The sequence below is a fragment of the Megalopta genalis genome, chromosome 9, assembly GCF_051020955.1.
Source record: "Megalopta genalis isolate 19385.01 chromosome 9, iyMegGena1_principal, whole genome shotgun sequence".
Lineage (NCBI taxonomy): Eukaryota > Metazoa > Arthropoda > Insecta > Hymenoptera > Halictidae > Megalopta > Megalopta genalis.
This window is the reverse complement of record NC_135021.1, coordinates 8085545-8229723: the sequence shown is the minus strand read 5'-3', so window position 1 is coordinate 8229723 and position 144179 is coordinate 8085545. Positions and strand designations below refer to the sequence as shown.

Genomic DNA, 144179 nt, shown 5'->3' with positions numbered 1-144179 from the left:
TTGATCATTTTTCATTTGTTCATTTGTTCATTTGTTCATTTTTCATTTGTTCATTTGTTCATTTGTTCATTTGTTCATTTGTTCATTTGTTCATTTGTTCATTTGTTCATTTGTTCATTTGTTCATTTGTTCATTTGTTCATTTGTTCATTTGTTCATTTGTTCATTTGTTCATTTGTTCATTTGTTCATTTGTTCATTTGTTCATTTGTTCATTTGTTCATTTGTTCATTTGTTCATTTGTTCATTTGTTCATTTGTTCATTTGTTCATTTGTTCATTTGTTCATTTGTTCATTTGTTCATTTGTTCATTTGTTCATTTGTTCATTTGTTCATTTGTTCATTTGTTCATTTGTTCATTTGTTCATTTGTCCATTTGTGCATTTGTCCATTTGTTCCTTTGTTCACTTGTTCATTTGTTCATTTGTTCATTTGTACATTTGTTCATTTTTTCATTTGTTCATTTGTTCATTTGTTCATTTATTCATTTGTTCATTTGTTCATTTGTCCATTTGTTCATTTGTTCTTTTGTTCATTTGTTCATTTGTGCATTTGTTCATTTGTTCATTTTTCATTTGTTGATTTGTTCATTTGTTCATTTGTTCATTTGTTCATTTGTTCATTTGTTTATTTGTCCATTTGTTCATTTGTTGATTTGTTCATCCGTTCATTCTTTCATTCGTTCATTGGTTCATTTGTTCATTCGTTCATTCGTTCATTCGTTCATTCGTTCATTCGTTCATTCGTTCGTTCGTTCATTTGTTCATTTGTTCATTTGTTCATTTGTTCATTTGTTCGTTTATTCGTTTGTTCGTATGTTCGTTTGTTCGTTTTTTCGTTTGTTAATATGTTCATTTATTCATTTGTTCATTTGTTCATTTGTTCATTCGTTTTATTTGATCATATGTTGATTTGTTCATATGTTCATTTGTTCATTAGTTCATTTGTTCGTTTGTTCGTTTGTTCGTTTGTTCGTTTGCTCATTTGTTCGTTTGTTCATTTGTTCGTTTGTTCGTTTGTTCATTTGTTCATTAGTTCGTTTGTTCGTTTGTTCATTTGTTCATTTGTCCATTTGTTGATTTGTTGATTTCTTCATTCGTTCATTCGTTCATTCGTTCATTGGTTCATTGGTTCATTCGTTCATTCGTTTATTCGTTCATTCGCTCATTCGCTCATTCGTTCATTCGTTCATTCGTTCATTCGTTCATTCGTTCATTCGTTCATTCGTTCATTCGTTCATTCGTTCATTCGTTCATTCGTTCATTCGTTCATTCGTTCATTCGTTCATTCGTTCATTCGTTCATTCGTTCATTCGTTCATTCGTTCATTCGTTCATTCGTTCAATCGTTCATTCTTTCATTTGATCATTTGTACATTTATTCATTTGTTCATTTGATCATTTTTCATTTGTTCATTTTTCATTTGTTCATTTGTTCATTTGTTCATTTGTTCATTTGTTCACTTGTTCATTCGTTCATTAGTTCATTTGTTCATTTGTTCATTTGTTCATTTGTTCATTTGTTCATTTGTTCATTTGTCCATTTGTTCATTTGTTCATTTGTCCATTTGTGCATTTGTCCATTTGTTCATTTGTTCACTTGTTCATTTGTTCATTTGTTCATTTGTTCATTTGTTCATTTGTCCATTTGTTCATTTGTTGATTTGTTCATTCGTTCATTCTTTCATTCGTTCATTGGTTCATTTGTTCATTCGTTCATTCGTTCATTCGTTCATTCGTTCATTCGTTCATTCGTTCGTTCGTTCATTCGTTTATTCGTTCATTTGTTCATTTGTTCATTTGTTCATTTGCTCATTTGTACATTTGTTCATTTGTTCATTTGTCCATTTGTGCATTTGTCCATTTGTTCATTTGTTCACTTGTTCATTTGTTCATTTGTTCATTTGTTCATTTGTTCGTTTATTCGTTTGTTCGTTTGTTCGTTTGTTCGTTTGTTCGTTTGTTCGTTTGTTCGTTTTTTCGTTTGTTAATTTGTTCACTTATTCATTTGTTCATTTGTTCATTTGTTCATTAGTTTTATTTGATCATATGTTGATTTGATCATATGTTGATTTGTTCATATGTTCATTTGTTCATTAGTTCATTTGTTCGTTTGTTCGTTTGTTCGTTTGTTCGTTTGCTCATTTGTTCGTTTGTTCATTTGTTCGATTGTTCATTTGTTCGTTTGTTCGTTTGTTCATTAGTTCATTTGTTCGTTTGTTCATTTGTTCATTTGTCCATTTGTTGATTTGTTGATTTGTTGATTTGTTCATTCGTTCATTCGTTCATTCGTTCATTGGTTCATTGGTTCATTCGTTTCATTTGTTCATTCATTTTATTTGTTCATTTGTACATTAGTTCATTTGTCCATTTGTTCATTTGTTCATTTGTTGACTTGTTCATTTGTTCACTTGTAGATTTGTTCATTTGTTCATTTGTTCATTTGTTCATTTGTTCATTTGTTCATTTGTTCATTTGTTCATTTGTTCATTTGTTCATTTGTTCATTTGTTCATTTGTTCATTTGTTCATTTGTTTATTTGTCCATTTGTTCATTTGTTGATTTGTTCATCCGTTCATTCTTTCATCCGTTCATTCTTTCATTCGTTCATTGGTTCATTTGTTCATTCGTTCATTCGTTCATTCGTTCATTCGTTCATTCGTTCAACCGTTCATTCTTTCATTCGTTCATTGGTTCATTTGTTCATTCGTTCATTCGTTCATTCGTTCATTCGTTCATTCGTTCATTCGTTCATTCGTTCGTTCGTTCATTTGTTCATTTGTTCATTTGTTCATTCGTTTTGTTTGATCATATGTTGATTTGTTCATATGTTCATTTGTTCATTAGTTCATTTGTTCGTTTGTTCGTTTGTTCGTTTGTTCGATTGCTCATTTGTTCGTTTGTTCATTTGTTCGTTTGTTCATTTGTTCGTTTGTTCGTTTGTTCATTTGTTCATTAGTTCGTTTGTTCGTTTGTTCATTTGTTCATTTGTCCATTGGTTGATTTGTTGATTTGTTCATTCGTTCATTCGTTCATTCGTTCATTGGTTCATTGGTTCATTCGTTCATTCGTTCATTCGTTCATTCGTTCATTCGTTCATTCGTTCATTCGTTCATTCGTTCATTCGTTCATTCGTTCATTCGTTCATTCGTTCATTCGTTCATTCGTTCAATCGTTCATTCGTTCATTTGATCATTTGTTCATTTGTCCATTTGTTCATTTGTTGATTTCTTCATTCGTTCATTCTTTCATTCGTTCATTGGTTCATTTGTTCATTCGTTCATTCGTTCATTCGTTCATTCGTTCATTCGTTCATTCGTTCATTCGTTCATTCGTTCATTCGTTCATTCGTTCATTCGTTCATTCGTTCGTTCGTTCATTCGTTTATTTGTTCATTTGTTCATTTGTTCATTTGTTCATTTGCTCATTTGTTCATTTGTTCATTTGTTCATTTGTCCATTTGTGCATTTGTCCATTTGTTCATTTGTTCACTTGTTCATTTGTTCATTTGTTCATTTGTTCATTTGTTCGTTTATTCGTTTGTTCGTTTGTTCGTTTGTTCGTTTTTTCGTTTGTTAATTTGTTCACTTATTCATTTGTTCATTTGTTCATTTGTTCATTAGTTTTATTTGATCATATGTTGATTTGTTCATATGTTCATTTGTTCATTAGTTCATTTGTTCGTTTGTTCGTTTGTTCGTTTGTTCGTTTGCTCATTTGTTCGTTTGTTCATTTGTTCGATTGTTCATTTGTTCGTTTGTTCGTTTGTTCATTAGTTCATTCGTTCGTTTGTTCATTTGTTCATTTGTCCATTTGTTGATTTGTTGATTTGTTCATTCGTTCATTCGTTCATTCGTTCATTCGTTCATTGGTTCATTGGTTCATTCGTTTCATTTGTTCATTCATTTTATTTGTTCATTTGTACATTAGTTCATTTGTCCATTTGTTCATTTGTTCATTTGTTCACTTGTTCATTTGTTCATTTGTTCATCTGTTCATTTGTTCATTTGCTCATTTGTTCATTTGTTCATTTGTTCATTTGTTCATTTGTTCATTCGTTCATTTTTCATTTGTTCATTTGTTCATTCGTTCATTCGTTCAGTTGTTCACTTGTTCATTTGTTCACTTGTTCATTTGTTCACTTGTTCATTTGTTCGTTTATTCGTTTGTTCATTTGTTCGTTCGTTCGTTTGTTCGTTTGTTCGTTTGTTCGTTTGTTCGTTTGTTCATTCGTTCATTTGTTCATTCGTTTTATTTGTTCATTTGTTGATTAGTTCATTTGTTCATTTGTCCATTTGTGCATTTGTCCATTTGTTCATTTGTTCACTTGTACATTTGTTCATTTGTTCATTTGTTCATTTGTTCATTTGTTCATTTGTTCATTTGTTCATTTGTTCATTTGTTCATTTGTTCATTTGTTCATTTGTTCATTTGTTCATTTGTTCATTTGTTCATTTGTTCATTTGTTCATTTGTTCATTTGTTCATTTGTTCATTTGTTCATTTGTTCATTTGTTCATTTGTTCATTTGTTCATTTGTTCATTTGTTCATTTGTTCATTTGTTCATTTGTTCATTTGTTCATTTGTTCATTTGTTCATTTGTTCCTTTGTTCCTTTGTTCATTTGTTCATTTGTTCATTTGTTCATTTGTTCATTTGTTCATTTGTTCATTTGTTCCTTTGTTCATTTGTTCATTTGTTCACTTGTTCATTTCTTCATTTCTTCATTTGCTCATTTGTTCATTTGTTCATTTGCTCATTTGTTCATTTGTTCATTTGTTCATTTGTTCATTTTTTCATTTGTTCATTTGTTCATTTGTTCATTTGTCCATTCGTTTTATTTGTTCATATGTTCATTTGTTCGTTTGTTCGTTTGTTCGTTTGTTCGTTTGTTCGTTTGTTCGTTTGTTCGTTTGTTCGTTTGTTCGTTTGTTCGTATGTACGTTTGTTCATTTGTTCATTTGTTCAATTGTTCATTTGTGCATTTGTTCATTCGTTTCATTTGTTCATTCGTTTTATTTGTTCATTTGTACATTAGTTCATTTGTCCATTTGTTCACTTGTTCATTTGTTCATTTGTTCATTTGTTCATTTGCTCATTTGTTCATTTGTTCATTAGTTCATTTGTTCAGTTGTTGATTTGTTCATTCGTTCATTCTTTCATTCGTTCATTTGTTCATTCGTTCATTCGTTCATTCGTTCATTCGTTCATTCGTTCATTCGTTCATTCGTTCATTCGTTCATTCGTTCATTCGTTCGTTCGTTCATTCGTTTATTTATTCATTTGTTCATTTGTTCATTTGTTCATTCGTTCATTCGTTCATTCGTTCATTCGTTCATTCGTTCATTCGTTCATTCGTTCATTCGTACATTCGTTCATTCGTACATTCGTTCATTCGTTCATTCGTTCATTCGTTCTTTCGTTCATTCGTTCATTCGTTCATTCGTTCATTCGTTCATTCGTTCATTCGTTCATTCGTTGATTCGTTGATTCGTTGATTCGTTCATTCGTTCATTCGTTCATTCGTTCATTCGTTCATTCGTTCATTGGTTCATTTGATCATTTGTTCATTTGATCATTTGTTCATTTGTTCATTTGTTCATTTGTTCATTTGTTCATTTGTTCATTTGTTCATTCGTTCATTCGTTCATTCGTTCATTCGTTCATTCGTTCATTCGTTCATTAGTTCATTCGTTCATTTGCTCGTTTGTTCGTTTGTTCGTTTGTTCGTTTGTTCGTTTGTTCGTTTGTTCCTTTGTTCATTTGATCATTTGTTCATTTGTTTACTTGTTCGTTTGTTCGTTTGTCCATTTGTTCATTTGTTGATTTGTTGATTTGTTGATTTGTTGATTTGTTCATTCGTTCATTCGTTCGTTTGTTCGTTTGTTCGTTTGTTCGTTTGTTCGTTTGTTCGTTTGTTCGTTTGTTCATTTGTTGATTTGTTCGTTTGTTCGTTTGTTCGATTGTTCATTTGTTCATTTGTTCATTTGTTCATTTGTTCATTTGTTCATTTGTTCATTTGTTCATTTGTCCATTTGTCCATTTGTCCATTTGTTCATTTGTTCATTTGTTGATTTGTTTATTCGTTCATTCGTTCATTGGTTCATTCGTACATTGGTTCATTCGTTCATTCGTTCATTCGTTCATTCGTGCATTCGTTCATTCGTTCATTCGTTCATTCGTTCATTCGTCCATTCGTTCATTCGTTCATTCGTTCAATCGTTCATTCGTTCATTCGTTCATTCGGTCATTCGGTCATTCGGTCATTCGTTCAATCGTTCATTCGTTCATTCGTTCATTCGTTCACTCGTTCATTCGTTCATTCGTTCATTTGTTCATTTGTTCATTTGTTCATTTGTTCATTTGTTCATTTGTCCATTTGTCCATTTGTCCATTTGTCCATTTGTTCATTTGTTCATTTGTTGATTTGTTTATTCGTTCATTCGTTCATTGGTTCATTCGTTCATTGGTTCATTCGTTCATTCGTTCATTCGTTCATTCGTTCATTCGTTCATTCGTTCATTCGTTCATTCGTTCATTCGTCCATTCGTTCATTCGTTCATTCGTTCAATCGTTCATTCGTTCATTCGTTCATTCGGTCATTCGGTCATTCGGTCATTCGTTCAATCGTTCATTCGTTCATTCGTTCATTCGTTCACTCGTTCATTCGTTCATTCGTTCATTTGTTCATTTGTTCATTTGTTCATTTGTTCATTTGTTCATTTGTTCATTTGTTCATTTGATCATTTGTACATTTATACATTTGTTCATTTGATCATTTTTCATTTGTTCATTTGTTCATTTGTTCATTTTTCATTTGTTCATTTGTTCATTTGTTCATTTGTTCATTCGTTCTTTCGTTCATTCGTTCATTCGTTCATTCGTTCATTCCTTCATTCGTTCATTCGTTCATTCGTTCATTTGTACATTTGTTCATTTTTCACTTGTTCATTTGTTCATTTGTTCATTTGTTCATTTGTCCATTTGTTCATTTGTTCATTTGTACATTTGTTCATTCGTTTTATTTGTTCATTTGTTCATTTGTTCATTAGTTCATTTGTCCATTCGTACATTTGTTCACTTGTTCATTTGTTCATTTGTTCATTTGTTCATTTGTTCATTTGTTCATTTGCTCATTTGTTCATTTGTTCATTTGCTCATTTGTTTCTTTTGTTCGTTTGTTCCTTTGTTCATTTGATCATTTGTTCATTTGTTCATTTGTTCATTCGTTTTATTTGATCATATGTTGATTTGTTCATATATTCATTTGTTCATTAGTTCATTTGTTCGTTTGTTCGTTTGTTCGTTTGTTCGTTTGTTCGTTTGTTCGTTTTTTCGTTTGTTCGTTTGTTCGTTTTTTCGTTTGTTCGTTTGTTCGTTTGTTCATTCGTTTTATTTGTTCATTCGTTCATTTGTCCATTTGTTCATTTGTTCACTTGTTCATTTGTTCATTTGTTCATTCGTTCATTCGTTCATTCGTTCATTCGTTCATTCGTTCATTCGTTCATTCGTTCTTTCGTTCATTCGTTCATTCGTTCATTCGTTCATTCGTTCATTCGTTGATTCGTTCATTCGTTGATTCGTTCATTCGTTCATTCGTTCATTCGTTCATTCGTTCATTCGTTCATTGGTTCATTCGTTCATTGGTTCATTCGTTCATTGGTTCATTTGTTCATTTGTTCATTTGTTCATTTGTTCATTTGTCCATTCGTTCATTCGTTCATTCGTTCATTCGTTCATTCGTTCATTCGTTCATTCGTTCATTCGTTCATTGGTTCATTTGTTCATTTGTTCATTTGTTCATTTGTCCATTTGTTCATTTGTTCATTTGTTCATTTCTTCATTTGTACATTTCTTCATTTGTTCATTTGTTCATTTGTTCATTTGTCCATTTGTTCATTTGTTCATTTGTTCATTTCTTCATTTGTTCATTTCTTCATTTGTTCATTCGTTCATTCGTTCATTCGTTCATTCGTTCATTCGTTCATTCGTTCATTCGTTCATTCGTTCATTCGTTCATTCGTTCATTCGTTCATTCGTTCATTCGTTCATTCGTTCATTCGTTCATTCGTTCATTCGTTCATTTGTTCATTTCTTCATTTGTTCATTTGTTCATTAGTTCATTTGTTCATTTGTTCATTCGTTCATTCGTTCATTCGTTGATTCGTTGATTCGTTCATTCGTTCATTCGTTCATTCGTTCATTCGTTCATTCGTTCATTCGTTCATTTGATCATTTGTTCATTTGATCATTTGTTCATTTGTTCATTTGTTCATTTGTTCATTTGTTCATTTGTTCATTTGTTCATTCGTTCATTCGTTCATTCGTTCATTCGTTCATTCGTTCATTCGTTCATTCGTTCATTAGTTCATTCGTTCATTTGCTCGTTTGTTCGTTTGTTCGTTTTTTCGTTTGTTCGTTTGTTCCCTTGTTCATTTGATCATTTGTTCATTTGTTCATTTGTTCATTTGTTTACTTGTTCGTTTGTTCGTTTGTCCATTTGTTCATTTGTTCATTTGTTGATTTGTTGATTTGTTGATTTGTTGATTTGTTGATTTGTTCATTCGTTCATTCGTTCGTTTGTTCGTTTGTTCGTTTGTTCGTTTGTTCGTTTGTTCATTTGTTGATTTGTTCGTTTGTTCATTTGTTCATTTGTTCATTTGTTCATTTGTTCATTTGTTCATTTGTTCATTTGTTCATTTGTTCATTTGTTCATTTGTTCATTTGTTCATTTGTTCATTTGTTCATTTGTTCATTTGTTCATTTGTTCAATCGTTCATTTGTTCATTTGTTGATTTGTTCATTTGTTCATTTGTTCATTTGTTCATTTGTCCATTTGTCCATTTGTTCATTTGTTCATTTGTTCATTTGTTCATTTGTCCATTTGTTCATTTGTTAATTTGTACATTTGTTCATTCGTTTTATTTGTTCACTTGTTCATTTGTTCATTTGTTCATTTGTTCATTTGTTCATTTGTTCATTTGTTCATTTGTTCATTTGTCCATTCGTTCATTTGTTCATTCGTTCATTCGTTCATTCGTTCATTTGTTCATTCGTTCATTCGTTCATTCGTTCATTCGTTCATTCGTACATTCGTTCATTCGTACATTCGTTCATTCGTTCATTCGTTCATTCGTTCATTCGTTCTTTCGTTCATTCGTTCATTCGTTCATTCGTTCAATCGTTCATTCGTTCATTCGTTCATTCGTTGATTCGTTGATTCGTTGATTCGTTCATTCGTTCATTCGTTCATTCGTTCATTCGTTCATTCGTTCATTGGTTCATTTGATCATTTGTTCATTTGATCATTTGTTCATTTGTTCATTTGTTCATTTGTTCATTTGTTCATTTGTTCATTTGTTCATTCGTTCATTCGTTCATTCGTTCATTCGTTCATTCGTTCATTCGTTCTTTCGTTCATTCGTTCATTCGTTCATTCGTTCATTCGTTCATTCGTTCATTCGTTGATTCGTTGATTCGTTGATTCGTTCATTCGTTCATTCGTTCATTCGTTCATTCGTTCATTCGTTCATTGGTTCATTTGATCATTTGTTCATTTGATCATTTGTTCATTTGTTCATTTGTTCATTTGTTCATTTGTTCATTTGTTCATTTGTTCATTCGTTCATTCGTTCATTCGTTCATTCGTTCATTCGTTCATTAGTTCATTCGTTCATTTGCTCGTTTGTTCGTTTGTTCGTTTGTTCGTTTGTTCGTTTGTTCGTTTGTTCCTTTGTTCATTTGATCATTTGTTCATTTGTTCATTTGTTCATTTGTTTACTTGTTCGTTTGTTCGTTTGTCCATTTGTTCATTTGTTCATTTGTTGATTTGTTGATTTGTTGATTTGTTGATTTGTTGATTTGTTCATTCGTTCATTCGTTCGTTTGTTCGTTTGTTCGTTTGTTCGTTTGTTCGTTTGTTCATTTGTTGATTTGTTCGTTTGTTCATTTGTTCATTTGTTCATTTGTTCATTTGTTCATTTGTTCATTTGTTCATTTGTTCATTTGTTCATTTGTTCATTTGTTCATTTGTTCATTTGTTCATTTGTTCATTTGTTCATTTGTTCATTTGTTCAATCGTTCATTTGTTCATTTGTTGATTTGTTCATTTGTTCATTTGTTCATTTGTTCATTTGTCCATTTGTCCATTTGTTCATTTGTTCATTTGTTCATTTGTTCATTTGTCCATTTGTTCATTTGTTAATTTGTACATTTGTTCATTCGTTTTATTTGTTCACTTGTTCATTTGTTCATTTGTTCATTTGTTCATTTGTTCATTTGTTCATTTGTTCATTTGTTCATTTGTCCATTCGTTCATTTGTTCATTCGTTCATTCGTTCATTCGTTCATTTGTTCATTCGTTCATTCGTTCATTCGTTCATTCGTTCATTCGTACATTCGTTCATTCGTACATTCGTTCATTCGTTCATTCGTTCATTCGTTCATTCGTTCTTTCGTTCATTCGTTCATTCGTTCATTCGTTCAATCGTTCATTCGTTCATTCGTTCATTCGTTGATTCGTTGATTCGTTGATTCGTTCATTCGTTCATTCGTTCATTCGTTCATTCGTTCATTCGTTCATTGGTTCATTTGATCATTTGTTCATTTGATCATTTGTTCATTTGTTCATTTGTTCATTTGTTCATTTGTTCATTTGTTCATTTGTTCATTCGTTCATTCGTTCATTCGTTCATTCGTTCATTCGTTCATTCGTTCTTTCGTTCATTCGTTCATTCGTTCATTCGTTCATTCGTTCATTCGTTCATTCGTTGATTCGTTGATTCGTTGATTCGTTCATTCGTTCATTCGTTCATTCGTTCATTCGTTCATTCGTTCATTGGTTCATTTGATCATTTGTTCATTTGATCATTTGTTCATTTGTTCATTTGTTCATTTGTTCATTTGTTCATTTGTTCATTTGTTCATTCGTTCATTCGTTCATTCGTTCATTCGTTCATTCGTTCATTAGTTCATTCGTTCATTTGCTCGTTTGTTCGTTTGTTCGTTTGTTCGTTTGTTCGTTTGTTCATTTGTTCATTTGTTCATTTGTTCATTCGTTCATTCGTTCATTCGTTCATTCGTTCATTCGTTCATTAGTTCATTCGTTCATTTGCTCGTTTGTTCGTTTGTTCGTTTGTTCGTTTGTTCGTTTGTTCGTTTGTTCCTTTGTTCATTTGATCATTTGTTCATTTGTTCATTTGTTCATTTGTTTACTTGTTCGTTTGTTCGTTTGTCCATTTGTTCATTTGTTCATTTGTTGATTTGTTGATTTGTTGATTTGTTGATTTGTTGATTTGTTCATTCGTTCATTCGTTCGTTTGTTCGTTTGTTCGTTTGTTCGTTTGTTCGTTTGTTCATTTGTTGATTTGTTCGTTTGTTCATTTGTTCATTTGTTCATTTGTTCATTTGTTCATTTGTTCATTTGTTCATTTGTTCATTTGTTCATTTGTTCATTTGTTCATTTGTTCATTTGTTCATTTGTTCATTTGTTCATTTGTTCATTTGTTCAATCGTTCATTTGTTCATTTGTTGATTTGTTCATTTGTTCATTTGTTCATTTGTTCATTTGTCCATTTGTCCATTTGTTCATTTGTTCATTTGTTCATTTGTTCATTTGTCCATTTGTTCATTTGTTAATTTGTACATTTGTTCATTCGTTTTATTTGTTCACTTGTTCATTTGTTCATTTGTTCATTTGTTCATTTGTTCATTTGTTCATTTGTTCATTTGTTCATTTGTCCATTCGTTCATTTGTTCATTCGTTCATTCGTTCATTCGTTCATTTGTTCATTCGTTCATTCGTTCATTCGTTCATTCGTTCATTCGTACATTCGTTCATTCGTACATTCGTTCATTCGTTCATTCGTTCATTCGTTCATTCGTTCTTTCGTTCATTCGTTCATTCGTTCATTCGTTCAATCGTTCATTCGTTCATTCGTTCATTCGTTGATTCGTTGATTCGTTGATTCGTTCATTCGTTCATTCGTTCATTCGTTCATTCGTTCATTCGTTCATTGGTTCATTTGATCATTTGTTCATTTGATCATTTGTTCATTTGTTCATTTGTTCATTTGTTCATTTGTTCATTTGTTCATTTGTTCATTCGTTCATTCGTTCATTCGTTCATTCGTTCATTCGTTCATTCGTTCTTTCGTTCATTCGTTCATTCGTTCATTCGTTCATTCGTTCATTCGTTCATTCGTTGATTCGTTGATTCGTTGATTCGTTCATTCGTTCATTCGTTCATTCGTTCATTCGTTCATTCGTTCATTGGTTCATTTGATCATTTGTTCATTTGATCATTTGTTCATTTGTTCATTTGTTCATTTGTTCATTTGTTCATTTGTTCATTTGTTCATTCGTTCATTCGTTCATTCGTTCATTCGTTCATTCGTTCATTAGTTCATTCGTTCATTTGCTCGTTTGTTCGTTTGTTCGTTTGTTCGTTTGTTCGTTTGTTCGTTTGTTCCTTTGTTCATTTGATCATTTGTTCATTTGTTCATTTGTTCATTTGTTTACTTGTTCGTTTGTTCGTTTGTCCATTTGTTCATTTGTTGATTTGTTGATTTGTTGATTTGTTGATTTGTTGATTTGTTGATTTGTTGATTTGTTCATTCGTTCATTCGATCGTTTGTTCGTTTGTTCGTTTGTTCGTTTGTTCGTTTGTTCATTTGTTGATTTGTTCGTTTGTTCGTTTTTTCGTTTGTTCGTTTGTTCGTTTGTTCGTTTGTTCGTTTTTTCGTTTGTTCGTTTGTTCGTTTGTTCATTCGTTTTATTTGTTCATTCGTTCATTTGTCCATTTGTTCATTTGTTCACTTGTTCATTTGTTCATTTGTTCATTCGTTCATTCGTTCATTCGTTCATTCGTTCATTCGTTCATTCGTTCATTCGTTCATTCGTTCTTTCGTTCATTCGTTCATTCGTTCATTCGTTCATTCGTTCATTCGTTCATTCGTTGATTCGTTCATTCGTTGATTCGTTCATTCGTTCATTCGTTCATTCGTTCATTCGTTCATTGGTTCATTCGTTCATTGGTTCATTCGTTCATTGGTTCATTCGTTCATTGGTTCATTTGTTCATTTGTTCATTTGTTCATTTGTTCATTTGTTCATTTGTTCATTTGTCCATTCGTTCATTCGTTCATTCGTTCATTCGTTCATTCGTTCATTCGTTCATTCGTTCATTGGTTCATTTGTTCATTTGTTCATTTGTTCATTTGTCCATTTGTTCATTTGTTCATTTGTTCATTTCTTCATTTGTACATTTCTTCATTTGTTCATTTGTTCATTTGTTCATTTGTCCATTTGTTCATTTGTTCATTTGTTCATTTCTTCATTTGTTCATTTGTTCATTTCTTCATTTGTTCATTCGTTCATTCGTTCATTCGTTCATTCGTTCATTCGTTCATTCGTTCATTCGTTCATTCGTTCATTCGTTCATTCGTTCATTCGTTCATTCGTTCATTCGTTCATTCGTTCATTCGTTCATTCGTTCATTCGTTCATTCGTTCATTTGTTCATTTGTTCATTTGTTCATTTGTTCATTTGTTCATTTGTTCATTTGTTCATTTGTTCATTCGTTCATTCGTTCATTCGTTGATTCGTTGATTCGTTCATTCGTTCATTCGTTCATTCGTTCATTCGTTCATTCGTTCATTCGTTCATTTGATCATTTGTTCATTTGATCATTTGTTCATTTGTTCATTTGTTCATTTGTTCATTTGTTCATTTGTTCATTTGTTCAATCGTTCATTCGTTCATTCGTTCATTCGTTCATTCGTTCATTAGTTCATTCGTTCATTTGCTCGTTTGTTCGTTTGTTCGTTTGTTCGTTTGTTCGTTTGTTCCCTTGTTCATTTGATCATTTGTTCATTTGTTCATTTGTTCATTTGTTTACTTGTTCGTTTGTTCGTTTGTCCATTTGTTGATTTGTTGATTTGTTGATTTGTTTATTCGTTCATTCGTTCATTGGTTCATTCGTTCATTGGTTCATTCGTTCATCCGTTCATTCGTTCATTCGTGCATTCGTTCATTCGTTCATTCGTTCATTCGTTCATTCGTCCATTCGTTCATTCGTTCATTCGTTCAATCGTTCATTCGTTCATTCGTTCATTCGGTCATTCGGTCATTCGTTCATTCGTTCAATCGTTCATTCGTTCATTCGTTCATTCGTTCACTCGTTCATTCGTTCATTCGTTCATTTGTTCATTTGTTCATTTGTTCATTTGTCCATTCGTTTTATTTGTTCATATGTTCATTTGTTGATTTGTTCATTCGTTCATTCTTTCATTCGTTCATTTGTTCATTCGTTCATTCGTTCATTCGTTCATTCGTTCATTCGTTCATTCGTTCACTCGTTCATTCGTTCGTTCGTTCATTCGTTTATTTATTCATTTGTTCATTTGTTCATTTGTTCATTTGTTCATTTGTTCATTTGTTCATTTGATCATTTGTTCATTTGTTCATTTGTTCATTTGTCCATTTGTCCATTTGTTCATTTGTTCATTTGTTCATTTGTCCATTTGTTCATTTGTTCACTTGTTCATTTGTTCATTTGTTCATTTGTTCATTTGTTCATTTGTTCATTTGTTCATTTGTTCATTTGCTCATTTGTTCATTTGTTCATTTGCTCATTTGTTCCTTTTGTTCGTTTGTTCCTTTGTTCATTTGATCATTTGTTCATTTGTTCATTTGTTCATTCGTTTTATTTGATCATATGTTGATTTGTTCATATATTCATTTGTTCATTAGTTCATTTGTTCGTTTGTGCGTTTGTTCGTTTGTTCGTTTGTTCGTTTGTTCGTTTGTTCGTTTGTTCGTTTGTTCGTTTGTTCGCTTGTTCGTTTGTTCGTTTGTTCTTTTGATCGTTTGTTCGTTTGTTCGTTTGTTCGTTTTTTCGTTTGTTCGTTTGTTCGTTTTTTCGTTTGTTTGTTTGTTCGTTTTTTCGTTTTTTCGTTTGTTAATTGGTTCATTTATTCATTTGTTCATTTGTTCTTTTGTTCATTCGTTTTATTTGATCATATGTTGATTTGTTCATATGTTCATTTGTTCTTTAGTTCATTTGTTCGTTTTTTCGTTTGTTCGTTGGTTCGTTTGTTCGTTTGTTCGTTTGTTCGTTTGTTCGTTTGTTCGTTTGTTCGTTTGTTCGTTTGTTCGTTTTTTCGTTTGTTCGTTTGTTCGTTTGTTCGTTTGTTCGTTTGTACATTTGTTCATTCGTTTTATTTGTTCATTCGTTCATTTGTTCATTAGTTCATTTGTCCATTTGTTCATTTGTTCACTTGTTCATTTGTTCATTTGTCCATTTCTTCATTTGTTCATTTCTTCATTTGTTCATTTGTTCATTTGTTCATTTGTCCATTTGTTCATTTGTTCATTTCTTCATTTCTTCATTTGTTCATTTCTTCATTTGTTCATTCGTTCATTCGTTCATTCGTTCATTCGTTCATTCGTTCATTCGTTCATTCGTTCATTCGTTCATTCGTTCATTCGTTCATTGGTTCATTTGTTCATTTTTCATTTGTTCATTTCTTCACTTGTTCATTTGTTCATTTGTCCACTTGTTCATTTGTTCACTTGTTCATTTGTTCATTCGTTCATTTGTTCATTCGTTCATTCGTTCATTCGTTCATTCGTTCATTCGTTCATTCGTTCATTCGATCCTTTGTTCGTTTGTTCGATTGTTCGTTTGTTCGTTTGTTCGTTTGTTCGTTTGTTCGTTTGTTCGTTTTTTCGTTTGTTAATTGGTTCATTTATTCATTTGTTCATTTGTTCTTTTGTTCATTCGTTTTATTTGATCATATGTTGATTTGTTCATATGTTCATTTGTTCTATAGTTCATTTGTTCGTTTGTTCGTTTGTTCGTTTGTTCGTTTGTTCGTTTGTTCGTTTGTTCGTTTGTTCGTTTGTTCGTTTGTTCGTTTGTTCGTTTGTTCGTTTGTTCGTGTGTTCGTTTGTTCGTTTGTTCGTTTGTTCGTTTGTTCGTTTGTTCGTTTGTTCGTTTGTTCGTTTGTTCGTTTGTTCGTTTGTTCGTTTGTTCGTTTGTTCGTTTGTTCGTTTGTTCGTTTGTTCGTTTGTTCGTTTGTTCGTTTGTTCGTTTGTTCGTTTGTACGTTTGTTCATTCGTTTTATTTGTTCATTCGTTCATTTGTTCATTAGTTCATTTGTCCATTTGTTCATTTGTTCACTTGTTCATGTGTTCATTTGTCCATTTGTTCATTTGTTCATTTGTTCATTTCTTCATTTGTTCATTTCTTCATTTGTTCATTTGTTCATTTGTCCATTTGTCCATTTGTCCATTTGTTCATTTGTTCATTCGTTCATTCGTTCATTCGTTCATTCGTTCATTCGTTCATTCGTTCCTTTGTTCGTTTGTTCGTTTGTTCGATTGTTCGTTTGTTCGTTTGTTCGTTTGTTCATTTGTTCGTTTGTTCGCTTGTTCCTTTGTTAATTTGTTCACTTGTTCACTTGTTCATTTGTTCACTTGTTCATTTGTTCATTTGTTCATTTGTTCATTTTTTCATTTGTTCATTTGTTCATTTGTTCATTTGTTCATTTGTTCATTTGTTCATTTGTTCATTTGTTCATTTGTTCATTTGTTCATTTGTTCATTTGTTCATTAGTTCACTTTTTCATTAGTTCACTTTTTCATTAGTTCATTTGTTCATTTGTTTGCTTGTTCGTTTGTTCGTTTGTTCGTTTGTTCGTTGGTTCGTTTGTTCGTTGGTTCGTTTGTACATTTGTCCATTTGTTCATTTGTTCACTTGTTCATTTGTTCATTTGTTCATTTGTTCATTTGTTCATTTGTTCATTTGCTCATTTGTTCATTTGTTCATTTGCTCATTTGTTCCTTTTGTTCGTTTGTTCCTTTGTTCATTTGATCATTTGTTCATTTGTTCATTTGTTCATTCGTTTTATTTGATCATATGTTGATTTGTTCATATATTCATTTGTTCATTAGTTCATTTGTTCGTTTGTGCGTTTGTTCGTTTGTTCGTTTGTTCGTTTGTTCGTTTGTTCGTTTGTTCGTTTGTTCGTTTGTTCGTTTGTTCGTTTGTTCGTTTGTTCGTTTGTTCGTTTGTTCGTTTGTTCGTTTGTTCGTTTGTTCGTTTGTCCGTTTGTTCGTTTGTTCGTTTGTTCATTCGTTTTATTTGTCCATTTGTTCAATTGTTCATTTGTTCACTTGTTCATTTGTTCATTTGTTCATTCGTTCATTCGTTCATTCGTTCATTCGTTCATTCGTTCATTCGTTCATTCGTTCATTCGTTCATTCGTACATTCGTTCATTCGTTCATTCGTTCATTCGTTCATTCGTTCATTCGTTCTTTCGTTCATTCGTTCATTCGTTCATTCGTTCATTCGTTCATTCGTTCATTCGTTCATTCGTTCATTCGTTCATTCGTTCATTCGTTCATTGGTTCATTGGTTCATTGGTTCATTGGTTCATTTGATCATTTGTTCATTTGTTCATTTGTTCATTTGTTCATTTGTTCATTTGTGCATTTGTTCATTTGTCCATTCGTTCATTCGTTCATTCGTTCATTCGTTCATTCGTTCATTCCTTCATTCGTTCATTTGTTCATTTGTTCATTTGTTAATTTGTTCATTTGTTCATTTGTCCATTTGTTCATTTGTTCATTTGTTCATTTCTTCATTTGTTCATTTGTTCATTTGTTCATTTGTTCATTTGTCCATTTGTTCATTTGTTCATTTGTTCATTTCTTTATTTGTTCATTTCTTCATTTGTTCATTCGTTCATTCGTTCATTCGTTCATTCGTTCATTCGTTCATTCGTTCATTCGTTCATTCGTTCATTCGTTCATTCGTTCATTCGTTCATTCGTTCATTCGTTCATTCGTTCATTCGTTCATTCGTTCATTCGTTCATTTGTTCATTTGTTCATTTTTCATTTGTTCATTTGTTCATTTGTTCATTTGTTCATTTGTTCATTTGTTCATTTGTCCATTTGTTCATTTGTTCATTTCCACATTTGTTCATTCGTTTTATTTGTTCATTTGTTCATTTGTTCATTCGTTCATTTGTCCATTCGTTCACTTGTTCACTTGTTCATTTGTTCATTTGTTCAATTGTTCATTTGCTCATTGGTTCATTTGTTCATTTGCTCGTTTGTTCGTTTGTTCGTTTGTTCGTTTGTTCCTTTGTTCATTTGATCATTTGTTCATTTGTTCATTTGTCCATTTGTTCATTTGTTTACTTGTTCGTTTGTTCGTTTGTCCATTTGTCCATTTGTTCATTTGTTGATTTGTTGATTTGTTGATTTGTTCATTCGTTCATTCGTTTATTCGTTCATTCGTTCATTCGTTCATTCGTTCATTCGTTCATTGGTTCATTTGTTCATTTGTTCATTTGTTCATTTGTTCATTTCTTCATTTGTTCATTTCTTCATTTGTTCATTCGTTCATTCGTTCATTCGTTCATTCGTTCATTCGTTCATTCGTTCATTCGTTCATTCGTTCATTCGTTCATTCGTTCATTGGTTCATTTGTTCATTTTTCATTTGTTCATTTCTTCACTTGTTCATTTGTTCATTTGTCCACTTGTTCATTTGTTCACTTGTTCATTTGTTCATTCGTTCATTCGTTCATTCGTACATTCGTTCATTCGTTCATTCGTTCCTTTGTTCGTTTGTTCGATTGTTCGTTTGTTCGTTTGTTCGTTTGTTCGTTTGTTCGTTTGTTCGTTTGTTCGTTTGTTCGTTTGTTCGTTTGTTCGTTTGTTCGTTTGTTCGTTTGTTCGTTTGTTCGTTTGTTCGTTTGTTCGTTTGTTCGTTTTTTCGTTTTTTCGTTTGTTAATTGGTTCATTTATTCATTTGTTCATTTGTTCTTTTGTTCATTCGTTTTATTTGATCATATGTTGATTTGTTCATATGTTCATTTGTTCTATAGTTCATTTGTTCGTTTGTTCGTTTGTTCGTTTGTTCGTTTGTTCGTTTGTTCGTTTGTTCGTTTGTTCGTTTGTTCGTTTGTTCGTTTGTTCGTTTGTTCGTTTGTTCGTTTGTTCGTTTGTTCGTTTGTTCGTTTGTTGGTTTGTTCGTGTGTTCGTTTGTTCGTTTGTTCGTTTGTTCGTTTGTTCGTTTGTTCGTTTGTTCGTTTGTTCGTTTGTTCGTTTGTTCGTTTGTTCGTTTGTTCGTTTGTTCGTTTGTTCGTTTGTTCGTTTGTTCGTTTGTTCGTTTGTACATTTGTTCATTCGTTTTATTTGTTCATTCGTTCATTTGTTCATTAGTTCATTTGTCCATTTGTTCATTTGTTCACTTGTTCATTTGTTCATTTGTCCATTTGTTCATTTGTTCATTTGTTCATTTCTTCATTTGTTCATTTCTTCATTTGTTCATTTGTTCATTTGTTCATTTGTCCATTTGTTCATTTGTTCATTTGTTCATTTCTTCACTTGTTCATTTCTTCATTTGTTCATTCGTTCATTGGTTCATTCGTTCATTCGTTCATTCGTTCATTCGTTCATTCGTTCATTCGTTCATTCGTTCATTCGTTCATTTGTTCATTTTTCATTTGTTCATTTGTTCATTTGTCCATTTGTTCATTTGTCCATTTGTTCATTTGTTCATTCGTTCATTCGTTCATTCGTTCATTCGTTCATTCGTTCATTCGTTCATTCGTTCCTTTGTTCGTTTGTTCGTTTGTTCGATTGTTCGTTTGTTCGTTTGTTCGTTTGTTCGTTTGTTCATTTGTTCGTTTGTTCGCTTGTTCCTTTGTTCATTTGTTCACTTGTTCACTTGTTCATTTGGTCACTTGTTCATTTGTTCATTTGTTCATTTGTTCATTTGTTCATTTGTTCATTTGTTCATTTGTTCATTTGTTCATTTGTTCATTTGTTCATTTGTTCATTTGTTCATTTGTTCATTTGTTCATTTGTTCATTTGTTCATTTGTTCATTTGTTCATTTGTTCATTTGTTCATTAGTTCACTTTTTCATTAGTTCAATTTTTCATTAGTTCATTTGTTCATTTGTTTGCTTGTTCGTTTGTTCGTTTGTTCGTTTGTTCGTTTGTTCGTTTGTTCGTTGGTTCGTTTGTTCGTTGGTTCGTTTGTACATTTGTCCATTTGTTCATTTGTTCACTTGTTCATTTGTTCATTTGTTCATTTGTTCATTTGTTCATTTGTTCATTTGTACATTTGTTCATTTGTTCATTTGTTCATTTGTTCATTTGTTAATTTGTTCATTTGTTCATTTGATCATTTGTTCATTTGTTCATTTGTTCATTTGTTCATTTGTTCATTTGTTCATTTGTTCATTTGTTCATTTGTTCATTTGTTCATTTGTTCATTTGTTCATTTGTTCGTTTGTTCGTTTGTTCATTTGTTCACTTGTTCATTTGTTCATTTGTTCATTTGCTCATTTGTTCATTTGTACATTTGCTCAATTGTTCGTTTGTTCGTTTGTTCGTTTGTTCCTTTGTTCATTTGATCATTTGTTCATTTGTTCATTTGTCCATTTGTTCATTTGTTAACTTGTTCGTTTGTTCGTTTGTCCATTTGTTCATTTGTTGATTTGTTGATTTGTTGATTTGTTGACTTGTTCATTCGTACATTCGTTCATTCGTTCCTGTGTTCGTTTGTTCGTTTGTTCGTTTGTTCGTTTTTTCGTTTGTGCGTTTGTTCGTTTGTTCGTTTGTTCGTTTGTTCGTTTGTTCGTTTGTTCGTTTATTCGTTTGTTCGTTTGTTCGTTTGTTCGTTTGTTCGTTTGTTCGTTTGTTCGTTTGTTCGTTTGTTCGTTTGTTCGTTTTTTCGTTTGTTAATTTGTTCATTTATTCATTTGTTCATTTGTTCATTTGTTCATTTGTTCATTTGTTCATTTGTTCATTCGTTTTATTTGATCATATGTTGATTTGTTCATTTGTTGATTTGTTCATTTGTTCATTTGTTCATTTGTTCATTTGTTCATTTGTTCATTTGTTCATTTGTTCATTTGTTCATTTGTTCATTTGTTCATTTGTTCATTTGTTCATTTGTTCTTTTGTTCGTTTGTTCGTTTGTTCGTTTGTCCCTTTGTTCATTTGTTCATTTGTTCATTTGTTTATTTGTTCATTTGTTCATTTGTTCATTTGTTCATTTGTTCATTTGTTCATTTGTTCATTTGTCCATTTGTTCATTTGTTCATATGTTCATTTGTTCATTTGTGCATTTGTGCATTTGTTCATTTGTCCATTTGTTCATTTGTTCATTTGTACAATGTTCATTCGTTTTATTTGTTCATTTGTTCATTTGTTCATTAGTTCATTTGTCCATTTGTTCATTTGTTCAGTTGTTCATTTGCTCATTTGTTCATTTGTTCATTTGCTCATTTGCTCATTTGTTCGTTTGTTCGTTTGATCGTTTGTTCATTTGTTCATTTGTTCATTTGTTCATTTGATCATTTGTTCATTTGTTCATTTGTCCATTTGTTCATTTGTTTACTTGTTCGTTTGTTCGTTTGTCCATTTGTTCATTTGTTGATTTGTTGATTTGTTGACTTGTTCATTCGTTCATTCGTTCATTCGTTCCATCGTTCATTCGTTCCTGTGTTCGTTTGTTCGTTTGTTCGTTTGTTCGTTTGTTCGTTTGTTCGTTTGTTCGTTTGTTCGTTTGTTCGTTTGTTCGTTTGTTCGTTTGATCGTTTGTTCGTTTGTTCATTTGTACATTTGTTCATTCGTTCATTTGTTCATTCGTGCATTTGTTCATTAGTTCATATGTTCGCTTGTTCATTTGTTCACTTGTTCATTTGTTCATTTGTTCATTTGTTCATTTGTTCATTTGTTCATTTGTTCATTCGTTCATTTCTTCATTCGTTCATTTCTTCATTTGTTCATTTGTTCATTTGTTTGCTTGTTCGTTTGTTCGTTTGTTCGTTTATTCGTTTGTTCGTTAGTTCGTTTGTTCCTTTGTTCGTTTGTTCGTTTGTTCGTTTGTTCGTTTGTTCGTTTGTTCGTTTGTTCGTTTGTTCGTTTGTTCGTTTGTTCGTTTGTTCGTTTGTTCGTTTGTTCGTTTGTTCGTTTGTTCGTTTGTTCGTTTGTTCGTTTGTTCGTTTGTTCGTTTGTTCGTTTGTTCGTTTGTTCGTTTGTTCGTTTGTTCGTTTGTTCGTTTGTTCGTTTGTTCGTTTGTTCGTTTGTTCGTTTGTTCGTTTGTTCGTTTGTTCGTTTGTTCGTTTGTTCGTTTGTTCGTTTGTTCGTATGTTCGTTTGTTCGTTTGTTCGTTTGTTCGTTTGTTCGTTTGTTCGTTTGTTCGTTTGTTCATTTGTTCCTTTGTTCATTTGTTCATTTGTTCATTTGTTCATTTGTTCGTTTGTCCATTTGTTCATTTGTTTACTTGTTCGTTTGTTCGTTTGTCCATTTGTTCATTTGTTGATTTGTTGATATGTTCATTCGTTCATTCGTTCATTCGTTCGTTTGTTCGTTTGTTCGTTTGTTCGTTTGTTCGTTTGTTCGTTTGTTCGTTTGTTCATTTGTTCGTTTGTTCATTTGTTGTTTTGTTCGTTTGTTCGTTTGTTCGTTTGATCGTTTGATCGTTTGTTCGTTTGTTCGTTTGTTCGTTTGTTCGTTTGTTCGTTTGTTCGTTTGTTCGTTTGTTCGTTTGTTCGTTTGTTCGTTTGTTCGTTTGTTCGTTTGTTCGTTTGTTCGTTTGTTCGTTTGTTCGTTTGTTCGTTTGTTCGTTTGTTCGTTTGTTCGTTTGTTCGTTTGTTCGTTTGTTCGTTTGTTCACTTGTTCATTTGTTCACTTGTTCATTTGTTCATTTGTTCATTTGTTCATTTGTTCATTTGTTCATTTGTTCATTTGTTCATTTGTTCGTTTGTTCGTTTGTTCGTTTGTTCGTTTGTTCGTTTGTCCATTTGTTCATTTGTTCATTTGTACAATGTTCATTCGTTTTATTTGTTCATTTGTTCATTTGTTCATTAGTTCATTTGTTCATTTGTTCATTTGTTCTTTTGTTCGTTTGTTCGTTTGTTCGTTTGTCCCTTTGTTCATTTGTTCATTTGTTTATTTGTTCATTTGTTCATTTGTTCATTTGTTCATTTGTTCATTTGTTCATTTGTTCATTTGTTCATTTGTCCATTTGTTCATTTGTTCATTTGTTCATTTGTTCATTTGTTCATTTGTTCATTTGTTCATTTGTTCATTTGTTCATTTGTTCGTTTGTCCATTTGTTCATTTGTTTACTTGTTCGTTTGTTCGTTTGTCCATTTGTTCATTTGTTGATTTGTTGATATGTTCATTCGTTCATTCGTTCATTCGTTCGTTTGTTCGTTTGTTCGTTTGTTCGTTTGTTCGTTTGTTCGTTTGTTCGTTTGTTCGTTTGTTCGTTTGTTCGTTTGTTCGTTTGTTCGTTTGTTCGTATGTTCGTTTGTTCGTTTGTTCGTTTGTTCGTTTGTTCGTTTGTTCGTTTGTTCGTTTGTTCGTTTGTTCGTTTGTTCGTTTGTTCGTTTGTTCGTTTGTTCGTTTGTTCGTTTGTTCGTTTGTTCGTTTGTCCGTTTGTTCGTTTGTTCGTTTGTTCGTTTGTTCGTTTGTTCGTTTGTTCGTTTGTTCGTTTGTTCGTTTGTTCGTTTGCTCGTTTGCTCGTTTGTTCGTTTGTTCGTTTGTTCGTTTGTTCGTTTGTTCGTTTGTTCGTTTGTTCGTTTGTTCATTTGTTCGTTTTTTCGTTTGTTAATTTGTTCATTTGTTCATTTGTTCATTCGTTTTATTTGATCATATGTTGATTTGTTCATATTTTCATTTGTTCATTAGTTCATTTGTTCGTTTGTTCGTTTGTTCGTTTGTTCGTTTGTTCGTTTGTTCGATTGTTCGTTTGTTCGTTTGTTCGTTTATTCGTTTGTTCGTTTGTTCGTTTGTTCGATTGTTCGTTTGTTCGTTTGTTCGTTTGTTCGTTTGTTCGTTTGTTCGTTTGTTCGTTTGTTCGTTTGTTCGTTTGTTCACTTGTTCATTTGTTCACTTGTTCGTTTGTTCGTTTGTTCGTTTGTTCGTTTGTTCGTTTGTTCGTTTGTTCGTTTGTTCGTTTGTTCGTTTGTTCGTTTGTTCGTTTGTTCGTTTGTTCGTATGTTCGTTTGTTCGTTTGTTCGTTTGTTCGTTTGTTCGTTTGTTCGTTTGTTCGTTTGTTCGTTTGTTCGTTTGTTCGTTTGTTCGTTTGTTCGTTTGTTCGTTTGTTCGTTTGTTCGTTTGTTCGTTTGTTCGTTTGTTCGTTTGTTCGTTTGTTCGTTTGTTCGTTTGTTCGTTTGTTCGTTTGTTCGTTTGTTCGTTTGTTCGTTTGTTCGTTTGTTCGCTTGTTCGTTTGTTCGCTTGTTCGCTTGTTCGCTTGTTCGTTTGTTCGTTTGTTCGTTTGTTCGTTTGTTCGTTTGTTCGTTTGTTCGTTTGTTCGTTTGTTCGTTTGTTCGTTTGTTCGTTTGTTCGTTTGTTCGTTTGTTCGTTTGTTCGTTTGTTCGTTTGTTCGTTTGTTCGTTTGTTCGTTTGTTCGTTTGTTCGTTTGTTCGTTTGTTCGTTTGTTCGTTTGTTCGTTTGTTCGTTTGTTCGTTTGTTTATTTGTTCATTTATTCATTTGTTCATTTGTTCATTCGTTTTATTTGATCATATGTTCGTTTGTTCGTTTGTTCGTTTGTTCTTTTGTTCATTTGTTCATTTGTACAATGTTCATTCGTTTTATTTGTTCATTTGTTCATTTGTTCATTTGTTCATTTGTTCATTTGTTCATTTGTTCATTTGTTCATTTGTTCATTTGTTCATTTGTTCATTTGTTCATTTGTTCATTTGTTCATTTGTTCATTTGTTCATTTGTTCATTTGTTCATTTGTTCATTTGTTCATTTGTTCATTTGTTCATTTGTTCATTTGTTCATTTGTTCATTTGTTCATTTGTTCATTTGTTCATTTGTTCATTTGTTCATTTGTTCATTTGTTCATTTGTTCATTTGTTCGTTTGTCCATTTGTTCATTTGTTTACTTGTTCGTTTGTTCGTTTGTCCATTTGTTCATTTGTTGATTTGTTGATATGTTCATTCGTTCATTCGTTCATTCGTTCGTTTGTTCGTTTGTTCGTTTGTTCGTTTGTTCGTTTGTTCGTTTGTTCGTTTGTTCGCTTGTTCGTTTGTTCGTTTGTTCGTTTGTTCGTTTGTTCGTTTGTTCGTTTGTTCGTTTGTTCGTTTGTTCGTTTGTTCGTTTGTTCGTTTGTTCGTTTGTTCGTTTGTTCGTTTGTTCGTTTGTTCGTTTGTTCGTTTGTTCGTTTGTTCGTTTGTTCGTTTGTTCGTTTGTTCGTTTGTTCGTTTGTTCGTTTGTTCGTTTGTTCGTTTGTTCGTTTGTTCGTTTGTTCGTTTGTTCGTTTGTTCGTTTGTTCGTTTGTTCGTTTGTTCGTTTGTTCGTTTGTTCGTTTGTTCGTTTGTTCGCTTGTTCGTTTGTTCGTTTGTTCGTTTGTTCGTTTGTTCGTTTGTTCGTTTGTTCGTTTGTTCGTTTGTTCGTTTGTTCGTTTGTTCGTTTGTTCGTTTGTTCGTTTGTTCGTTTGTTCGTTTGTTCGTTTGTTCGTTTGTTCGTTTGTTCGTTTGTTCGTTTGTTCGTTTGTTCGTTTGTTAATTTGTTCATTTATTCATTTGTTCATTTGTTCATTCGTTTTATTTGATCATATGTTCGTTTGTTCGTTTGTTCGTTTGTTCGTTTGTTCGTTTGTTCGTTTGTTCTTTTGTTCATTTGTTCATTTGTACAATGTTCATTCGTTTTATTTGTTCATTTGTTCATTTGTTCATTTGTTCATTTGTTCATTTGTTCATTTGTTCATTTGTTCATTTGTTCATTTGTTCATTTGTTCATTTGTTCATTTGTTCATTTGTTCATTTGTTCATTTGTTCATTTGTTCATTTGTTCATTTGTTCATTTGTTCATTTGTTCATTTGTTCATTTGTTCATTTGTTCATATGTTCATTTGTTCATTTGTTCATTTGTTCATTTGTTCATTTGTTCATTTGTTCGTTTGTCCATTTGTTCATTTGTTTACTTGTTCGTTTGTTCGTTTGTCCATTTGTTCATTTGTTGATTTGTTGATATGTTCATTCGTTCATTCGTTCATTCGTTCGTTTGTTCGTTTGTTCGTTTGTTCGTTTGTTCCTTTGTTCGTTTGTTCGTTTGTTCGTTTGTTCGTTTGTTCGTTTGTTCGTTTGTTCGTTTGTTCGTTTGTTCGTTTGTTCGTTTGTTCGTTTGTTCGTTTGCTCGTTTGTTCGTTTGTTCGTTTGTTCGTTTGTTCGTTTGTTCGTTTGTTCGTTTGTTCGTTTGTTCGTTTGTTCGTTTTTTCGTTTGTTAATTTGTTCATTTGTTCATTTGTTCATTCGTTTTATTTGATCATATGTTGATTTGTTCATATTTTCATTTGTTCATTAGTTCATTTGTTCGTTTGTTCGTTTGTTCGTTTGTTCGTTTGTTCGTTTGTTCGATTGTTCGTTTGTTCGTTTGTTCGTTTATTCGTTTGTTCGTTTGTTCGTTTGTTCGATTGTTCGTTTGTTCGTTTGTTCGTTTGTTCGTTTGTTCGTTTGTTCGTTTGTTCGTTTGTTCACTTGTTCACTTGTTCATTTGTTCACTTGTTCATTTGTTCATTTGTTCATTTGTTCATTTGTTCATTTGTTCATTTGTTCATTTGTTCATTTGTTCATTTGTTCATTTGTTCATTTGTTCATTTGTTCATATGTTCATTTGTTCACTTGTTCATTTGTTCACTTGTTCATTTGTTCATTTGTTCATTAGTTCGTTTGTTCGTTTGTTCGTTTGTTCGTTTGTTCGTTTGTTCGTTTGTTCGTTTGTTCGTTTGTTCGATTGTTCGTTTGTTCGTTTGTTCGTTTGTTCGTTTGTTCGTTTGTTCGATTGTTCGTTTGTTCGTTTGTTCGTTTGTTCGTTTGTTCGTTTGTTCGTTTGTTCGTTTGTTCGTTTGTTCGTTTGTTCGTTTGTTCGTTTGTTCGTTTGTTCGTTTGTTCGTTTGTTCGTTTGTTCGTTTGTTCGTTTGTTCGTTTGTTCGTTTGTTCGTTTGTTCGTTTGTTCGTTTGTTCGTTTGTTCGTTTGTTCGTTTGTTGATTTGTTCGTTTGTTCGTTTGTTCGTTTGTTCGTTTGTTCGTTTGTTCGTTTGTTCGTTTGTTCGTTTGTTCGTTTGTTCGTTTGTTCGTTTGTTCGTTTGTTCGTTTGTTCGTTTGTTCGTTTGTTCGTTTGTTCGTTTGTTCGTTTGTTCGTTTGTTCGTTTGTTCGTTTGTTCGTTTGTTCGTTTGTTCGTTTGTTCGTTTGTTCGTTTGTTCGTTTGTTCGTTTGTTCGTTTGTTCGTTTGTTCGTTTGTTCGTTTGTTCGTTTGTTCGTTTGTTCGTTTGTTCGTTTGTTCGTTTGTTCGTTTGTTCGTTTGTTCGTTTGTTCGTTTGTTCGTTTGTTCGTTTGTTCGTTTGTTCGTTTGTTCGTTTGTTCGTTTGTTCGTTTGTTCGTTTGTTCGTTTGTTCGTTTGTTCGTTTGTTCGTTTGTTCGTTTGTTCGTTTGTTCGTTTGTTCGTTTGTTCGTTTGTTCGTTTGTTCGTTTGTTCGTTTGTTCGTTTGTTCGTTTGTTCGTTTGTTCGTTTGTTCGTTTGTTCGTTTGTTCGTTTGTTCGTTTGTTCGTTTGTTCGTTTGTTCGTTTGTTCGTTTGTTCGTTTGTTCGTTTGTTCGTTTGTTCGTTTGTTCGTTTGTTCGTTTGTTCGTTCGTTCGTTTGTTCGTTTGTTCGTTTCTTCATTTTTCGTTTGTTAATTTGTTCATTTATTCATTTGTTCATTTGTTCATTTGTTCATTCGTTTTATTTGATCATATGTTCGTTTGTTCGTTTGTTCGTTTGTTCGTTTGTTCGTTTGTTCGTTTGTTCGTTTGTTAGTTTGTTCATTTGTTCATTTGTTCATTTGTACAATGTTGATTCGTTTTATTTGTTCATTTGTTCATTTGTTCATTAGTTCATTTGTCCATTTGTTCATTTGTTCACTTGTTCATTTGTTCATTTGTTCATTTGTTCATTTGTTCATTTGTTCATTTGTTCATTTGTTCATTTGCTCATTTGTTCGTTTGTTCGTTTGTTCGTTTGTTCCTTTGTTCATTTGATCATTTGTTCATTTGTTCATTTGTCCATTTGTCCATTTGTTCATTTGTTTACTTGTTCGTTTGTTCGTTTGTCCATTTGTTGATTTGTTGATTTGTTCATTCGTTCATTCGTTCATTCGATCCTTTGTTCGTTTGTTCGTTTGTTCGTTTGTTCGATTGTTCGATTGTTCGTTTGTTCGTTTGTTCATTTGTTCATTGGTTCATTTGTTCATTTGTTCATTTGTTCATTTGTTCATTTGTTCATTTGTTCATTTGTTCATTTGTTCATTTGTTCATTTGTTCATTTGTTCATTTGTTCATTTGTTCATTTGTTCATTTGTTCATTTGTTCATTAGTTCATTTGTTCATTTTTCATTTGTTCATTTGTTCATTTGTTCATTTGTTCATTTGTTCATTTGTCAATTTGTTCATTTGTTCATTTGCACATTTGTTCATTCGTTTTATTTGTTCATTTGTTCATTTGTTCATTAGTTCATTTGTCCATTTGTTCATTTCTTCACTTTTTCATTTGTTCATTTGTTCATTTGTTCATTTGTTCATTTGTTCATTTGTTCATTTGTTCATTTGCTCATTGGTTCATTTGTTCATTTGCTCATTTGTTCGTATGTTCGTTTGTTCGTTTGTTCCTTTGTTCCTTTGTTCATTTGATCATTTGTTGATTTGTTGATTTGTTGATTTGTTCCTTCGTTCATTCGTTCATTCGTTCATTCGTTCATTCGTTCATTCGTTCATTTGTTCGTTTGTTCGTTTGTTCGTTTGTTCGTTTGTTCGATTGTTCGTTTGTTCGTTTGTTCGTTTGTTCATTTGTTCGTTTGTTCATTCGATCATTCGTTCATTGGTTCATTGGTTCATTGGTTCATTGGTTCATTCGTTCATTCGTTCATTCGTTCATTCTTTCATTCTTTCATTCGTTCATTCGTTCATTCGTTCATTCGTTCATTCGTTCATTCGTTCATTCGTTCAGTCGTTCATTCGTTCATTCGTTCATTCGTTCATTCGTTCATTCGTTCATTCGTTCATTCGTTCATTCGTTCATTCGTTCATTCTTTCATTCTTTCATTCTTTCATTCGTTCAATCGTTCATTCGTTCATTCGTTCATTCGTTCATTCGTTCATTCGTTCATTCGTTCATTCGTTCATTCGTTCATTCGTTCATTCGTTCATTCGTTCATTCGTTCATTCGTTCATTCGTTCATTCGATCATTTGTTCATTTGATCATTTGTACATTTGTTCATTTGTTCATTTGATCATTTTTCATTTGTTCATTTGTTCATTTGTTCATTTGTTCATTTTTCATTTGCTCATTTGTTCATTTGTTCATTTGTTCATTTGTTCATTTGTTCATTTGTTCATTTGTTCATTTGATCATTTGTTCATTTGTTCATTTGTTCATTTGTTCATTTGTTCATTTGTTCATTTGTTCATTTGTTCATTTGTTCATTTGTTCATTTGTTCATTTGTTCATTTGTTCATTTGTTCATTTGTTCATTTGTTCATTTGTTCATTTGTTCATTTGTTCATTTGTTCATTTGTTCATTTGTTCATTTGTTCATTTGTTCATTTGTCCATTTGTTCATTTGTTCATTTGTTCATTTGTTCATTTGTACATTTGTTCATTCGTTTCATTTGTTCATTCGTTTTATTTGTTCATTTGTTCATTTGTACATTAGTTCATTTGTCCATTTGTTCATTTGTTCATTTGTTCATTTTTCATTTGTTCATTTGTTCATTTGTTCATTTGTTCATTTGTTCATTTGTTCATTTGTTCATTTGTTCACTTGATCATTTGTTCATTTGTTCATTTGTTCATTTGTTCATTTGTTCATTTGTTCATTTCTTCATTTGCTCGTTTGTTCGTTTGTTCGTTTGTTCGTTTGTTCCTTTGTTCATTTGATCATTTGTTCATTTGTACATTTGTCCATTTGTTCATTTGTCCATTTGTTCATTTGTTTACTTGTTCGTTTGTTCGTTTGTTCGTTTGTTCGTTTGTTCGTTTGTTCGTTTGTTCGTTTGTTCGTTTGTTCGTTTGTTCGTTTGTTCGTTTGTTCGTTTGTTCGTTTGTTCGTTTGTTCGTTTGTTCGTTTGTTCGTTTGTTCGTTTGTTCGTTTGTTCGTTTGTTCGCTTGTTCGTTTGTTCGTTTGTTCGTTTGTTCGTTTGTTCGTTTGTTCGTTTGTTCGTTTGTTCGTTTGTTCGTTTGTTCGTTTGTTCGTTTGTTCGTTTGTTCGTTTGTTCGTTTGTTCGTTTGTTCGTTTGTTCGTTTGTTCGTTTGTTCGTTTGTTCGTTTGTTCGTTTGTTCGTTTGTTCGTTTTTTCGTTTTTTCGTTTGTTCGTTTGTTCGTTTTTTCGTTTGTTAATTTGTTCATTTGTTCATTTGTTCATTCGTTTTATTTGATCATATGTTGATTTGTTCATATTTTCATTTGTTCATTAGTTCATTTGTTCGTTTGTTCGTTTGTTCGTTTGTTCGTTTGATCGTTTGTTCGTTTGTTCGATTGTTCGTTTGTTCGTTTGTTCGTTTATTCGTTTGTTCGTTTGTTCGTTTGTTCGTTTGTTCGATTGTTCGTTTGTTCGTTTGTTCGTTTATTCGTTTGTTCGTTTGTTCGTTTGTTCGTTTGTTCGTTTGTTCGTTTGTTCACTTGTTCATTTGTTCGTTTGTTCGTTTGTTCGTTTGTTCGTTTGTTCGTTTGTTCGTTTGTTCACTTGTTCATTTGTTCACTTGTTCATTTGTTCATTTGTTCATTTGTTCATTTGTTCATTTGTTCATTTGTTCATTTGTTCATTTGTTCATTTGTTCGTTTGTTCGTTTGTTCGTTTGTTCGTTTGTTCGTTTGTCCATTTGTTCATTTGTTCATTTGTACAATGTTCATTCGTTTTATTTGTTCATTTGTTCATTTGTTCATTAGTTCATTTGTTCATTTGTTCATTTGTTCTTTTGTTCGTTTGTTCGTTTGTTCGTTTGTCCCTTTGTTCATTTGTTCATTTGTTTATTTGTTCATTTGTTCATTTGTTCATTTGTTCATTTGTTCATTTGTTCATTTGTTCATTTGTTCATTTGTTCATTTGTTCATTTGTCCATTTGTCCATTTGTTCATTTGTTCATTTGTTCATTTGTTTATTTGTTCATTTGTTCATTTGTTCATTTTTTCATTTGTTCATTTGTTCGTTTGTCCATTTGTTCATTTGTTTACTTGTTCGTTTGTTCGTTTGTCCATTTGTTCATTTGTTGATTTGTTGATATGTTCATTCGTTCATTCGTTCATTCGTTCGTTTGTTCGTTTGTTCTTTTGTTCGTTTGTTCGTTTGTTCGTTTGTTCGTTTGTTCGTTTGTTCGTTTGTTCGTTTGTTCGTTTGTTCGTTTGTTCGTTTGTTCGTTTGTTCGTTTGTTCGTTTGTTCGTTTGTTCGTATGTTCGTATGTTCGTTTGTTCGTTTGTTCGTTTGTTCGTTTGTTCGTTTGTTCGTTTGTTCGTTTGTTCGTTTGTTCGTTTGTTCGTTTGTTCGTTTGTTCGTTTGTTCGTTTGTTCGTTTGTTCGTTTGTTCGTTTGTTCGTTTGTTCGTTTGTTCGTTTGTTCGTTTGTTCGTTTGTTCGTTTGTTCGTTTGTTCGTTTGTTCGTTTGTTCGTTTGTTCGTTTGTTCGTTTGTTCGTTTGTTCGTATGTTCGTTTGTTCGTTTGTTCGTTTGTTCGTTTGTTCGTTTGTTCGTTTGTTCGTTTGTTCGTTTGTTCGTTTGTTCGTTTGTTCGTTTGTTCGTTTGTTCGTTTGTTCGTTTGTTCGTTTGTTCGTTTGTTCGTTTGTTCGTTTGTTCGTTTGTTCGTTTGTTCGTTTGTTCGTTTGTTCGTTTGTTCGTTTGTTCGTTTGTTCGTTTGTTCGTTTGTTCGTTTGTTCGTTTGTTCGTTTGTTCGTTTGTTCGTTTGTTCGTTTGTTCGTTTGTTCGTTTGTTCGTTTGTTCGTTTGTTCGTTTGTTCGTTTGTTCGTTTGTTCGTTTGTTCGTTTGTTCGTTTGCTCGTTTGCTCGTTTGTTCGTTTGTTCGTTTGTTCGTTTGTTCGTTTGTTCGTTTGTTCGTTTGTTCGTTTGTTCGTTTGTTCGTTTGTTCGTTTGTTCGTTTGTTCGTTTTTTCGTTTGTTAATTTGTTCATTTGTTCATTTGTTCATTCGTTTTATTTGATCATATGTTGATTTGTTCATATTTTCATTTGTTCATTAGTTCATTTGTTCGTTTGTTCGTTTGTTCGTTTGTTCGATTGTTCGTTTGTTCGTTTATTCGTTTGTTCGTTTGTTCGTTTGTTCACTTGTTCATTTGTTCACTTGTTCATTTGTTCATTTGTTCATTTGTTCATTTGTTCACTTGTTCATTTGTTCATTTGTTCATTTGTTCATTTGTTCATTTGTTCATTTGTTCATTTGTTCATTTGTTCATTTGTTCATTTGTTCATTTGTTCATATGTTCATTTGTTCACTTGTTCATTTGTTCACTTGTTCATTTGTTCATTTGTTCATTTGTTCATTTGTTCATTTGTTCATTTGTTCATATGTTCATTTGTTCACTTGTTCATTTGTTCACTTGTTCATTTGTTCATTAGTTCATTCGTTTTATTTGATCATATGTTGATTTGTTCATATGTTCATTTGTTCATTAGTTCATTTGTTCGTTTGTTCGTTTGTTCGTTTGTTCGATTGTTCGTTTGTTCGTTTGTTCGTTTGTTCGTTTGTTCGTTTGTTCGTTTGTTCGTTTGTTCGTTTGTTCGTTTGTTCGTTTGTTCGTTTGTTCGTTTGTTCGTTTGTTCGTTTGTTCGTTTGTTCGTTTGTTCGTTTGTTCGTTTGTTCGTTTGTTCGTTTGTTCGTTTGTTCGTTTGTTCGTTTGTTCGTTTGTTCGTTTGTTCGTTTGTTCGTTTGTTCGTTTGTTCGTTTGTTCACTTGTTCATTTGTTCATTTGTTCATTTGTTCATTTGTTCATTTGTTCATTTGTTCATTTGTTCATATGTTCATTTGTTCACTTGTTCATTTGTTCACTTGTTCATTTGTTCATTTGTTCATTTGTTCATTTGTTCATTTGTTCATTTGTTCATTTGTTCATTTGTTCATTTGTTCGTTTGTTCGTTTGTTCGTTTGTTCGTTTGTTCGTTTGTCCATTTGTTCGTTTGTTCATTTGTACAATGTTCATTCGTTTTATTTGTTCATTTGTTCATTTGTTCATTAGTTCATTTGTTCATTTGTTCATTTGTTCATTTGTTCATTTGTTCATTTGTTCATTTGTTCATTTGTTCATTTGTTCATTTGTTCATTTGTTCATTTGTTCATTTGTTCATTTGTTCATTTGTTCATTTGTTCATTTGTTCATTTGTTCATTTGTTCATTTGTTCATTTGTTCATTTGTTCATTTGTTCATTTGTTCATTTGTTCATTTGTCCATTTGTTCATTTGTTCATTTGTTCATTTGTTCATTTGTACATTTGTTCATTCGTTTCATTTGTTCATTCGTTTTATTTGTTCATTTGTTCATTTGTACATTAGTTCATTTGTCCATTTGTTCATTTGTTCATTTGTTCATTTGTTCATTTGTTCATTTGTTCATTTGTTCATTTGTTCATTTGTTCATTTGTTCATTTGTTCATTTGTTCATTTGTTCATTTGTTCACTTGATCATTTGTTCATTTGTTCATTTGTTTATTTGTTCATTTGTTCATTTGTTCATTTGCTCGTTTGTTCGTTTGTTCGTTTGTTCGTTTGTTCCTTTGTTCATTTGATCATTTGTTCATTTGTACATTTGTCCATTTGTTCATTTGTCCATTTGTTCATTTGTTTACTTGTTCGTTTGTTCGTTTGTTCGTTTGTTCGTTTGTTCGTTTGTTCGTTTGTTCGTTTGTTCGTTTGTTCGTTTGTTCGTTTGTTCGTTTGTTCGTTTGTTCGTTTGTTCGTTTGTTCGTTTGTTCGCTTGTTCGTTTGTTCGTTTGTTCGTTTGTTCGTTTGTTCGTTTGTTCGTTTGTTCGTTTGTTCGTTTGTTCGTTTGTTCGTTTGTTCGTTTGTTCGTTTGTTCGTTTGTTCGTTTGTTCGTTTGTTCGTTTGTTCGTTTGTTCGTTTTTTCGTTTTTTCGTTTTTTCGTTTGTTCGTTTGTTCGTTTTTTCGTTTGTTAATTTGTTCATTTGTTCATTTGTTCATTCGTTTTATTTGATCATATGTTGATTTGTTCATATTTTCATTTGTTCATTAGTTCATTTGTTCGTTTGTTCGTTTGTTCGTTTGTTCGTTTGATCGTTTGTTCGTTTGTTCGATTGTTCGTTTGTTCGTTTGTTCGTTTATTCGTTTGTTCGTTTGTTCGTTTGTTCGATTGTTCGTTTGTTCGTTTGTTCGTTTGTTCGTTGTTCGTTTGTTCGTTTGTTCGTTTGTTCGTTTGTTCACTTGTTCATTTGTTCACTTGTTCATTTGTTCATTTGTTCATTTGTTCATTTGTTCATTTGTTCATTTGTTCATTTGTTCATTTGTTCGTTTGTTCGTTTGTTCGTTTGTTCGTTTGTTCGTTTGTTCGTTTGTCCATTTGTTCATTTGTTCATTTGTACAATGTTCATTCGTTTTATTTGTTCATTTGTTCATTTGTTCATTAGTTCATTTGTTCATTTGTTCATTTGTTCTTTTGTTCGTTTGTTCGTTTGTTCGTTTGTCCCTTTGTTCATTTGTTCATTTGTTTATTTGTTCATTTGTTCATTTGTTCATTTGTTCATTTGTTCATTTGTTCATTTGTTCATTTGTTCATTTGTCCATTTGTCCATTTGTTCATTTGTTCATTTGTTCATTTGTTTATTTGTTCATTTGTTCATTTGTTCATTTGTTCATTTGTTCATTTGTTCGTTTGTCCATTTGTTCATTTGTTTACTTGTTCGTTTGTTCGTTTGTCCATTTGTTCATTTGTTGATTTGTTGATATGTTCATTCGTTCATTCGTTCATTCGTTCGTTTGTTCGTTTGTTCGTTTGTTCGTTTGTTCGTTTGTTCGTTTGTTCGTTTGTTCGTTTGTTCGTTTGTTCGTTTGTTCGTTTGTTCGTTTGTTCGTTTGTTCGTTTGTTCGTATGTTCGTTTGTTCGTATGTTCGTTTGTTCGTTTGTTCGTTTGTTCGTTTGTTCGTTTGTTCGTTTGTTCGTTTGTTCGTTTGTTCGTTTGTTCGTTTGTTCGTTTGTTCGTTTGTTCGTTTGTTCGTTTGTTCGTTTGTTCGTTTGTTCGTTTGTTCGTTTGTTCGTTTGTTCGTTTGTTCTTTTGTTCGTTTGTTCGTTTGTTCGTTTGTTCGTTTGTTCGTTTGTTCGTTTGTTCGTTTGTTCGTTTGTTCGTTTGTTCGTTTGTTCGTTTGTTCGTTTGTTCGTTTGTTCGTTTGTTCGTTTGTTCGTTTGTTCGTTTGTTCGTTTGTTCGTTTGTTCGTTTGTTCGTTTGTTCGTTTGTTCGTTTGTTCGTTTGTTCGTTTGTTCGTTTGTTCGTTTGTTCGTTTGTTCGTTTGTTCGTTTGTTCGTTTGTTCGTTTGTTCGTTTGTTCGTTTGTTCGTTTGTTCGCTTGTTCGTTTGTTCGCTTGTTCGTTTGTTCGCTTGTTCGTTTGTTCGCTTGTTCGTTTGTTCGTTTGTTCGTTTGTTCGTTTGTTCGTTTGTTCGTTTGTTCGTTTGTTCGTTTGTTCGTTTGTTCATTTGTTCATTTGTTCATTTGTTCATTTGTTCATTTGTTCATTTGTTCATTTGTTCATTTGTTCATTTGTTCATTTGTTCGTTTGTCCATTTGTTCATTTGTTTACTTGTTCGTTTGTTCGTTTGTCCATTTGTTCATTTGTTGATTTGTTGATATGTTCATTCGTTCATTCGTTCATTCGTTCGTTTGTTCGTTTGTTCGTTTGTTCGTTTGTTCGTTTGTTCGTTTGTTCGCTTGTTCGTTTGTTCGTTTGTTCGTTTGTTCGTTTGTTCGTTTGTTCGTTTGTTCGTTTGTTCGTTTGTTCGTTTGTTCGTTTGTTCGTTTGTTCGTTTGTTCGTTTGTTCGTTTGTTCGTTTGTTCGTTTGTTCGTTTGTTCGTTTGTTCGTTTGTTCGTTTGTTCGTTTGTTCGTTTGTTCGTTTGTTCGTTTGTTCGTTTGTTCGTTTGTTCGTTTGTTCGTTTGTTCGTTTGTTCGTTTGTTCGTTTGTTCGTTTGTTCGTTTGTTCGTTTGTTCGTTTGTTCGTTTGTTCGTTTGTTCGCTTGTTCGTTTGTTCGTTTGTTCGTTTGTTCGTTTGTTCGTTTGTTCGTTTGTTCGTTTGTTCGTTTGTTCGTTTGTTCGTTTGTTCGTTTGTTCGTTTGTTCGTTTGTTCGTTTGTTCGTTTGTTCGTTTGTTCGTTTGTTCGTTTGTTCGTTTGTTCGTTTGTTAATTTGTTCATTTATTCATTTGTTCATTTGTTCATTCGTTTTATTTGATCATATGTTCGTTTGTTCGTTTGTTCGTTTGTTCGTTTGTTCGTTTGTTCGTTTGTTCGTTTGTTCTTTTGTTCATTTGTTCATTTGTACAATGTTCATTCGTTTTATTTGTTCATTTGTTCATTTGTTCATTTGTTCATTTGTTCATTTGTTCATTTGTTCATTTGTTCATTTGTTCATTTGTTCATTTGTTCATTTGTTCATTTGTTCATTTGTTCATTTGTTCATTTGTTCATTTGTTCATTTGTTCATTTGTTCATTTGTTCATTTGTTCATTTGTTCATTTGTTCATTTGTTCATATGTTCATTTGTTCATTTGTTCATTTGTTCATTTGTTCATTTGTTCATTTGTTCGTTTGTCCATTTGTTCATTTGTTTACTTGTTCGTTTGTTCGTTTGTCCATTTGTTCATTTGTTGATTTGTTGATATGTTCATTCGTTCATTCGTTCATTCGTTCGTTTGTTCGTTTGTTCGTTTGTTCGTTTGTTCCTTTGTTCGTTTGTTCGTTTGTTCGTTTGTTCGTTTGTTCGTTTGTTCGTTTGTTCGTTTGTTCGTTTGTTCGTTTGTTCGTTTGTTCGTTTGTTCGTTTGCTCGTTTGTTCGTTTGTTCGTTTGTTCGTTTGTTCGTTTGTTCGTTTGTTCGTTTGTTCGTTTGTTCGTTTGTTCGTTTTTTCGTTTGTTAATTTGTTCATTTGTTCATTTGTTCATTCGTTTTATTTGATCATATGTTGATTTGTTCATATTTTCATTTGTTCATTAGTTCATTTGTTCGTTTGTTCGTTTGTTCGTTTGTTCGTTTGTTCGATTGTTCGTTTGTTCGTTTGTTCGTTTGTTCGTTTATTCGTTTGTTCGTTTGTTCGTTTGTTCGATTGTTCGTTTGTTCGTTTGTTCGTTTGTTCGTTTGTTCGTTTGTTCGTTTGTTCGTTTGTTCGTTTGTTCACTTGTTCACTTGTTCATTTGTTCACTTGTTCATTTGTTCATTTGTTCATTTGTTCATTTGTTCATTTGTTCATTTGTTCATTTGTTCATTTGTTCATTTGTTCATTTGTTCATTTGTTCATTTGTTCATATGTTCATTTGTTCACTTGTTCACTTGTTCACTTGTTCATTTGTTCATTTGTTCATTAGTTCGTTTGTTCGTTTGTTCGTTTGTTCGTTTGTTCGTTTGTTCGTTTGTTCGTTTGTTCGTTTGTTCGATTGTTCGTTTGTTCGTTTGTTCGTTTGTTCGTTTGTTCGTTTGTTCGATTGTTCGTTTGTTCGTTTGTTCGTTTGTTCGTTTGTTCGTTTGTTCGTTTGTTCGTTTGTTCGTTTGTTCGTTTGTTCGTTTGTTCGTTTGTTCGTTTGTTCGTTTGTTCGTTTGTTCGTTTGTTCGTTTGTTCGTTTGTTCGTTTGTTCGTTTGTTCGTTTGTTCGTTTGTTCGTTTGTTCGTTTGTTCGTTTGTTCGTTTGTTGATTTGTTCGTTTGTTCGTTTGATCGTTTGTTCGTTTGTTCGTTTGTTCGTTTGTTCGTTTGTTGATTTGTTCGTTTGTTCGTTTGATCGTTTGTTCGTTTGTTCGTTTGTTCGTTTGTTCGTTTGTTCGTTTGTTCGTTTGTTCGTTTGTTCGTTTGTTCGTTTGTTCGTTTGTTCGTTTGTTCGTTTGTTCGTTTGTTCGTTTGTTCGTTTGTTCGTTTGTTCGTTTGTTCGTTTGTTCGTTTGTTCGTTTGTTCGTTTGTTCGTTTGTTCGTTTGTTCGTTTGTTCGTTTGTTCGTTTGTTCGTTTGTTCGTTTGTTCGTTTGTTCGTTTGTTCGTTTGTTCGTTTGTTCGTTTGTTCGTTTGTTCGTTTGTTCGTTTGTTCGTTTGTTCGTTTGTTCGTTTGTTCGTTTGTTCGTTTGTTCGTTTGTTCGTTTGTTCGTTTGTTCGTTTGTTCGTTTGTTCGTTTGTTCGTTTGTTCGTTTGTTCGTTTGTTCGTTTGTTCGTTTGTTCGTTTGTTCGTTTGTTCGTTTGTTCGTTTGTTCGTTTGTTCGTTTGTTCGTTTGTTCGTTTGTTCGTTTGTTCGTTTGTTCGTTTGTTCGTTTGTTCGTTTGTTCGTTTGTTCGTTTGTTCGTTTGTTCGTTTGTTCGTTTGTTCGTTTGTTCGTTTGTTCGTTTGTTCGTTTGTTCGTTTGTTCGTTCGTTCGTTTGTTCGTTTGTTCGTTTCTTCATTTTTCGTTTGTTAATTTGTTCATTTATTCATTTGTTCATTTGTTCATTTGTTCATTCGTTTTATTTGATCATATGTTCGTTTGTTCGTTTGTTCGTTTGTTCGTTTGTTCGTTTGTTCGTTTGTTCGTTTGTTAGTTTGTTCATTTGTTCATTTGTTCATTTGTACAATGTTGATTCGTTTTATTTGTTCATTTGTTCATTTGTTCATTAGTTCATTTGTCCATTTGTTCATTTGTTCACTTGTTCATTTGTTCATTTGTTCATTTGTTCATTTGTTCATTTGTTCATTTGTTCATTTGTTCATTTGCTCATTTGTTCGTTTGTTCGTTTGTTCGTTTGTTCCTTTGTTCATTTGATCATTTGTTCATTTGTTCATTTGTCCATTTGTCCATTTGTTCATTTGTTTACTTGTTCGTTTGTTCGTTTGTCCATTTGTTGATTTGTTGATTTGTTCATTCGTTCATTCGTTCATTCGATCCTTTGTTCGTTTGTTCGTTTGTTCGTTTGTTCGATTGTTCGATTGTTCGTTTGTTCGTTTGTTCATTTGTTCATTGGTTCATTTGTTCATTTGTTCATTTGTTCATTTGTTCATTTGTTCATTTGTTCATTTGTTCATTTGTTCATTTGTTCATTTGTTCATTTGTTCATTTGTTCATTTGTTCATTTGTTCATTTGTTCATTTGTTCATTAGTTCATTTGTTCATTTTTCATTTGTTCATTTGTTCATTTGTTCATTTGTTCATTTGTTCATTTGTCAATTTGTTCATTTGTTCATTTGCACATTTGTTCATTCGTTTTATTTGTTCATTTGTTCATTTGTTCATTAGTTCATTTGTCCATTTGTTCATTTCTTCACTTTTTCATTTGTTCATTTGTTCATTTGTTCATTTGTTCATTTGTTCATTTGTTCATTTGTTCATTTGCTCATTGGTTCATTTGTTCATTTGCTCATTTGTTCGTATGTTCGTTTGTTCGTTTGTTCCTTTGTTCCTTTGTTCATTTGATCATTTGTTGATTTGTTGATTTGTTGATTTGTTCCTTCGTTCATTCGTTCATTCGTTCATTCGTTCATTCGTTCATTCGTTCATTTGTTCGTTTGTTCGTTTGTTCGTTTGTTCGTTTGTTCGATTGTTCGTTTGTTCGTTTGTTCGTTTGTTCATTTGTTCGTTTGTTCATTCGATCATTCGTTCATTGGTTCATTGGTTCATTGGTTCATTGGTTCATTCGTTCATTCGTTCATTCGTTCATTCTTTCATTCTTTCATTCGTTCATTCGTTCATTCGTTCATTCGTTCATTCGTTCATTCGTTCATTCGTTCAGTCGTTCATTCGTTCATTCGTTCATTCGTTCATTCGTTCATTCGTTCATTCGTTCATTCGTTCATTCGTTCATTCGTTCATTCTTTCATTCTTTCATTCTTTCATTCGTTCAATCGTTCATTCGTTCATTCGTTCATTCGTTCATTCGTTCATTCGTTCATTCGTTCATTCGTTCATTCGTTCATTCGTTCATTCGTTCATTCGTTCATTCGTTCATTCGTTCATTCGTTCATTCGATCATTTGTTCATTTGATCATTTGTACATTTGTTCATTTGTTCATTTGATCATTTTTCATTTGTTCATTTGTTCATTTGTTCATTTGTTCATTTTTCATTTGCTCATTTGTTCATTTGTTCATTTGTTCATTTGTTCATTTGTTCATTTGTTCATTTGTTCATTTGATCATTTGTTCATTTGTTCATTTGTTCATTTGTTCATTTGTTCATTTGTTCATTTGTTCATTTGTTCATTTGTTCATTTGTTCATTTGTTCATTTGTTCATTTGTTCATTTGTTCATTTGTTCATTTGTTCATTTGTTCATTTGTTCATTTGTTCATTTGTTCATTTGTTCATTTGTTCATTTGTTCATTTGTTCATTTGTTCATTTGTCCATTTGTTCATTTGTTCATTTGTTCATTTGTTCATTTGTACATTTGTTCATTCGTTTCATTTGTTCATTCGTTTTATTTGTTCATTTGTTCATTTGTACATTAGTTCATTTGTCCATTTGTTCATTTGTTCATTTGTTCATTTTTCATTTGTTCATTTGTTCATTTGTTCATTTGTTCATTTGTTCATTTGTTCATTTGTTCATTTGTTCACTTGATCATTTGTTCATTTGTTCATTTGTTCATTTGTTCATTTGTTCATTTGTTCATTTCTTCATTTGCTCGTTTGTTCGTTTGTTCGTTTGTTCGTTTGTTCCTTTGTTCATTTGATCATTTGTTCATTTGTACATTTGTCCATTTGTTCATTTGTCCATTTGTTCATTTGTTTACTTGTTCGTTTGTTCGTTTGTTCGTTTGTTCGTTTGTTCGTTTGTTCGTTTGTTCGTTTGTTCGTTTGTTCGTTTGTTCGTTTGTTCGTTTGTTCGTTTGTTCGTTTGTTCGTTTGTTCGTTTGTTCGTTTGTTCGTTTGTTCGTTTGTTCGTTTGTTCGCTTGTTCGTTTGTTCGTTTGTTCGTTTGTTCGTTTGTTCGTTTGTTCGTTTGTTCGTTTGTTCGTTTGTTCGTTTGTTCGTTTGTTCGTTTGTTCGTTTGTTCGTTTGTTCGTTTGTTCGTTTGTTCGTTTGTTCGTTTGTTCGTTTGTTCGTTTGTTCGTTTGTTCGTTTGTTCGTTTGTTCGTTTTTTCGTTTTTTCGTTTGTTCGTTTGTTCGTTTTTTCGTTTGTTAATTTGTTCATTTGTTCATTTGTTCATTCGTTTTATTTGATCATATGTTGATTTGTTCATATTTTCATTTGTTCATTAGTTCATTTGTTCGTTTGTTCGTTTGTTCGTTTGTTCGTTTGATCGTTTGTTCGTTTGTTCGATTGTTCGTTTGTTCGTTTGTTCGTTTATTCGTTTGTTCGTTTGTTCGTTTGTTCGTTTGTTCGATTGTTCGTTTGTTCGTTTGTTCGTTTATTCGTTTGTTCGTTTGTTCGTTTGTTCGTTTGTTCGTTTGTTCGTTTGTTCACTTGTTCATTTGTTCGTTTGTTCGTTTGTTCGTTTGTTCGTTTGTTCGTTTGTTCGTTTGTTCGTTTGTTCACTTGTTCATTTGTTCACTTGTTCATTTGTTCATTTGTTCATTTGTTCATTTGTTCATTTGTTCATTTGTTCATTTGTTCATTTGTTCATTTGTTCGTTTGTTCGTTTGTTCGTTTGTTCGTTTGTTCGTTTGTCCATTTGTTCATTTGTTCATTTGTACATTTGTTCATTCGTTTTATTTGTTCATTTGTTCATTTGTTCATTAGTTCATTTGTTCATTTGTTCATTTGTTCTTTTGTTCGTTTGTTCGTTTGTTCGTTTGTCCCTTTGTTCATTTGTTCATTTGTTTATTTGTTCATTTGTTCATTTGTTCATTTGTTCATTTGTTCATTTGTTCATTTGTTCATTTGTTCATTTGTTCATTTGTTCATTTGTCCATTTGTCCATTTGTTCATTTGTTCATTTGTTCATTTGTTTATTTGTTCATTTGTTCATTTGTTCATTTTTTCATTTGTTCATTTGTTCGTTTGTCCATTTGTTCATTTGTTTACTTGTTCGTTTGTTCGTTTGTCCATTTGTTCATTTGTTGATTTGTTGATATGTTCATTCGTTCATTCGTTCATTCGTTCGTTTGTTCGTTTGTTCTTTTGTTCGTTTGTTCGTTTGTTCGTTTGTTCGTTTGTTCGTTTGTTCGTTTGTTCGTTTGTTCGTTTGTTCGTTTGTTCGTTTGTTCGTTTGTTCGTTTGTTCGTTTGTTCGTTTGTTCGTTTGTTCGTATGTTCGTTTGTTCGTTTGTTCGTTTGTTCGTTTGTTCGTTTGTTCGTTTGTTCGTTTGTTCGTTTGTTCGTTTGTTCGTTTGTTCGTTTGTTCGTTTGTTCGTTTGTTCGTTTGTTCGTTTGTTCGTTTGTTCGTTTGTTCGTTTGTTCGTTTGTTCGTTTGTTCGTTTGTTCGTTTGTTCGTTTGTTCGTTTGTTCGTTTGTTCGTTTGTTCGTTTGTTCGTTTGTTCGTTTGTTCGTTTGTTCGTTTGTTCGTTTGTTCGTTTGTTCGTTTGTTCGTTTGTTCGTTTGTTCGTTTGTTCGTTTGTTCGTTTGTTCGTTTGTTCGTTTGTTCGTATGTTCGTTTGTTCGTTTGTTCGTTTGTTCGTTTGTTCGTTTGTTCGTTTGTTCGTTTGTTCGTTTGTTCGTTTGTTCGTTTGTTCGTTTGTTCGTTTGTTCGTTTGTTCGTTTGTTCGTTTGTTCGTTTGTTCGTTTGTTCGTTTGTTCGTTTGTTCGTTTGTTCGTTTGTTCGTTTGTTCGTTTGTTCGTTTGTTCGTTTGTTCGTTTGTTCGTTTGTTCGTTTGTTCGTTTGTTCGTTTGTTCGTTTGTTCGTTTGTTCGTTTGTTCGTTTGTTCGTTTGTTCGTTTGTTCGTTTGTTCGTTTGTTCGTTTGTTCGTTTGTTCGTTTGTTCGTTTGTTCGTTTGCTCGTTTGCTCGTTTGTTCGTTTGTTCGTTTGTTCGTTTGTTCGTTTGTTCGTTTGTTCGTTTGTTCGTTTGTTCGTTTGTTCGTTTGTTCGTTTGTTCGTTTGTTCGTTTGTTCGTTTTTTCGTTTGTTAATTTGTTCATTTGTTCATTTGTTCATTCGTTTTATTTGATCATATGTTGATTTGTTCATATTTTCATTTGTTCATTAGTTCATTTGTTCGTTTGTTCGTTTGTTCGTTTGTTCGATTGTTCGTTTGTTCGTTTATTCGTTTGTTCGTTTGTTCGTTTGTTCACTTGTTCATTTGTTCACTTGTTCATTTGTTCATTTGTTCATTTGTTCATTTGTTCACTTGTTCATTTGTTCATTTGTTCATTTGTTCATTTGTTCATTTGTTCATTTGTTCATTTGTTCATTTGTTCATTTGTTCATTTGTTCATTTGTTCATATGTTCATTTGTTCACTTGTTCATTTGTTCACTTGTTCATTTGTTCATTTGTTCATTTGTTCATTTGTTCATTTGTTCATTTGTTCATATGTTCATTTGTTCACTTGTTCATTTGTTCACTTGTTCATTTGTTCATTAGTTCATTCGTTTTATTTGATCATATGTTGATTTGTTCATATGTTCATTTGTTCATTAGTTCATTTGTTCGTTTGTTCGTTTGTTCGTTTGTTCGATTGTTCGTTTGTTCGTTTGTTCGTTTGTTCGTTTGTTCGTTTGTTCGTTTGTTCGTTTGTTCGTTTGTTCGTTTGTTCGTTTGTTCGTTTGTTCGTTTGTTCGTTTGTTCGTTTGTTCGTTTGTTCGTTTGTTCGTTTGTTCGTTTGTTCGTTTGTTCGTTTGTTCGTTTGTTCGTTTGTTCGTTTGTTCGTTTGTTCGTTTGTTCGTTTGTTCGTTTGTTCGTTTGTTCACTTGTTCATTTGTTCATTTGTTCATTTGTTCATTTGTTCATTTGTTCATTTGTTCATTTGTTCATATGTTCATTTGTTCACTTGTTCATTTGTTCACTTGTTCATTTGTTCATTTGTTCATTTGTTCATTTGTTCATTTGTTCATTTGTTCATTTGTTCATTTGTTCATTTGTTCGTTTGTTCGTTTGTTCGTTTGTTCGTTTGTTCGTTTGTCCATTTGTTCGTTTGTTCATTTGTACAATGTTCATTCGTTTTATTTGTTCATTTGTTCATTTGTTCATTAGTTCATTTGTTCATTTGTTCATTTGTTCATTTGTTCATTTGTTCATTTGTTCATTTGTTCATTTGTTCATTTGTTCATTTGTTCATTTGATCATTTGTTCATTTGTTCATTTGTTCATTTGTTCATTTGTTCATTTGTTCATTTGTTCATTTGTTCATTTGTTCATTTGTTCATTTGTTCATTTGTTCATTTGTTCATTTGTTCATTTGTTCATTTGTTCATTTGTTCATTTGTTCATTTGTTCATTTGTTCATTTGTTCATTTGTTCATTTGTTCATTTGTCCATTTGTTCATTTGTTCATTTGTTCATTTGTTCATTTGTACATTTGTTCATTCGTTTCATTTGTTCATTCGTTTTATTTGTTCATTTGTTCATTTGTACATTAGTTCATTTGTCCATTTGTTCATTTGTTCATTTGTTCATTTGTTCATTTGTTCATTTGTTCATTTGTTCATTTGTTCATTTGTTCATTTGTTCATTTGTTCATTTGTTCATTTGTTCACTTGATCATTTGTTCATTTGTTCATTTGTTTATTTGTTCATTTGTTCATTTGTTCATTTGCTCGTTTGTTCGTTTGTTCGTTTGTTCGTTTGTTCCTTTGTTCATTTGATCATTTGTTCATTTGTACATTTGTCCATTTGTTCATTTGTCCATTTGTTCATTTGTTTACTTGTTCGTTTGTTCGTTTGTTCGTTTGTTCGTTTGTTCGTTTGTTCGTTTGTTCGTTTGTTCGTTTGTTCGTTTGTTCGTTTGTTCGTTTGTTCGTTTGTTCGTTTGTTCGTTTGTTCGTTTGTTCGCTTTTTCGTTTGTTCGTTTGTTCGTTTGTTCGTTTGTTCGTTTGTTCGTTTGTTCGTTTGTTCGTTTGTTCGTTTGTTCGTTTGTTCGTTTGTTCGTTTGTTCGTTTGTTCGTTTGTTCGTTTGTTCGTTTGTTCGTTTTTTCGTTTTTTCGTTTGTTCGTTTGTTCGTTTTTTCGTTTGTTAATTTGTTCATTTGTTCATTTGTTCATTCGTTTTATTTGATCATATGTTGATTTGTTCATATTTTCATTTGTTCATTAGTTCATTTGTTCGTTTGTTCGTTTGTTCGTTTGTTCGTTTGATCGTTTGTTCGTTTGTTCGATTGTTCGTTTGTTCGTTTGTTCGTTTATTCGTTTGTTCGTTTGTTCGTTTGTTCGATTGTTCGTTTGTTCGTTTGTTCGTTTATTCGTTTGTTCGTTTGTTCGTTTGTTCGTTTGTTCGTTTGTTCACTTGTTCATTTGTTCACTTGTTCATTTGTTCATTTGTTCATTTGTTCATTTGTTCATTTGTTCATTTGTTCATTTGTTCATTTGTTCGTTTGTTCGTTTGTTCGTTTGTTCGTTTGTTCGTTTGTTCGTTTGTCCATTTGTTCATTTGTTCATTTGTACAATGTTCATTCGTTTTATTTGTTCATTTGTTCATTTGTTCATTAGTTCATTTGTTCATTTGTTCATTTGTTCTTTTGTTCGTTTGTTCGTTTGTTCGTTTGTTCGTTTGTCCCTTTGTTCATTTGTTCATTTGTTTATTTGTTCATTTGTTCATTTGTTCATTTGTTCATTTGTTCATTTGTTCATTTGTTCATTTGTTCATTTGTCCATTTGTCCATTTGTTCATTTGTTCATTTGTTCATTTGTTTATTTGTTCATTTGTTCATTTGTTCATTTGTTCATTTGTTCATTTGTTCGTTTGTCCATTTGTTCATTTGTTTACTTGTTCGTTTGTTCGTTTGTCCATTTGTTCATTTGTTGATTTGTTGATATGTTCATTCGTTCATTCGTTCATTCGTTCGTTTGTTCGTTTGTTCGTTTGTTCGTTTGTTCGTTTGTTCGTTTGTTCGTTTGTTCGTTTGTTCGTTTGTTCGTTTGTTCGTTTGTTCGTATGTTCGTTTGTTCGTATGTTCGTTTGTTCGTTTGTTCGTTTGTTCGTTTGTTCGTTTGTTCGTTTGTTCGTTTGTTCGTTTGTTCGTTTGTTCGTTTGTTCGTTTGTTCGTTTGTTCGTTTGTTCGTTTGTTCGTTTGTTCGTTTGTTCGTTTGTTCGTTTGTTCGTTTGTTCGTTTGTTCGTTTGTTCTTTTGTTCGTTTGTTCGTTTGTTCGTTTGTTCGTTTGTTCGTTTGTTCGTTTGTTCGTTTGTTCGTTTGTTCGTTTGTTCGTTTGTTCGTTTGTTCGTTTGTTCGTTTGTTCGTTTGTTCGTTTGTTCGTTTGTTCGTTTGTTCGTTTGTTCGTTTGTTCGTTTGTTCGTTTGTTCGTTTGTTCGTTTGTTCGTTTGTTCGTTTGTTCGTTTGTTCGTTTGTTCGTTTGTTCGTTTGTTCGTTTGTTCGTTTGTTCGTTTGTTCGTTTGTTCGTTTGTTCGTTTGTTCGTTTGTTCGCTTGTTCGTTTGTTCGCTTGTTCGTTTGTTCGCTTGTTCGTTTGTTCGCTTGTTCGTTTGTTCGTTTGTTCGTTTGTTCGTTTGTTCGTTTGTTCGTTTGTTCGTTTGTTCGTTTGTTCGTTTGTTCGTTTGTTCGTTTGTTCGTTTATTCGTTTGTTCGTTTGCTCGTTTGCTCGTTTGTTCGTTTGTTCGTTTGTTCGTTTGTTCGTTTGTTCGTTTGTTCGTTTGTTCGTTTGTTCGTTTGTTCGTTTGTTCGTTTGTTCGTTTGTTCGTTTGTTCGTTTGTTCGTTTGTTCGTTTGTTCGTTTGTTCGTTTGTTCGTTTGTTCGTTTTTTCGTTTGTTAATTTGTTCATTTGTTCATTTGTTCATTCGTTTTATTTGATCATATGTTGATTTGTTCATATTTTCATTTGTTCATTAGTTCATTTGTTCGTTTGTTCGTTTGTTCGTTTGTTCGTTTGTTCGTTTATTCGTTTGTTCGTTTGTTCGTTTGTTCGATTGTTCGTTTGTTCGTTTGTTCGTTTATTCGTTTGTTCGTTTGTTCGTTTGTTCGTTTATTCGTTTGTTCGTTTGTTCACTTGTTCATTTGTTCACTTGTTCATTTGTTCATTTGTTCATTTGTTCATTTGTTCACTTGTTCATTTGTTCATTTGTTCATTTGTTCATTTGTTCATTTGTTCATTTGTTCATTTGTTCATTTGTTCATTTGTTCATATGTTCATTTGTTCACTTGTTCATTTGTTCACTTGTTCATTTGTTCATTTGTTCATTTGTTCATTTGTTCATTTGTTCATTTGTTCATATGTTCATTTGTTCACTTGTTCATTTGTTCACTTGTTCATTTGTTCATTAGTTCATTCGTTTTATTTGATCATATGTTGATTTGTTCATTAGATCATTTGTTCGTTTGTTCGTTTGTTCGTTTGTTCGTTTGTTCGATTGTTCGTTTGTTCGTTTGTTCGTTTGTTCGTTTGTTCGTTTGTTCGTTTGTTCGTTTGTTCGTTTGTTCGTTTGTTCGTTTGTTCGTTTGTTCGTTTTTTCGTTTGTTCGTTTGTTCGTTTGTTCGTATGTTCGTTTGTTCGTATGTTCGTTTGTTCGTTTGTTCGTTTGTTCGTTTGTTCGTTTGTTCGTTTGTTCGTTTGTTCGTTTGTTCGTTTGTTCGTTTGTTCGTTTGTTCGTTTGTTCGTTTGTTCGTTTGTTCGTTTGTTCGTTTGTTCGTTTGTTCGTTTGTTCGTTTGTTCGTTTGTTCGTTTGTTCGTTTGTTCGTTTGTTCGTTTGTTCGTTTGTTCGTTTGTTCGTTTGTTCGTTTGTTCGTTTGTTCGCTTGTTCGTTTGTTCGTTTGTTCGTTTGTTCGTTTGTTCGTTTGTTCGTTTGTTCGTTTGTTCGTTTGTTCGTTTGTTCGTTTGTTCGTTTGTTCATTAGTTCGTTTGTTCGTTTGTTCGTTTGTTCGTTTGTTCGTTTGTTCGTTTGTTCGTTTGTTCGTTTGTTCGTTTGTTCGTTTTTTCGTTTGTTCGTTTGTTCGTTTTTTCGTTTGTTAATTTGTTCATTTGTTCATTTGTTCATTCGTTTTATTTGATCATATGTTGATTTGTTCATATTTTCATTTGTTCATTAGTTCATTTGTTCGTTTGTTCGTTTGTTCGTTTGTTCGTTTGATCGTTTGTTCGTTTGTTCGATTGTTCGTTTGTTCGTTTATTCGTTTGTTCGTTTGTTCGTTTGTTCGATTGTTCGTTTGTTCGTTTGTTCGTTTATTCGTTTGTTCGTTTGTTCGTTTGTTCGTTTGTTCGTTTGTTCACTTGTTCATTTGTTCACTTGTTCATTTGTTCATTTGTTCATTTGTTCATTTGTTCATTTGTTCATTTGTTCATTTGTTCATTTGTTCATTTGTTCATTTGTTCGTTTGTTCGTTTGTTCGTTTGCTCGTTTGTTCGTTTGTTCGTTTGTCCATTTGTTCATTTGTTCATTTGTACAATGTTCATTCGTTTTATTTGTTCATTTGTTCATTTGTTCATTAGTTCATTTGTTCATTTGTTCATTTGTTCTTTTGTTCGTTTGTTCGTTTGTTCGTTTGTTCGTTTGTTCGTTTGTTCGTTTGTTCGTTTGTTCGTTTGTTCGTTTGTTCGTTTGTTCGTTTGTTCGTTTGTTCGTTTGTTCGTTTGTTCGTTTGTTCGTTTGTTCGTTTGTTCGTTTGTTCGTTTGTTCGTTTGTTCGTTTGTTCGTTTGTTCGTTTGTTCGTTTGTTCGTTTGTTCGTTTGTTCGTTTGTTCGTTTGTTCGTTTGTTCGTTTGTTCGTTTGTTCGTTTGTTCGTTTGTTCGTTTGTTCGTTTGTTCGTTTGTTCGTTTGTTCGTTTGTTCGTTTGTTCGTTTGTTCGTTTGTTCGTTTGTTCGTTTGTTCGTTTGTTCGTTTGTTCGTTTGTTCGTTTGTTCGTTTGTTCGCTTGTTCGTTTGTTCGCTTGTTCGTTTGTTCGTTTGTTCGTTTGTTCGTTTGTTCGTTTGTTCGTTTGTTCATTTGTTCGTTTGTTCGTTTGTTCGTTTGTTCGTTTGTTCGTTTGTTCGTTTGTTCGTTTGCTCGTTTGTTCGTTTGTTCGTTTGTTCGTTTGTTCGTTTGTTCGTTTGTTCGTTTGTTCGTTTGTTCGTTTGTTCGTTTGTTCGTTTGTTCGTTTGTTCGTTTGTTCGTTTGTTCGTTTGTTCGTTTGTTCGTTTTTTCGTTTGTTAATTTGTTAATTTGTTCATTTGTTCATTCGTTTTATTTGATCATATGTTGATTTGTTCATATTTTCATTTGTTCATTAGTTCATTTGTTCGTTTGTTCGTTTGTTCGTTTGTTCGTTTGTTCGATTGTTCGTTTGTTCGTTTGTTCGTTTATTCGTTTGTTCGTTTGTTCGTTTGTTCGATTGTTCGTTTGTTCGTTTGTTCGTTTGTTCGTTTATTCGTTTGTTCGTTTGTTCGTTTGTTCGTTTGTTCGTTTGTTCGTTTGTTCGTTTGTTCGTTTGTTCGTTTGTTCGTTTGTTCGTTTGTTCGTTTGCTCGTTTGTTCGTTTGTTCGTTTGTTCGTTTGTTCGTTTGTTCGTTTGTTCGTTTGTCCATTTGTTCATTTGTTCATTTGTACAATGTTCATTCGTTTTATTTGTTCATTTGTTCAATTGTTCATTAGTTCATTTGTTCATTTGTTCATTTGTTCTTTTGTTCGTTTGTTCGTTTGTTCGTTTGTCCCTTTGTTCATTTGTTCATTTGTTTATTTGTTCATTTGTTCATTTGTTCATTTGTTCATTTGTTCATTTGTTCATTTGTTCATTTGTTCATTTGTTCATTTGTCCATTTGTTCATTTGTTCATTTGTTCATTTGTTCATTTGTTCATTTGTTCATTTGTTCATTTGTTCATTTGTTCATTTGTTCATTTGTTCATTTGTTCGTTTGTCCATTTGTTCATTTGTTTACTTGTTCGTTTGTTCGTTTGTCCATTTGTTCATTTGTTCATTTGTAAAATGTTCATTCGTTTTATTTGTTCATTTGTTCATTTGTTCATTAGTTCATTTGTTCATTTGTTCATTTGTTCTTTTGTTCGTTTGTTCGTTTGTTCGTTTGTCCCTTTGTTCATTTGTTCATTTGTTTATTTGTTCATTTGTTCATTTGTTCATTTGTTCATTTGTTCATTTGTTCATTTGTTCATTTGTTCATTTGTTCATTTGTTCATTTGTTCATTTGTCCATTTGTTCATTTGTTCATTTGTTCATTTGTTCATTTGTTCATTTGTTCATTTGTTCATTTGTTCATTTGTTCATTTGTTCATTTGTTCATTTGTTCGTTTGTCCATTTGTTCATTTGTTTACTTGTTCGTTTGTTCGTTTGTCCATTTGTTCATTTGTTGATTTGTTGATATGTTCATTCGTTCATTCGTTCATTCGTTCGTTTGTTCGTTTGTTCGTTTGTTCGTTTGTTCGTTTGTTCGTTTGTTCGTTTGTTCGTTTGTTCGTTTGTTGATTTGTTCGTTTGTTCGTTTGTTCGTTTGATCGTTTGTTCGTTTGTTCGTTTGTTCGTTTGTTCGTTTGTTCGTTTGTTCGTTTGTTCGTTTGTTCGTTTGTTCGTTTGTTCGTTTGTTCGTTTGTTCGTTTGTTCGTTTGTTCGTTTGTTCGTTTGTTCGTTTGTTCGTTTGTTCGTTTGTTCGTTTGTTCGTTTGTTCGTTTGTTCGTTTGTTCGTTTGTTCGTTTGTTCGTTTGTTCGTTTGTTCGTTTGTTCGTTTGTTCGTTTGTTCGTTTGTTCGTTTGTTCGCTTGTTCGTTTGTTCGTTTGTTCGTTTGTTCGTTTGTTCGTTTGTTCGTTTGTTCGTTTGTTCGTTTGTTCGTTTGTTCGTTTGTTCGTTCGTTCGTTTGTTCGTTTGTTAATTTGTTCATTTATTCATTTGTTCATTTGTTCATTTGTTCATTCGTTTTATTTGATCATATGTTCGTTTGTTCGTTTGTTCGTTTGTTCGTTTGTTCGTTTGTTAGTTTGTTCATTTGTTCATTTGTTCATTTGTACAATGTTGATTCGTTTTATTTGTTCATTTGTTCATTTGTTCATTAGTTCATTTGTCCATTTGTTCATTTGTTCACTTGTTCATTTGTTCATTTGTTCATTTGTTCATTTGTTCATTTGTTCATTTGTTCATTTGCTCATTTGTTCGTTTGTTCGTTTGTTCGTTTGTTCCTTTGTTCATTTGATCATTTGTTCATTTGTTCATTTGTCCATTTGTCCATTTGTTCATTTGTTTACTTGTTGATTTGTTGATTTGTTCATTCGTTCATTCGTTCATTCGATCCTTTGTTCGTTTGTTCGTTTGTTCGTTTGTTCGATTGTTCGATTGTTCGTTTGTTCGTTTGTTCATTTGTTCATTGGTTCATTTGTTCATTTGTTCATTTGTTCATTTGTTCATTTGTTCATTTGTTCATTTGTTCATTTGTTCATTTGTTCATTTGTTCATTTGTTCATTTGTTCATTTGTTCATTTGTTCATTTGTTCATTAGTTCATTTGTTCATTTTTCATTTGTTCATTTGTTCATTTGTTCATTTGTTCATTTGTTCATTTGTTCATTTGTCAATTTGTTCATTTGTTCATTTGCACATTTGTTCATTCGTTTTATTTGTTCATTTGTTCATTAGTTCATTTGTCCATTTGTTCATTTCTTCACTTATTCATTTGTTCATTTGTTCATTTGTTCATTTGTTCATTTGTTCATTTGCTCATTGGTTCATTTGTTCATTTGCTCATTTGTTCGTATGTTCGTTTGTTCGTTTGTTCCTTTGTTCCTTTGTTCATTTGATCATTTGTTGATTTGTTCATTTGTCCATTTGTCCATTTGTTCATTTGTTTACTTGTTCGTTTGTTCGTTTGTCCATTTGTTGATTTGTTGATTTGTTGATTTGTTCATTCGTTCATTCGTTCATTCGATCCTTTGTTCGTTTGTTCGTTTGTTCGTTTGTTCGATTGTTCGATTGTTCGTTTGTTCGTTTGTTCATTTGTTCATTGGTTCATTTGTTCATTAGTTCATTTGTTCATTTGTTCATTTGTTCATTTGTTCATTTGTTCATTTGTTCATTTGTTCATTTGTTCATTTGTTCATTTGTTCATTTGTTCATTTGTTCATTTGTTCATTTGTTCATTTGTTCATTTGTTCATTTGTTCATTTGTTCATTTGCTCATTGGTTCATTTGTTCATTTGTTCATTTGCTCATTTGTCCATTTGTTCATTTGTCCATTTGTTCATTTGTTCATTTGTTCATTTGTTCATTTGTTCATTTGTTCATTTGTTCATTTGTTCATTTGTTCATTTCTTCATTTCTTCATTCGTTCATTCGTTCATTTGTTCATTTGTTCATTTGTTTGCTTGTTCGTTTGTCCATTTGTTGATTTGTTGATTTGTTGATTTGTTGATTTGTTGATTTGTTCATTCGTTCATTCGTTCATTCGTTCATTCGTTCATTCGTTCATTCGTTCATTCGTTCATTCGTTCATTCGTTCATTCGTTCATTCGTTCATTCGTTCATTCGTTCATTCGTTTTATTTGTTCATTTGTTCATTTGTTCATTAGTTCATTTGTCCATTTGTTCATTTGTTCACTTGTTCATTTGTTCGTTTGTTCATTTGTTCATTTGTTCATTTGCTCATTGGTTCATTTGTTCATTTGCTCATTTGTTCGTTTGTTCGTTTGTTCGTTTGTTCCTTTGTTCATTTGATCATTTGTTCATTTGTTCATTTGTCCATTTGTTCATTTGTTTACTTGTTCGTTTGTCCATTTGTTCACTTGTTCATTTGTTCATTTGTTAATTTGTTCATTTGTTCATTTGTTCATTTGTTCATTTGCTCATTTGTTCATTTGTTTGATTTGCTCATTTGTTCGTTTGTTCGTTTGTTCGTTTGTTCCTTTGTTCATTTGATCATTTGTTCATTTGATCATTTGTCCATTTGTTCATTTGTTTACATGTTCGTTTGTTCGTTTGTCCATTTGTTCATTTGTTGATTTGTTGATTTGTTGACTTGTTCATTCGTTCATTCGTTCATTCGTTCATTCGTTCCTTTGTTCGTTTGTTCGTTTGTTCGTTTGTTCGATTGTTCGCTTGTTCGTTTGTTCGTTTGTTCATTTGTTGATTTGTTGATTTGTTCGTTTGTTCGTTTGTTCGTTTGTTCGTTTGTTCGTTTGTTCGTTTGATCGTTTGTTCGTTTGTTCGTTTGTTCGTTTGTTCCTTTGTTCATTTGTTCACTTGTTCATTTGTTCACTTGTTCATTTGTTCATTTGTTCATTTGTTCATTTGTTCATTTGGTCATTTGTTCATTTGTTCATTTGTTCATTTGTTCATTTGTTCATTTGTTCATTTGTTCATTTGTTCATTTGTTCATTTGTTCATTTGTTCATTTGTTCATTTGTTCATTTGTTCATTTGTTCATTTGTTCATTTGTTCATTTGTTCATTTGTTCATTTGTTCATTTGTTCATTTGTTCATTTGTTCATTTGTTCACTTGTTCATTTGTTCATTTGCACATTTGTTCATTTGTTCATTTGTTCATTTGTTCATTTGTTCATTTGTTCATTTGTTCATTTGTTCATTTGTTCATTTGTTCATTTGTTCATTTGTTCGTTTGTCCATTTGTTCATTTGTTTACTTGTTCGTTTGTTCGTTTGTCCATTTGTTCATTTGTTGATTTGTTGATATGTTCATTCGTTCATTCGTTCATTCGTTCGTTTGTTCGTTTGTTCGTTTGTTCGTTTGTTCGTTTGTTCGTTTGTTCGTTTGTTCGTTTGTTCGTTTGTTGATTTGTTCGTTTGTTCGTTTGTTCGTTTGATCGTTTGTTCGTTTGTTCGTTTGTTCGTTTGTTCGTTTGTTCGTTTGTTCGTTTGTTCGTTTGTTCGTTTGTTCGTTTGTTCGTTTGTTCGTTTGTTCGTTTGTTCGTTTGTTCGTTTGTTCGTTTGTTCGTTTGTTCGTTTGTTCGTTTGTTCGTTTGTTCGTTTGTTCGTTTGTTCGTTTGTTCGTTTGTTCGTTTGTTCGTTTGTTCGTTTGTTCGTTTGTTCGTTTGTTCGTTTGTTCGTTTGTTCGTTTGTTCGTTTGTTCGTTTGTTCGCTTGTTCGTTTGTTCGTTTGTTCGTTTGTTCGTTTGTTCGTTTGTTCGTTTGTTCGTTTGTTCGTTTGTTCGTTTGTTCGTTTGTTCGTTTGTTCGTTCGTTCGTTTGTTCGTTTGTTAATTTGTTCATTTATTCATTTGTTCATTTGTTCATTTGTTCATTCGTTTTATTTGATCATATGTTCGTTTGTTCGTTTGTTCGTTTGTTCGTTTGTTCGTTTGTTAGTTTGTTCATTTGTTCATTTGTTCATTTGTACAATGTTGATTCGTTTTATTTGTTCATTTGTTCATTTGTTCATTAGTTCATTTGTCCATTTGTTCATTTGTTCACTTGTTCATTTGTTCATTTGTTCATTTGTTCATTTGTTCATTTGTTCATTTGTTCATTTGCTCATTTGTTCGTTTGTTCGTTTGTTCGTTTGTTCCTTTGTTCATTTGATCATTTGTTCATTTGTTCATTTGTCCATTTGTCCATTTGTTCATTTGTTTACTTGTTCGTTTGTTCGTTTGTCCATTTGTTGATTTGTTGATTTGTTGATTTGTTCATTCGTTCATTCGTTCATTCGATCCTTTGTTCGTTTGTTCGTTTGTTCGTTTGTTCGATTGTTCGATTGTTCGTTTGTTCGTTTGTTCATTTGTTCATTGGTTCATTTGTTCATTTGTTCATTTGTTCATTTGTTCATTTGTTCATTTGTTCATTTGTTCATTTGTTCATTTGTTCATTTGTTCATTTGTTCATTTGTTCATTTGTTCATTTGTTCATTTGTTCATTAGTTCATTTGTTCATTTTTCATTTGTTCATTTGTTCATTTGTTCATTTGTTCATTTGTTCATTTGTCAATTTGTTCATTTGTTCATTTGCACATTTGTTCATTCGTTTTATTTGTTCATTTGTTCATTAGTTCATTTGTCCATTTGTTCATTTCTTCACTTATTCATTTGTTCATTTGTTCATTTGTTCATTTGTTCATTTGTTCATTTGCTCATTGGTTCATTTGTTCATTTGCTCATTTGTTCGTATGTTCGTTTGTTCGTTTGTTCCTTTGTTCCTTTGTTCATTTGATCATTTGTTGATTTGTTCATTTGTCCATTTGTCCATTTGTTCATTTGTTTACTTGTTCGTTTGTTCGTTTGTCCATTTGTTGATTTGTTGATTTGTTGATTTGTTCATTCGTTCATTCGTTCATTCGATCCTTTGTTCGTTTGTTCGTTTGTTCGTTTGTTCGATTGTTCGATTGTTCGTTTGTTCGTTTGTTCATTTGTTCATTGGTTCATTTGTTCATTAGTTCATTTGTTCATTTGTTCATTTGTTCATTTGTTCATTTGTTCATTTGTTCATTTGTTCATTTGTTCATTTGTTCATTTGTTCATTTGTTCATTTGTTCATTTGTTCATTTGTTCATTTGTTCATTTGTTCATTTGCTCATTGGTTCATTTGTTCATTTGTTCATTTGCTCATTTGTCCATTTGTTCATTTGTCCATTTGTTCATTTGTTCATTTGTTCATTTGTTCATTTGTTCATTTGTTCATTTGTTCATTTGTTCATTTGTTCATTTCTTCATTTCTTCATTCGTTCATTCGTTCATTTGTTCATTTGTTCATTTGTTTGCTTGTTCGTTTGTCCATTTGTTGATTTGTTGATTTGTTGATTTGTTGATTTGTTGATTTGTTGATTTGTTCATTCGTTCATTCGTTCATTCGTTCATTCGTTCATTCGTTCATTCGTTCATTCGTTCATTCGTTCATTCGTTCATTCGTTCATTCGTTCATTCGTTCATTCGTTTTATTTGTTCATTTGTTCATTTGTTCATTAGTTCATTTGTCCATTTGTTCATTTGTTCACTTGTTCATTTGTTCGTTTGTTCATTTGTTCATTTGTTCATTTGCTCATTGGTTCATTTGTTCATTTGCTCATTTGTTCGTTTGTTCGTTTGTTCGTTTGTTCCTTTGTTCATTTGATCATTTGTTCATTTGTTCATTTGTCCATTTGTTCATTTGTTTACTTGTTCGTTTGTCCATTTGTTCACTTGTTCATTTGTTCATTTGTTAATTTGTTCATTTGTTCATTTGTTCATTTGTTCATTTGCTCATTTGTTCATTTGTTTGATTTGCTCATTTGTTCGTTTGTTCGTTTGTTCGTTTGTTCCTTTGTTCATTTGATCATTTGTTCATTTGATCATTTGTCCATTTGTTCATTTGTTTACATGTTCGTTTGTTCGTTTGTCCATTTGTTCATTTGTTGATTTGTTGATTTGTTGATTTGTTGACTTGTTCATTCGTTCATTCGTTCATTCGTTCATTCGTTCCTTTGTTCGTTTGTTCGTTTGTTCGTTTGTTCGATTGTTCGCTTGTTCGTTTGTTCGTTTGTTCATTTGTTGATTTGTTGATTTGTTCGTTTGTTCGTTTGTTCGTTTGTTCGTTTGTTCGTTTGTTCGTTTGTTCGTTTGATCGTTTGTTCGTTTGTTCGTTTGTTCGTTTGTTCGTTTGTTCCTTTGTTCATTTGTTCACTTGTTCATTTGTTCACTTGTTCATTTGTTCATTTGTTCATTTGTTCATTTGTTCATTTGGTCATTTGTTCATTTGTTCATTTGTTCATTTGTTCATTTGTTCATTTGTTCATTTGTTCATTTGTTCATTTGTTCATTTGTTCATTTGTTCATTTGTTCATTTGTTCATTTGTTCATTTGTTCATTTGTTCATTTGTTCATTTGTTCATTTGTTCATTTGTTCATTTGTTCATTTGTTCATTTGTTCATTTGTTCATTTGTTCACTTGTTCATTTGTTCATTTGCACATTTGTTCATTCGTTTCATTTGTTCATTTGTTCATTTGTTCATTAGTTCATTTGTCCATTTGTTCATTTGTTCACTTGTTCATTTGTTCATTTGTTCATTTGTTCATTTGTTCATTTGTTCATTTGCTCATTTGTTCATTTGTTCATTCGCTCTGCTCTGCTCTTCCCCGCTCTGCTCTGCTTTGCTCTTCTCTGTTCTTCTCTGCTCTCCTCTGCTCTTCTCCGCTCTTCTCAGTTCTTCTCTGCTCTTCTCTGCTCTTCTCTGCCCTACACTTTTCTGGTATGCTCTGGTCTGATCTGGTATGCTCTTCTCTGCTCTGCTCTACTCTTCTCCGCTCTTCTCTGCTCATCTCTGCTCTGCTCTTCTCTGCTCTGTTCTGTTCTTCTCTGCTCTGCTCTGCTCTGATCTGCTCTGCTCTGCTCAGCTCTTCTCTCCTCTGCTATGCACTGCTCTGCTCTGCTGTGCACTTCTCTGCACTGCTCTTCTCTGTTCTGGTCTGGCCTTCTCTGCTCTGCTCTTCTCTGCACTGCTCTGCTCTGCTCTGCTCTTCTCTGCTCTTCTCTGCTCTGCTCTGCTATGCTCTGCTCTTCTCTGCTCTTCTCAGCACTTCTCTGCTCTGCTCTGCTCTTCTCTGGTCTGCTCTGGTCTGCTCTGATCTGCTGTTCTCCGTCCTGCTATGCTCTTCTCCCCTCTTCTCTGCTCTGCACTTCTCTGCTCTTCTCTGCTCTTCTCTGCTCTGCTCTGCTCTTCTCTGCTCTGCTCTGCTCTTCTCTGCTCTTCTCTGCTCTTCTCTGCTCTGCTCTTCTCTGCTCTTCACTGCTCTTCTCTGCTCTGCTCTGCTCTTCTCTGTTCTGCTCTTCTCCGCTCTTCTCTGCTCTGCACTCCTCTGCTCTGCTCTGCTCTTCTCTGCTCTGCTCTGCACTGCTGTGCTCTGCTCTTCTCTGCTCTTCTCTGCTCTGCTCTGCTATGCTCTGCTCTTCTCAGCTCTGCTCTTCTCAACTCTTCACTGCTCTTCTCAGCTCTGCTCTGCTCTGCTCTTCTCTGCTCAGCTCAGCTCTTCTCTGCTATGCTCTGTTCTGCTCCCCTGCACTTCTCTGCTCTGCTGTGCTCTGCTCTGCTCTTCTCTGCTCTGGTCTCCTCTGCTCTTCTCTGGTCTGCTGACCTCTGGTCTGATCTGGTATGCTGTTCTCTGCTCTGCTCGGTTCTTCTCTGCTCGGCTCTGATCTTCTCTGCTATGCTCTTCTCTGCTCTTCTCTGCACTTCTCTTCTCATCTCTGCTCTTCTCTGCTCTTCTCTTCTCTGCTCTTCTCTGCTCTTCTCTGCTCTGATCTGCTCTGCTCTTCTCTGCTCTTCTCTGCTCTTCTCAGCTCTGCTCTGCTCTTCTCTGCTCTTCTCTGCTCTGCTCTACTCTGTTCTGCTCTACTCTGCTCTGCTCTGATCTGTCTGCTCTTCTCTGTTCTTCTGTGCTCATCTTTGCTCTGCTGTGCTCTGCTTTGCTCTGCTCTTCTCTGCTCTGCTCTGTTCTTCTCTGCTCTGCTCTGCTCTGCTCTGATCTGCTCTGCTCTGCTCTGCTCTTCTCCGCTCGGGGCAGACCAGATAACTGCAGCCCCTAAAAATTCAACGAATAACAGTTATCTGGTGTGCCCCGGGTCTCGCGATTCTCTAAAGGAAAAATAAACTGATCTGTGGGAAACCACGCGACAGTCCTCGGCCACTTACCCGGCAATATATATATTTTGTCTGCTATCCAGGAAACCAAACACTATTGGGGCCTCGAGTGCCTGGTCGTGTGTATTTCGTCAGTCGAAGGCGCGACACAATCGCCGCTCGCACTCAACATAATTTACGACAAACGCACAATTATTTCTTTCTCTTAGTACGACATTGGCAGTATGCATCGTTAGCCCGTCGACCGGATTTATGGCCATAGAAGACGAATTACGGTTTTTCCCCAATTCATGCGACTGTCCGCCGTGGGTCCTATCGGCAGACCAGACCACCCGCGGGCCACGTGAAAATATTGGAAATGCGGTCTAATTATCATAATACAAAGTATTTAATTTTATTGATTGAAACTACTGAAAATTTAAATATTCTAATTTTAAAAGTCCAATTTTAAATTAGTTTTAAAATAAATTTATCCAGTTAAGTTAAATTATATTACAACAAAGTAATAAAATTGTTATGAAATACAAATCATTTAATTTTACTGATTAATTTTAATAAAAATTTAAATCTTCAATTATCATAAATCTAAACTTAATTCTTTACACGACTTTAATACTTTATATGACAATGAACTATTATTTTTTTGATTTATTATTGAATACCCTAAACTAACCAATTCAATTTGATGTAGGATAAATGAATAAATATATTTAAAAGTATGAAATAATAATGTCCGTAAAAAAGAAAAGAAAAAAAAAATTCCAATAAAAAATGTAACAACTAACAATGCCAAAGTTAGGATTTTCTTCCAACATAAACTCATCAATTCAGTATTAATAATTATTATGATACATAACAGAAATATTAAATTAACTCTTTTACTTTCGAGATAATTAAAAACACTAACTTTATTTTAATTAACCCTGATACAAAAAGTACGAAAAAATCACTTTTACTTATACTAATATTACTTTCTTCTTCTACAACACACGCACACACATTTTAAAATCATTAAATTTATTCGTAAATAAATACTATAACTTATAATCATGTAATTCCTTTTTTCAAATATATTAAATTAAGAAATCAATAATATTTATAATTTGTGCAAATAATAAAATTTTCCTCATTCAGAATCCTTTCAATGTAAATGAAACACTTATTGTTAAACTAAAATTTTAATGAAAACATTTTCCCATACTTTTACAACGTTACGATTTATTCCATTTATAATGAAAGTGGCGGGCAATTTGTACGGTTCACATAAATTTATTCAACCTAGATAATTATTAAAATTTACTATCGAGATAACTGAAGCCCCTAAAAATTCTTAAAATTAACGAATAACAGCAGTTTAACCGTTGGTGCTGGCGCACTAAATTTACCATTATTTAATTTAAATTTCTTATTCAAACTTTCATGTAATATTAAAAATTAATCTCTACTTTTCACTCGTATGAAAACTATTTAAATTTTTAGATGACTTCATAAATTGTATGTATGAAAAATATTCTATAGCCAATTTTTTAGCCGCAATTAAAATAATATATATATATTCTCACTCCAACAAAGCAAATTAATACATAATTAACAGTTCAATATAATTCAATCAAATGAACCCAAATAAAATAAATGATATTATTACAATCATAGTACTAATTAGCTATAACTCAATTATTTATTTCTACGAAAATTACCCCGTAACTGTATATTAGAAATCAAATTCAATTATTCAATTAGATAATTTCATATCTCTCGAACCGAAATCAAAATAAAAATTAAATTCAACTCTATTATAAATTAATCCCACATTAGTAATCAACATAAAATTCATCTTAAATAAGTCTAAACTCTAATATATAATAGTATATTTTTTAAATAATAGATACGTATACAATAAATTTTGTATTATTTTACTTCGTGATAGTCAGAGATAACCACAGCTTGCAACCGGGTTGAAATTTTGCGCAGCTAGGTTTTTGATGACCGGTGGGCCGTATTGCTATGCAACAAATCGTTGCTACTTGTATTGTCATCGTTATCATTTGCAAGTGTTCAATTAAAATGGAAAGATTGAACGGCTTACTGCAGGTTATGATTCGAAATGGTTGCAACGGCACAGTGACTCTCTCTGGCTCACATTATTTAATTAATAATATCAATTTATTTAGATCGAACGGTATAGTACTCATTTGAAAAACCTGTAAGGACAATTTTGACCATCTTGAATCGGCTACGCTCTTTGCAGAAGATTGAAGAGAAAACGTTTGTTGCAAACAAATGCAGAATACGTATTGAAATAATATCTGCAGTGGGCCCTCACCGTGGGAGGGAATGAATTGTCGGACGCGGAAATTGTAACCTTCCCATCTGCGTGCCGTACGCGGCCGAGTTCCAGATCCTCGGCCTTCTAATTTCTTTCTTTAGGGACACACGAAGGCAATCAGCTTTCTTTACGACAATAATCCTAAAATTTCCTTTCGACCCCATCTGTTCGTCAAACAATATGAACATCCGTCCATACAACCGGGAAAGCATTTGTACGTGACGAAGATCCCAAAAAAAGGAAGGGATATCTCGATGTCAGTGTTTTCGATGATACAGAAATTTACGTGAAATATAAATGACGTATAAATGACACTAATCAGCTACTTCGACCCGTCGATTTTGTTTTGCAACTTCATTCTAATGATTGAATATGGACTACAGCATATGTCAATATCATAAAAATCCGAGAAATGGAAGTACAAAAGCGAGAATGCTCACTTACCTCTCCTTCATAATTTTTCTTTTGCTGTATCTTGGTGTGGTCAAGGTCAGTTTTTTCGATGCATCCCCCTTCATACGTCTAAACAATTGGGAAGAAACCACATCCTCCCAATTCATTGAATTCACAACCTTTGGCATCGTTTCGCTACACTTTTGAAATTGTTAAATTTATCTGTTTCTATTGTTTACAATGAAATGTAGTAGAATAATGCCAAATAGAGTAGAATATAAAAGTAGAATCAAAAAGAATAGAATTGAATAAAATAAAATAGAATGAAGTAGAATGAAATAGAATGAAATAGAAAAAATCTAAAATTATAAGAAATAAACATCGCGCGCTTTGCACTCCTAGACCGTATCACTTGGAGAACAAATCACGACTGAACGCGACGTAAAAACGCAGAGAACAGCTGAATGCGAGTCACGTTACGATACTACTAATACATGTAGCTTTATCGCCTACGAAAGTGTAAACAAATCATTTTCGAACTGCAAACAGCGGTAGCGGGAAATTCGAAATAGGGAAAGCAACCGTTGTGTGGGATCATGATTTGGACCAGGGTATGCTTGCGATGCTACCATTGGACATTGCCATTGGCAGACAACCAATGATATTTTTTGAACCATTGGCAGACAATCAATGATACTATTTCAACCATTGGCAGACAACCAATGATATTATTTGAACCATTGGCAGACAACCAATGATACTATTTGAACCATTGGCAGACAACCAATCATACTATTTGAACCATTGGCGCATCATGTAGTCCCATTTTGAAAATCCCCCCACCACAAACACGGCTCCGAGACCGACACTGGGCCTAACTTCGAGCTGCGAAGGGTCGCAGTTTCATTCAACGCTGAACTCTTGGAGGAGTAAGAAACCACGAAGAAATTGCAAGTAAGTACATACTAATATATAAACTATGTATGTGGCACTAGAATTTCAAAGTTTTGAAACGTTTGCGTACCACGAGCCACTTTCGCGCTCTTCAGATTTTGGGTTGAGAAAAGCCAGGGCATATACATGTAGTATATTTTTCGTTAAATATAAGTTAAAATATTAGTTATGTAATCGAAGGAGCGCGACCGCGCTCTTTGGCGTTTTTCGATCCTGTTTTTTTAGAACCATCTGGTATGCAAACGATTCAATTGATTTTATTTCGAATTTATAACGCGATAAAATTTAGTATTGTGGAAATTTGTTCTAGTAATCGTGTAGCAATTTATTTTAATAATATTATTTTTTTTGCAGAAATATGGAACGAGAAGTCGAACAAAAAATGCAGGAAATGCAGCTAGAAGAAGAAAACGCATCCGCCGGATCAGCAGCGGCGAACACCGCCGCAGCATCAACGGCGACCTCAGCAGCGGCGAACACCGCCGCAGCATCAACGGCGACCTCAGCAGCGGCGAACACCGCCGCAGCATCAACGGCGACCTCAGCAGCGACGGACACCTCCGCCGCGAACGAGTCGCTGGACTCAATACTAGCGCGGCAGCGAGAGGGCTGTAAGTATATGCAATATAAGTGTGCACAACAGAATGTATATTTATAATATATATATTTCTAATTCTGCTGTTATGTTACAGTCCCAGTGGAGGAACATATTGGGCCAATTGGCCAGAGGGGTAGCCAGGCCTAACCTGGCAAACCTGGTGGCGGCCAATGTAAGTAAATGAAAAATACTTTTATATATAATATAATATAGTAATATGTATAGTAACAAATTATAATAATAATATATACTTATACGTTGCAGAGAGAGCTCAAAAAACTGTTCAAAACAACTATTTATGGCCCTCAAAAAAGGGGCAAAGAACGGAAAGGAAAAGGAGGAAGAGGAGGAAGAGGAGGACGAGGAGGGGGAGGAGGGGGGAGTTGTAAATACGTTTTGAATTTTTATTAATTAATAAAAGGATCGTTTTTATTATTTCTGTTGTTCATTTTATTTACGAATTGCTCCATCACCATCAGTTTTTTAAATAAACGAACTACATTTAAATTATTTGTTTACTTCGCATTATCTACATATCACATCCTATCCCACTAGCACTGTCCGACAAAATCAAACTTTTTTTCTGATTTCCTATAATTATTCATCCTTACGTTTTTATTATTCTTAGTTTATTATAGTATAATGAATCATTCTATAAAAATTATAAATACATGTCTTATTAAATTATTATTATTATAAAAAAATCTATTATTATTTTAATATATATTATTATATATTAAAATTCCTACATCACCTACCCGATTACTCGACGAGCGTTCTGGCTGCAACTGCCGCGCCGCTCACGACTGCCCCGCACGCCACCTTCCCCTGGTCTAGTAACCTAGCGCGCGGCAGAATATCTTCGTGACAACTGTTCGTTTCAAGCAAGATGGACGTGCCTATATTCGAGTAAGCAGTTCGAGAGTTGGATATATCGATCCAGAAAGTCTAAGCTGGGAGGCTTCGGATGTAGAAAGGACCATTTTTTTATTATTGTTCAGATATTTACAGTATTCGACGAGCGTTCTTGCTGCAACTGCCGCGCCGCTCACGACTGCCCCGCACGCCAATAACCTACTTCCCCCACGGACGAGAGCAAGTTGCTCAAGTATTGATACTTTGGTTGACGCAGCGATTTCGAATACACGGACACGTTTGCGAATCGCAGCCAATTCGGACTCTCCAACAGACTAATCATAACGTTCGTTTTACCACATCCTCACGGGCCGCTTATCACGCACCGTATACTACTCGGTAGCAATGATCCGTGTTTCCGAATTATCACATCGTGATCGTCGAACGTGCGGCAGGTCGGAACCCGGACATTCAAGGACTGTCGTACGAAACTGTAGATATCAGTCTCCCCGCATTCCAATGATAGAGCGCATCTCCATGTAAACTGACGTACGTACATTTTTTCTTTTTTCATAATCAACAGAAAAATAAAACAAACCTTGACATAACAGCTCCATATACCATTTACAGACTGGTAAAAACAGCTCTGTATACCGTTACACACTGGTAACAACAGCTCTGTATACCGTTACAGACTGGTAAAAACAGCTCTGATAAGATTAGGTATGGGTTTGAAGAAGAAGAAGAAGAAGAAGGTGGAAGACCGACGAACGATCAAAGGAAAAAGAAAGAAGGTAGAAACAGTATCGAATGAATTCTACCTATCATCAAACGAGGCGGTTTTCTACCGCTGTTATTACCCGCTTTGGGAGCTTCGGAAGCGTTGACAGATGGCGCTGCGCTGGGGTGATCAAAACAATAAACGATGCGAATGCTGCGAAGAAACAATTGGAGGAAGCGCGACGACACAATCGCGCTATGGAGGCTCGCGGAGTGTATCTCGCGCCGTACAAACGTGGAAAAGGAATGAAGAAGAAAAAAAACGTCAAAAGAAAGGAAAAAGATAACTCGACGACGGACGTTGAATTGAAAATCGCCTGTAAAAGATTATCGCATTTTCGCGGAGTTTTCATGCGCGATGAATTGCCGAAACAAATATGGGTAAACGAACGAGGAATAATGAATCTGGATAGCGGTCATGGTTCAGGAACGCACTGGGTGGCGTATATAAAGCATGATTCGCGTGTCAGTTACTTCGATAGTTTTGGAGATCTTCGACCACCGATCGAATTGATTCATTATTTCCGTCCATCACGTACAATCACAAGATTTATCAAAGATACAACGAAAGCGTGTGCGGACAATTGTGTGTGAAATTTCTGCGAGGAACTCTAATATAGTCCGTCGCAAGAATGTCAGACACGTTCACGTTATCGGGAAGAAGTAGCGTGTTATCGTCCAAGTACTTCCCGCCTATAGATCTCAACAATGCCGATTACGAACTGGGCCTGCTCGATTTGCAAACTTATTACACGATACCAAACATCAGTTCAAATATCGGTATTGGGATTAAGGCTTGGATTATTTCTCAAATAAATATGATATTAATTCTTTTTCTTAAAAAGCTTTATTTTTACTTTTATTTGAGAGAAGGTATATGTACGAATTGACTGAGCGACCAAAACATTGTATACGCGGTATTGAGATCACTAACGGTCAGAGCACGATGTGTTCTTACAACACCGGCGATGGTATATGGCGATATCTTTGATGTACAGTTTACATCACCGTCGGTGCGCGCTGACGGAACCGGCGGAAACGTAATCTGATATTTTCGAATCTCAGTCCTAAGTAAACTATAGATTAATTTTTGTCCGAGGCTAAAGTTTTTTTTCAATACGCCCCCTCAAAAATTAAACAAAAGAAAAATACAAGTTTAACATGCAACCAATAAAAATATGTATATTTATCAACTAAATATGTTCTCTCTTTTGGGAAATACAATATGGTCTTTGGCGGCGGTTCGTGTGTCGTGGAAATGGTAAGGAGTGGGGAGACGTTTCGTCCGGGGCCCGCTAGAGGACTCATCGGTAAGGCTATCCTAGCGGGCCCTTGCCTTAGACGTAAGGGTAGGACGAAGTCTCGGTGTATATATAGGGATCGGAACGGATCGGCTACTAGCGGGAAGAGGAGCCCTCTGCTGGCGGGTCTGGAGGTAGCCGCCACAGGTCCAACATTTGTTGCTAAGGGTCAGGGGAAACCCAGAAAAACCTGACCAGACCATTTACTTCTTATAATAATTGAAAAATGAGAAAAAAATTCTATTATTGTACGCCTATTCCAATTTTCATTTGGATGAACTTCTGTCCTGGAAGGCTTGGTTAGCATATCTGCCAATTGATGACCTGTTGGAATATATTTTAATATTACCACTTTATTCTCTACCTGCTCTCTGGAAAAGTGATATTTAATATCGATATGTTTTGATCTTTTGTGACTAGAGTTGGGTTGTTTGCAATACTAATACCACCATTATTGTCTTCATAGATTACAATGGATTCTGATATATTTACTTTGATACTGTTGCTAAAGATTTTAACCATAATGCTTCTTTAACTGCTTCAAATAAAGCCATGTATTCAGCCTCAGTCGAAGAGGCCGCGACTGATGATTGCTTTTTCGTATTCCAACTAATTGTATATTTTTCGAGCAATTTAAATATATAACCTGTTGTGCTTTTTCTATCGTACATATCGTTTCCATCCCAATCTGAATCAGCATACCCTGCTGTCTATCAAGATGTTATCATGTGTACCTCTTGTGTACGTTAGTTTGATATCTGTCGTGCCTTTCAAATATCTTAAAACTCTTTTAAGACAAATCCATAATTCCTTATTTCTTTTATTTGTGTATCTGCTCAAAATGCTCACAGCTACACATAGATCAGGTCACGTACAGATCATAATATTGTTACGTGCCGAGGGCCAGGCAGTTTGGGTGGCCGGAGGTTGCATGCAATTGGAATCTTTTTGGATGAGGTGCGTAGACCAGCCGATGTTTATTTCGACACGGGTGGCTACCTTTTAGGTTAGGATGAGGTGCGTAGACCAGCCAATGTTTATTTCGACACGGGTGGCTATCTTCAAAGGGGTTTGGATAAGGTGGTTGGAGGAATTGGTGTTAGGGTGCCTCGTAACTTTGTTAAAAAGAAATAAGGATATACCTCGAGCAGCTGAGGTATACCTTGGTGGGTTCTTACCTATTACTGGTTCGAAGCAGGAGATGGTAATAATTGAAGTGGAAACCAAAAAACTGGTAGAAACTAATTTATTGCGCGCTGGGTTTAACAAGTGTGAGTGTGTGTTTGTGGACTCTAAACGCGCTCTCAGTTTTTCGCACTGAGCCGGCGGGGGCTTTCGATTCTAGGCTGTTACCTCTGAGATTTGGTTGAAAGAGAATTTAACTCGATCTTGCTAATGTTTCCGTCTCAACGAATGTCACGAAACTAGCCCGCTTCCCGGTCGCGTTAGAGCCCTTTATATACTAAAATTTTATGGGAAAAATGGTAGTGGCGGTGTTGCTACGTGGTCCGGTTCCAGAACGTTCGTCGTCGTACCCCCTCGGAGGCACTCGACTCACGATATACAAATCCACCCCCGACTGGCTGCCGCCAGCCTGGCGTATGCCTTCAGGAAGGAATATAAAAAATACGTGGGAAGATTCCTCGTATGTTACAATATACATCAAACAATCAATAACATTTCGACAAGGTGCCTCATATTGTTCGTCTGAATTCAGGGCTTCATAATTAAGCTTACTTTCAAGTGGAGTATTTATGGGTTTACAATTATCCATATTAAATTTCTTCAATACTTTTCTAATATAAGTACTTTGGTCTAGAGTTATATTTTCTCCAGTCCTTTCAATTCTAATGAAACTGTTCATTACCTGTTCATTAAGTAGTCTTTGAAATTATTCATCGTTACGATATTAGCTGTCGCAACTACCAAATGATCGACATACAAAACTACATAGATATTTTTAGAAATATCTCCTTTATCTAAAATATAAGTACAACGGTCAACTGGGGAATTCTGAAAATCTTTTTAAGAGCCTTTTCGAATTCTTCAAACCAGCATCTTGCTGCTTGTTTTAATCCATACAAAGCTTTATTTAATTTACAAACTTGATTCTGTTTGTTTTCAATTCCCTCAGGTACTCTCATATAAATTTCCTCCTTTAATATACCGTTTAAAAATGCGGTTTCTACATCCATATGATGGATTAATAAATTAAATTGATTAGCATAAGCAATTATAAATCTGAAACTTGAAATCCTTGCAATCGGAGCAAAGGTTTCATTATAATCTACTAAATACTTTTGGCTAAACGCTTTTGCAACCAGCCGAGCTTTATATCTTAATGGGTTTACAAATTCATCATCTTTTATCGTAAATACCCATTTATAATTTATTATATTTTTATTGCTAGGACTTGGTACTAATGTCCAAGTTTTATTCACCATAAGAGAATTAATTTCTTCTCTAATAGCTTGTTCCCATTGTTCCCTATCATTTCTGTTATTTGTTTCCTGATATGATGCAGGAGTTTCACAAACTTCCGATTGTGCACACATCACATAATCAATCGGCATGTCCTCTTCATCATATGAAATGTGCGGTTTCCTTTTAATCCTATCACTCCTTCTTGGTTCTGATAACATTCTTTTACTGCTATTTGTACTATCTGTATTTGTACTATTCTGAGAAGAAGACCTATCTACTGTTATTTCAATATTATCATTATGGAATTTTTCATTGATTCTGTTTGGATTTATACTCTCTAGTTTATCTGTTTTTCCATCAACAGACTTACTAGGATCACCCACTGATTTTGACTTTACGTCAGAAACATCAGTTTTATTTCCGATATTTTCCGAACTTAAACTATCTGGTTTGCCATTATCAGATTTCTTTAATTCCTTTATTGAGTTTGACATTACGTCAGAAATTTCAATTTTATTTTGAGATTTTTCACAACTAATCTCTTTAACATTTGCTACCGGCCTTGACTTTAGGAAATTAACTTCGTCAAATATTGTATCTCTGACAACGAAATACTTTTCCTTTTCACGTCCCACACTCTATACCCGTTTGTTTCATAGCCTGCTAGTATTCCTTTCCATGACTTTTCGTTACAATTGGTTTTACTAGTTTTATCATGCACATATACTGTAGAATCAAATATTCTTAAATATTTTATTTGTGGAAGGAGTGATTGGACCGCACACGTCCGAATGTACTATAAACAAAGGTCTTTTTACATGATCTTTATCTTTTTCCTTTTTAAACGGCAATCGTGCTTGTTTTCCATTAACGCAAGCTTCGCATAAGTTATTATTAGGTATTATTTTATTTACCAATTCGACATCGCTAATCATTCCTTTATTTCTTAACTCTAAGAATTTACTTTTTTCAATATGTCCCAAGCGTTCATGCCATAGTTCAAAATTACCTTTGATAATACTGTACATTTGGACTGAGTTTACTTGTTCATGCTTTATTTTAAAATCTATTGTAACAAGATTGTTCGAGGACTTACCCCTGATGATCACCTTACCGGATTTAAAAATCTGTACACCTTGTTTATCAAATACAATCGTATTACCCAAACTTTGCATCTTTGATACAGAGAGCAAGTTATATGGTACTTCCGGCGAATATAGGACGTCCTTCAATTCTCCTGCGACTCCTGTGTCACTGAGTACGTCTAGTGTGTCCCTTTTTGTTGCCATGATGTATTCTCCAGATTTTGTCACTGATATCCTGATCGGTGTCTTCAGCTCCTCGTTTTGCTAAGTCCTCCCTATTGATAATATGGTCGGACGCTCCTGAATCCAATAAAAATGACATAACCCGTTCTCTTCTATCTTCAGTGCATTCCACATATCCTGCCATGAATGCAAATCCATCTGTATTTGCAGCATTTGTATTTTGCTGCACACACTGCACTGTTTGTAATGTTCTCCTGTTTTCGCCATTTTTATAGTCCATGGTTCTCTTGTGGTAGTAACAATCCTTCTTTATATGTCCTTTTCTTCCACACTGGTAACATTTTGTCACATGTGTTGCTTTTGTCTTCATGTTCGTAGACGTTTTATTTTGTATTTAAAAATTTCCATGTTTTTTTGTTTTTATAGGAAAGTCTTGATTAGTGAATCTCCTTTTATTATTATTTTGTTTAATTGCCTGGAGAATCTTTATACTTGAATCGGCATTCTCATTTAACAATTTCACCTCATGATCCAATAGCCTGGTTTTTACGAATGCAATACTTAAGTTGTCTTCAGCTAAAGTTTCAATAGCTGTTATCATTCCATCATAAGATGATGGAAGTGTTAATAACAAATGAGAAATTACATCTATCTCTTCTAATTTTCCTCCAGCTGCTTTCAATTCAGTGATTAGGCCATCAAATGTCGTGAAGTGTCTCATCAATGGGGTATCACTTTGCAATTTTATACTCAGTAATTTCTTTTGCAGAGCCAGTTGCGTGGTACACACGAGGTGTCATGCACACCAGAAAATTAAAACGGCTGCCACGGTTAAACTTCATATTATTTCGGGTCCGAAAAATTAGTAAATATTCTTCAGACGTTCTAAAGTAAAGGTGAACAGCGTTTTTCTTAAAAATATCACTGTTATGTAGTAAAAAAATCCGGTAAGTTCTCGCCTTGTGACTTGTTCAATACTTCGAACGCGGCTCGAGTCCGTCCCGACCTTCTGTTAAAGCCTCGTGCTGCGGACTCTCTCGCGGACCCTCTCCCTCGCACCGTCACCTCTCATTGGCCAGTGTTTTTCGTTAATAACTCGTAAACAAAGCCCCAGATTGCATTTTCGCAAAGGAAAAAGTTACTTCAAATGACCTCAGCTACCCTTCATTTTTGGCAGTTAAAATAATCGTCGAACACCCTGTATAGCGGTATCTTTGATATACAGTTTACATCACCGTCGGTGCGTGTTGACGGAACCGGCGGAAACGTAATCTGATATTTTCGAATCTCAGTCCTAAGTAAACTATAAATTAATTTTTGTCCGAGGCTAAAGTTTCTTTTTCGACAATCGGAGACAATAAATTCTATTTCGGCGACGAGGGTGAGGAGATAAACATCCCGGACGGCTCGTACGAACTGGGGGCGATCAACGCTTACTTGAGGCGTGAGATAAACGCGCGGTATCCTTCTCCAGCCAAAGATAACAACGATGTAGAATATCCGCTGATTCTACGAGCGATCAACAATACTATGAAAAGCGAAATTAAAAGCGCATATAAGATAGATTTTACGAAACCCGACACCGTGGGTCCAATCCTAGGATTTTCTAGGAATCGCATTCTATCACCGAACACGTGGCATGTATCGCACACTTCCGTGAATATCATTAACACGAATATTATTCGAATAGAATGCAACGTAACCACCGGTTCGTACGATAACGGGAAACTGATTCACACGATACACGAATTCACGCCTAACATGTCGCCGGAGTATAAAATATCGGAAACACCGGCACGAGTCATTTACCTCCTGATCGTTACACGATCAATGGAAGATTTAACGATTCGCATCGTGGACCAGTCTGCACGTTTGATTGATTTTCGAAACGAAGAAATCACGGTTCGGCTGCACGTTCGTCGAATCGTCTCATAACCTTGACATAGCCGTTATGTTAATTCATAATAATAATAATAGGATATCGAATACGTCGAACATAAAAAACGGCGCGCCATTTCGACAATAAGGAGAAGAAGAAGACGAGGAAACTAACCGAAACGTGGAATATTTGCGATCTTTGGGATTCATCGTTACCAAGTAATCGAACTCGCTTCACCGCCATGTCCGACGACATTCTGAACATCTCTGAGGCACCAATCTTCGACAATCGAATAACTACGATCGACAATACGTACGCCAACACAACGTTTGGAAACAGTGATGAGATAAGAATACCCATTCAACATCAAGACTTGTACACTCTTCCGTGTAAAAGCTTCCTATACGTGGAGGGAAGACTCAGCCTACCAGGAGGATCGACCAACGACACGGTGGCTCTAGAGAACAATGCGGTAGCGTTTATGTTCGACGAGATACGTTATGAACTGAACGGAGTGGAAATCGATCGGTCCAGAAATCCCGGTACAACGACGATCTTGAAGAATTACATCAGTCTGAACATTACGAAGAGCAACGCGCTTGTGATGTAAATTTTCACACTTAGATATATAAAAAACTTTATTTCATTCAAGCGGGTTACGCCTGAATGTACAATACAATAAATGAACACAATACAAATTTTAATAGTAACGACGGACAGCAATTTGATGTGTATGGGTCAAAACCCTGATTCCAACTCAATGGTCTGTCTTTGATGTGCGGTGATTTTATACAGGCTCTTATCTCGCTCCACGTGGAGCAGGCTCTTATCTCGCTCCACGTGGATCGTAGTCAGCTGGACCTTAACCGGATGTTGTTATGATGGTGTAACGGGGCGTGTAGGCTGTCACACGCTGTCCAACGCGGGCTGGATATACAGAAACGATGATCAACGGAGGGAAACTCTCACCGTAACGCTTACGAATTTGCTACATTTCAACTTTTGCGTGCATATGAACACATTGCTAGACTTCTGCGAAGATTACAAACGCGTTGTAATAAATGCTCGGCACGGATTGATTTTGATTCGCGCGCGCAACGACGCTAACGCTTTACGAAGCTGGTCCGACAATGCGAAACCTGTCCTGGATTTGTATCAAATTCAATGGAGAATGTCGCACGTCGCTTTGGATGAAATACACAAGTTGTCGATGCTGCGTATTCTTGAGAGCGAAAGAACGATCAGCATGAGTTTCCGTTCGTGGTAACTGTACAAGTATCCGATGCTGCAAACAACCACGAAGCACACGTGGGCGATAAAAACAGCTCCGCAAATGAAAAAACCGCGGTACGTGACAATCGCGTTACAAACCGAAAGGAAAAACGATTTAAAGATAAACCCTACCCAATTCGATTCGTGCTTATTATCCAATATTCGACTTTTTCTGAACTCGGAAATGTATCCCTATTTTCGATTGATGCATATGCTTTTACACAGCAAATTTACAAATTAAAAAATATTTTAAACTTTGTATTACATTTTTTTTATTCATCGTTGACGCCACCACCCTCGTTGTCGTCGTCATCGTTGATGGACAAAACGGATATTGCGCGCTAAACATATACATAACGTTGTTCGAGGATCGTACGGACAATTCCTGGACCAAAAGCGATGCTCCAACATGGGTTTGTCCCCGGCTTCCCACCAATAGAGTCCTATGCCGCACGCGAAGCATTCCACGAAATCATCCTCCCTCAGATAATAAAATCCAGCGATCGCGAGCTCCTCCGGCTTAATAAACGGGATCGGCCAATTTTCAAAGCTGCTAAGCCTGTCCTCTTCGCACCGATAATCCATACGTTCCTACGTTCTCTCTCTCTCTCTCTCTCTCTCTCTCTCTCTCTCTCTCTCTACAAAAAGGCGCCATAGAAATAAAAAATAATTCTAACTAAAAAAAAAGAAAAAAAAATGTGTTACCTTTCGATTTCATTAGCCACATCTAAAATACACGAACTTCGCTCAAACAACAATGATATTGAATCTTTTCTTTCGAAGTTCGCGTCCAGCAATGAAGCCTGCATGGTACGTGGTATTCTTGATACATCGGCTCCGCGATCAATGAATTGAATTTCGGACAGCCGAGATATTCCAAATTGAAACTGCCAACTCCTATTTTATTTAAAATATCCTTTTCAATATGCCCCCCTTTGTACGCGACGACGGGATCTTTGTAGTCTCGAACGAAATTTTTTATAATAATGCCAATGTCCTCTTGTTGATAATTCTTTTTCCCCTGGAAATTTTTAAATGAAATCCCGTGCACGAAATTCGAGACATGCCATGCAGACTTTTGATCGCTTCTGGATAAATCCATGTAGCGAACGTACAATTCGAATTCAAATAATTCATATTCAGCGGTATGAGCATTTACGATGGCTAATTCTTTACAATTAAATTTGTTGGCTACGAAGAAACCGCCCATATCGACAATAAAATCTATTGCGGGCATCTTAAACGTAAACTTACTTTTTGCAAAATATATGTCTATAGCAACACGCACCTTTACACTGTACGACAACAATTTAATTTGCTCCTCGTTATGCTTCATCTATTTATTAACAGGCACGCACGCGCACTTCACTCTCCACAACGTCGTCAAAATGCAAGCGCAGCCTCTCTAATCTACCCCTCTCTCTTTCGCTCTCACACTCCAAAACATTTCCTATAATGTAAAAATGCAAGCGCAATAAAAAAACGCCACATGATTAAATTCAATAAGACAAGAAGACCGCTTAGAAATCGTCTCCAGACTCGTTACAAATGCGACGCATTCGTCGTGCGCGACGGTAACCGTTGCGACGCATCTATCCTCCATCTCTCTCTCTCACTCCTAAAAACCGCGCTTCGTTCATAGCGGACCAAGCGGAAGAGAGAGAGAGAGAGAGAGAGAGAGAGAGAAACCGTATCGATGCGTCTATCCCCCTTTCTCACTCCACTAACCGCGCAACGTATATTATTTTTCTAACATTGATGTAGGCTTTAGATTCTGCAATCTCGGTCTTGCAACCTGTTCTTCTGTCCAACCTTTTGTCCCAACACAAATCATCATATTTGGAAATCTTTTTGATTAATTTCTTAAGCTTATTATGCAAAAACTTCATTGTTACAGCAATCAGGTTCGTTTCGTTCTTCTCTTTGAGCATTTGGTAGACTTTCAGATCCAAATCTACTTCAAAGAGATTAAAAAGAATTTCAAAGAAATTTCTCAGTACTCTTTCTCCCTCGCCGTTGGAATAATCTTTATCGTCTCCTTTAGTATGTAGTTCTGCTTCAGATAATATTTGTCTCTGGCAAGCTCCTCTAATCATCGAAAGAGAGAGAGAGAGAGAGAGAGAGAGAGAGAGGGAGAGAGAGAGAGAGCAACGGAGGCAGAATAATACAAATAGTTAAAACCTTTCTAAATCTTGATCTAGAAACAGTTCTCACGGTAGTTGTTTTGATTTAAAACGATAATGATAAAATATATGAAAGTATATACTAATTAAAGTGATATTATCCGACATAAAATAATGCCTTTAATTATAATCTTTAATCATTTTTGCTGCTGGTTAATATAGTAGATTTGATATGTTTGGATTAAATGGATTACCAGATCTATCATCTGATGCTGCTGCTCTAAAATGATTTGTTATTAAAGAAAAGATTTTCATTTTTAGTTAGATAAAAAATGTAAAGGATAAACAGAAACAAGAGAAGCTTAATCAACCGTTGGAAACATTAAGAAAGAAATTGCCTGAAGACTTTAGATAGGAGCTGCTGCGGGTAAAGTAGATTGTTTTCTTTTTCTTTTTTTCTTTTTTTCTTTTTTTCTTTTTTTCTTTTTGTTTTGAGGATCTGATTACAGGTAGTAGAGGATTCAGTATAAAGTCTTTACGGGAAAGTTGCAAGCAATATGCGCAACAAGTTAATCAGTCGAAGAAAGGCTCATGTTTGGGTAATGCTGTAAAAGAAGGATATGAAAACTTTGTGAATATATTCCACACATTGAATTTACTGCAGAAGACATTGGAAATATGGGTTCCGGTCCAGAAGTAAGAAATCTAAAGTTGAAAAATGTTCTATGCGGAAGTCCTGAAATTGAAGGAAAAATGGTGGACAAAGATAGTAAGGTACCAAAAAGTGGGCACATTGATATAAATGATACTAGCAATGAGGATTCGGAATTTCTTAATGATTTACAAGATGGATCTAGACGGGATGGATTGAGTAATGCTTATCAACGTATTCCTCATCAATTGATTGGACTTATGTATCAATTAGACTTGTCGATTCTTTGCTTACTAAGGAAGTCCATATATAAACATAAATATCCTTCATTATCGTTAGCGTTTGAAAAGTCTGATATTGATAAGTTTAGTAACATTGTTCTTTGCTACGAGAAGAAGTCTATCCATCTAAAAATTGAAAATGTAGACAAATATTATACAGATAATAATATTAGTTATGCCAGATTATTTACTAAAGAAAATCGAAGTTTCTCCATGAATAATTACCTTAATAGTTTTGTTAAACATCTAATCTCTAAGACAGATGATTTATCAAATGATATAGAATACCTTGTTATCTATACTAATTCAAGCTTGAATCTTGCGAAAGGAAACAGATTAAAAAGGGGACGATTTAAAAACTTTTATCCGTTTAAATTTGATAGCATGGAAGAACGTGATATCATATTAAGAGACTTTTTCTTTACAAATGATAATCTACAAGGGCGTGGTTTTTATCAATTTGCGCGAGATAAAATAATAAGAGATGAACTTTTAAAGCCATTAGAATTTTCGTCCGCTATGCAGACAGTAATAAAAGATAGGAAATATTCCCGGAAAGAAATAAAAGAAGCATTTTTGGATAAATTAGTATTTGCAGTTAATCAACCTAATAGAGAAGAATTGAACAGCATTATCAAAAGTGAAATGGGAAAAAATAGTAAAGTTCACGACGGTTATGTAGCATTACAAAAAATTGTGTTACGTGATTTAATAGCTTCAGAAAAAGATGGAAAACTTGGAAGTTATATATCTGAAATTACATATGGATCCAATTTATTAATGTCCTTCTTACACAATATGTTCTTGCGTAAAAACATGTTTCTCATCAATTTTGAGGAAAGAAACTATGGCATATCTGTTGACGTCACTATCAATTATAAAGATAGCATTACTTGTATAAAGCCTCACAATGCAAATAATAGTATTGGTTATTATCAGTTATTTCCTTCTAAACGGCAGGAGAAAAAGAATACATTTTCTGTGAATAAGTGCTTCGCTCTTTTCATTGAAAAATTAGAAAAGGATGAAAATATAAAATATTTTGTCATCTATACTAATGCAGACCTAAATCTTACAGAAGAAAAGAAATTCAAATATGAACGATCTAAAAATTTCTATCCTTTACAATTCAATAACATAAATATTAAAAAAAAAGGATATAAGATTTTTAACGATTGTTTTTGTATAAATGAGAATGGTCTTTATCAATTTTCGCAAAAAGAAATGACAAGGCTTTTAAATTTGTTAAAGCTGCCACCTTTTTGGCAGAAAGAAAAAGAAGAAGGAAGACTTTCTGGCGAGGGTGAAAAAGAAATAAAAGAGAAATTTTTAGATAGACTAATATTTGCAGTTAATCAGTGTGACAAGGAAGCATTGAACAGTGTTATTAGAAATGGGATAGATGAGGGTAATGTTCCATATAATTGCGAAGAATTACATGAAATAGCGTTACGTTGGTTAGAATCTCATGAATTTGGCCCTATTACTAAGGGAATAATGGAAAATTTGTTGGGAGATATAAAATATAATAGGTCTAGTTATCAGGAAATTGTAGAAAATATTGATGAAGAAATCAAATTTGCCAGAAGTGTAGTTGGCAGAGAAGGAATATCTGCATTTTATCAATTTTTAAGTTTCTTAATTAAGGGAGAAGGGAAAATATGTCTGGAGGTACTAAAGAAGGAAAGAATAAATTTAGCTACTATGTCGAGTATTTTGCATGTGACAGGAGCTAACGCTGCAAAAGCCTTTAAAGACCTATATGACCTATGGTTTGATGAAGAAGGAAGTAAAACACAATATCTAAAAACTCTAGACAAAGAAGAGATAAATCAAAGTAATATTTCCAGTATTTTGAGTGGAGCAGGAGCTAACGCTGCAAAAGCCTTTAAAGACCTATACGACCTTTTGTTCGATGAAGAAGGAAGTAAAACACAATATCTAGAAACTTTAGAGAGAGAGGAGATAAATCTAAGTAATATTTCTAGTATTTTAAGTGGAGCAGGAGCTAACGCTGCAAAAGCCTTTAAAGACTTACATATCCTTTGGTTTGATGAAGAAGGAAGTAAAACACAATGTTTAAAAACTCTGGAGAAAGAAGGAATAAATCTAACTAATATTTCCAGTATTTTGAATGTAGCAGGAGCTAATGCTGCAGAAGCTTTTAAAGGCTTATATGATCTTTGGTTTAATGAAGAAGGAGGTAAAACACAATATTTCAAAACGTTAGAAAAGGAAGGGATACGTCTATCTAATATTTCCAGTATTTTACATGGAGCAAGAGCTAAAGCACCTGAAACTTTTACAAATTTATATGATCTTTGGTTTGATGAGGAAGGAAACAAAAGACTATATATAAAAACTTTAGAAAACGAGAAGATAAATCTGTCTAATATGTCCAGTATTTTGAATGGTGCAGGAGCTAACGCTGCAGAAGCTTTTAAAGATTTATATGACTCTTGGTTTGATGCAAGAGGAAATCAAACACAGCGTTTGAAACATTTTATTGAAGGGGTCGGTGATGAGGGAAGTAACTTTACGTTGCATAACTTGTCTAGCATATTAAGTAGAGCAGGAGGCAAGGCTAAAGGTGCTTTTCAAGAGTTGCACAGCGTTTGTTTTAATAGCAAAGGACAAAGAACAGAGCTTTTAGAGGACTTCTACAACGCAGGTTTTAGACCAAGTAACTTATCCTCTATACTATGTGGAACAGGAGCTCGTGCTTCTTTTACTTTGAAACAACTGCATAATATTTCTTTTAATAAGAAAAGAAAGGAAACACAGCTTTTAAAGGATTTTTACAATGTGGGTTTTAGGCCGTGCGATTTATGTGGTATATTGAGTGCGGCAGCGAATAGTTTAAAAGAATTTCATGATTTTTGTTTTATAAACGAAACAAAAAAGTATTTGAATCGTTTCTTAATTGAGAAGAAAGGTTTTACACCAAAAAATTTATCTAAAATATTGCATGGAGCAGCAACTAAGATTTGTTCGGCTTTAAAAGATTTTCATGATATCTGTTTTGATGGGAATGGAAACAAAACACAACTTTTAAATGATTTCCATAAAGCAGGCTTTAAGCCATGCAATTTATCTAACATATTATCCATGACAGGAGATAATGCTACTTCCATTTTAAGAAATTTCCATAAATCTTGTTTTAATAAAGAATCATTTTTAAATCATTTCTTAGCTGAGAAAGAGCTTTTTATACCAAAGGATTTATCTAAGATTTTATATGGAGGAGGACTTGGTACTTGCCATACTTTTGAAAAGTTGCATGATCTTTGCTTTGATAAGGCAGGAAATAAAACAGATTATTTAAATAATCTTATAAAAAATAGCTCGCCGAATGCGATACTTAATATACTATATAAAAAAGTAAAAAAAAATTAAAAAAGCTCCTTTGCTTTCTTAGTAGAAACGGGCCAAAGACAAGATTGGGATAGTTCACAAAAAAAATGATCCTAAGAGAAAAAACCGTAAGTGTACTAGTAATCAGAGTAAGAGCAAAGGAGGTAGTAAAAATAGCAACAAGCTCTCTGGGATCTTCTAGATAAAAGAGAATATCTTGATAGCCCGAGAAATAGCAAGAACATAGAAGAAGTGGTACAAGTAACCAATGTAATTCCTTTTGTAGTTCGAAAACGTGAAATTGAAGAAGCACAGCAAACATGCAGGCCGTAGCAATCTTTGCCAAAACAATTGGTTAAAGGAGCAATTAATTTTATAATCCACGAGCTCGCTCTTGATTTTTCTGCTTGTGAAAACACCTGAAATTCATCTAAATCATTTAATAGTGGAAACAGTTATTTCTTCCTTGAGCCTTTTTGACCTTATAAAAACATAAAGTTAATTATTGTCGATGAAGAGCATGATTCGTCTTTCAAAAATAAGAACAGGAAATTATATACATACAATGCTCGAGATATGGCGATAATTTTAGCCAAATTTGAAAATATTCCGATCATTTTATCATCGACTTCTCCACTGTTTGAAAGGATCCATCATGTTAATAACGGGAATTGCAATCACGTGATGTTAACTAAGCGATTTGATGATGCAAATGGAACAGGCTATTAACGATACCTACAAGGAAGGGCTTTCTCCCACAATAATATGTTAATTTTGTTATATAGAACAGGATAATTTATTTTTGTTAATTTTTTAAAGATTATTTGAGTAGTCTCACCGAAATATTTGTTTATAATAATAGATTTTAATTGTTAATTCGTCCACCGATAAGTTAAGATAGAGCTTGAATAAAGTTTATATATTGGGAAAAATAACGCTTTTTTTCCACCTTCACCGACGCGAACCCCAGTGTTACATTTTTCTAAACTGCAGAGGAAAGACGCAACTAGCAAGCAATTCGTAAAATTGTAGATATGAAATTCGGCAGGGAGCGAACAGCTCGCTTTGCCAGTCCAGTTCTCTATAAGCGCATATCCTCTCTGTCCGACTAACTTGCGCTCTATACGTGTATTTTCGATTGGTCTGGTTCCCTAGCGTCTAACACGTCCATTTCAAGTCTAAACGTCTTACGAGCTCAAATAGACTTCTTTAAGACATCTTATTCCAGACGTTGAAACGACGCCCGAAACAAGATTATTTAAAGGCGTCTGTTTCGAAACATCTTTAAGACACTTGAAATATGTTTTTGTAGGTGTACACGGTACATTTCTGACGTGTTGTGTTTACAAGGCCTAGACGAGAATGCGTTGTCGGGCAGCAGGGATAGCAAGAGATTCTGCAGAAAAGGCACATATTACAACAAACATTTGATGAATTAATCAAGTTTTTTGTTTTTATTACCCATACATATATACTATTGCTAATTTAATAATTGACATAACTTTGACATAACCCTACATGTAATCCCTATTTCTACATTTCCTACAAATGGTCTGCAAACGACCTCTAATAATGAATAAACGTGCAGACGATTTTTATTATTGTCATTGAAATTACTGATTTCACCCTTGACTCATCCTCGACCTCTGTCCTTGCCGCATCATATTTGAACTTTTGCCTCGTCGCATCATCTTCAAAACGAAATGTTAGATATATTAAGGGACCTGAACACTTTGAAATTGAAAAAAAAAATCGAATTTTTCTTGTCTAACGTAGCAGTTCGTTTGAAATGTTAAAAATAAACTACAAAATATTCCAGCCTTTTAAAAAAATTGCTTTTATAAATAAGAAGCCTATAGCTGATTCACGTACACGTGCGCGCCGTAGTGTTAACATATGAAAAATTACGTTCGGAAACTTTAAACACGTTTCTCTTAAAACAATGTTTTTAAAAACGGTGTGCAAAATATCTCGAGATTAGATCAACCGATTACCTCGAAATTTTGCAGATGCCTTTAGTATAATATATATATTAGACACTGACGATCCGTGTCTTTCTAATTTCTAATCATTTTAGAAATTATGAAGAAAAAAAACATAGAAATTTTTCGTACAAATTCGATAAGTCAGACACAAACAGCAGTCATTTTGATAATTTTCACAAAAATGGGAATGTTCGATGTACATATATCTTAGTTTTAAGCATCTTTTGAATTTTTGTTCCAGGCAATCCCGTTTGGTAAGAATCCTGCACACCGTCGAGCAATCTTTAAAAAAGAGGAATACAGAAAGATAGCGGTTAAAACCTAAATAAACAGCATTTGAAACAAAATTAACACTGTTATTTTATAGTTCATAGCATCGTAAAATAAACCATAAAATCTTATATATCATTCAAGTATTTATTTGTTTTCTGTTGTTGTTTTAAAGTATAATTAATTTTTGATGGCGTCAAAGTACCCCTTTTAGAGCAAAGCAATATGTTAAAAGTTGGTAATAAAAATGGTATAGGTAAATTAATTGAAACAATTCAGAAATTACCTTCTGTTTTTCCAAATCTTGACGAGGATAGAAAAATTAGAGATGTGGGAATTTTTAATACCCTTAAGACCCCCTATAATCCTAGTGAAATAATGAATAGAACTATGTCTCTAGAGAAAATGCTCTTATGTGAAAAAATGGGAACTATGAACATTACCTATTTAACCGGACCCTAAATGCACGTATGCACGTATAGTTAATATATCCGTGTATTAACCCATGTACTTCTTAATGCACAGGGTCACGAGAGCACTGGTCCGAGATACATGGGTACAAGCTTAATTAATGTATCCATGTTTTAATTCGTTCAGAAAATATAACAATAAGAGTTTCTTAATTTCGCGTAGATACATAAGAAAAATGCAGGTTGTGGCAAAAAGGTAGAAATGTATAGGTGAGGAATTTAGTAGGAATTTAAAAATTAATAGAAAAATTGTATACAAGGACAGGATTATGAGCTTCTTTGTTCGATCCTGGGTTAGAGTGAGATAGGTATTCTTTTATCTTTGTCCAAACAAATGATGTAGTTATATGGCCGGCAATAGCTGCCTCCAGCTCTGCCTCCTGCTCGAAGCTCTGTACCTGTAATATTTGTTCCGTCCTTCCACGGAATTTCGGGCCGCATCGGCTCAGCTTTCTCTGGGACGAATTCCCTTTTCCTTCCACCTCCCCAAAAGAAGAAAAAACATTTATTGACGGGAAAACTCCGACTCAACGAGGCGAGTTGCCCGTCCGTCAACAAGCGAGGTGCCATTGACAAAAGGTAGCGTCCGTTAGGTTTCTAGGGTCGTAGATGCCATAACTTTCCTTCCGGCAATGAAACCATTTACACCCTTTAAACAAGGTACGCCTTCATAGGCAGCATTTTTTATGACGGGCTAGTACGCATCGCTTCGGTCGCCGTCCAGGGTTTTTGCTACCTGCGGTACTGCGTGCTACGTCATCTCCGCATCCCCTTCCATCGCATCAATGTCCACTCAATTTCCAGTATTCGATCCACGAACCAGTATATAAGCTCAAACCCGAGGCAAAGGCCAGTCTTCACTCGATAGTCAGCATCACCTTAGTCTTCAAGCAGTCGTCAGTTTCAGTTCATCCTTGTTTAGTGACACATTCTAAACCAAATATTTGTCCCGTTCTAATCAAACGGACAAAAATATTGGTCCACTCTGTCGCGCAGCGGACTCAGCATTACAACCCGAAGGGTAATTAATATCGCGGAGTGGCAATATCGGGTGTGAATACGACGCACCCAAACAATATTTAGATTTACTATTTTGTCACTTTTTTCTTCTTCAGCTATAGTAATTTCAGTATCCAGGTAAGGTTTGCTGCTGTGGATGGAAACTCTCGTAACGAGAGTTTCGTAATAACGGCAATATCTTTCCCTTCTTTTGTCTTTTTCGTCAGCTAAAAAGGCTGTTCTTTATCTTTACGTGTTAATCCACCATATGTCAACTTGTTAATTATATCGTTTTTATTAGCATTTCTCAATGTTTTCATATAATGTTTCTCCTATGATAGTTGTACAATGAAAATTTGCAATCTTGTAAAATCTATGAAAATTTGTAAGAGTATAAAAATTCTTCTAATTTGACTGGATTCAGGAACTCGCGATACAATTCCGAAATAAACAGTGAGACTATTTGTTGGTTTACGCAAATATCTACAATTGTTGCAGTAAACGTTGCTGAGCGATATACTTGTTTATGTATAGGTTCCGCATATAAGTTTTTGAGTCTTTTCGTATAGCTTCTAGGTTCGACCTTTCAATTTGCCTCTAAGCACAGGAACTCCTTAGAAATCAAACTTTCGAAGTGTATATTATTTTTCTAACATTGACGTAGGCTTTAGATTCTGCAATCTCGGTCTTGCAACCTGCTCTTCTGTCCAACCTTTTGTCCCAACACAAATCATCATATTTGGAAATCTTTTTGATTAATTTCTTAAGCTTATTATGCAAAAACTTCATTGTTACAGCAATCAGGTTCGTTTCGTTCTTCTCTTTGAGCATTTGGTAGACTTTCAGATCCAAATCTACTTCAAAGAGATTAAAAAGAATTTCAAAGAAATTTCTCAGTACTCTTTCTCCCTCGCCGTTGGAATAATCTTTATCGTCTCCTTTAGTATGTAGTTCTGCTTCAGATAATATTTGTCTCTGGCAAGCTCCTCTAATCATCGAAAGAGAGAGAGAGAGAGAGAGAGAGAGAGAGAGAGAGGGGGAGAGAGAGAGAGATCAACGGAGGCAGAATAATACAAATAGTTAAAACCTTTCTAAATCTTGATCTAGAAACAGTTCTCACGGTAGTTGTTTTGATTTAAAACGATAATGATAAAATATATGAAAGTATATACTAATTAAAGTGATATTATCCGACATAAAATAATGCCTTTAATTATAATCTTTAATCATTTTTGCTGCTGGTTAATATAGTAGATTTGATATGTTTGGATTAAATGGATTACCAGATCTATCATCTGATGCTGCTGCTCTAAAATGATTTGTTATTAAAGAAACGATTTTCATTTTTAGTTAGATAAAAAATGTAAAGGATAAACAGAAACAAGAGAAGCTTAATCAACCTTTGGAAACATTAAGAAAGAAATTGCCTGAAGACTTTAGATAGGAGCTGCTGCGGGTAAAGTAGATTGTTTTCTTTTTCTTTTTTTCTTTTTTTCTTTTTTTCTTTTTGTTTTGAGGATCTGATTACAGGTAGTAGAGGATTCAGTATAAAGTCTTTACGGGAAAGTTGCAAGCAATATGCGCAACAAGTTAATCAGTCGAAGAAAGGCTCATGTTTGGGTAATGCTGTAAAAGAAGGATATGAAAACTTTGTGAATATATTCCACACATTGAATTTACTGCAGAAGACATTGGAAATATGGGTTCCGGTCCAGAAGTAAGAAATCTAAAGTTGAAAAATGTTCTATGCGGAAGTCCTGAAATTGAAGGAAAAATGGTGGACAAAGATAGTAAGGTACCAAAAAGTGGGCACATTGATATAAATGATACTAGCAATGAGGATTCGGAATTTCTTAATGATTTACAAGATGGATCTAGACGGGATGGATTGAGTAATGCTTATCAACGTATTCCTCATCAATTGATTGGACTTATGTATCAATTAGACTTGTCGATTCTTTGCTTACTAAGGAAGTCCATATATAAACATAAATATCCTTCATTATCGTTAGCGTTTGAAAAGTCTGATATTGATAAGTTTAGTAACATTGTTCTTTGCTACGAGAAGAAGTCTATCCATCTAAAAATTGAAAATGTAGACAAATATTATACAGATAATAATATTAGTTATGCCAGATTATTTACTAAAGAAAATCGAAGTTTCTCCATGAATAATTACCTTAATAGTTTTGTTAAACATCTAATCTCTAAGACAGATGATTTATCAAATGATATAGAATACCTTGTTATCTATACTAATTCAAGCTTGAATCTTGCGAAAGGAAACAGATTAAAAAGGGGACGATTTAAAAACTTTTATCCGTTTAAATTTGATAGCATGGAAGAACGTGATATCATATTAAGAGACTTTTTCTTTACAAATGATAATCTACAAGGGCGTGGTTTTTATCAATTTGCGCGAGATAAAATAATAAGAGATGAACTTTTAAAGCGATTAGAATTTTCGTCCGCTATGCAGACAGTAATAAAAGATAGGAAATATTCCCGGAAAGAAATAAAAGAAGCATTTTTGGATAAATTAGTATTTGCAGTTAATCAACCTAATAGAGAAGAATTGAACAGCATTATCAAAAGTGAAATGGGAAAAAATAGTAAAGTTCACGACGGTTATGTAGCATTACAAAAAATTGTGTTACGTGATTTAATAGCTTCAGAAAAAGATGGAAAACTTGGAAGTTATATATCTGAAATTACATATGGATCCAATTTATTAATGTCCTTCTTACACAATATGTTCTTGCGTAAAAACATGTTTCTCATCAATTTTGAGGAAAGAAACTATGGCATATCTGTTGACGTCACTATCAATTATAAAGATAGCATTACTTGTATAAAGCCTCACAATGCAAATAATAGTATTGGTTATTATCAGTTATTTCCTTCTAAACGGCAGGAGAAAAAGAATACATTTTCTGTGAATAAGTGCTTCGCTCTTTTCATTGAAAAATTAGAAAAGGATGAAAATATAAAATATTTTGTCATCTATACTAATGCAGACCTAAATCTTACAGAAGAAAAGAAATTCAAATATGAACGATCTAAAAATTTCTATCCTTTACAATTCAATAACATAAATATTAAAAAAAAAGGATATAAGATTTTTAACGATTGTTTTTGTATAAATGAGAATGGTCTTTATCAATTTTCGCAAAAAGAAATGACAAGGCTTTTAAATTTGTTAAAGCTGCCACCTTTTTGGCAGAAAGAAAAAGAAGAAGGAAGACTTTCTGGCGAGGGTGAAAAAGAAATAAAAGAGAAATTTTTAGATAGACTAATATTTGCAGTTAATCAGTGTGACAAGGAAGCATTGAACAGTGTTATTAGAAATGGGATAGATGAGGGTAATGTTCCATATAATTGCGAAGAATTACATGAAATAGCGTTACGTTGGTTAGAATCTCATGAATTTGGCCCTATTACTAAGGGAATAATGGAAAATTTGTTGGGAGATATAAAATATAATAGGTCTAGTTATCAGGAAATTGTAGAAAATATTGATGAAGAAATCAAATTTGCCAGAAGTGTAGTTGGCAGAGAAGGAATATCTGCATTTTATCAATTTTTAAGTTTCTTAATTAAGGGAGAAGGGAAAATATGTCTGGAGGTACTAAAGAAGGAAAGAATAAATTTAGCTACTATGTCGAGTATTTTGCATGTGACAGGAGCTAACGCTGCAAAAGCCTTTAAAGACCTATATGACCTATGGTTTGATGAAGAAGGAAGTAAAACACAATATCTAAAAACTCTAGACAAAGAAGAGATAAATCAAAGTAATATTTCCAGTATTTTGAGTGGAGCAGGAGCTAACGCTGCAAAAGCCTTTAAAGACCTATACGACCTTTTGTTCGATGAAGAAGGAAGTAAAACACAATATCTAGAAACTTTAGAGAGAGAGGAGATAAATCTAAGTAATATTTCTAGTATTTTAAGTGGAGCAGGAGCTAACGCTGCAAAAGCCTTTAAAGACTTACATATCCTTTGGTTTGATGAAGAAGGAAGTAAAACACAATGTTTAAAAACTCTGGAGAAAGAAGGAATAAATCTAACTAATATTTCCAGTATTTTGAATGTAGCAGGAGCTAATGCTGCAAAAGCTTTTAAAGGCTTATATGATCTTTGGTTTAATGAAGAAGGAGGTAAAACACAATATTTCAAAACGTTAGAAAAGGAAGGGATACGTCTATCTAATATTTCCAGTATTTTACATGGAGCAAGAGCTAAAGCTCCTGAAACTTTTACAAATTTATATGATCTTTGGTTTGATGAGGAAGGAAACAAAAGACTATATATAAAAACTTTAGAAAACGAGAAGATAAATCTGTCTAATATGTCCAGTATTTTGAATGGTGCAGGAGCTAACGCTGCAGAAGCTTTTAAAGATTTATATGACTCTTGGTTTGATGCAAGAGGAAATCAAACACAGCGTTTGAAACATTTTATTGAAGGGGTCGGTGATGAGGGAAGTAACTTTACGTTGCATAACTTGTCTAGCATATTAAGTAGAGCAGGAGGCAAGGCTAAAGGTGCTTTTCAAGAGTTGCACAGCGTTTGTTTTAATAGCAAAGGACAAAGAACAGAGCTTTTAGAGGACTTCTACAACGCAGGTTTTAGACCAAGTAACTTATCCTCTATACTATGTGGAACAGGAGCTCGTGCTTCTTTTACTTTGAAACAACTGCATAATATTTCTTTTAATAAGAAAAGAAAGGAAACACAGCTTTTAAAGGATTTTTACAATGTGGGTTTTAGGCCGTGCGATTTATGTGGTATATTGAGTGCGGCAGCGAATAGTTTAAAAGAATTTCATGATTTTTGTTTTATAAACGAAACAAAAAAGTATTTGAATCGTTTCTTAATTGAGAAGAAAGGTTTTACACCAAAAAATTTATCTAAAATATTGCATGGAGCAGCAACTAAGATTTGTTCTGCTTTAAAAGATTTTCATGATATCTGTTTTGATGGGAATGGAAACAAAACACAACTTTTAAATGATTTCCATAAAGCAGGCTTTAAGCCATGCAATTTATCTAACATATTATCCATGACAGGAGATAATGCTACTTCCATTTTAAGAAATTTCCATAAATCTTGTTTTAATAAAGAATCATTTTTAAATCATTTCTTAGCTGAGAAAGAGCTTTTTATGCCAAAGGATTTATCTAAGATTTTATATGGAGGAGGACTTGGTACTTGCCATACTTTTGAAAAGTTGCATGATCTTTGCTTTGATAAGGCAGGAAATAAAACAGATTATTTAAATAATCTTATAAAAAATAGCTCGCCGAATGCGATACTTAATATACTATATAAAAAAGTAAAAAAAAATTAAAAAAGCTCCTTTGCTTTCTTAGTAGAAACGGGCCAAAGACAAGATTGGGATAGTTCACAAAAAAAAATGATCCTAAGAGAAAAACCCGTAAGTGTACTAGTAATCAGAGTAAGAGCAAAGGAGGTAGTAAAAATAGCAACAAGCTCTCTGGGATCTTCTAGATAAAAGAGGAGTTAGCTAGAGAATATCTTGATAGCCCGAGAAATAGCAAGAACATAGAAGAAGTGGTACAAGTAACCAATGTAATTCCTTTTGTAGTTCGAAAACGTGAAATTGAAGAAGCACAGCAAACATGCAGGCCGTAGCAATCTTTGCCAAAACAATTGGTTAAAGGAGCAATTAATTTTATAATCCACGAGCTCGCTCTTGATTTTTCTGCTTGTGAAAACACCTGAAATTCATCTAAATCATTTAATAGTGGAAACAGTTATTTCTTCCTTGAGCCTTTTTGACCTTATAAAAACATAAAGTTAATTATTGTCGATGAAGAGCATGATTCGTCTTTCAAAAATAAGAACAGGAAATTATATACATACAATGCTCGAGATATGGCGATAATTTTAGCCAAATTTGAAAATATTCCGATCATTTTATCATCGACTTCTCCACTGTTTGAAAGGATCCATCATGTTAATAACGGGAATTGCAATCACGTGATGTTAACTAAGCGATTTGATGATGCAAATGGAACAGGCTATTAACGATACCTACAAGGAAGGGCTTTCTCCCACAATAATATGTTAATTTTGTTATATAGAACAGGATAATTTATTTTTGTTAATTTTTTAAAGATTATTTGAGTAGTCTCACCGAAATATTTGTTTATAATAATAGATTTTAATTGTTAATTCGTCCACCGATAAGTTAAGATAGAGTTTGAATAAAGTTTATATATTGGGAAAAATAACGCTTTTTTTCCACCTTCACCGACGCGAACCCCAGTGTTACATTTTTCTAAACTGCAGAGGAAAGACGCAACTAGCAAGCAATTCGTAAAATTGTAGATATGAAATTCGGCAGGGAGCGAACAGCTCGCTTTGCCAGTCCAGTTCTCTATAAGCGCATATCCTCTCTGTCCGACTAACTTGCGCTCTATACGTGTATTTTCGATTGGTCTGGTTCCCTAGCGTCTAACACGTCCATTTCAAGTCTAAACGTCTTACGAGCTCAAATAGACTTCTTTAAGACATCTTATTCCAGACGTTGAAACGACGCCCGAAACAAGATTATTTAAAGGCGTCTGTTTCGAAACATCTTTAAGACACTTGAAATATGTTTTTGTAGGTGTACACGGTACATTTCTGACGTGTTGTGTTTACAAGGCCTAGACGAGAATGCGTTGTCGGGCAGCAGGGATAGCAAGAGATTCTGCAGAAAAGGCACATATTACAACAAACATTTGATGAATTAATCAAGTTTTTTGTTTTTATTACCCATACATATATACTATTGCTAATTTAATAATTGACATAACTTTGACATAACCCTACATGTAATCCCTATTTCTACATTTCCTACAAATGGTCTGCAAACGACCTCTAATAATGAATAAACGTGCAGACGATTTTTATTATTGTCATTGAAATTACTGATTTCACCCTTGACTCATCCTCGACCTCTGTCCTTGCCGCATCATATTTGAACTTTTGCCTCGTCGCATCATCTTCAAAACGAAATGTTAGATATATTAAGGGACCTGAACACTTTGAAATTGAAAAAAAAAATCGAATTTTTCTTGTCTAACGTAGCAGTTCGTTTGAAATGTTAAAAATAAACTACAAAATATTCCAGCCTTTTAAAAAAATTGCTTTTATAAATAAGAAGCCTATAGCTGATTCACGTACACGTGCGCGCCGTAGTGTTAACATATGAAAAATTACGTTCGGAAACTTTAAACACGTTTCTCTTAAAACAATGTTTTTAAAAACGGTGTGCAAAATATCTCGAGATTAGATCAACCGATTACCTCGAAATTTTGCAGATGCCTTTAGTATAATATATATATTAGACACTGACGATCCGTGTCTTTCTAATTTCTAATAATTTTAGAAATTATGAAGAAAAAAAACATAGAAATTTTTCGTACAAATTCGATAAGTCAGACACAAACAGCAGTCATTTTGATAATTTTCACAAAAATGGGAATGTTCGATGTACATATATCTTAGTTTTAAGCATCTTTTGAATTTTTGTTCCAGGCAATCCCGTTTGGTAAGAATCCTGCACACCGTCGAGCAATCTTTAAAAAAGAGGAATACAGAAAGATAGCGGTTAAAACCTAAATAAACAGCATTTGAAACAAAATTAACACTGTTATTTTATAGTTCATAGCATCGTAAAATAAACCATAAAATCTTATATATCATTCAAGTATTTATTTGTTTTCTGTTGTTGTTTTAAAGTATAATTAATTTTTGATCGCGTCAAAGTACCCCTTTTAGAGCAAAGCAATATGTTAAAAGTTGGTAATAAAAATGGTATAGGTAAATTAATTGAAACAATTCAGAAATTACCTTCTGTTTTTCCAAATCTTGACGAGGATAGAAAAATTAGAGATGTGGGAATTTTTAATACCCTTAAGACCCCCTATAATCCTAGTGAAATAATGAATAGAACTATGTCTCTAGAGAAAATGCTCTTATGTGAAAAAATGGGAACTATGAACATTACCTATTTAACCGGACCATAAATGCACGTATGCACGTATAGTTAATATATCCGTGTATTAACCCATGTACTTCTTAATGCACAGGGTCACGAGAGCACTGGTCCGAGATACATGGGTACAAGCTTAATTAATGTATCCATGTTTTAATTCGTTCAGAAAATATAACAATAAGAGTTTCTTAATTTCGCGTAGATACATAAGAAAAATGCAGGTTGTGGCAAAAAGGTAGAAATGTATAGGTGAGGAATTTAGTAGGAATTTAAAAATTAATAGAAAAATTGTATACAAGGACAGGATTATGAGCTTCTTTGTTCGATCCTGGGTTAGAGTGAGATAGGTATTCTTTTATCTTTGTCCAAACAAATGATGTAGTTATATGGCCGGCAATAGCTGCCTCCAGCTCTGCCTCCTGCTCGAAGCTCTGTACCTGTAATATTTGTTCCGTCCTTCCACGGAATTTCGGGCCGCATCGGCTCAGCTTTCTCTGGGACGAATTCCCTTTTCCTTCCACCTCCCCAAAAGAAGAAAAAACATTTATTGACGGGAAAACTCCGACTCAACGAGGCGAGTTGCCCGTCCGTCAACAAGCGAGGTGCCATTGACAAAAGGTAGCGTCCGTTAGGTTTCTAGGGTCGTAGATGCCATAACTTTCCTTCCGGCAATGAAACCATTTACACCCTTTAAACAAGGTACGCCTTCATAGGCAGCATTTTTTATGACGGGCTAGTACGCATCGCTTCGGTCGCCGTCCAGGGTTTTTGCTACCTGCGGTACTGCGTGCTACGTCATCTCCGCATCCCCTTCCATCGCATCAATGTCCACTCAATTTCCAGTATTCGATCCACGAACCAGTATATAAGCTCAAACCCGAGGCAAAGGCCAGTCTTCACTCGATAGTCAGCATCACCTTAGTCTTCAAGCAGTCGTCAGTTTCAGTTCATCCTTGTTTAGTGACACATTCTAAACCAAATATTTGTCCCGTTCTAATCAAACGGACAAAAATATTGGTCCACTCTGTCGCGCAGCGGACTCAGCATTACAACCCGAAGGGTAATTAATATCGCGGAGTGGCAATATCGGGTGTGAATACGACGCACCCAAACAATATTTAGATTTACTATTTTGTCACTTTTTTCTTCTTCAGCTATAGTAATTTCAGTATCCAGGTAAGGTTTGCTGCTGTGGATGGAAACTCTCGTAACGAGAGTTTCGTAATAACGGCAATATCTTTCCCTTCTTTTGTCTTTTTCGTCAGCTAAAAAGGCTGTTCTTTATCTTTACGTGTTAATCCACCATATGTCAACTTGTTAATTATATCGTTTTTATTAGCATTTCTCAATGTTTTCATATAATGTTTCTCCTATGATAGTTGTACAATGAAAATTTGCAATCTTGTAAAATCTATGAAAATTTGTAAGAGTATAAAAATTCTTCTAATTTGACTGGATTCAGGAACTCGCGATACAATTCCGAAATAAACAGTGAGACTATTTGTTGGTTTACGAAAATATCTACAATTGTTGCAGTAAACGTTGCTGAGCGATATACTTGTTTATGTATAGGTTCCGCATATAAGTTTTTGAGTCTTTTCGTATAGCTTCTAGGTTCGACCTTTCAATTTGCCTCTAAGCACAGGAACTCCTTAGAAATCAAACTTTCGAAGTGTATATTATTTTTCTAACATTGACGTAGGCTTTAGATTCTGCAATCTCGGTCTTGCAACCTGCTCTTCTGTCCAACCTTTTGTCCCAACACAAATCATCATATTTGGAAATCTTTTTGATTAATTTCTTAAGCTTATTATGCAAAAACTTCATTGTTACAGCAATCAGGTTCGTTTCGTTCTTCTCTTTGAGCATTTGGTAGACTTTCAGATCCAAATCTACTTCAAAGAGATTAAAAAGAATTTCAAAGAAATTTCTCAGTACTCTTTCTCCCTCGCCGTTGGAATAATCTTTATCGTCTCCTTTAGTATGTAGTTCTGCTTCAGATAATATTTGTCTCTGGCAAGCTCCTCTAATCATCGAAAGAGAGAGAGAGAGAGAGAGAGAGAGAGAGAGGGAGAGAGAGAGAGAGCAACGGAGGCAGAATAATACAAATAGTTAAAACCTTTCTAAATCTTGATCTAGAAACAGTTCTCACGGTAGTTGTTTTGATTTAAAACGATAATGATAAAATATATGAAAGTATATACTAATTAAAGTGATATTATCCGACATAAAATAATGCCTTTAATTATAATCTTTAATCATTTTTGCTGCTGGTTAATATAGTAGATTTGATATGTTTGGATTAAATGGATTACCAGATCTATCATCTGATGCTGCTGCTCTAAAATGATTTGTTATTAAAGAAACGATTTTCATTTTTAGTTAAATAAAAAATGTAAAGGATAAACAGAAACAAGAGAAGCTTAATCAACCTTTGGAAACATTAAGAAAGAAATTGCCTGAAGACTTTAGATAGGAGCTGCTGCGGGTAAAGTAGATTGTTTTCTTTTTCTTTTTTTCTTTTTTTCTTTTTTTCTTTTTGTTTTGAGGATCTGATTACAGGTAGTAGAGGATTCAGTATAAAGTCTTTACGGGAAAGTTGCAAGCAATATGCGCAACAAGTTAATCAGTCGAAGAAAGGCTCATGTTTGGGTAATGCTGTAAAAGAAGGATATGAAAACTTTGTGAATATATTCCACACATTGAATTTACTGCAGAAGACATTGGAAATATGGGTTCCGGTCCAGAAGTAAGAAATCTAAAGTTGAAAAATGTTCTATGCGGAAGTCCTGAAATTGAAGGAAAAATGGTGGACAAAGATAGTAAGGTACCAAAAAGTGGGCACATTGATATAAATGATACTAGCAATGAGGATTCGGAATTTCTTAATGATTTACAAGATGGATCTAGACGGGATGGATTGAGTAATGCTTATCAACGTATTCCTCATCAATTGATTGGACTTATGTATCAATTAGACTTGTCGATTCTTTGCTTACTAAGGAAGTCCATATATAAACATAAATATCCTTCATTATCGTTAGCGTTTGAAAAGTCTGATATTGATAAGTTTAGTAACATTGTTCTTTGCTACGAGAAGAAGTCTATCCATCTAAAAATTGAAAATGTAGACAAATATTATACAGATAATAATATTAGTTATGCCAGATTATTTACTAAAGAAAATCGAAGTTTCTCCATGAATAATTACCTTAATAGTTTTGTTAAACATCTAATCTCTAAGACAGATGATTTATCAAATGATATAGAATACCTTGTTATCTATACTAATTCAAGCTTGAATCTTGCGAAAGGAAACAGATTAAAAAGGGGACGATTTAAAAACTTTTATCCGTTTAAATTTGATAGCATGGAAGAACGTGATATCATATTAAGAGACTTTTTCTTTACAAATGATAATCTACAAGGGCGTGGTTTTTATCAATTTGCGCGAGATAAAATAATAAGAGATGAACTTTTAAAGCCATTAGAATTTTCGTCCGCTATGCAGACAGTAATAAAAGATAGGAAATATTCCCGGAAAGAAATAAAAGAAGCATTTTTGGATAAATTAGTATTTGCAGTTAATCAACCTAATAGAGAAGAATTGAACAGCATTATCAAAAGTGAAATGGGAAAAAATAGTAAAGTTCACGACGGTTATGTAGCATTACAAAAAATTGTGTTACGTGATTTAATAGCTTCAGAAAAAGATGGAAAACTTGGAAGTTATATATCTGAAATTACATATGGATCCAATTTATTAATGTCCTTCTTACACAATATGTTCTTGCGTAAAAACATGTTTCTCATCAATTTTGAGGAAAGAAACTATGGCATATCTGTTGACGTCACTATCAATTATAAAGATAGCATTACTTGTATAAAGCCTCACAATGCAAATAATAGTATTGGTTATTATCAGTTATTTCCTTCTAAACGGCAGGAGAAAAAGAATACATTTTCTGTGAATAAGTGCTTCGCTCTTTTCATTGAAAAATTAGAAAAGGATGAAAATATAAAATATTTTGTCATCTATACTAATGCAGACCTAAATCTTACAGAAGAAAAGAAATTCAAATATGAACGATCTAAAAATTTCTATCCTTTACAATTCAATAACATAAATATTAAAAAAAAAGGATATAAGATTTTTAACGATTGTTTTTGTATAAATGAGAATGGTCTTTATCAATTTTCGCAAAAAGAAATGACAAGGCTTTTAAATTTGTTAAAGCTGCCACCTTTTTGGCAGAAAGAAAAAGAAGAAGGAAGACTTTCTGGCGAGGGTGAAAAAGAAATAAAAGAGAAATTTTTAGATAGACTAATATTTGCAGTTAATCAGTGTGACAAGGAAGCATTGAACAGTGTTATTAGAAATGGGATAGATGAGGGTAATGTTCCATATAATTGCGAAGAATTACATGAAATAGCGTTACGTTGGTTAGAATCTCATGAATTTGGCCCTATTACTAAGGGAATAATGGAAAATTTGTTGGGAGATATAAAATATAATAGGTCTAGTTATCAGGAAATTGTAGAAAATATTGATGAAGAAATCAAATTTGCCAGAAGTGTAGTTGGCAGAGAAGGAATATCTGCATTTTATCAATTTTTAAGTTTCTTAATTAAGGGAGAAGGGAAAATATGTCTGGAGGTACTAAAGAAGGAAAGAATAAATTTAGCTACTATGTCGAGTATTTTGCATGTGACAGGAGCTAACGCTGCAAAAGCCTTTAAAGACCTATATGACCTATGGTTTGATGAAGAAGGAAGTAAAACACAATATCTAAAAACTCTAGACAAAGAAGAGATAAATCAAAGTAATATTTCCAGTATTTTGAGTGGAGCAGGAGCTAACGCTGCAAAAGCCTTTAAAGACCTATACGACCTTTTGTTCGATGAAGAAGGAAGTAAAACACAATATCTAGAAACTTTAGAGAGAGAGGAGATAAATCTAAGTAATATTTCTAGTATTTTAAGTGGAGCAGGAGCTAACGCTGCAAAAGCCTTTAAAGACTTACATATCCTTTGGTTTGATGAAGAAGGAAGTAAAACACAATGTTTAAAAACTCTGGAGAAAGAAGGAATAAATCTAACTAATATTTCCAGTATTTTGAATGTAGCAGGAGCTAATGCTGCAAAAGCTTTTAAAGGCTTATATGATCTTTGGTTTAATGAAGAAGGAGGTAAAACACAATATTTCAAAACGTTAGAAAAGGAAGGGATACGTCTATCTAATATTTCCAGTATTTTACATGGAGCAAGAGCTAAAGCTCCTGAAACTTTTACAAATTTATATGATCTTTGGTTTGATGAGGAAGGAAACAAAAGACTATATATAAAAACTTTAGAAAACGAGAAGATAAATCTGTCTAATATGTCCAGTATTTTGAATGGTGCAGGAGCTAACGCTGCAGAAGCTTTTAAAGATTTATATGACTCTTGGTTTGATGCAAGAGGAAATCAAACACAGCGTTTGAAACATTTTATTGAAGGGGTCGGTGATGAGGGAAGTAACTTTACGTTGCATAACTTGTCTAGCATATTAAGTAGAGCAGGAGGCAAGGCTAAAGGTGCTTTTCAAGAGTTGCACAGCGTTTGTTTTAATAGCAAAGGACAAAGAACAGAGCTTTTAGAGGACTTCTACAACGCAGGTTTTAGACCAAGTAACTTATCCTCTATACTATGTGGAACAGGAGCTCGTGCTTCTTTTACTTTGAAACAACTGCATAATATTTCTTTTAATAAGAAAAGAAAGGAAACACAGCTTTTAAAGGATTTTTACAATGTGGGTTTTAGGCCGTGCGATTTATGTGGTATATTGAGTGCGGCAGCGAATAGTTTAAAAGAATTTCATGATTTTTGTTTTATAAACGAAACAAAAAAGTATTTGAATCGTTTCTTAATTGAGAAGAAAGGTTTTACACCAAAAAATTTATCTAAAATATTGCATGGAGCAGCAACTAAGATTTGTTCTGCTTTAAAAGATTTTCATGATATCTGTTTTGATGGGAATGGAAACAAAACACAACTTTTAAATGATTTCCATAAAGCAGGCTTTAAGCCATGCAATTTATCTAACATATTATCCATGACAGGAGATAATGCTACTTCCATTTTAAGAAATTTCCATAAATCTTGTTTTAATAAAGAATCATTTTTAAATCATTTCTTAGCTGAGAAAGAGCTTTTTATGCCAAAGGATTTATCTAAGATTTTATATGGAGGAGGACTTGGTACTTGCCATACTTTTGAAAAGTTGCATGATCTTTGCTTTGATAAGGCAGGAAATAAAACAGATTATTTAAATAATCTTATAAAAAATAGCTCGCCGAATGCGATACTTAATATACTATATAAAAAAGTAAAAAAAAATTAAAAAAGCTCCTTTGCTTTCTTAGTAGAAACGGGCCAAAGACAAGATTGGGATAGTTCACAAAAAAAAATGATCCTAAGAGAAAAACCCGTAAGTGTACTAGTAATCAGAGTAAGAGCAAAGGAGGTAGTAAAAATAGCAACAAGCTCTCTGGGATCTTCTAGATAAAAGAGGAGTTAGCTAGAGAATATCTTGATAGCCCGAGAAATAGCAAGAACATAGAAGAAGTGGTACAAGTAACCAATGTAATTCCTTTTGTAGTTCGAAAACGTGAAATTGAAGAAGCACAGCAAACATGCAGGCCGTAGCAATCTTTGCCAAAACAATTGGTTAAAGGAGCAATTAATTTTATAATCCACGAGCTCGCTCTTGATTTTTCTGCTTGTGAAAACACCTGAAATTCATCTAAATCATTTAATAGTGGAAACAGTTATTTCTTCCTTGAGCCTTTTTGACCTTATAAAAACATAAAGTTAATTATTGTCGATGAAGAGCATGATTCGTCTTTCAAAAATAAGAACAGGAAATTATATACATACAATGCTCGAGATATGGCGATAATTTTAGCCAAATTTGAAAATATTCCGATCATTTTATCATCGACTTCTCCACTGTTTGAAAGGATCCATCATGTTAATAACGGGAATTGCAATCACGTGATGTTAACTAAGCGATTTGATGATGCAAATGGAACAGGCTATTAACGATACCTACAAGGAAGGGCTTTCTCCCACAATAATATGTTAATTTTGTTATATAGAACAGGATAATTTATTTTTGTTAATTTTTTAAAGATTATTTGAGTAGTCTCACCGAAATATTTGTTTATAATAATAGATTTTAATTGTTAATTCGTCCACCGATAAGTTAAGATAGAGTTTGAATAAAGTTTATATATTGGGAAAAATAACGCTTTTTTTCCACCTTCACCGACGCGAACCCCAGTGTTACATTTTTCTAAACTGCAGAGGAAAGACGCAACTAGCAAGCAATTCGTAAAATTGTAGATATGAAATTCGGCAGGGAGCGAACAGCTCGCTTTGCCAGTCCAGTTCTCTATAAGCGCATATCCTCTCTGTCCGACTAACTTGCGCTCTATACGTGTATTTTCGATTGGTCTGGTTCCCTAGCGTCTAACACGTCCATTTCAAGTCTAAACGTCTTACGAGCTCAAATAGACTTCTTTAAGACATCTTATTCCAGACGTTGAAACGACGCCCGAAACAAGATTATTTAAAGGCGTCTGTTTCGAAACATCTTTAAGACACTTGAAATATGTTTTTGTAGGTGTACACGGTACATTTCTGACGTGTTGTGTTTACAAGGCCTAGACGAGAATGCGTTGTCGGGCAGCAGGGATAGCAAGAGATTCTGCAGAAAAGGCACATATTACAACAAACATTTGATGAATTAATCAAGTTTTTTGTTTTTATTACCCATACATATATACTACTGCTAATTTAATAATTGACATAACTTTGACATAACCCTACATGTAATCCCTATTTCTACATTTCCTACAAATGGTCTGCAAACGACCTCTAATAATGAATAAACGTGCAGACGATTTTTATTATTGTCATTGAAATTACTGATTTCACCAATTTCATTTGAAATTACTGACTCATCCTCGACCTCTGTCCTTGCCGCATCATATTTGAACTTTTGCCTCGTCGCATCATCTTCAAAACGAAATGTTAGATATATTAAGGGACCTGAACACTGAAATTGAAAAAAAAAATCGAATTTTTCTTGTCTAACGTAGCAGTTCGTTTGAAATGTTAAAAATAAACTACAAAATATTCCAGCCTTTTAAAAAAATTGCTTTTATAAATAAGAAGCCTATAGCTGATTCACGTACACGTGCGCGCCGTAGTGTTAACATATGAAAAATTACGTTCGGAAACTTTAAACACGTTTCTCTTAAAACAATGTTTTTAAAAACGGTGTGCAAAATATCTCGAGATTAGATCAACCGATTACCTCGAAATTTTGCAGATGCCTTTAGTATAATATATATATTAGACACTGACGATCCGTGTCTTTCTAATTTCTAATAATTTTAGAAATTATGAAGAAAAAAAACATAGAAATTTTTCGTACAAATTCGATAAGTCAGACACAAACAGCAGTCATTTTGATAATTTTCACAAAAATGGGAATGTTCGATGTACATATATCTTAGTTTTAAGCATCTTTTGAATTTTTGTTCCAGGCAATCCCGTTTGGTAAGAATCCTGCACACCGTCGAGCAATCTTTAAAAAAGAGGAATACAGAAAGATAGCGGTTAAAACCTAAATAAACAGCATTTGAAACAAAATTAACACTGTTATTTTATAGTTCATAGCATCGTAAAATAAACCATAAAATCTTATATATCATTCAAGTATTTATTTGTTTTCTGTTGTTGTTTTAAAGTATAATTAATTTTTGATCGCGTCAAAGTACCCCTTTTAGAGCAAAGCAATATGTTAAAAGTTGGTAATAAAAATGGTATAGGTAAATTAATTGAAACAATTCAGAAATTACCTTCTGTTTTTCCAAATCTTGACGAGGATAGAAAAATTAGAGATGTGGGAATTTTTAATACCCTTAAGACCCCCTATAATCCTAGTGAAATAATGAATAGAACTATGTCTCTAGAGAAAATGCTCTTATGTGAAAAAATGGGAACTATGAACATTACCTATTTAACCGGACCCTAAATGCACGTATGCACGTATAGTTAATATATCCGTGTATTAACCCATGTACTTCTTAATGCACAGGGTCACGAGAGCACTGGTCCGAGATACATGGGTACAAGCTTAATTAATGTATCCATGTTTTAATTCGTTCAGAAAATATAACAATAAGAGTTTCTTAATTTCGCGTAGATACATAAGAAAAATGCAGGTTGTGGCAAAAAGGTAGAAATGTATAGGTGAGGAATTTAGTAGGAATTTAAAAATTAATAGAAAAATTGTATATAAGGACAGGATTATGAGCTTCTTTGTTCGATCCTGGGTTAGAGTGAGATAGGTATTCTTCTATCTTTGTCCAAACAAATGATGTAGTTATATGGCCGGCAATAGCTGCCTCCAGCTCTACCTCCTGCTCGAAGCTCTGTACCTGTAATATTTAGATTTACTATTTTGTCACTTTTTTCTTCTTCAGCTATAGTAATTTCAGTATCCAGGTAAGGTTTGCTGCTGTGGATGGAAACTCTCGTAACGAGAGTTTCGTAATAACGGCAATATCTTTCCCTTCTTTTGTCTTTTTCGTCAGCTAAAAAGGCTTTTCTTTATCTTTACGTGTTAATCCACCATATGTCAACTTGTTAATTATATCGTTTTTATTAGCATTTCTCAATGTTTTCATATAATGTTTCTCCTATGATAGTTGTACAATGAAAATTTGCAATCTTGTAAAATCTATGAAAATTTGTAAGAGTATAAAAATTCTTCTAATTTGACTGGATTCAGGAACTCGCGATACAATTCCGAAATAAACAGTGAGACTATTTGTTGGTTTACGAAAATATCTACAATTGTTGCAGTAAACGTTGCTGAGCGATATACTTGTTTATGTATATGTTCCGCATATAAGTTTTTGAGTCTTTTCGTATAGCTTCTAGGTTCGACCTTTCAATTTGCCTCTAAGCACAGGAACTCCTTAGAAATCAAACTTTCGAAGTGTATATTATTTTTCTAACATTGACGTAGGCTTTAGATTCTGCAATCTCGGTCTTGCAACCTGCTCTTCTGTCCAACCTTTTGTCCCAACACAAATCATCATATTTGGAAATCTTTTTGATTAATTTCTTAAGCTTATTATGCAAAAACTTCATTGTTACAGCAATCAGGTTCGTTTCGTTCTTCTCTTTGAGCATTTGGTAGACTTTCAGATCCAAATCTACTTCAAAGAGATTAAAAAGAATTTCAAAGAAATTTCTCAGTACTCTTTCTCCCTCGCCGTTGGAATAATCTTTATCGTCTCCTTTAGTATGTAGTTCTGCTTCAGATAATATTTGTCTCTGGCAAGCTCCTCTAATCATCGAAAGAGAGAGAGAGAGAGAGAGAGAGGGAGAGAGAGAGAGAGCAACGGAGGCAGAATAATACAAATAGTTAAAACCTTTCTAAATCTTGATCTAGAAACAGTTCTCACGGTAGTTGTTTTGATTTAAAACGATAATGATAAAATATATGAAAGTATATACTAATTAAAGTGATATTATCCGACATAAAATAATGCCTTTAATTATAATCTTTAATCATTTTTGCTGCTGGTTAATATAGTAGATTTGATATGTTTGGATTAAATGGATTACCAGATCTATCATCTGATGCTGCTGCTCTAAAATGATTTGTTATTAAAGAAACGATTTTCATTTTTAGTTAAATAAAAAATGTAAAGGATAAACAGAAACAAGAGAAGCTTAATCAACCTTTGGAAACATTAAGAAAGAAATTGCCTGAAGACTTTAGATAGGAGCTGCTGCGGGTAAAGTAGATTGTTTTCTTTTTCTTTTTTTCTTTTTTTCTTTTTTTCTTTTTGTTTTGAGGATCTGATTACAGGTAGTAGAGGATTCAGTATAAAGTCTTTACGGGAAAGTTGCAAGCAATATGCGCAACAAGTTAATCAGTCGAAGAAAGGCTCATGTTTGGGTAATGCTGTAAAAGAAGGATATGAAAACTTTGTGAATATATTCCACACATTGAATTTACTGCAGAAGACATTGGAAATATGGGTTCCGGTCCAGAAGTAAGAAATCTAAAGTTGAAAAATGTTCTATGCGGAAGTCCTGAAATTGAAGGAAAAATGGTGGACAAAGATAGTAAGGTACCAAAAAGTGGGCACATTGATATAAATGATACTAGCAATGAGGATTCGGAATTTCTTAATGATTTACAAGATGGATCTAGACGGGATGGATTGAGTAATGCTTATCAACGTATTCCTCATCAATTGATTGGACTTATGTATCAATTAGACTTGTCGATTCTTTGCTTACTAAGGAAGTCCATATATAAACATAAATATCCTTCATTATCGTTAGCGTTTGAAAAGTCTGATATTGATAAGTTTAGTAACATTGTTCTTTGCTACGAGAAGAAGTCTATCCATCTAAAAATTGAAAATGTAGACAAATATTATACAGATAATAATATTAGTTATGCCAGATTATTTACTAAAGAAAATCGAAGTTTCTCCATGAATAATTACCTTAATAGTTTTGTTAAACATCTAATCTCTAAGACAGATGATTTATCAAATGATATAGAATACCTTGTTATCTATACTAATTCAAGCTTGAATCTTGCGAAAGGAAACAGATTAAAAAGGGGACGATTTAAAAACTTTTATCCGTTTAAATTTGATAGCATGGAAGAACGTGATATCATATTAAGAGACTTTTTCTTTACAAATGATAATCTACAAGGGCGTGGTTTTTATCAATTTGCGCGAGATAAAATAATAAGAGATGAACTTTTAAAGCGATTAGAATTTTCGTCCGCTATGCAGACAGTAATAAAAGATAGGAAATATTCCCGGAAAGAAATAAAAGAAGCATTTTTGGATAAATTAGTATTTGCAGTTAATCAACCTAATAGAGAAGAATTGAACAGCATTATCAAAAGTGAAATGGGAAAAAATAGTAAAGTTCACGACGGTTATGTAGCATTACAAAAAATTGTGTTACGTGATTTAATAGCTTCAGAAAAAGATGGAAAACTTGGAAGTTATATATCTGAAATTACATATGGATCCAATTTATTAATGTCCTTCTTACACAATATGTTCTTGCGTAAAAACATGTTTCTCATCAATTTTGAGGAAAGAAACTATGGCATATCTGTTGACGTCACTATCAATTATAAAGATAGCATTACTTGTATAAAGCCTCACAATGCAAATAATAGTATTGGTTATTATCAGTTATTTCCTTCTAAACGGCAGGAGAAAAAGAATACATTTTCTGTGAATAAGTGCTTCGCTCTTTTCATTGAAAAATTAGAAAAGGATGAAAATATAAAATATTTTGTCATCTATACTAATGCAGACCTAAATCTTACAGAAGAAAAGAAATTCAAATATGAACGATCTAAAAATTTCTATCCTTTACAATTCAATAACATAAATATTAAAAAAAAAGGATATAAGATTTTTAACGATTGTTTTTGTATAAATGAGAATGGTCTTTATCAATTTTCGCAAAAAGAAATGACAAGGCTTTTAAATTTGTTAAAGCTGCCACCTTTTTGGCAGAAAGAAAAAGAAGAAGGAAGACTTTCTGGCGAGGGTGAAAAAGAAATAAAAGAGAAATTTTTAGATAGACTAATATTTGCAGTTAATCAGTGTGACAAGGAAGCATTGAACAGTGTTATTAGAAATGGGATAGATGAGGGTAATGTTCCATATAATTGCGAAGAATTACATGAAATAGCGTTACGTTGGTTAGAATCTCATGAATTTGGCCCTATTACTAAGGGAATAATGGAAAATTTGTTGGGAGATATAAAATATAATAGGTCTAGTTATCAGGAAATTGTAGAAAATATTGATGAAGAAATCAAATTTGCCAGAAGTGTAGTTGGCAGAGAAGGAATATCTGCATTTTATCAATTTTTAAGTTTCTTAATTAAGGGAGAAGGGAAAATATGTCTGGAGGTACTAAAGAAGGAAAGAATAAATTTAGCTACTATGTCGAGTATTTTGCATGTGACAGGAGCTAACGCTGCAAAAGCCTTTAAAGACCTATATGACCTATGGTTTGATGAAGAAGGAAGTAAAACACAATATCTAAAAACTCTAGACAAAGAAGAGATAAATCAAAGTAATATTTCCAGTATTTTGAGTGGAGCAGGAGCTAACGCTGCAAAAGCCTTTAAAGACCTATACGACCTTTTGTTCGATGAAGAAGGAAGTAAAACACAATATCTAGAAACTTTAGAGAGAGAGGAGATAAATCTAAGTAATATTTCTAGTATTTTAAGTGGAGCAGGAGCTAACGCTGCAAAAGCCTTTAAAGACTTACATATCCTTTGGTTTGATGAAGAAGGAAGTAAAACACAATGTTTAAAAACTCTGGAGAAAGAAGGAATAAATCTAACTAATATTTCCAGTATTTTGAATGTAGCAGGAGCTAATGCTGCAAAAGCTTTTAAAGGCTTATATGATCTTTGGTTTAATGAAGAAGGAGGTAAAACACAATATTTCAAAACGTTAGAAAAGGAAGGGATACGTCTATCTAATATTTCCAGTATTTTACATGGAGCAAGAGCTAAAGCTCCTGAAACTTTTACAAATTTATATGATCTTTGGTTTGATGAGGAAGGAAACAAAAGACTATATATAAAAACTTTAGAAAACGAGAAGATAAATCTGTCTAATATGTCCAGTATTTTGAATGGTGCAGGAGCTAACGCTGCAGAAGCTTTTAAAGATTTATATGACTCTTGGTTTGATGCAAGAGGAAATCAAACACAGCGTTTGAAACATTTTATTGAAGGGGTCGGTGATGAGGGAAGTAACTTTACGTTGCATAACTTGTCTAGCATATTAAGTAGAGCAGGAGGCAAGGCTAAAGGTGCTTTTCAAGAGTTGCACAGCGTTTGTTTTAATAGCAAAGGACAAAGAACAGAGCTTTTAGAGGACTTCTACAACGCAGGTTTTAGACCAAGTAACTTATCCTCTATACTATGTGGAACAGGAGCTCGTGCTTCTTTTACTTTGAAACAACTGCATAATATTTCTTTTAATAAGAAAAGAAAGGAAACACAGCTTTTAAAGGATTTTTACAATGTGGGTTTTAGGCCGTGCGATTTATGTGGTATATTGAGTGCGGCAGCGAATAGTTTAAAAGAATTTCATGATTTTTGTTTTATAAACGAAACAAAAAAGTATTTGAATCGTTTCTTAATTGAGAAGAAAGGTTTTACACCAAAAAATTTATCTAAAATATTGCATGGAGCAGCAACTAAGATTTGTTCTGCTTTAAAAGATTTTCATGATATCTGTTTTGATGGGAATGGAAACAAAACACAACTTTTAAATGATTTCCATAAAGCAGGCTTTAAGCCATGCAATTTATCTAACATATTATCCATGACAGGAGATAATGCTACTTCCATTTTAAGAAATTTCCATAAATCTTGTTTTAATAAAGAATCATTTTTAAATCATTTCTTAGCTGAGAAAGAGCTTTTTATGCCAAAGGATTTATCTAAGATTTTATATGGAGGAGGACTTGGTACTTGCCATACTTTTGAAAAGTTGCATGATCTTTGCTTTGATAAGGCAGGAAATAAAACAGATTATTTAAATAATCTTATAAAAAATAGCTCGCCGAATGCGATACTTAATATACTATATAAAAAAGTAAAAAAAAATTAAAAAAGCTCCTTTGCTTTCTTAGTAGAAACGGGCCAAAGACAAGATTGGGATAGTTCACAAAAAAAAATGATCCTAAGAGAAAAACCCGTAAGTGTACTAGTAATCAGAGTAAGAGCAAAGGAGGTAGTAAAAATAGCAACAAGCTCTCTGGGATCTTCTAGATAAAAGAGGAGTTAGCTAGAGAATATCTTGATAGCCCGAGAAATAGCAAGAACATAGAAGAAGTGGTACAAGTAACCAATGTAATTCCTTTTGTAGTTCGAAAACGTGAAATTGAAGAAGCACAGCAAACATGCAGGCCGTAGCAATCTTTGCCAAAACAATTGGTTAAAGGAGCAATTAATTTTATAATCCACGAGCTCGCTCTTGATTTTTCTGCTTGTGAAAACACCTGAAATTCATCTAAATCATTTAATAGTGGAAACAGTTATTTCTTCCTTGAGCCTTTTTGACCTTATAAAAACATAAAGTTAATTATTGTCGATGAAGAGCATGATTCGTCTTTCAAAAATAAGAACAGGAAATTATATACATACAATGCTCGAGATATGGCGATAATTTTAGCCAAATTTGAAAATATTCCGATCATTTTATCATCGACTTCTCCACTGTTTGAAAGGATCCATCATGTTAATAACGGGAATTGCAATCACGTGATGTTAACTAAGCGATTTGATGATGCAAATGGAACAGGCTATTAACGATACCTACAAGGAAGGGCTTTCTCCCACAATAATATGTTAATTTTGTTATATAGAACAGGATAATTTATTTTTGTTAATTTTTTAAAGATTATTTGAGTAGTCTCACCGAAATATTTGTTTATAATAATAGATTTTAATTGTTAATTCGTCCACCGATAAGTTAAGATAGAGTTTGAATAAAGTTTATATATTGGGAAAAATAACGCTTTTTTTCCACCTTCACCGACGCGAACCCCAGTGTTACATTTTTCTAAACTGCAGAGGAAAGACGCAACTAGCAAGCAATTCGTAAAATTGTAGATATGAAATTCGGCAGGGAGCGAACAGCTCGCTTTGCCAGTCCAGTTCTCTATAAGCGCATATCCTCTCTGTCCGACTAACTTGCGCTCTATACGTGTATTTTCGATTGGTCTGGTTCCCTAGCGTCTAACACGTCCATTTCAAGTCTAAACGTCTTACGAGCTCAAATAGACTTCTTTAAGACATCTTATTCCAGACGTTGAAACGACGCCCGAAACAAGATTATTTAAAGGCGTCTGTTTCGAAACATCTTTAAGACACTTGAAATATGTTTTTGTAGGTGTACACGGTACATTTCTGACGTGTTGTGTTTACAAGGCCTAGACGAGAATGCGTTGTCGGGCAGCAGGGATAGCAAGAGATTCTGCAGAAAAGGCACATATTACAACAAACATTTGATGAATTAATCAAGTTTTTTGTTTTTATTACCCATACATATATACTATTGCTAATTTAATAATTGACATAACTTTGACATAACCCTACATGTAATCCCTATTTCTACATTTCCTACAAATGGTCTGCAAACGACCTCTAATAATGAATAAACGTGCAGACGATTTTTATTATTGTCATTGAAATTACTGATTTCACCAATTTCATTTGAAATTACTGACTCATCCTCGACCTCTGTCCTTGCCGCATCATATTTGAACTTTTGCCTCGTCGCATCATCTTCAAAACGAAATGTTAGATATATTAAGGGACCTGAACACTTTGAAATTGAAAAAAAAAATCGAATTTTTCTTGTCTAACGTAGCAGTTCGTTTGAAATGTTAAAAATAAACTACAAAATATTCCAGCCTTTTAAAAAAATTGCTTTTATAAATAAGAAGCCTATAGCTGATTCACGTACACGTGCGCGCCGTAGTGTTAACATATGAAAAATTACGTTCGGAAACTTTAAACACGTTTCTCTTAAAACAATGTTTTTAAAAACGGTGTGCAAAATATCTCGAGATTAGATCAACCGATTACCTCGAAATTTTGCAGATGCCTTTAGTATAATATATATATTAGACACTGACGATCCGTGTCTTTCTAATTTCTAATAATTTTAGAAATTATGAAGAAAAAAAACATAGAAATTTTTCGTACAAATTCGATAAGTCAGACACAAACAGCAGTCATTTTGATAATTTTCACAAAAATGGGAATGTTCGATGTACATATATCTTAGTTTTAAGCATCTTTTGAATTTTTGTTCCAGGCAATCCCGTTTGGTAAGAATCCTGCACACCGTCGAGCAATCTTTAAAAAAGAGGAATACAGAAAGATAGCGGTTAAAACCTAAATAAACAGCATTTGAAACAAAATTAACACTGTTATTTTATAGTTCATAGCATCGTAAAATAAACCATAAAATCTTATATATCATTCAAGTATTTATTTGTTTTCTGTTGTTGTTTTAAAGTATAATTAATTTTTGATGGCGTCAAAGTACCCCTTTTAGAGCAAAGCAATATGTTAAAAGTTGGTAATAAAAATGGTATAGGTAAATTAATTGAAACAATTCAGAAATTACCTTCTGTTTTTCCAAATCTTGACGAGGATAGAAAAATTAGAGATGTGGGAATTTTTAATACCCTTAAGACCCCCTATAATCCTAGTGAAATAATGAATAGAACTATGTCTCTAGAGAAAATGCTCTTATGTGAAAAAATGGGAACTATGAACATTACCTATTTAACCGGACCCTAAATGCACGTATGCACGTATAGTTAATATATCCGTGTATTAACCCATGTACTTCTTAATGCACAGGGTCACGAGAGCACTGGTCCGAGATACATGGGTACAAGCTTAATTAATGTATCCATGTTTTAATTCGTTCAGAAAATATAACAATAAGAGTTTCTTAATTTCGCGCAGATACATAAGAAAAATGCAGGTTGTGGCAAAAAGGTAGAAATGTATAGGTGAGGAATTTAGTAGGAATTTAAAAATTAATAGAAAAATTGTATATAAGGACAGGATTATGAGCTTCTTTGTTCGATCCTGGGTTAGAGTGAGATAGGTATTCTTCTATCTTTGTCCAAACAAATGATGTAGTTATATGGCCGGCAATAGCTGCCTCCAGCTCTACCTCCTGCTCGAAGCTCTGTACCTGTAATATTTAGATTTACTATTTTGTCACTTTTTTCTTCTTCAGCTATAGTAACTTCAGTATCCAGGTAAGGTTTGCTGCTGTGGATGGAAACTCTCGTAACGAGAGTTTCGTAATAACGGCAATATCTTTCCCTTCTTTTGTCTTTTTCGTCAGCTAAAAAGGCTTTTCTTTATCTTTACGTGTTAATCCACCATATGTCAACTTGTTAATTATATCGTTTTTATTAGCATTTCTCAATGTTTTCATATAATGTTTCTCCTATGATAGTTGTACAATGAAAATTTGCAATCTTGTAAAATCTATGAAAATTTGTAAGAGTATAAAAATTCTTCTAATTTGACTGGATTCAGGAACTCGCGATACAATTCCGAAATAAACAGTGAGACTATTTGTTGGTTTACGAAAATATCTACAATTGTTGCAGTAAACGTTGCTGAGCGATATACTTGTTTATGTATATGTTCCGCATATAAGTTTTTGAGTCTTTTCGTATAGCTTCTAGGTTCGACCTTTCAATTTGCCTCTAAGCACAGGAACTCCTTAGAAATCAAACTTTCGAAGTGTATATTATTTTTCTAACATTGACGTAGGCTTTAGATTCTGCAATCTCGGTCTTGCAACCTGCTCTTCTGTCCAACCTTTTGTCCCAACACAAATCATCATATTTGGAAATCTTTTTGATTAATTTCTTAAGCTTATTATGCAAAAACTTCATTGTTACAGCAATCAGGTTCGTTTCGTTCTTCTCTTTGAGCATTTGGTAGACTTTCAGATCCAAATCTACTTCAAAGAGATTAAAAAGAATTTCAAAGAAATTTCTCAGTACTCTTTCTCCCTCGCCGTTGGAATAATCTTTATCGTCTCCTTTAGTATGTAGTTCTGCTTCAGATAATATTTGTCTCTGGCAAGCTCCTCTAATCATCGAAAGAGAGAGAGAGAGAGAGAGAGAGGGAGAGAGAGAGAGAGAGCAACGGAGGCAGAATAATACAAATAGTTAAAACCTTTCTAAATCTTGATCTAGAAACAGTTCTCACGGTAGTTGTTTTGATTTAAAACGATAATGATAAAATATATGAAAGTATATACTAATTAAAGTGATATTATCCGACATAAAATAATGCCTTTAATTATAATCTTTAATCATTTTTGCTGCTGGTTAATATAGTAGATTTGATATGTTTGGATTAAATGGATTACCAGATCTATCATCTGATGCTGCTGCTCTAAAATGATTTGTTATTAAAGAAACGATTTTCATTTTTAGTTAGATAAAAAATGTAAAGGATAAACAGAAACAAGAGAAGCTTAATCAACCTTTGGAAACATTAAGAAAGAAATTGCCTGAAGACTTTAGATAGGAGCTGCTGCGGGTAAAGTAGATTGTTTTCTTTTTCTTTTTTTCTTTTTTTCTTTTTGTTTTGAGGATCTGATTACAGGTAGTAGAGGATTCAGTATAAAGTCTTTACGGGAAAGTTGCAAGCAATATGCGCAACAAGTTAATCAGTCGAAGAAAGGCTCATGTTTGGGTAATGCTGTAAAAGAAGGATATGAAAACTTTGTGAATATATTCCACACATTGAATTTACTGCAGAAGACATTGGAAATATGGGTTCCGGTCCAGAAGTAAGAAATCTAAAGTTGAAAAATGTTCTATGCGGAAGTCCTGAAATTGAAGGAAAAATGGTGGACAAAGATAGTAAGGTACCAAAAAGTGGGCACATTGATATAAATGATACTAGCAATGAGGATTCGGAATTTCTTAATGATTTACAAGATGGATCTAGACGGGATGGATTGAGTAATGCTTATCAACGTATTCCTCATCAATTGATTGGACTTATGTATCAATTAGACTTGTCGATTCTTTGCTTACTAAGGAAGTCCATATATAAACATAAATATCCTTCATTATCGTTAGCGTTTGAAAAGTCTGATATTGATAAGTTTAGTAACATTGTTCTTTGCTACGAGAAGAAGTCTATCCATCTAAAAATTGAAAATGTAGACAAATATTATACAGATAATAATATTAGTTATGCCAGATTATTTACTAAAGAAAATCGAAGTTTCTCCATGAATAATTACCTTAATAGTTTTGTTAAACATCTAATCTCTAAGACAGATGATTTATCAAATGATATAGAATACCTTGTTATCTATACTAATTCAAGCTTGAATCTTGCGAAAGGAAACAGATTAAAAAGGGGACGATTTAAAAACTTTTATCCGTTTAAATTTGATAGCATGGAAGAACGTGATATCATATTAAGAGACTTTTTCTTTACAAATGATAATCTACAAGGGCGTGGTTTTTATCAATTTGCGCGAGATAAAATAATAAGAGATGAACTTTTAAAGCGATTAGAATTTTCGTCCGCTATGCAGACAGTAATAAAAGATAGGAAATATTCCCGGAAAGAAATAAAAGAAGCATTTTTGGATAAATTAGTATTTGCAGTTAATCAACCTAATAGAGAAGAATTGAACAGCATTATCAAAAGTGAAATGGGAAAAAATAGTAAAGTTCACGACGGTTATGTAGCATTACAAAAAATTGTGTTACGTGATTTAATAGCTTCAGGAAAAGATGGAAAACTTGGAAGTTATATATCTGAAATTACATATGGATCCAATTTATTAATGTCCTTCTTACACAATATGTTCTTGCGTAAAAACATGTTTCTCATCAATTTTGAGGAAAGAAACTATGGCATATCTGTTGACGTCACTATCAATTATAAAGATAGCATTACTTGTATAAAGCCTCACAATGCAAATAATAGTATTGGTTATTATCAGTTATTTCCTTCTAAACGGCAGGAGAAAAAGAATACATTTTCTGTGAATAAGTGCTTCGCTCTTTTCATTGAAAAATTAGAAAAGGATGAAAATATAAAATATTTTGTCATCTATACTAATGCAGACCTAAATCTTACAGAAGAAAAGAAATTCAAATATGAACGATCTAAAAATTTCTATCCTTTACAATTTAATAACATAAATATTAAAAAAAAGGATATAAGATTTTTAACGATTGTTTTTGTATAAATGAGAATGGTCTTTATCAATTTTCGCAAAAAGAAATGACAAGGCTTTTAAATTTGTTAAAGCTGCCACCTTTTTGGCAGAAAGAAAAAGAAGAAGGAAGACTTTCTGGCGAGGGTGAAAAAGAAATAAAAGAGAAATTTTTAGATAGACTAATATTTGCAGTTAATCAGTGTGACAAGGAAGCATTGAACAGTGTTATTAGAAATGGGATAGATGAGGGTAATGTTCCATATAATTGCGAAGAATTACATGAAATAGCGTTACGTTGGTTAGAATCTCATGAATTTGGCCCTATTACTAAGGGAATAATGGAAAATTTGTTGGGAGATATAAAATATAATAGGTCTAGTTATCAGGAAATTGTAGAAAATATTGATGAAGAAATCAAATTTGCCAGAAGTGTAGTTGGCAGAGAAGGAATATCTGCATTTTATCAATTTTTAAGTTTCTTAATTAAGGGAGAAGGGAAAATATGTCTGGAGGTACTAAAGAAGGAAAGAATAAATTTAGCTACTATGTCGAGTATTTTGCATGTGACAGGAGCTAACGCTGCAAAAGCCTTTAAAGACCTATATGACCTATGGTTTGATGAAGAAGGAAGTAAAACACAATATCTAAAAACTCTAGACAAAGAAGAGATAAATCAAAGTAATATTTCCAGTATTTTGAGTGGAGCAGGAGCTAACGCTGCAAAAGCCTTTAAAGACCTATACGACCTTTTGTTCGATGAAGAAGGAAGTAAAACACAATATCTAGAAACTTTAGAGAGAGAGGAGATAAATCTAAGTAATATTTCTAGTATTTTAAGTGGAGCAGGAGCTAACGCTGCAAAAGCCTTTAAAGACTTACATATCCTTTGGTTTGATGAAGAAGGAAGTAAAACACAATGTTTAAAAACTCTGGAGAAAGAAGGAATAAATCTAACTAATATTTCCAGTATTTTGAATGTAGCAGGAGCTAATGCTGCAAAAGCTTTTAAAGGCTTATATGATCTTTGGTTTAATGAAGAAGGAGGTAAAACACAATATTTCAAAACGTTAGAAAAGGAAGGGATACGTCTATCTAATATTTCCAGTATTTTACATGGAGCAAGAGCTAAAGCTCCTGAAACTTTTACAAATTTATATGATCTTTGGTTTGATGAGGAAGGAAACAAAAGACTATATATAAAAACTTTAGAAAACGAGAAGATAAATCTGTCTAATATGTCCAGTATTTTGAATGGTGCAGGAGCTAACGCTGCAGAAGCTTTTAAAGATTTATATGACTCTTGGTTTGATGCAAGAGGAAATCAAACACAGCGTTTGAAACATTTTATTGAAGGGGTCGGTGATGAGGGAAGTAACTTTACGTTGCATAACTTGTCTAGCATATTAAGTAGAGCAGGAGGCAAGGCTAAAGGTGCTTTTCAAGAGTTGCACAGCGTTTGTTTTAATAGCAAAGGACAAAGAACAGAGCTTTTAGAGGACTTCTACAACGCAGGTTTTAGACCAAGTAACTTATCCTCTATACTATGTGGAACAGGAGCTCGTGCTTCTTTTACTTTGAAACAACTGCATAATATTTCTTTTAATAAGAAAAGAAAGGAAACACAGCTTTTAAAGGATTTTTACAATGTGGGTTTTAGGCCGTGCGATTTATGTGGTATATTGAGTGCGGCAGCGAATAGTTTAAAAGAATTTCATGATTTTTGTTTTATAAACGAAACAAAAAAGTATTTGAATCGTTTCTTAATTGAGAAGAAAGGTTTTACACCAAAAAATTTATCTAAAATATTGCATGGAGCAGCAACTAAGATTTGTTCTGCTTTAAAAGATTTTCATGATATCTGTTTTGATGGGAATGGAAACAAAACACAACTTTTAAATGATTTCCATAAAGCAGGCTTTAAGCCATGCAATTTATCTAACATATTATCCATGACAGGAGATAATGCTACTTCCATTTTAAGAAATTTCCATAAATCTTGTTTTAATAAAGAATCATTTTTAAATCATTTCTTAGCTGAGAAAGAGCTTTTTATACCAAAGGATTTATCTAAGATTTTATATGGAGGAGGACTTGGTACTTGCCATACTTTTGAAAAGTTGCATGATCTTTGCTTTGATAAGGCAGGAAATAAAACAGATTATTTAAATAATCTTATAAAAAATAGCTCGCCGAATGCGATACTTAATATACTATATAAAAAAGTAAAAAAAAATTAAAAAAGCTCCTTTGCTTTCTTAGTAGAAACGGGCCAAAGACAAGATTGGGATAGTTCACAAAAAAAATGATCCTAAGAGAAAAAACCGTAAGTGTACTAGTAATCAGAGTAAGAGCAAAGGAGGTAGTAAAAATAGCAACAAGCTCTCTGGGATCTTCTAGATAAAAGAGAATATCTTGATAGCCCGAGAAATAGCAAGAACATAGAAGAAGTGGTACAAGTAACCAATGTAATTCCTTTTGTAGTTCGAAAACGTGAAATTGAAGAAGCACAGCAAACATGCAGGCCGTAGCAATCTTTGCCAAAACAATTGGTTAAAGGAGCAATTAATTTTATAATCCACGAGCTCGCTCTTGATTTTTCTGCTTGTGAAAACACCTGAAATTCATCTAAATCATTTAATAGTGGAAACAGTTATTTCTTCCTTGAGCCTTTTTGACCTTATAAAAACATAAAGTTAATTATTGTCGATGAAGAGCATGATTCGTCTTTCAAAAATAAGAACAGGAAATTATATACATACAATGCTCGAGATATGGCGATAATTTTAGCCAAATTTGAAAATATTCCGATCATTTTATCATCGACTTCTCCACTGTTTGAAAGGATCCATCATGTTAATAACGGGAATTGCAATCACGTGATGTTAACTAAGCGATTTGATGATGCAAATGGAACAGGCTATTAACGATACCTACAAGGAAGGGCTTTCTCCCACAATAATATGTTAATTTTGTTATATAGAACAGGATAATTTATTTTTGTTAATTTTTTAAAGATTATTTGAGTAGTCTCACCGAAATATTTGTTTATAATAATAGATTTTAATTGTTAATTCGTCCACCGATAAGTTAAGATAGAGCTTGAATAAAGTTTATATATTGGGAAAAATAACGCTTTTTTTCCACCTTCACCGACGCGAACCCCAGTGTTACATTTTTCTAAACTGCAGAGGAAAGACGCAACTAGCAAGCAATTCGTAAAATTGTAGATATGAAATTCGGCAGGGAGCGAACAGCTCGCTTTGCCAGTCCAGTTCTCTATAAGCGCATATCCTCTCTGTCCGACTAACTTGCGCTCTATACGTGTATTTTCGATTGGTCTGGTTCCCTAGCGTCTAACACGTCCATTTCAAGTCTAAACGTCTTACGAGCTCAAATAGACTTCTTTAAGACATCTTATTCCAGACGTTGAAACGACGCCCGAAACAAGATTATTTAAAGGCGTCTGTTTCGAAACATCTTTAAGACACTTGAAATATGTTTTTGTAGGTGTACACGGTACATTTCTGACGTGTTGTGTTTACAAGGCCTAGACGAGAATGCGTTGTCGGGCAGCAGGGATAGCAAGAGATTCTGCAGAAAAGGCACATATTACAACAAACATTTGATGAATTAATCAAGTTTTTTGTTTTTATTACCCATACATATATACTATTGCTAATTTAATAATTGACATAACTTTGACATAACCCTACATGTAATCCCTATTTCTACATTTCCTACAAATGGTCTGCAAACGACCTCTAATAATGAATAAACGTGCAGACGATTTTTATTATTGTCATTGAAATTACTGATTTCACCCTTGACTCATCCTCGACCTCTGTCCTTGCCGCATCATATTTGAACTTTTGCCTCGTCGCATCATCTTCAAAACGAAATGTTAGATATATTAAGGGACCTGAACACTTTGAAATTGAAAAAAAAAATCGAATTTTTCTTGTCTAACGTAGCAGTTCGTTTGAAATGTTAAAAATAAACTACAAAATATTCCAGCCTTTTAAAAAAATTGCTTTTATAAATAAGAAGCCTATAGCTGATTCACGTACACGTGCGCGCCGTAGTGTTAACATATGAAAAATTACGTTCGGAAACTTTAAACACGTTTCTCTTAAAACAATGTTTTTAAAAACGGTGTGCAAAATATCTCGAGATTAGATCAACCGATTACCTCGAAATTTTGCAGATGCCTTTAGTATAATATATATATTAGACACTGACGATCCGTGTCTTTCTAATTTCTAATCATTTTAGAAATTATGAAGAAAAAAAACATAGAAATTTTTCGTACAAATTCGATAAGTCAGACACAAACAGCAGTCATTTTGATAATTTTCACAAAAATGGGAATGTTCGATGTACATATATCTTAGTTTTAAGCATCTTTTGAATTTTTGTTCCAGGCAATCCCGTTTGGTAAGAATCCTGCACACCGTCGAGCAATCTTTAAAAAAGAGGAATACAGAAAGATAGCGGTTAAAACCTAAATAAACAGCATTTGAAACAAAATTAACACTGTTATTTTATAGTTCATAGCATCGTAAAATAAACCATAAAATCTTATATATCATTCAAGTATTTATTTGTTTTCTGTTGTTGTTTTAAAGTATAATTAATTTTTGATGGCGTCAAAGTACCCCTTTTAGAGCAAAGCAATATGTTAAAAGTTGGTAATAAAAATGGTATAGGTAAATTAATTGAAACAATTCAGAAATTACCTTCTGTTTTTCCAAATCTTGACGAGGATAGAAAAATTAGAGATGTGGGAATTTTTAATACCCTTAAGACCCCCTATAATCCTAGTGAAATAATGAATAGAACTATGTCTCTAGAGAAAATGCTCTTATGTGAAAAAATGGGAACTATGAACATTACCTATTTAACCGGACCCTAAATGCACGTATGCACGTATAGTTAATATATCCGTGTATTAACCCATGTACTTCTTAATGCACAGGGTCACGAGAGCACTGGTCCGAGATACATGGGTACAAGCTTAATTAATGTATCCATGTTTTAATTCGTTCAGAAAATATAACAATAAGAGTTTCTTAATTTCGCGTAGATACATAAGAAAAATGCAGGTTGTGGCAAAAAGGTAGAAATGTATAGGTGAGGAATTTAGTAGGAATTTAAAAATTAATAGAAAAATTGTATACAAGGACAGGATTATGAGCTTCTTTGTTCGATCCTGGGTTAGAGTGAGATAGGTATTCTTTTATCTTTGTCCAAACAAATGATGTAGTTATATGGCCGGCAATAGCTGCCTCCAGCTCTGCCTCCTGCTCGAAGCTCTGTACCTGTAATATTTGTTCCGTCCTTCCACGGAATTTCGGGCCGCATCGGCTCAGCTTTCTCTGGGACGAATTCCCTTTTCCTTCCACCTCCCCAAAAGAAGAAAAAACATTTATTGACGGGAAAACTCCGACTCAACGAGGCGAGTTGCCCGTCCGTCAACAAGCGAGGTGCCATTGACAAAAGGTAGCGTCCGTTAGGTTTCTAGGGTCGTAGATGCCATAACTTTCCTTCCGGCAATGAAACCATTTACACCCTTTAAACAAGGTACGCCTTCATAGGCAGCATTTTTTATGACGGGCTAGTACGCATCGCTTCGGTCGCCGTCCAGGGTTTTTGCTACCTGCGGTACTGCGTGCTACGTCATCTCCGCATCCCCTTCCATCGCATCAATGTCCACTCAATTTCCAGTATTCGATCAACGAACCAGTATATAAGCTCAAACCCGAGGCAAAGGCCAGTCTTCACTCGATAGTCAGCATCACCTTAGTCTTCAAGCAGTCGTCAGTTTCAGTTCATCCTTGTTTAGTGACACATTCTAAACCAAATATTTGTCCCGTTCTAATCAAACGGACAAAAATATTGGTCCACTCTGTCGCGCAGCGGACTCAGCATTACAACCCGAAGGGTAATTAATATCGCGGAGTGGCAATATCGGGTGTGAATACGACGCACCCAAACAATATTTAGATTTACTATTTTGTCACTTTTTTCTTCTTCAGCTATAGTAATTTCAGTATCCAGGTAAGGTTTGCTGCTGTGGATGGAAACTCTCGTAACGAGAGTTTCGTAATAACGGCAATATCTTTCCCTTCTTTTGTCTTTTTCGTCAGCTAAAAAGGCTGTTCTTTATCTTTACGTGTTAATCCACCATATGTCAACTTGTTAATTATATCGTTTTTATTAGCATTTCTCAATGTTTTCATATAATGTTTCTCCTATGATAGTTGTACAATGAAAATTTGCAATCTTGTAAAATCTATGAAAATTTGTAAGAGTATAAAAATTCTTCTAATTTGACTGGATTCAGGAACTCGCGATACAATTCCGAAATAAACAGTGAGACTATTTGTTGGTTTACGCAAATATCTACAATTGTTGCAGTAAACGTTGCTGAGCGATATACTTGTTTATGTATAGGTTCCGCATATAAGTTTTTGAGTCTTTTCGTATAGCTTCTAGGTTCGACCTTTCAATTTGCCTCTAAGCACAGGAACTCCTTAGAAATCAAACTTTCGAAGTGTATATTATTTTTCTAACATTGACGTAGGCTTTAGATTCTGCAATCTCGGTCTTGCAACCTGCTCTTCTGTCCAACCTTTTGTCCCAACACAAATCATCATATTTGGAAATCTTTTTGATTAATTTCTTAAGCTTATTATGCAAAAACTTCATTGTTACAGCAATCAGGTTCGTTTCGTTCTTCTCTTTGAGCATTTGGTAGACTTTCAGATCCAAATCTACTTCAAAGAGATTAAAAAGAATTTCAAAGAAATTTCTCAGTACTCTTTCTCCCTCGCCGTTGGAATAATCTTTATCGTCTCCTTTAGTATGTAGTTCTGCTTCAGATAATATTTGTCTCTGGCAAGCTCCTCTAATCATCGAAAGAGAGAGAGAGAGAGAGAGAGAGAGGGAGAGAGAGAGAGAGCAACGGAGGCAGAATAATACAAATAGTTAAAACCTTTCTAAATCTTGATCTAGAAACAGTTCTCACGGTAGTTGTTTTGATTTAAAACGATAATGATAAAATATATGAAAGTATATACTAATTAAAGTGATATTATCCGACATAAAATAATGCCTTTAATTATAATCTTTAATCATTTTTGCTGCTGGTTAATATAGTAGATTTGATATGTTTGGATTAAATGGATTACCAGATCTATCATCTGATGCTGCTGCTCTAAAATGATTTGTTATTAAAGAAACGATTTTCATTTTTAGTTAGATAAAAAATGTAAAGGATAAACAGAAACAAGAGAAGCTTAATCAACCTTTGGAAACATTAAGAAAGAAATTGCCTGAAGACTTTAGATAGGAGCTGCTGCGGGTAAAGTAGATTGTTTTCTTTTTCTTTTTTTCTTTTTTTCTTTTTGTTTTGAGGATCTGATTACAGGTAGTAGAGGATTCAGTATAAAGTCTTTACGGGAAAGTTGCAAGCAATATGCGCAACAAGTTAATCAGTCGAAGAAAGGCTCATGTTTGGGTAATGCTGTAAAAGAAGGATATGAAAACTTTGTGAATATATTCCACACATTGAATTTACTGCAGAAGACATTGGAAATATGGGTTCCGGTCCAGAAGTAAGAAATCTAAAGTTGAAAAATGTTCTATGCGGAAGTCCTGAAATTGAAGGAAAAATGGTGGACAAAGATAGTAAGGTACCAAAAAGTGGGCACATTGATATAAATGATACTAGCAATGAGGATTCGGAATTTCTTAATGATTTACAAGATGGATCTAGACGGGATGGATTGAGTAATGCTTATCAACGTATTCCTCATCAATTGATTGGACTTATGTATCAATTAGACTTGTCGATTCTTTGCTTACTAAGGAAGTCCATATATAAACATAAATATCCTTCATTATCGTTAGCGTTTGAAAAGTCTGATATTGATAAGTTTAGTAACATTGTTCTTTGCTACGAGAAGAAGTCTATCCATCTAAAAATTGAAAATGTAGACAAATATTATACAGATAATAATATTAGTTATGCCAGATTATTTACTAAAGAAAATCGAAGTTTCTCCATGAATAATTACCTTAATAGTTTTGTTAAACATCTAATCTCTAAGACAGATGATTTATCAAATGATATAGAATACCTTGTTATCTATACTAATTCAAGCTTGAATCTTGCGAAAGGAAACAGATTAAAAAGGGGACGATTTAAAAACTTTTATCCGTTTAAATTTGATAGCATGGAAGAACGTGATATCATATTAAGAGACTTTTTCTTTACAAATGATAATCTACAAGGGCGTGGTTTTTATCAATTTGCGCGAGATAAAATAATAAGAGATGAACTTTTAAAGCGATTAGAATTTTCGTCCGCTATGCAGACAGTAATAAAAGATAGGAAATATTCCCGGAAAGAAATAAAAGAAGCATTTTTGGATAAATTAGTATTTGCAGTTAATCAACCTAATAGAGAAGAATTGAACAGCATTATCAAAAGTGAAATGGGAAAAAATAGTAAAGTTCACGACGGTTATGTAGCATTACAAAAAATTGTGTTACGTGATTTAATAGCTTCAGAAAAAGATGGAAAACTTGGAAGTTATATATCTGAAATTACATATGGATCCAATTTATTAATGTCCTTCTTACACAATATGTTCTTGCGTAAAAACATGTTTCTCATCAATTTTGAGGAAAGAAACTATGGCATATCTGTTGACGTCACTATCAATTATAAAGATAGCATTACTTGTATAAAGCCTCACAATGCAAATAATAGTATTGGTTATTATCAGTTATTTCCTTCTAAACGGCAGGAGAAAAAGAATACATTTTCTGTGAATAAGTGCTTCGCTCTTTTCATTGAAAAATTAGAAAAGGATGAAAATATAAAATATTTTGTCATCTATACTAATGCAGACCTAAATCTTACAGAAGAAAAGAAATTCAAATATGAACGATCTAAAAATTTCTATCCTTTACAATTCAATAACATAAATATTAAAAAAAAAGGATATAAGATTTTTAACGATTGTTTTTGTATAAATGAGAATGGTCTTTATCAATTTTCGCAAAAAGAAATGACAAGGCTTTTAAATTTGTTAAAGCTGCCACCTTTTTGGCAGAAAGAAAAAGAAGAAGGAAGACTTTCTGGCGAGGGTGAAAAAGAAATAAAAGAGAAATTTTTAGATAGACTAATATTTGCAGTTAATCAGTGTGACAAGGAAGCATTGAACAGTGTTATTAGAAATGGGATAGATGAGGGTAATGTTCCATATAATTGCGAAGAATTACATGAAATAGCGTTACGTTGGTTAGAATCTCATGAATTTGGCCCTATTACTAAGGGAATAATGGAAAATTTGTTGGGAGATATAAAATATAATAGGTCTAGTTATCAGGAAATTGTAGAAAATATTGATGAAGAAATCAAATTTGCCAGAAGTGTAGTTGGCAGAGAAGGAATATCTGCATTTTATCAATTTTTAAGTTTCTTAATTAAGGGAGAAGGGAAAATATGTCTGGAGGTACTAAAGAAGGAAAGAATAAATTTAGCTACTATGTCGAGTATTTTGCATGTGACAGGAGCTAACGCTGCAAAAGCCTTTAAAGACCTATATGACCTATGGTTTGATGAAGAAGGAAGTAAAACACAATATCTAAAAACTCTAGACAAAGAAGAGATAAATCAAAGTAATATTTCCAGTATTTTGAGTGGAGCAGGAGCTAACGCTGCAAAAGCCTTTAAAGACCTATACGACCTTTTGTTCGATGAAGAAGGAAGTAAAACACAATATCTAGAAACTTTAGAGAGAGAGGAGATAAATCTAAGTAATATTTCTAGTATTTTAAGTGGAGCAGGAGCTAACGCTGCAAAAGCCTTTAAAGACTTACATATCCTTTGGTTTGATGAAGAAGGAAGTAAAACACAATGTTTAAAAACTCTGGAGAAAGAAGGAATAAATCTAACTAATATTTCCAGTATTTTGAATGTAGCAGGAGCTAATGCTGCAAAAGCTTTTAAAGGCTTATATGATCTTTGGTTTAATGAAGAAGGAGGTAAAACACAATATTTCAAAACGTTAGAAAAGGAAGGGATACGTCTATCTAATATTTCCAGTATTTTACATGGAGCAAGAGCTAAAGCTCCTGAAACTTTTACAAATTTATATGATCTTTGGTTTGATGAGGAAGGAAACAAAAGACTATATATAAAAACTTTAGAAAACGAGAAGATAAATCTGTCTAATATGTCCAGTATTTTGAATGGTGCAGGAGCTAACGCTGCAGAAGCTTTTAAAGATTTATATGACTATTGGTTTGATGCAAGAGGAAATCAAACACAGCGTTTGAAACATTTTATTGAAGGGGTCGGTGATGAGGGAAGTAACTTTACGTTGCATAACTTGTCTAGCATATTAAGTAGAGCAGGAGGCAAGGCTAAAGGTGCTTTTCAAGAGTTGCACAGCGTTTGTTTTAATAGCAAAGGACAAAGAACAGAGCTTTTAGAGGACTTCTACAACGCAGGTTTTAGACCAAGTAACTTATCCTCTATACTATGTGGAACAGGAGCTCGTGCTTCTTTTACTTTGAAACAACTGCATAATATTTCTTTTAATAAGAAAAGAAAGGAAACACAGCTTTTAAAGGATTTTTACAATGTGGGTTTTAGGCCGTGCGATTTATGTGGTATATTGAGTGCGGCAGCGAATAGTTTAAAAGAATTTCATGATTTTTGTTTTATAAACAAAACAAAAAAGTATTTGAATCGTTTCTTAATTGAGAAGAAAGGTTTTACACCAAAAAATTTATCTAAAATATTGCATGGAGCAGCAACTAAGATTTGTTCTGCTTTAAAAGATTTTCATGATATCTGTTTTGATGGGAATGGAAACAAAACACAACTTTTAAATGATTTCCATAAAGCAGGCTTTAAGCCATGCAATTTATCTAACATATTATCCATGACAGGAGATAATGCTACTTCCATTTTAAGAAATTTCCATAAATCTTGTTTTAATAAAGAATCATTTTTAAATCATTTCTTAGCTGAGAAAGAGCTTTTTATGCCAAAGGATTTATCTAAGATTTTATATGGAGGAGGACTTGGTACTTGCCATACTTTTGAAAAGTTGCATGATCTTTGCTTTGATAAGGCAGGAAATAAAACAGATTATTTAAATAATCTTATAAAAAATAGCTCGCCGAATGCGATACTTAATATACTATATAAAAAAGTAAAAAAAAATTAAAAAAGCTCCTTTGCTTTCTTAGTAGAAACGGGCCAAAGACAAGATTGGGATAGTTCACAAAAAAAAATGATCCTAAGAGAAAAACCCGTAAGTGTACTAGTAATCAGAGTAAGAGCAAAGGAGGTAGTAAAAATAGCAACAAGCTCTCTGGGATCTTCTAGATAAAAGAGGAGTTAGCTAGAGAATATCTTGATAGCCCGAGAAATAGCAAGAACATAGAAGAAGTGGTACAAGTAACCAATGTAATTCCTTTTGTAGTTCGAAAACGTGAAATTGAAGAAGCACAGCAAACATGCAGGCCGTAGCAATCTTTGCCAAAACAATTGGTTAAAGGAGCAATTAATTTTATAATCCACGAGCTCGCTCTTGATTTTTCTGCTTGTGAAAACACCTGAAATTCATCTAAATCATTTAATAGTGGAAACAGTTATTTCTTCCTTGAGCCTTTTTGACCTTATAAAAACATAAAGTTAATTATTGTCGATGAAGAGCATGATTCGTCTTTCAAAAATAAGAACAGGAAATTATATACATACAATGCTCGAGATATGGCGATAATTTTAGCCAAATTTGAAAATATTCCGATCATTTTATCATCGACTTCTCCACTGTTTGAAAGGATCCATCATGTTAATAACGGGAATTGCAATCACGTGATGTTAACTAAGCGATTTGATGATGCAAATGGAACAGGCTATTAACGATACCTACAAGGAAGGGCTTTCTCCCACAATAATATGTTAATTTTGTTATATAGAACAGGATAATTTATTTTTGTTAATTTTTTAAAGATTATTTGAGTAGTCTCACCGAAATATTTGTTTATAATAATAGATTTTAATTGTTAATTCGTCCACCGATAAGTTAAGATAGAGTTTGAATAAAGTTTATATATTGGGAAAAATAACGCTTTTTTTCCACCTTCACCGACGCGAACCCCAGTGTTACATTTTTCTAAACTGCAGAGGAAAGACGCAACTAGCAAGCAATTCGTAAAATTGTAGATATGAAATTCGGCAGGGAGCGAACAGCTCGCTTTGCCAGTCCAGTTCTCTATAAGCGCATATCCTCTCTGTCCGACTAACTTGCGCTCTATACGTGTATTTTCGATTGGTCTGGTTCCCTAGCGTCTAACACGTCCATTTCAAGTCTAAACGTCTTACGAGCTCAAATAGACTTCTTTAAGACATCTTATTCCAGACGTTGAAACGACGCCCGAAACAAGATTATTTAAAGGCGTCTGTTTCGAAACATCTTTAAGACACTTGAAATATGTTTTTGTAGGTGTACACGGTACATTTCTGACGTGTTGTGTTTACAAGGCCTAGACGAGAATGCGTTGTCGGGCAGCAGGGATAGCAAGAGATTCTGCAGAAAAGGCACATATTACAACAAACATTTGATGAATTAATCAAGTTTTTTGTTTTTATTACCCATACATATATACTATTGCTAATTTAATAATTGACATAACTTTGACATAACCCTACATGTAATCCCTATTTCTACATTTCCTACAAATGGTCTGCAAACGACCTCTAATAATGAATAAACGTGCAGACGATTTTTATTATTGTCATTGAAATTACTGATTTCACCCTTGACTCATCCTCGACCTCTGTCCTTGCCGCATCATATTTGAACTTTTGCCTCGTCGCATCATCTTCAAAACGAAATGTTAGATATATTAAGGGACCTGAACACTTTGAAATTGAAAAAAAAAATCGAATTTTTCTTGTCTAACGTAGCAGTTCGTTTGAAATGTTAAAAATAAACTACAAAATATTCCAGCCTTTTAAAAAAATTGCTTTTATAAATAAGAAGCCTATAGCTGATTCACGTACACGTGCGCGCCGTAGTGTTAACATATGAAAAATTACGTTCGGAAACTTTAAACACGTTTCTCTTAAAACAATGTTTTTAAAAACGGTGTGCAAAATATCTCGAGATTAGATCAACCGATTACCTCGAAATTTTGCAGATGCCTTTAGTATAATATATATATTAGACACTGACGATCCGTGTCTTTCTAATTTCTAATAATTTTAGAAATTATGAAGAAAAAAAACATAGAAATTTTTCGTACAAATTCGATAAGTCAGACACAAACAGCAATCATTTTGATAATTTTCACAAAAATGGGAATGTTCGATGTACATATATCTTAGTTTTAAGCATCTTTTGAATTTTTGTTCCAGGCAATCCCGTTTGGTAAGAATCCTGCACACCGTCGAGCAATCTTTAAAAAAGAGGAATACAGAAAGATAGCGGTTAAAACCTAAATAAACAGCATTTGAAACAAAATTAACACTGTTATTTTATAGTTCATAGCATCGTAAAATAAACCATAAAATCTTATATATCATTCAAGTATTTATTTGTTTTCTGTTGTTGTTTTAAAGTATAATTAATTTTTGATCGCGTCAAAGTACCCCTTTTAGAGCAAAGCAATATGTTAAAAGTTGGTAATAAAAATGGTATAGGTAAATTAATTGAAACAATTCAGAAATTACCTTCTGTTTTTCCAAATCTTGACGAGGATAGAAAAATTAGAGATGTGGGAATTTTTAATACCCTTAAGACCCCCTATAATCCTAGTGAAATAATGAATAGAACTATGTCTCTAGAGAAAATGCTCTTATGTGAAAAAATGGGAACTATGAACATTACCTATTTAACCGGACCCTAAATGCACGTATGCACGTATAGTTAATATATCCGTGTATTAACCCATGTACTTCTTAATGCACAGGGTCACGAGAGCACTGGTCCGAGATACATGGGTACAAGCTTAATTAATGTATCCATGTTTTAATTCGTTCAGAAAATATAACAATAAGAGTTTTAGGGCCAAGTGGCCAGGATTTATGGCAGGGGCCATGTGCTTGGGTACCCGGACGGTATGGGTCTGTCCCGGGCCGTTCCCGGGCACATGTGACACCGTCATAACGTCTCCTGGTCCTTGATTACGGTCCAGTCAATGACGGTTGGGTCTGGCATTGTTCGGGCACGTAGGCCCATCAGCGCGGGAGGTCTCGCAGGAGCAGATTTTGTCACTCTCCCTCCTAACTCCCGGCCCACCGTTTTGGGGCAGTCTCGCTGGATTTGGGATTGCAGTGATTGGACCGTAATTCCTTGCCGCCCACCCTAGGTTAAGAGAAGTAGGGAGGACCGAGGTGATATGAGACATGACTCCGGTCCTCTAGAGCCAGAACAGATAGACAGATAGACAGAACAACTTCAGATACACAGAACATACAGAGAGTACAGACAGACAGAACAGTCTTCGAGCGATAGACAGACACACAGAACATACAGAGAGTACAGACAGACAGAACACTCTTAGAGCGATAGACAGAACATTCTCAGAGTACAGACAGAACACTCTTAGACGCACAGAACAACTTCAGAACAGACAGAGAGTACAGACACAGACAGAACATTCTCAGAAGACAGACAGGAACATTCTCAACAGACAGAACAGAACACATAGAGAGATACGCGTAACGGTTAGGTTGCGCGTTACAAATAGTCCCACTACAGTGGGTGGTCCTTCGAGGTAGTCGGCACCAAGTGCAATATTCAGAGGATCTCCGTCATCCATCTGATGAGTCCGCAACATTTGGTCCTTCGAGCCGGATACAAGAACGCACAGACGAAGTGACAGATCATCGGAGGCTACAGCCACGCAACATTTGGTCCTTCGAGCCGGATACAAGAACGCACAGACGAAGTGACAGATCATCGGAGGCTACAGCCACGCAACATTTGGTCCTTCGAGCCGGATACAAGAACGCACAGACGAAGTGACAGATCATCGGAGGCTACAGCCACGCAACATTTGGTCCTTCGAGCCGGATATAAGAACGCACAGACGAAGTGACAGATCATCGGAGGCTACAGCCACGCAGCATTTGGTCCTTCGAGCCGGATCTAAGAACGCAGAGACAAAGTGACAGATCATCAGAGGCTACAGCCACGCAGCACAGTGTATCACGAGAGCACCAACACCTGGCTTCAATCAGGAATCTCAGGAGCTCAGTGACGAGAAGTTTCTTCCGGAGGCTACAGCATCCAGAGAAGGCAGTGCATATAGCTTCAGAGCAGTGCAACACCACAGAAGTCCAGCACCACAGCAGGACAATCACGCAGCAGCTCAACATCATTGCAGCCAACAGGCATCGACAGCAGTACCAAGTATCCCAGCCCAAGTGATAAGTACCTTTATAGTCCCATTTGCGTCAGTAAATCACTATGGCGGAAGATCTCAAACCGTTGATGATCGAGCGCGGAACGGTCAAGGCTGCACTCACGCGGTTTAAGACATTTATTTGCAAATTCGCGACCACGACTTCGGTGGGTTCTCTTAAGAAACGGTTAGATGCAAATGTATGTCTCCTTGACAATTTTAATAGAGTTCAAACGAGAATCGAAATCCTCGTAGCTGGAACGGACGCCGAAGCAGCGCACGCGATCGAGCGCGAAGAATTCGAGACGGCGTATTTTGATCTGATAGATCAAGTCGAAATAGTCATTGCCCGTGCCACTCCGGAGCAGAGTAGGATAACCACGAACAGCCCGATATCCGCGCAGACTGCAGATACCGCAATAAACATTAGATTACCGACACTGCAACTGCCTTCCTTTGATGGCAATTACAGTGATTGGGTGAAATTTAAAGACACATTTACATCAGTGATTCATGAGAATAATTCATTAACAGACATACAACGGTTCCATTATTTAAATACCTCACTCAAGGGGGTAGCGGCTCGTGTGATTCAAGCGTTAGGCGTGTCCGGAACAAATTACAGACATGCATGGGAATTACTCAAGTCGCGATATGAAGATTCCACAAGTCTCAAGCGGCATCATGTAAATTCATTACTTGATTTAAAATCCATTCAAAGGGAATCAGACATCACATTGCGGGAATTTCTGGACGAAGCTACAAATCATAGAATAGCGTTAATGTCTTTGGGTGAATCGGTTGAAACTTGGGATACCATGTTAGTTCCATTATTGTCCAGAAAGTTAGGTCAAGTGTCCATGAGAGAATGGGAAAAGAGAATAATATCTCAGTCGGAAATGCCTACATTTGGTCAATTCTCTGCGTTTATAGAAGAACGTTCCAAATATTTAGCAAATATCGCGGTCAGTGTTCAGGTAGCTGCACCCAGGGTCGACCAGCGACCTCGAGGAACAAATAATACCCCTCGTTACAACTACATAGCTTCGCATGTAGTTAACTCAGCCGGGTGCCCCGCATGTAAGGCCAATCACGCGATATATAACTGTGAGAAATTTAAGAACAGCGATTTAAATACAAAAACAAAGATAGTGCAAGAAGCCCGGCTGTGCTTCAATTGTTTGTCATCGGGACATCGGGTACGGGCGTGTACACGGAGTCATTGCAAACAGTGTGGAAGGAAGCATCATTCCTTATTACATAATCCCGAATTCAAACGCGCAGAAGAAGGCTACGCGGATACAGGAGAATCAGATTCGCGAGAACCCCCAGTACTCACAGCTAACGTAGCCAATACAATAGGGCATGCCGTATTATCGACAGCAATAGTTTATGTCAAGGACACGGGTGGTCAGTCACATAAATGCAGGGTATTATTAGATTCGGGATCTCAAGCAAATTTTATAACCACGGAATTTTGCCAACGACTCGGCATCAAACCGACTGCAATAAGTTCAACAGTGACAGGATTAGGAAGGGCAGTAAATTCCATAGAAGGTAGAGCAACATTAACAATTCATTCGCGATATAATAAATCTCAACACACGGTACAATGCCTATCAATAGAAACCATCACGTCAGACATGCCCAATTTTCAGATACATAGAGAAAAAATAGAAATTCCAAGTCACATAGAGCTAGCCGATCCAGAATTCCATTTACAACGGCCAATAGATATGCTCATTGGAGCAGGTCTATTTTGGACATTGCTATGTGTCGGTCAACGCAAATCAACTCCCAACCTGCTCTTGCAAAAGACCCAACTCGGTTGGGTTTTGGGAGGCACTCCTACCTGGGCAGATAAGAAATTACCACAAAACAATATGTGTTGTTTAGCCACACTCAATGACCTGCAATCTCAATTAGAGAGGTTTTGGGACATAGAGGAACTAACCCCAAACAATAGAAATCAATGCAGCGAGAACACGTTTGGAATTACTTGCGCAAAAGGAGGCATTTTCGACAGAGATCAGATTAGTACAAACGCAACAAGCACTTCCAAATTCCAGTGCGCTACGGTCCCTAAATGTATTTCTGGACAATGGCGGACTACTCAGGGTGGGCGGAAGACTATCCAACGCACCCATAGACTACGACCAAAAGACAGCAGTATACAGAATTCATGTCAGAATATGAGACGTTAGGGCATATGTCGCGCATTGTAGAAGGTACACACGAGCAATCCGCCTACTAAATACCACCTCACACGCGTTATAGGAGATCAGAGGCTCACGTTCGAAGAGCTATATACGTTACTGACGCAAATAGAATCCTGTTTAAATTCACGTCCACTTTCACCATTATCCTCAGATCCCACAGACCTAAACCCTTTGACTCCTGGGCATTTTTTAATTGGTACTGCCCTTACAACACTGCCATCTCATGACCTACGAGATATCAAGGTCACTCGACTTAACAGATACCAGCTAATCCAGCAAATGGTCCAGCATTTCTGGCAAAGGTGGCAGCGGGAATGTATACAACAGTTGCAGCAACGACACAAATGGCAGCATTCCACCACGTCGAAATTAGCCGTGGATTCCTTGGTCATCATCAAGGAGGACAATCTACCCCCGTTACAGTGGAGCATGGGAAGAATCGTCCAGGTACACCCTGGTACAGATGGAGTGATTCGTGTCGCAACAGTCAGAACGTCAACCGGAACAATTAAACGACCCGTGACAAAATTGTGTATAATACCGTTAGATCACTTAGAAATGTCACACGAGGTGTAGCGCAACTATGTATAGTGTAAATCTCGATCATTGTAAATATTGTAATATTCGCACAGAATACGTAGATTGTAATCATATCATAAGCTTACACTTATATGGATTATCAAATATAGACATAGTTGAACATGCGATGCATGTTCAAGGTGGGCGGTATGTTAGGGCCAAGTGGCCAGGATTTATGGCAGGGGCCATGTGCTTGGGTACCCGGACGGTATGGGTCTGTCCCGGGCCGTTCCCGGGCACATGTGACACCGTCATAACGTCTCCTGGTCCTTGATTACGGTCCAGTCAATGACGGTTGGGTCTGGCATTGTTCGGGCACGTAGGCCCATCAGCGCGGGAGGTCTCGCAGGAGCAGATTTTGTCACTCTCCCTCCTAACTCCCGGCCCACCGTTTTGGGGCAGTCTCGCTGGATTTGGGATTGCAGTGATTGGACCGTAATTCCTTGCCGCCCACCCTAGGTTAAGAGAAGTAGGGAGGACCGAGGTGATATGAGACATGACTCCGGTCCTCTAGAGCCAGAACAGATAGACAGATAGACAGAACAACTTCAGATACACAGAACATACAGAGAGTACAGACAGACAGAACAGTCTTCGAGCGATAGACAGACACACAGAACATACAGAGAGTACAGACAGACAGAACACTCTTAGAGCGATAGACAGAACATTCTCAGAGTACAGACAGAACACTCTTAGACGCACAGAACAACTTCAGAACAGACAGAGAGTACAGACACAGACAGAACATTCTCAGAAGACAGACAGGAACATTCTCAACAGACAGAACAGAACACATAGAGAGATACGCGTAACGGTTAGGTTGCGCGTTACAAATAGTCCCACTACAGTGGGTGGTCCTTCGAGGTAGTCGGCACCAATTGCAATCACGTGATGTTAACTAAGCGATTTGATGATGCAAATGGAACAGGCTATTAACGATACCTACAAGGAAGGGCTTTCTCCCACAATAATATGTTAATTTTGTTATATAGAACAGGATAATTTATTTTTGTTAATTTTTTAAAGATTATTTGAGTAGTCTCACCGAAATATTTGTTTATAATAATAGATTTTAATTGTTAATTCGTCCACCGATAAGTTAAGATAGAGTTTGAATAAAGTTTATATATTGGGAAAAATAACGCTTTTTTTCCACCTTCACCGACGCGAACCCCAGTGTTACATTTTTCTAAACTGCAGAGGAAAGACGCAACTAGCAAGCAATTCGTAAAATTGTAGATATGAAATTCGGCAGGGAGCGAACAGCTCGCTTTGCCAGTCCAGTTCTCTATAAGCGCATATCCTCTCTGTCCGACTAACTTGCGCTCTATACGTGTATTTTCGATTGGTCTGGTTCCCTAGCGTCTAACACGTCCATTTCAAGTCTAAACGTCTTACGAGCTCAAATAGACTTCTTTAAGACATCTTATTCCAGACGTTGAAACGACACCCGAAACAAGATTATTTAAAGGCGTCTGTTTCGAAACATCTTTAAGACACTTGAAATATGTTTTTGTAGGTGTACACGGTACATTTCTGACGTGTTGTGTTTACAAGGCCTAGACGAGAATGCGTTGTCGGGCAGCAGGGATAGCAAGAGATTCTGCAGAAAAGGCACATATTACAACAAACATTTGATGAATTAATCAAGTTTTTTGTTTTTATTACCCATACATATATACTATTGCTAATTTAATAATTGACATAACTTTGACATAACCCTACATGTAATCCCTATTTCTACATTTCCTACAAATGGTCTGCAAACGACCTCTAATAATGAATAAACGTGCAGACGATTTTTATTATTGTCATTGAAATTACTGATTTCACCCTTGACTCATCCTCGACCTCTGTCCTTGCCGCATCATATTTGAACTTTTGCCTCGTCGCATCATCTTCAAAACGAAATGTTAGATATATTAAGGGACCTGAACACTTTGAAATTGAAAAAAAAAATCGAATTTTTCTTGTCTAACGTAGCAGTTCGTTTGAAATGTTAAAAATAAACTACAAAATATTCCAGCCTTTTAAAAAAATTGCTTTTATAAATAAGAAGCCTATAGCTGATTCACGTACACGTGCGCGCCGTAGTGTTAACATATGAAAAATTACGTTCGGAAACTTTAAACACGTTTCTCTTAAAACAATGTTTTTAAAAACGGTGTGCAAAATATCTCGAGATTAGATCAACCGATTACCTCGAAATTTTGCAGATGCCTTTAGTATAATATATATATTAGACACTGACGATCCGTGTCTTTCTAATTTCTAATAATTTTAGAAATTATGAAGAAAAAAAACATAGAAATTTTTCGTACAAATTCGATAAGTCAGACACAAACAGCAGTCATTTTGATAATTTTCACAAAAATGGGAATGTTCGATGTACATATATCTTAGTTTTAAGCATCTTTTGAATTTTTGTTCCAGGCAATCCCGTTTGGTAAGAATCCTGCACACCGTCGAGCAATCTTTAAAAAAGAGGAATACAGAAAGATAGCGGTTAAAACCTAAATAAACAGCATTTGAAACAAAATTAACACTGTTATTTTATAGTTCATAGCATCGTAAAATAAACCATAAAATCTTATATATCATTCAAGTATTTATTTGTTTTCTGTTGTTGTTTTAAAGTATAATTAATTTTTGATCGCGTCAAAGTACCCCTTTTAGAGCAAAGCAATATGTTAAAAGTTGGTAATAAAAATGGTATAGGTAAATTAATTGAAACAATTCAGAAATTACCTTCTGTTTTTCCAAATCTTGACGAGGATAGAAAAATTAGAGATGTGGGAATTTTTAATACCCTTAAGACCCCCTATAATCCTAGTGAAATAATGAATAGAACTATGTCTCTAGAGAAAATGCTCTTATGTGAAAAAATGGGAACTATGAACATTACCTATTTAACCGGACCATAAATGCACGTATGCACGTATAGTTAATATATCCGTGTATTAACCCATGTACTTCTTAATGCACAGGGTCACGAGAGCACTGGTCCGAGATACATGGGTACAAGCTTAATTAATGTATCCATGTTTTAATTCGTTCAGAAAATATAACAATAAGAGTTTCTTAATTTCGCGTAGATACATAAGAAAAATGCAGGTTGTGGCAAAAAGGTAGAAATGTATAGGTGAGGAATTTAGTAGGAATTTAAAAATTAATAGAAAAATTGTATACAAGGACAGGATTATGAGCTTCTTTGTTCGATCCTGGGTTAGAGTGAGATAGGTATTCTTTTATCTTTGTCCAAACAAATGATGTAGTTATATGGCCGGCAATAGCTGCCTCCAGCTCTGCCTCCTGCTCGAAGCTCTGTACCTGTAATATTTGTTCCGTCCTTCCACGGAATTTCGGGCCGCATCGGCTCAGCTTTCTCTGGGACGAATTCCCTTTTCCTTCCACCTCCCCAAAAGAAGAAAAAACATTTATTGACGGGAAAACTCCGACTCAACGAGGCGAGTTGCCCGTCCGTCAACAAGCGAGGTGCCATTGACAAAAGGTAGCGTCCGTTAGGTTTCTAGGGTCGTAGATGCCATAACTTTCCTTCCGGCAATGAAACCATTTACACCCTTTAAACAAGGTACGCCTTCATAGGCAGCATTTTTTATGACGGGCTAGTACGCATCGCTTCGGTCGCCGTCCAGGGTTTTTGCTACCTGCGGTACTGCGTGCTACGTCATCTCCGCATCCCCTTCCATCGCATCAATGTCCACTCAATTTCCAGTATTCGATCCACGAACCAGTATATAAGCTCAAACCCGAGGCAAAGGCCAGTCTTCACTCGATAGTCAGCATCACCTTAGTCTTCAAGCAGTCGTCAGTTTCAGTTCATCCTTGTTTAGTGACACATTCTAAACCAAATATTTGTCCCGTTCTAATCAAACGGACAAAAATATTGGTCCACTCTGTCGCGCAGCGGACTCAGCATTACAACCCGAAGGGTAATTAATATCGCGGAGTGGCAATATCGGGTGTGAATACGACGCACCCAAACAATATTTAGATTTACTATTTTGTCACTTTTTTCTTCTTCAGCTATAGTAATTTCAGTATCCAGGTAAGGTTTGCTGCTGTGGATGGAAACTCTCGTAACGAGAGTTTCGTAATAACGGCAATATCTTTCCCTTCTTTTGTCTTTTTCGTCAGCTAAAAAGGCTGTTCTTTATCTTTACGTGTTAATCCACCATATGTCAACTTGTTAATTATATCGTTTTTATTAGCATTTCTCAATGTTTTCATATAATGTTTCTCCTATGATAGTTGTACAATGAAAATTTGCAATCTTGTAAAATCTATGAAAATTTGTAAGAGTATAAAAATTCTTCTAATTTGACTGGATTCAGGAACTCGCGATACAATTCCGAAATAAACAGTGAGACTATTTGTTGGTTTACGCAAATATCTACAATTGTTGCAGTAAACGTTGCTGAGCGATATACTTGTTTATGTATAGGTTCCGCATATAAGTTTTTGAGTCTTTTCGTATAGCTTCTAGGTTCGACCTTTCAATTTGCCTCTAAGCACAGGAACTCCTTAGAAATCAAACTTTCGAAGTGTATATTATTTTTCTAACATTGACGTAGGCTTTAGATTCTGCAATCTCGGTCTTGCAACCTGCTCTTCTGTCCAACCTTTTGTCCCAACACAAATCATCATATTTGGAAATCTTTTTGATTAATTTCTTAAGCTTATTATGCAAAAACTTCATTGTTACAGCAATCAGGTTCGTTTCGTTCTTCTCTTTGAGCATTTGGTAGACTTTCAGATCCAAATCTACTTCAAAGAGATTAAAAAGAATTTCAAAGAAATTTCTCAGTACTCTTTCTCCCTCGCCGTTGGAATAATCTTTATCGTCTCCTTTAGTATGTAGTTCTGCTTCAGATAATATTTGTCTCTGGCAAGCTCCTCTAATCATCGAAAGAGAGAGAGAGAGAGAGAGAGAGAGAGAGAGAGAGGGGGAGAGAGAGAGAGATCAACGGAGGCAGAATAATACAAATAGTTAAAACCTTTCTAAATCTTGATCTAGAAACAGTTCTCACGGTAGTTGTTTTGATTTAAAACGATAATGATAAAATATATGAAAGTATATACTAATTAAAGTGATATTATCCGACATAAAATAATGCCTTTAATTATAATCTTTAATCATTTTTGCTGCTGGTTAATATAGTAGATTTGATATGTTTGGATTAAATGGATTACCAGATCTATCATCTGATGCTGCTGCTCTAAAATGATTTGTTATTAAAGAAACGATTTTCATTTTTAGTTAGATAAAAAATGTAAAGGATAAACAGAAACAAGAGAAGCTTAATCAACCTTTGGAAACATTAAGAAAGAAATTGCCTGAAGACTTTAGATAGGAGCTGCTGCGGGTAAAGTAGATTGTTTTCTTTTTCTTTTTTTCTTTTTTTCTTTTTGTTTTGAGGATCTGATTACAGGTAGTAGAGGATTCAGTATAAAGTCTTTACGGGAAAGTTGCAAGCAATATGCGCAACAAGTTAATCAGTCGAAGAAAGGCTCATGTTTGGGTAATGCTGTAAAAGAAGGATATGAAAACTTTGTGAATATATTCCACACATTGAATTTACTGCAGAAGACATTGGAAATATGGGTTCCGGTCCAGAAGTAAGAAATCTAAAGTTGAAAAATGTTCTATGCGGAAGTCCTGAAATTGAAGGAAAAATGGTGGACAAAGATAGTAAGGTACCAAAAAGTGGGCACATTGATATAAATGATACTAGCAATGAGGATTCGGAATTTCTTAATGATTTACAAGATGGATCTAGACGGGATGGATTGAGTAATGCTTATCAACGTATTCCTCATCAATTGATTGGACTTATGTATCAATTAGACTTGTCGATTCTTTGCTTACTAAGGAAGTCCATATATAAACATAAATATCCTTCATTATCGTTAGCGTTTGAAAAGTCTGATATTGATAAGTTTAGTAACATTGTTCTTTGCTACGAGAAGAAGTCTATCCATCTAAAAATTGAAAATGTAGACAAATATTATACAGATAATAATATTAGTTATGCCAGATTATTTACTAAAGAAAATCGAAGTTTCTCCATGAATAATTACCTTAATAGTTTTGTTAAACATCTAATCTCTAAGACAGATGATTTATCAAATGATATAGAATACCTTGTTATCTATACTAATTCAAGCTTGAATCTTGCGAAAGGAAACAGATTAAAAAGGGGACGATTTAAAAACTTTTATCCGTTTAAATTTGATAGCATGGAAGAACGTGATATCATATTAAGAGACTTTTTCTTTACAAATGATAATCTACAAGGGCGTGGTTTTTATCAATTTGCGCGAGATAAAATAATAAGAGATGAACTTTTAAAGCGATTAGAATTTTCGTCCGCTATGCAGACAGTAATAAAAGATAGGAAATATTCCCGGAAAGAAATAAAAGAAGCATTTTTGGATAAATTAGTATTTGCAGTTAATCAACCTAATAGAGAAGAATTGAACAGCATTATCAAAAGTGAAATGGGAAAAAATAGTAAAGTTCACGACGGTTATGTAGCATTACAAAAAATTGTGTTACGTGATTTAATAGCTTCAGAAAAAGATGGAAAACTTGGAAGTTATATATCTGAAATTACATATGGATCCAATTTATTAATGTCCTTCTTACACAATATGTTCTTGCGTAAAAACATGTTTCTCATCAATTTTGAGGAAAGAAACTATGGCATATCTGTTGACGTCACTATCAATTATAAAGATAGCATTACTTGTATAAAGCCTCACAATGCAAATAATAGTATTGGTTATTATCAGTTATTTCCTTCTAAACGGCAGGAGAAAAAGAATACATTTTCTGTGAATAAGTGCTTCGCTCTTTTCATTGAAAAATTAGAAAAGGATGAAAATATAAAATATTTTGTCATCTATACTAATGCAGACCTAAATCTTACAGAAGAAAAGAAATTCAAATATGAACGATCTAAAAATTTCTATCCTTTACAATTCAATAACATAAATATTAAAAAAAAAGGATATAAGATTTTTAACGATTGTTTTTGTATAAATGAGAATGGTCTTTATCAATTTTCGCAAAAAGAAATGACAAGGCTTTTAAATTTGTTAAAGCTGCCACCTTTTTGGCAGAAAGAAAAAGAAGAAGGAAGACTTTCTGGCGAGGGTGAAAAAGAAATAAAAGAGAAATTTTTAGATAGACTAATATTTGCAGTTAATCAGTGTGACAAGGAAGCATTGAACAGTGTTATTAGAAATGGGATAGATGAGGGTAATGTTCCATATAATTGCGAAGAATTACATGAAATAGCGTTACGTTGGTTAGAATCTCATGAATTTGGCCCTATTACTAAGGGAATAATGGAAAATTTGTTGGGAGATATAAAATATAATAGGTCTAGTTATCAGGAAATTGTAGAAAATATTGATGAAGAAATCAAATTTGCCAGAAGTGTAGTTGGCAGAGAAGGAATATCTGCATTTTATCAATTTTTAAGTTTCTTAATTAAGGGAGAAGGGAAAATATGTCTGGAGGTACTAAAGAAGGAAAGAATAAATTTAGCTACTATGTCGAGTATTTTGCATGTGACAGGAGCTAACGCTGCAAAAGCCTTTAAAGACCTATATGACCTATGGTTTGATGAAGAAGGAAGTAAAACACAATATCTAAAAACTCTAGACAAAGAAGAGATAAATCAAAGTAATATTTCCAGTATTTTGAGTGGAGCAGGAGCTAACGCTGCAAAAGCCTTTAAAGACCTATACGACCTTTTGTTCGATGAAGAAGGAAGTAAAACACAATATCTAGAAACTTTAGAGAGAGAGGAGATAAATCTAAGTAATATTTCTAGTATTTTAAGTGGAGCAGGAGCTAACGCTGCAAAAGCCTTTAAAGACTTACATATCCTTTGGTTTGATGAAGAAGGAAGTAAAACACAATGTTTAAAAACTCTGGAGAAAGAAGGAATAAATCTAACTAATATTTCCAGTATTTTGAATGTAGCAGGAGCTAATGCTGCAAAAGCTTTTAAAGGCTTATATGATCTTTGGTTTAATGAAGAAGGAGGTAAAACACAATATTTCAAAACGTTAGAAAAGGAAGGGATACGTCTATCTAATATTTCCAGTATTTTACATGGAGCAAGAGCTAAAGCTCCTGAAACTTTTACAAATTTATATGATCTTTGGTTTGATGAGGAAGGAAACAAAAGACTATATATAAAAACTTTAGAAAACGAGAAGATAAATCTGTCTAATATGTCCAGTATTTTGAATGGTGCAGGAGCTAACGCTGCAGAAGCTTTTAAAGATTTATATGACTCTTGGTTTGATGCAAGAGGAAATCAAACACAGCGTTTGAAACATTTTATTGAAGGGGTCGGTGATGAGGGAAGTAACTTTACGTTGCATAACTTGTCTAGCATATTAAGTAGAGCAGGAGGCAAGGCTAAAGGTGCTTTTCAAGAGTTGCACAGCGTTTGTTTTAATAGCAAAGGACAAAGAACAGAGCTTTTAGAGGACTTCTACAACGCAGGTTTTAGACCAAGTAACTTATCCTCTATACTATGTGGAACAGGAGCTCGTGCTTCTTTTACTTTGAAACAACTGCATAATATTTCTTTTAATAAGAAAAGAAAGGAAACACAGCTTTTAAAGGATTTTTACAATGTGGGTTTTAGGCCGTGCGATTTATGTGGTATATTGAGTGCGGCAGCGAATAGTTTAAAAGAATTTCATGATTTTTGTTTTATAAACGAAACAAAAAAGTATTTGAATCGTTTCTTAATTGAGAAGAAAGGTTTTACACCAAAAAATTTATCTAAAATATTGCATGGAGCAGCAACTAAGATTTGTTCGGCTTTAAAAGATTTTCATGATATCTGTTTTGATGGGAATGGAAACAAAACACAACTTTTAAATGATTTCCATAAAGCAGGCTTTAAGCCATGCAATTTATCTAACATATTATCCATGACAGGAGATAATGCTACTTCCATTTTAAGAAATTTCCATAAATCTTGTTTTAATAAAGAATCATTTTTAAATCATTTCTTAGCTGAGAAAGAGCTTTTTATACCAAAGGATTTATCTAAGATTTTATATGGAGGAGGACTTGGTACTTGCCATACTTTTGAAAAGTTGCATGATCTTTGCTTTGATAAGGCAGGAAATAAAACAGATTATTTAAATAATCTTATAAAAAATAGCTCGCCGAATGCGATACTTAATATACTATATAAAAAAGTAAAAAAAAATTAAAAAAGCTCCTTTGCTTTCTTAGTAGAAACGGGCCAAAGACAAGATTGGGATAGTTCACAAAAAAAATGATCCTAAGAGAAAAAACCGTAAGTGTACTAGTAATCAGAGTAAGAGCAAAGGAGGTAGTAAAAATAGCAACAAGCTCTCTGGGATCTTCTAGATAAAAGAGAATATCTTGATAGCCCGAGAAATAGCAAGAACATAGAAGAAGTGGTACAAGTAACCAATGTAATTCCTTTTGTAGTTCGAAAACGTGAAATTGAAGAAGCACAGCAAACATGCAGGCCGTAGCAATCTTTGCCAAAACAATTGGTTAAAGGAGCAATTAATTTTATAATCCACGAGCTCGCTCTTGATTTTTCTGCTTGTGAAAACACCTGAAATTCATCTAAATCATTTAATAGTGGAAACAGTTATTTCTTCCTTGAGCCTTTTTGACCTTATAAAAACATAAAGTTAATTATTGTCGATGAAGAGCATGATTCGTCTTTCAAAAATAAGAACAGGAAATTATATACATACAATGCTCGAGATATGGCGATAATTTTAGCCAAATTTGAAAATATTCCGATCATTTTATCATCGACTTCTCCACTGTTTGAAAGGATCCATCATGTTAATAACGGGAATTGCAATCACGTGATGTTAACTAAGCGATTTGATGATGCAAATGGAACAGGCTATTAACGATACCTACAAGGAAGGGCTTTCTCCCACAATAATATGTTAATTTTGTTATATAGAACAGGATAATTTATTTTTGTTAATTTTTTAAAGATTATTTGAGTAGTCTCACCGAAATATTTGTTTATAATAATAGATTTTAATTGTTAATTCGTCCACCGATAAGTTAAGATAGAGCTTGAATAAAGTTTATATATTGGGAAAAATAACGCTTTTTTTCCACCTTCACCGACGCGAACCCCAGTGTTACATTTTTCTAAACTGCAGAGGAAAGACGCAACTAGCAAGCAATTCGTAAAATTGTAGATATGAAATTCGGCAGGGAGCGAACAGCTCGCTTTGCCAGTCCAGTTCTCTATAAGCGCATATCCTCTCTGTCCGACTAACTTGCGCTCTATACGTGTATTTTCGATTGGTCTGGTTCCCTAGCGTCTAACACGTCCATTTCAAGTCTAAACGTCTTACGAGCTCAAATAGACTTCTTTAAGACATCTTATTCCAGACGTTGAAACGACGCCCGAAACAAGATTATTTAAAGGCGTCTGTTTCGAAACATCTTTAAGACACTTGAAATATGTTTTTGTAGGTGTACACGGTACATTTCTGACGTGTTGTGTTTACAAGGCCTAGACGAGAATGCGTTGTCGGGCAGCAGGGATAGCAAGAGATTCTGCAGAAAAGGCACATATTACAACAAACATTTGATGAATTAATCAAGTTTTTTGTTTTTATTACCCATACATATATACTATTGCTAATTTAATAATTGACATAACTTTGACATAACCCTACATGTAATCCCTATTTCTACATTTCCTACAAATGGTCTGCAAACGACCTCTAATAATGAATAAACGTGCAGACGATTTTTATTATTGTCATTGAAATTACTGATTTCACCCTTGACTCATCCTCGACCTCTGTCCTTGCCGCATCATATTTGAACTTTTGCCTCGTCGCATCATCTTCAAAACGAAATGTTAGATATATTAAGGGACCTGAACACTTTGAAATTGAAAAAAAAAATCGAATTTTTCTTGTCTAACGTAGCAGTTCGTTTGAAATGTTAAAAATAAACTACAAAATATTCCAGCCTTTTAAAAAAATTGCTTTTATAAATAAGAAGCCTATAGCTGATTCACGTACACGTGCGCGCCGTAGTGTTAACATATGAAAAATTACGTTCGGAAACTTTAAACACGTTTCTCTTAAAACAATGTTTTTAAAAACGGTGTGCAAAATATCTCGAGATTAGATCAACCGATTACCTCGAAATTTTGCAGATGCCTTTAGTATAATATATATATTAGACACTGACGATCCGTGTCTTTCTAATTTCTAATAATTTTAGAAATTATGAAGAAAAAAAACATAGAAATTTTTCGTACAAATTCGATAAGTCAGACACAAACAGCAGTCATTTTGATAATTTTCACAAAAATGGGAATGTTCGATGTACATATATCTTAGTTTTAAGCATCTTTTGAATTTTTGTTCCAGGCAATCCCGTTTGGTAAGAATCCTGCACACCGTCGAGCAATCTTTAAAAAAGAGGAATACAGAAAGATAGCGGTTAAAACCTAAATAAACAGCATTTGAAACAAAATTAACACTGTTATTTTATAGTTCATAGCATCGTAAAATAAACCATAAAATCTTATATATCATTCAAGTATTTATTTGTTTTCTGTTGTTGTTTTAAAGTATAATTAATTTTTGATCGCGTCAAAGTACCCCTTTTAGAGCAAAGCAATATGTTAAAAGTTGGTAATAAAAATGGTATAGGTAAATTAATTGAAACAATTCAGAAATTACCTTCTGTTTTTCCAAATCTTGACGAGGATAGAAAAATTAGAGATGTGGGAATTTTTAATACCCTTAAGACCCCCTATAATCCTAGTGAAATAATGAATAGAACTATGTCTCTAGAGAAAATGCTCTTATGTGAAAAAATGGGAACTATGAACATTACCTATTTAACCGGACCCTAAATGCACGTATGCACGTATAGTTAATATATCCGTGTATTAACCCATGTACTTCTTAATGCACAGGGTCACGAGAGCACTGGTCCGAGATACATGGGTACAAGCTTAATTAATGTATCCATGTTTTAATTCGTTCAGAAAATATAACAATAAGAGTTTCTTAATTTCGCGCAGATACATAAGAAAAATGCAGGTTGTGGCAAAAAGGTAGAAATGTATAGGTGAGGAATTTAGTAGGAATTTAAAAATTAATAGAAAAATTGTATATAAGGACAGGATTATGAGCTTCTTTGTTCGATCCTGGGTTAGAGTGAGATAGGTATTCTTCTATCTTTGTCCAAACAAATGATGTAGTTATATGGCCGGCAATAGCTGCCTCCAGCTCTACCTCCTGCTCGAAGCTCTGTACCTGTAATATTTAGATTTACTATTTTGTCACTTTTTTCTTCTTCAGCTATAGTAATTTCAGTATCCAGGTAAGGTTTGCTGCTGTGGATGGAAACTCTCGTAACGAGAGTTTCGTAATAACGGCAATATCTTTCCCTTCTTTTGTCTTTTTCGTCAGCTAAAAAGGCTTTTCTTTATCTTTACGTGTTAATCCACCATATGTCAACTTGTTAATTATATCGTTTTTATTAGCATTTCTCAATGTTTTCATATAATGTTTCTCCTATGATAGTTGTACAATGAAAATTTGCAATCTTGTAAAATCTATGAAAATTTGTAAGAGTATAAAAATTCTTCTAATTTGACTGGATTCAGGAACTCGCGATACAATTCCGAAATAAACAGTGAGACTATTTGTTGGTTTACGAAAATATCTACAATTGTTGCAGTAAACGTTGCTGAGCGATATACTTGTTTATGTATAGGTTCCGCATATAAGTTTTTGAGTCTTTTCGTATAGCTTCTAGGTTCGACCTTTCAATTTGCCTCTAAGCACAGGAACTCCTTAGAAATCAAACTTTCGAAGTGTATATTATTTTTCTAACATTGACGTAGGCTTTAGATTCTGCAATCTCGGTCTTGCAACCTGCTCTTCTGTCCAACCTTTTGTCCCAACACAAATCATCATATTTGGAAATCTTTTTGATTAATTTCTTAAGCTTATTATGCAAAAACTTCATTGTTACAGCAATCAGGTTCGTTTCGTTCTTCTCTTTGAGCATTTGGTAGACTTTCAGATCCAAATCTACTTCAAAGAGATTAAAAAGAATTTCAAAGAAATTTCTCAGTACTCTTTCTCCCTCGCCGTTGGAATAATCTTTATCGTCTCCTTTAGTATGTAGTTCTGCTTCAGATAATATTTGTCTCTGGCAAGCTCCTCTAATCATCGAAAGAGAGAGAGAGAGAGAGAGAGAGAGAGAGAGGGAGAGAGAGAGAGAGCAACGGAGGCAGAATAATACAAATAGTTAAAACCTTTCTAAATCTTGATCTAGAAACAGTTCTCACGGTAGTTGTTTTGATTTAAACAAAAGTAACCATATTCTTAATTTAATGATAAAATATATGAAAGTATATACTAATTAAAGTGATATTATCCGACATAAAATAATGCCTTTAATTATAATCTTTAATCATTTTTGCTGCTGGTTAATATAGTAGATTTGATATGTTTGGATTAAATGGATTACCAGATCTATCATCTGATGCTGCTGCTCTAAAATGATTTGTTATTAAAGAAACGATTTTCATTTTTAGTTAAATAAAAAATGTAAAGGATAAACAGAAACAAGAGAAGCTTAATCAACCTTTGGAAACATTAAGAAAGAAATTGCCTGAAGACTTTAGATAGGAGCTGCTGCGGGTAAAGTAGATTGTTTTCTTTTTCTTTTTTTCTTTTTTTCTTTTTTTCTTTTTGTTTTGAGGATCTGATTACAGGTAGTAGAGGATTCAGTATAAAGTCTTTACGGGAAAGTTGCAAGCAATATGCGCAACAAGTTAATCAGTCGAAGAAAGGCTCATGTTTGGGTAATGCTGTAAAAGAAGGATATGAAAACTTTGTGAATATATTCCACACATTGAATTTACTGCAGAAGACATTGGAAATATGGGTTCCGGTCCAGAAGTAAGAAATCTAAAGTTGAAAAATGTTCTATGCGGAAGTCCTGAAATTGAAGGAAAAATGGTGGACAAAGATAGTAAGGTACCAAAAAGTGGGCACATTGATATAAATG

General features: G+C 33.9%; 1 protein-coding gene across 1 annotated transcript; it reads left to right on the top strand.

Moving 5' to 3' along the window:
- Positions 1–65869: 65869 nt before the first annotated feature.
- LOC143260029 (uncharacterized) lies at positions 65870–130051 on the top strand. Its single transcript, XM_076524562.1, has 4 exons — positions 65870–65905; positions 127093–127285; positions 127512–129455; positions 129534–130051. The coding sequence occupies exons 1-4, from the start codon at positions 65870–65872 to the stop codon at positions 130049–130051; spliced, it is 2691 nt and encodes an 896-aa protein (XP_076380677.1).
- The last annotated feature ends 14128 nt before the right edge of the window (positions 130052–144179 follow it).

Excerpts from the sequence above, each read along its gene's own strand:
- LOC143260029 (XM_076524562.1), top strand. The coding sequence starts at position 65,870 with ATGGTCTTTGGCGGCGGTTCGTGTGTCGTGGAAATG. Across the intron at positions 65,906-127,092 it reads GTTCGTGTGTCGTGGAAATG|GAATCTCAGGAGCTCAGTGA; the intron begins GTAAGGAGTGGG and ends GGCTTCAATCAG. Across the intron at positions 127,286-127,511 it reads TATCCCAGCCCAAGTGATAA|CTGGAACGGACGCCGAAGCA; the intron begins GTACCTTTATAG and ends AAATCCTCGTAG.